The sequence below is a fragment of the Magnolia sinica genome, chromosome 6, assembly GCF_029962835.1.
Source record: "Magnolia sinica isolate HGM2019 chromosome 6, MsV1, whole genome shotgun sequence".
In the NCBI taxonomy this organism is placed as follows: Eukaryota; Viridiplantae; Streptophyta; class Magnoliopsida; order Magnoliales; family Magnoliaceae; genus Magnolia; species Magnolia sinica.
This window is the reverse complement of record NC_080578.1, coordinates 67,643,712-67,787,890: the sequence shown is the minus strand read 5'-3', so window position 1 is coordinate 67,787,890 and position 144,179 is coordinate 67,643,712. Positions and strand designations below refer to the sequence as shown.

Sequence of the window (144,179 nt, the reverse complement as noted above, 5' to 3'; positions counted from 1 at the left end):
CAAGAATGGGGTTATAAATCTGTCCTTTGGAAATATGACATGAGAGCTTGAAATATTTTTTAACATGAGCATATAGGCAAAGGATGATGATGAGACCCACGACATTAATATGATAGACTCTTTCGTGGAAGATAGAGCTCTGATGACCTTATCCTCTGACCCTTTAGAGACGTGCTTGGCACACTCTCCCAATTTGGATGATGATACAATTAGGGAGATGAATGTCATGCTTGATGCTACGTCGGTACTTGAAGTTAACCGGTGGAGGCCACAATTTGAAATTTTGCCCCAAACTGATGTAGTGTCTCTATTGTCTAGCTTCAAAGTGCCGAAGCTTAACCAGAGACCTTTACCCTTTGATTTAAAATATGTCTATTTAGGTTAAGATGAGACATAACCGATGGTGGTCTCTTCTTACCTTGAGCAAGAACAGGAGAGTCTGCATATCTCTAGTTTTATTAAGCACAAAGGAGCCCTTAGATGGTTAATTGCGGACCTCAAGGGAATTGACCCCTTGATTTGTACTTACTGCATTCATCTTGAGGATAATGCAATGACCTCCCATCAACCACAATGTAGATTAAATCCAAACATGAAGGAAATGGTTAAGGCCGAGGTTCTTAAGCTATTGGATGTGGACATCATATACCCTATATCCGATAGTCAATGGGTGAGTCCAACTCAAGTAGTTCCTAAGAATTTTGGAATCACCATTATAGCCAATGCCAACAATGAACTCGTGCCAACTAGAGTCACTATTGGTTGGAGAATGTGCATTGACTACAGAAAGTTAAATATAGTCATAAGGAATGACCAATTTCCTTTGCCCTTCATTGACCAAATCTTGAAAAGGCTAACTAGTCACTCTTACTACTATTTCCTTGACGAGTATTCAGGCTATAATCAGATATAGATAGCCCTTGAAGATCAAGTGAAAACAACATTCACATGTCTTTATGGCACTTTTGCCTACCGAAGGATGCCATTCGGATTGCGTAGTGCCCCTGCCACATTTCAGCGATGTATGTTGAGTATTTTTTTGACATAGTGGGGTAATATTTAGAGGTCTTTATGGATGACTTCTCTGTCTTTGGTCCATCCTTCAGCGAATATTTAGATAATTTGAAAATTGTGTTAAAGTGATGTGAAGAAAAAATTTGGTGCTGAATTGGGAGAAGAATTGGGAGAAGTGTCATTCCATGGTTCCTAAGGGAATTGTTCTTAGACATAAATTTCGTCCAGGGTAATTGAGGTAGACAAGGCTAAAATTGACCTTATCTCTAACCTACCTCCACCCAAGAACATACAAGACATGTGATCCTTCTTAGTACATGCTGGATTCTACAGGAGATTCATAAAGGACTTCAGTCATCTCTCTCATCCTTTATGCAATCTACTTCAAAAGAGTGTACCATACGAGTGGACTGAGCAATGCTAGGAAGCTTTTTCTAAACTTAAAGGCATGTTGACCATTGCACCTATCATGCAGCCACCCGATTAAAAAATTCCTTTTGAGATTATGTGTGATGCGTCTGACTATGCTATTAGGGCGGTGTTAGGCCAGAGAAAAGAAAAGAAGCCCTAAGTCAGTCACTATCCAAGTAGAACTCTAAATCCTGCCCAAGTGAACTACTCTACTACGGAGAAGGAACTCTTAGCCATAGTGTTTGCCTTGGACAAATTTAGGTCCTACTTGATTGGATACAAGATCATTATCTATACCAATCATGCGGTATTAAAGTACCTTCTTTCTAAGAATGACGCTAAGCGCCGCTTGATAAGATAGATCCTTCTACTCTAGGAATTTGATTTAGAAATAAAAGATAAAAAGAGAGTAGAGAATGTAGTGGCTAACCATCTTTCACGACTAGATCTTCCTGATTCCCTTAAGACGACACCTATAAACAATATGTTCCCTAATGAACAACTGTTTAAACTCTCCCACCTACCTTAGTTTGCTGACATTGCAAATTATCTTGCTACAGGTTTCACACCGACACATTGGACTATACAAGATAAGAAAAAATTCATTACCGAGGTACGTAAATTTTTCTGAGATGACCCATATTTATTTAAATTATCTAAACCAAATTCTAAGGAGATGTGTGTCAGACAATGAACACCAAAGTGTCATCTCCTTCTATCATTCTCAGGCCTGTGGTGGTCACTTTTCTGCTAAAAAGACCATGGTCAAAATCCTGAAGTGTGGCTTTTACTGGCCCACTATGTTCAAGGATACTCATGAGTTTTGCAAAGCTTGTAAGTGTTGTCAAAAATTGGCAGCATTGCCCCGTCGAAATATGATGCCTCTAAACCCCATTCTGATCATTGAAGCATTTGACTATTGGGGCATCGATTTCATGGGAACATTCCCCCAATCCTTTGGGAATTTATACATTCTGCTAGTAATAAACCATGTCACTAAATGGGTCGAAGCGATCCTGTGTCAGAACAATGACCATCGTACGGTCATCCAATTCTTAAAAAAGAACATCCTTTCCCAGTTCGGAACACTTCGAGCCATCATTAGTGATGGAGGTTCACATTTCTACAATAGGCCATTTTAGAACTTAATGAAGAAATATGACATCTCTCATAAGGTGAGCACTCCATACCATGCACAAACAAGTGGACAAGCTGAAATTTTCAATAAGGAAATTAAACACATTCTGGAGAAAATGGTTAACCCTGACCGTAAGGATTGGTCAATTCGATTAACCGATGCTTTATGGGCTTACCGTACGGCCTTTAAGACCCCCATCGGAATGTCTCCCTTTAGACTAGTCTATGGGAAAGCTTGTCACTTGCCTGTGGAATTAGAACATAAAGCCTACTGGGCTGTTAAAATTTTAAAATTTAACCTAGACAATGTTGGCTCGCTGTGCAAACTATAATTGAATGAACTAGAGGAAATTCGAAACGATGCTTACAAAAACTTGAGAATTTATAAGGATAAGATGAAGGTATTCTATGATAAGAACATCCTTTAGAAATCATTCTTAACCAGTCAAAAAGTCCTCTTGTACTATCCTCAATTACACCTTTTTCCAGGTAAACTCATATCTAATTGGACTGGCCCTTTCACTATTACTAATGTTTATCCTCATGGGGCCGTTGAGATAAAGAATCCGAATAATGGCAATGCTTTCAAAGTAAATGGACATTGTTTAAAGTCATTTGTTGAGAAATTTAAGTCAGAGGACATGTCCATGCCTCTGACTAATCCTGTGTTGACTAATCTCCCAGTCTGATGGAGGTATAGTTAGGTTTATTTTTTTCATAGGATTTAGGACTAGGGTAGTTTGCTTCGAGTATGCTTAGTTGTTGTGTTAACCCATTTCCTGCTGAGATTCATGGAAAAGCTTCAAGTTTCCTTCCTCTAGGTACTATCTTTCCATCACTACTTCCTTTCTTTTCATTGCCTCGTGTGCATTACTTGCTTACTTCTTTTATATTGAGGACAATGTAGATTTTAGGTTGGGGTGTGGATTAGGTAAACTAATCAGTATTTTCTTAGTTTTGAGCAAAAAGGTGTGGAAGAATTTTTGAATTTTTCAAACTAAAAACCTATTTGGAAAGCATAGTTTGTACGCTTAGGGATGCTTTGAGTATGATGATGGGACGGAGATTGAATTTGGAATTGTTAGAGGTTGACCAACTAAGTAATCTATCTCTTAAGTTCTTGCACTTAATGGATTAAGAGGAAGTTTGGATATCATATTGATTCAAATCACAAAGGGACGTTCAATTTGCTTTCTATGAGTTGTACTAGAATTTCTAATCGTTAGTATGTAAATCATTGAAAGATGTTGGGAATTGAGTCTGGAGAATTTTATCCACCTTAAAGATGAAAAACCAGTTAAAAAGCAGGAGATCGACAAAAAAAGTCAAAAATGAAAGCAATGAGGAGTGACAACATCTTTGAAGGGAATGAAAAAGGTCTCTTAAAAGAATGTAAACGTCTGAAAAAAGAATGAATAAGAGTGATCGTTGATATAGAATAAAAAACTAGAAAAAGAAGGAAAATAGGATATGTTCGAAATCAGTACTTGAGATTTCAACTAATCTTGATATGAAGAACATGGCTAACATTATGAAATGAAAATATGTTTATGGGAAGTAAGTTGATATTCACTGAGCATATTGGAAAAACTTGATATATGAACTTATGCTCTGAGTTAATTGATAAAGAACCTATTTGAGTGGTTTCTTATGTGATTCGGCTCTAGGTTTTCGAAATCTCACCTTTTTGTCTTGATTATACCCATTCATACTTGATTGAACAAAAGATTATTTTCTGAAAAAGGTTTTGAACCTTGAAGATGGAAGATTATTTCACACATGCTTTACTCGGGACTAGAAAAATGCTGGTTGGGGAGTGTGTTCAGTGTCAAATATTGCATATTTTTCCCCATTTATATCTTGGTTTTATGAACATGATACTGTTTAATAGTATATTTTATACATGTTTGTGTTGCAAGATGAATATGAGAGCTTGGAATGAAAAGAATGCTAAAAGCATGGATTTAATGCTCAAGAATCACTAAGGCAAAAGATGGATCTTAGGAGACTAAGAATGAAGAATTTACATGCCAAAGATCTAAGGAAACCAAGTACAAAGGATGGAGAAAAGACTAGTAAAAACACAAGTTAAACAGAAGAAAAATTAGACAGTTCGGTCTCACCTACGCCAACTTCGATTCGACCGAAATCGCACAAAACAGTCCAGCAAGAAATCAAGATTTTCAGGCTTAATTCAGTCCCACCTAAGCCAACTTCGGTGCAATCGAAGACAACTTCGGTCCCACCTAAGCCAATTTTAGTCCCACTTAAGTACTCTGCACATAAACTTCAGATGCGATTTCGATGCGACCAAAATCTTGCAGAATTGTCCAACGAGGAAGTGCGATTTTTAATCTTAATTCGGTCCAATTGAACCCAACTTTGGTCCGACCGAACCCAACTTCGGTCCGACCGAAGCGTAACGTGGAAAAGTTGCGGACTACATAAATTGAGGCGGTTTCGCAATGGATTGCGAAAATTCTAAGTCGGTGCGTAAGGTGGAGCTTCACAACTATAAATAGGAGTCCCTAGGATGTTTCACAACATCTTCTAAGGTTTAAGGAGTAGAGCCAAAAGGTGGAGAGCAGCCACCAAGAGTCTTTCTTCTTCTTCCTTAGTAGTTTCTATGCTTTGTTTAAGAGTTCTTATTTCAATCATGTCTATGGTTGGTTAAACCTCTTAGCTAGGGCTAAGGGTGAAGCTGGTAGCGTGATTGGGATGTTTTCTTTGCTTTGATTCATGTTTATGTTGAAGTTCATTAATTTCTAGTTGATTTTAAGGAATATTTTCAATTTTCAATGGTTTGTTATGGCTCAAGTTATAAAAGATCTGCGATAGCTTTAGATATCTTCTTTTCTTAATTGAGATTGTGTGATTGGTAAATCCTGTTGTTTACCATCATCTCCAAGGCATGGTTGGGTGATGGAATCCCTTCCAAATTCTCACAATTTTCCTCCTTTGAGACTCAATCAATGAGAAGTTCAAAGATTCAATCATCTCTTTCTCCAACCAGATAAGATAAGACTCTGACTCCAGTTGGATCCCTTGAATCAAGCAAGGTAGCATCCCAAGGGTTATAAGTGGATCCTTGACACCCTAGTTCCCACCTTTAAATTTATAAGTTTTAATTACCTTATTTAAAATTACTCTCTTAAATACTTTAGATTTAGCTTTACATCTTCTTGTAATTCTAATTCTAGTTACTTTTAGAAACATACGAGTTTAGTCCATGTGGATTCGACCTTCGTCTCACCAAGATTAGTACTACATCGCGACCCTACACTTGGGGTTGTGAACACTTGCGAGAGCTGCTCCTAGGTGTTGATCCGGTGATAATCTAGGGAAGTGTACTAGTCTAAGGCATCACCCTTGAGAGATTGTCGGAATAGACAAATAAGTGCTCCTTCATTTTCTGCCAGTACATTTAGTTCTCCATAGAATGCCTTAAGATATGCCGTAGGACATCCGCTGCCATCATATCTCTTGAATATGGACACCCCAAAGTTCTGAGGTTCTTATGCATCTGGGAAGGGACATAAATTCCTAAACTTTGTTGAGGGGAGATCGACTAATTGCTATCTCTGAAGCTAATTTTACATGGTTTAAAGTTTCTCCTGCAATTTCTCTATTTCTGCACAGTTCGTTCGAGGCACCAACGTCTCTCGCGGCAAGGCTTGTTCCACTTCTTCGGCATATTGATCAATTTATTCAATCCTATGGCTCCCATAAGGGGGAGCTTGTTGAAATATTACCATGTTCCCGTGTGCAGGGAATTAAAATTGAAAAGCACTCTCGATCACGGGAGGCTGAGATGATGGGAAGTGACCCCCTTATTGGGTATTCGCCACGTTCTACTAATTAAACTAGGCCTAACACTGACCCCCATTATGTGCATTCGCCAGTGTTGCTCCAAGGCTTCCAGTTGAGGAAGTTGCATCTTGAAGTTCATTTGATATCCCTATTAAAGGATGTGCTGGATATTGACTAGAGACCCTATTTGCAGGATCGGTTTAAAATTGAATTTGAAATTGACTGGAGACCTTATTTGTAGGATCAGTTTAAAACTGCATTAAAAATTGATTAGTGACCCTGTTTACAAGATTAGTTTGAAACTGAATTGGAAATTGACTGGAGCCCTGTTTGCAAGATAATTTGAATTGTGTTGGAAATTAACTGATGACCCTATTTGTAGGATCAGTTTGAAATTGAATGGAAATTGACTGGAGACCCTGTTTGCAGGATCAGTTTGAAATTGAAGTAAAAATTGACTGGAGACCCTGTTTACAAGATCAATTTAAAACTGAGTTAAAAATTGGTTGGAAGCCTCGGCTGCGAGTTGTCCTGAAATTGACTGGAGATCCTATTCGCAGGATCGGTTTGAAAGTGTGCTAGAGATTGGTTGGAAGTCTCCACTGCCAAGCTGTCCTAAAATTAACCAGAGATCTGTGAGGCCCATATCCTAGCTGTGCCGTTCCGTAGGCTTCAGCGGTCCTTCCGGTCAAATTCCAGTGACCCGCGAGTTGTAATCAACGTTTGCACGCGATCCTAAGTAATGTCCCCCATATCAAAGTCAGCTCAACTCGAAACTCGTATCCTAGCGACCGAGCCGTCGCCGCGATTTTAATGCGATGTCTCGTGCGCCGAGGTGATACACAGGCCAGGAGATGTGGGCCCGCATTCAGTTTGAGGAAAAACACCACGCATTGCAATCCCAAGAGAATGTCTCATCAATCACATCGAATGTCAAGTACTTCATCTCATCATGTCAAGTACAAACACCCATCGCCAAGCAACCCTAAAGTCAAAGCAACCCATACATGTCAAGTACACCTATCACTCCATCACCTTTCACCCATCCCTCTCCCATCACTTCTCTCCCATCTCCTCTCTCTCTCTCTCATTCTCTCTCCATTTTTTTCAAGCAACCCCAAGGAGAGGAGAAAACTCCAACGTCCAAGCTCCATGAGAGAGCTTTGTGTGGCCCACTTTCTATCTCCCATCTCCACCATCCAAGTTTCATCTCAACCATTGGAATTGTTCCTTTAAAGCTCTAGCATGCATTGGCGGAAGAAGGAAGAAGAGATCTAAGGTGGGTGATCTTGGATCTACATCTTTATCATTTTATTTTATTTTAGTTTTGTGATTTAAGGGCCCACATGTAGTAAGACCCACCTTGATGTATTCTTTGTATCAAACAAGGGTCCATAGAGGCGAGGCCCCTCCATCACTGTTGATCTCTCTCTCTCTCTCTCTCTCTCTCTCTCTCTCTCTCTCTCTCTCTCTCTCTCTCTCTCTCTCTCTCTCTCTCTCTCTTTGTGTGATGGATTGTGGCCCACCTTGATGCATGATATTATCCACGCCATCCATCATCCGGACGGTGGAAATCCCACCCCGATGTAGGATCCATACCATCCAGTGATCAGGCCTGGACAGAGGTAAAAACAAAATCACCTGATCCAACACATGTGGCCCACTGGATGTGGAACCTGAAAGTGCCCTGGTTTGTCAATTAGCGTGATTGTTGAGTTTGCTTGACAAAGGAGCCCCATAGGAAGAATGATCAAGCGTCTGCCTCAACTGGAAGTATGCCCAAACTCGCCACAGGTAAATCTTAGCCTCACATCCCATGTCCCAAAACACCAGGAATTAAAACCCTTAAAATTGAAAAGAACACCTTAGGGTTTTTGGCTAGAAAACATTTTTAAACTCTAGGAAAATCTTTAAGTTTTCTACCTTTGTCGATTTATCGACAAGTGGTTCAATGAAATCGAACCCTATTGTCGATGTCCTCGAAGCTCACTCGATCTTATCGAAATGAGGACCTAAGATGTCAAGCAACCACAAAGATATCTGGACTGAATTATCGATGGATCAATGGACTCATTGATATCATTGAAGTTTGAATCTTGAGTCCATCGAGCCGACTCAATAAAATCGACGTCTGGTCTATTGTGTTTAAAGTACTGCCAAGGAAAATCATGTAATCCTTGATATATCGAAGAGCTCCTTGATATCCTCATAATTCAAATCTCAATGATATCGGAAGCCCTTCGATGATATCGGATTGGGGCATAAATCTATCTAGCAAGTTTTCAGGTTATTTTTTCTTAGATCGAGAGTCACTCGATAAAATCGATATTTAAATATCGATCATATCGAGGCAAGGTCGATGTCATCGAAAGTGGACATAAACTGTCTAGCAAGCTTATAAGAAAATTCCTTGGAATTATCGATGAATCGACACTTCCCTTGACATCATCGATATTCAAATTCCGATGATATCGAGTGGTGCTCGATCATATCATATACCTGAAATATTCCAAAGGCAAGTGCTCTCACATTTTCAAATGTCGAGGAATCAAAACTCGTGTTGATGAAATCAGAGTTCGAAATCCGATGACATCGACGCACATTCAATTTCCTCAACCAGTTGGTAAAACATTTCAAAAGCGTTTGACAGTTGAGTTCGTGTCATCGAGTGGCCAGTCGATGCTATCGAGAGTATACGCTTGATAATATCGACCCTGCTTGATGATATCAAACTCTATAAAAAATGTGACCATTTTATATCCGTTGGAACCTTTTGCCTATTTAATAAGAGCTTACCCTTGATTGTTTGTAGAGAAAATAGAGAGTGCTTTTGTGTATTTAACCTTAGATCATATACCCTAAGCCTTTTCTCTCATGGAAGTTCATCCTCCAATCCACCCTCATCATTGACATTCAATAGAGTGAATTGGGGAATGAACTTTCTCATTCAAGGATCCTTCAGCTACTACCTTAATCAAATCATTAAGCTAGGATGCCTTGAATGCATGGATGATTGGAATCACTCTATCTTCCTTATAGGAAAACATTTAATAGAGCAGGATTCCATCATAACCTTGACCCAACCTGTCGCCTTATATTGGTGCATCTTCTGAGTTGCGGTTCAATGGAGCATAAGATTCTTCGTTGTCAAAGGAGGAGATCTTCATCAATGTGCTGAATGGGGCTCATCTACTTATCTATAAGTCATTCAAGTCTAGAGGACCCTTGTGATCAATCCTTTTGTAGGATTGGGTCTAAGGTGTTTCTCACCTCTTGCAAGTCCTCATAAGAGGCCTCCGGTGGGACTGTACGTGGGGGTGCTTTGTGTTGACCCTTGCTCTTTGAAGAGCATAAACTTTTAGGTCCTTGTGTAAGTCCTTAACCTGTGTGGTCTAAAATTTGGGTGCTTTGTGTTGACCCTTACTCATGGGAGCATAAAATGGTGAGGTTCCTTGAGTGGATCCTTGGCTTGTGTGGCCTAAAAGCCGGGTGTTGTGTGTTGACTCTTGCTCATGGGAGCATAAACTTATGTCGTGTAGACACGTTGTGTCAGCCTAAGTGTAGGTTGTACTGGTTAGAGGTGAACCTGATTTAAAACCTTTGATTTGAGGTGAACCTGTTGTGAAACCTCCTTTGGTGAGATCTAGTACACACAAGGGTTGAGTGCGTCCGCTGGAAGTGGAGTAGACAAGTAATCGAACCACTATAAAAACAACTGTGTTTGAGATTGATAACTGTCTTTGATTACCTATGTGATTTCCCTAAATGCTTTTGTATTTGTTTATCTGATATCACACCTCACTCACAGTCACATCTATCATATTATGATTTGCATCTTGTTCATCCTTCAAATAATATTATGATTGGATCCTCTATTTGGCTCGAAAACTATTAGAGTTACTTTGAAGAAATCCTGATATATGCATATTTTCTCAGGAGAAGTTTGATAGGATTTTAAATTATCAAAAATATAAAAAAGTCCTATTCACCCCCCTCTAAGACATATTGGCATATTCTCACTTCAACTAAAGCAGTCATTACAGCAATTTTAGGACCACCATGATGTAAGTGTTTCATCCACTGTCCAATCCCTGGACGGTGGAAAAACCTCCTGTACACGTACCCCTGTCTAGGCCATCCAGGGCCTGGAGGCTGATCTATTTCAAAAACTGTATAATATAATAAAATAATATATATATATATATTATAATAATATATACAATACATATATGTATATCAGGTGTGGGCCACGTGTGTGGAGCCTCACCATGATATATGTGTTTAACCAATGTTGTCCACCTATTTGCGTGGGACCCACCCCACACGTGTGACACGTGTGAGGGTGGGGCCCACCAGAGGCCATTTGATGTATGTATTTTGTCCAACCGTCCATCTGAACACTAGACGTGCAACACATTTCAAAAAAATAATTAAAAAATATATTATATGTAATATATATATATATATATATATTATAATACATACATATATTAATGTAATATGTAGTGGGCCCCACGTGGGGAGCCACCTGATTGGGAAAGGGATTGGCTGGAGTATTAGACGCCTGCAAGTTCTGTGGATCCCATGTTGTATGGGTTCATCTACACCGTCCACTGCATGGACCCCATCATGATGCATGTATTTTATCCTGCCTGTCCATCATCAGGACGTGGACCCCACCATGGCAGCATGTGGGGCCCACCTTGACATTGTCCAACCATTTGGCAAGCCCGTTTTAAGGCTTGAGACTAAACTGAGGCAGATTCAAATCTTTGGTGGGCCACCACATGAACACCACCATGATGTATTATTTCATCCACACCGTCCAGATTATACTGGACGGTGCTGGACAATGTTTGGACGGTACAGTCCAAAGTTTGGATGTGCTGCCCGATGTTTGGATGGTGCAAGTTTACATAGACAATGTTTAGATAGCGCTAATCATCATTAGTGGGGCATGTGCCCCATGGAATGATAGTGCACAGTGGTTCACATGTTACACCTACAACTATTGAAATGATTTTTGGTGTGGTCCAAGCCCACTTAAGGCCCATTAGTGCAACCCATCCATGAGGCCCATCATGATGTATTTTAGTCCATGTGCGGGGCCCACCTGTTTGTATTGTTAGGCCCGTGTAGTGTGGCCCATATGATGTATTCGAGGCCTAGATATGTGGCCCATTTGATGCATATGAGGCCCGAGCAATGCGGCCCACTTGTTGTATATAAGGCCCACGTATGAGGCCCATGGTGATGCATTTACGGCTCATTTGATGAGGCCCATTGTGATAGCTTGGAGGCCCATGGGATGTGACCCATTGTGATATGTTTGAGGCCCATGGGTTGCGGCCCATTATGATGTTTTTCTGGCCCATTTGGTAAGGCCCAAGTGAGATGTATTTAAGGCCCTTTGTGATATATTTGAGACCCATGGATAGAGGCCTATTGTGATATGTTTGAGGCTCATGGAATGTGGCCCATTGTGATGTACATGAGGTCCATGAGCGAGACCCAATGTAATGCATATGTAGCCCATAAGTGAGGCCCATCATGATGTGTATTAGGCCCTTGAGAGGCCCATGGTGATGTATATTGGGCCATTGTGTGAGGTCGTGGGCCCACTGTATGTTTGGCCCTATGTGGGCCACTCCTTGGGAGCAATGTTGGTTGAATGTCCACATCGATGGGCAGTGATGGTTAAATGTCCACATTATGACCTTCTCTTAAGCCTAGTTAGGCCCATTCTCATCATTCTCTAGTGGGTTAACCCAAACGAATGGGCCCCATTGATATTGGTTGGACCATCATCGGCCGTCCATCTATGGAACCCGCCTTGCGTTGAGATAAATTACCGATTCTGATTTCTCGAGGTCGATTCCGATTATCGAGACTGATTTCGATTGTCGAGGCTGATTCCAGTTGTTAAGGCCAATTGTTGAGGCCGATTTTGATTCCGATTGTCGAGGCCGATTATTGAGGCCAATCCCGATTTCGATCGTCGAGGCAGATTCCGATTGTCAAGGCCGATTGTTGAGGCCGATTATGATTCTGATTGTCAAGGCCTATTGTTGAGGCCAATTCTGATTCTAATTATCGAGGCCGATTCTAATTGTCGAAGCCTATTGTTGAGGCCGATTCCGATTCCCATTATCGAGGCTAATTATCGAGGTTGATTCCGATTATCAAGGCCGATTGTTGAGGTTGATTCTGATTTCGATTGTTGACGCCGATTGTTGAGGCCGATTCAGATTTCGATTGTCGAGGCCGATTCCGATTGTCGAGGCCGATTCTGATTGCAATGTCGATTCCGATTGTCGAGGCCGATTCCGATTGTCAAGGCTGATTGTTGAGGCCAATTCTGATTCTGATTATCGAGACCAATTATCGAGGTCAATTCTGATTATCGAGGCCGATTGTTGAGGCCGATTCCGATTATTGAGGCCAATTCCGATTGTCAAGGCCGATTATTGAGGCCGATTCCGATTCCGATTGTCAAGGCCGGATATCGAGGCTGATTGTCGAGGCCCAATGTGATGTATATATGGCTCATATTTGAGCCTATTGTGATGTGCATTCGGCCCATTTTTGAGGCCCAATGTGATGTATATGCAGCCCTTATTTGAAGCCCGTTGTGATGTGTATTCAACCCGTGTTTAAGGCCCAATGTGTTGTATATGAGGCATATGTGATGAGGCCCATTGTGGTGCATTTGAGGGTTAGGCGATGAAGCCCATCGTGATATATATTAGGCCCATATGAGATGCCTATCTTAATGTGTATTAAGCTCTCGAGTGAGGCCCATGGTGTTGTATATGAGGCCCTTGTGTGAGGCCATGGGTCCACTATATGTTAGGCTCTATGTGTGCCATTCCTTGGGGGCAATGTTGGTTAAATGTTCATATTCTCGAGGCTGATTGTTGATGCCAGTTATTGATACCGATTATGAGTATGTGACAGCATAGCATCATGATACATGCCCATATGAATCATTTACATGTTTATTATGAGATGTGATTGACCATTGCATATGTCATAGTACAGATGATTTATAGGACTCCCTGATAGGTGGAGTTATCCCACATGAGCGCACGGTATGCGCAAGATTGATGCATGATTGGACTACATGACTCATGCATCTTGCATTGTGTGATTGTGATTACTATATGCCCTAGCGACATTAGGGTTGTGACCTCCACAGGCATGTCGTGGATGACTAGATGGGACACCGAAAATGTTTGAGTTCAAGCATCTGGGCACTTTGGATGTCCGTGGGTGAAAGTCCCTAAACCTCCGAGGTCAGGAGACACCCCAACGTCGAGACCGAGTGGATACATGAGCGCCCGAGTGTCGAATACCATAAGGCCGCATCTCCCACCGTGACGTGGTCGGTTAGGAGGGGGTGTGGCCCCGAGTGAGGGGGTTGTAAGCTAGGCTAAGTTTAACCAGCTCCTAAATGAGTCTGCTATCGACGAGCCGAGTAGGCATTGGTATACTACTGGCAGGCGGGTAGTGTGGTCTTTTTCACTCGCTGGGCTATACGGCTGGCTAGGGTGTTAACCAGTTTGGAGTGTATTAGACTCAATGATGATCCCAGAAATGTACAGTACTGATTTATGGACTAATTGAGCAGGAGTTGTATACTCAGCATTACCCTCATTCATTCATTCATTCACTATCCACTCAGGCTAGTGGTGCACAACTAATTGTTATGTGTACTTTCATAATGGCCAAGATTTTGGTTGGGGCACACAACTGACCTGAGATCAGGAACTTACCACATTGAGTCTATCTATCCAAATTTAGGTATGGGATTGGTTTGGATAGAATTTCTTTGTGATAAGCCCCATAGCCTGCGATTACTATCATCCTGACTTCACACTGCAGCTTGGTCATTTCATTCGCACCACATATTACATATTGCATTACATCCTCGACATATGACATTTTGGGTTGCTATGTTTCTGCATTTATATAACTTAGATGAGGCTGATGATATTCCTAGCACTTCCGAATTGGATATTGTATTACATCTTCGATTCATTATGTTTCCGTATTACATAGCCGATTTACATTACTTTCTCAATATATGACATTGGCTTGCTATATCTTTTTATCGCATATCATGGATGAGGTTGATGATATTTTTATGGACTTATCAGTATTTTCACTTACTCTGTTATCATATGATTCATGATCTTATCAATATTTCCAACATCGATGATTATGGCATTGCATTGAATACTTTAGCACTTATCTTGTGCACACACCTACACCACCCTCTAAGCTTTCTATAAGCTTATGCACGATAGATGTGTGCAGGTGACGTTAGGCTACAGCAGAGTAGAGTATGAAGAGTGCAGCGGTCTTCTGGAGCTTTGATTTTTGACTTATGTATTTCCCTTTCAGCACTGTATTCAAATGCTTATATTAGTGGATATGTTATAATGATGTTACCTTTGTGATTTGAGTAAACTTGTGGTTATGCTTATTATGAGTTAAATGTACATTGGAAAATCCTCCTTGTAGGATCCTAAGATCAAAATCTGACGTATAGACGCTGGGACCGAGAATGGGGTACTACGGAGGCTGTCGGTACCGGATTCGGCGATCGGAAATTTTGTGAGCCCAGTTTCTGAGTTTGGGGCGTGACAGATCCGATCTACAGTATTAGTTTGAAACTATGATGGAAATTGACTGGAGACCATGGTTACGAGGTTGGTTGGAAATTAATTAAAAGCACCAACTGCAAGGCTTTTTGAATTGACTGGGAAACCTAGTTGCAGGATTTTTTGGAATTGACTCCTCGCTACGGGAGGGTATCGAAAGAAATGCCCCATGGTCGAGGGTTGCACTGGTTGGTGTCGATGGTCTTATATGGAATCCAATGGTTATGCTTAATTTGAATTAGAGGTTGGAAAGAGCCTGTGAATTGATTGTTGTTGTTGTTGAGTTGAACGAACTTGGTTGTCGGATGTTGCAGCTTGTGCTTGCATGAATTGTTGGAGCATGTCTTTGCATTGCTCTTATGCCTTATGCCAATTCCTGGATGTAAGCCATTGGCGCAACTTCTGCTTGTTATGGCTGGGTAGGCTGAGCTTCTATAATATCGAGAACATGGAAGGATTGAACATCCTCCTCATATTGATCCATTGCCATTGGTGATCTAGTGTGGATTATGTTGTGATAAGGAACACTTTTTCAAGGACGCCTGACTCATAGAGGCACATTTTTTTGTTCTTTCTAGTATGAATGTAGATGCAGATGCATGTGCAAAAGTAAATGTACGAGAAATGGTACTCCTTAGGAATTCATAAGACGTTATTTTTAAAGTTAGGTTGCAATTAGTGTGGCTAGTTCCTCCCCAGTAAAGTCACCATTCTATGGACACTAGAGGGCGAATTTCCTGGGGGACAAGAGATTAACTCTCCTTTTTCCACTAGTTGCCTCACACGAGAACTTTCTTTTAGGGGTAAAAGGTTGTGATATTTGACTAGAGTTAGCACTAACCAATTATTATGATCCTACAGTTGGTTAAACCCTATAAAAATATTTAAGATTGAGAACCCGAAGATTCTTAACCCTAAGATGACTCATGAGTTTACGTTCCAGGGATTCCAAATAAGGGACCATGATTATAGAGAGGGAATGTGTTAGAAACCCAGTCTACCTGTACGAATGTACAGTCTTTACTTCACAAGATCCTCCTAATTTATGTGGAATAATATTAGTTCTTGTAAGTGCTTATATTTTAGCACATATAAAGTTGTCAAATTTCGTAGACAAAGATACTGGTCAGATCACAAGTACACTACAACAGTCTATGTGTCACGCCCCAGACTTGGTAACCAGACTATAAGGAACCCGATGGCCAGTTCTGGCCGCAACAGCCTCTGTAGTACCCCATTCTCAGCTCATGAGGCAGGTTCTGATCCTGGGATCCTACAAGGAGGATTTCATGACAGTATAATCATTCCAATACGAGCATACTCAAGATCACAGCAAGCATATCTGAGAATAACAAAGGGCACACATCACACAATCCACTAAGAATTTGAACTTTTACAAGTTTACATTAGGCCCAAAAGGACATACATCAGATAATAGGAAAAGAGAGAGAAATCAGCAACACTAGAGTCCTCAAGCTCAACTCTACTCCATGCTCTGCCTCTACGACGCCTGTCTAGGATCCCTTACATGCATCAATCATGTATAAGCTTATAGAAGCTTAGAGGGTGGTGAAAGTGTGTGTCAATGGTACACAAAAGAATAACAGGAGGTACAAGGAAAGAACATACTCAATGAGAATATCACTAGCCTTACCAAGGCTTATCATGAATACCATGCAATGAGTACTGGACGTCATACCAAGGCAATGCATGAAGGGGCTTACATAGCTAATGCTAATGCGATGCAAGTAATGTCAGTGCTCATATCCAAACCACATATCAAGTACATTTCTAATCATAAGAAAATCACCGAGGTCCAATACACTACTGAATGACTGCCGCTCTACAGACTCCGCACAGTCAAACGAGCGTAAGAGACCTCACTACCTAACTATGGATGACCAATCACCCACAAGGCCTGAAGGTAGCAGACCCATTTATAAGCTGGTCAGACTCAGCCTAGCAATGCCTCCTCACACTAAGCAGGTAAGGCCACACCCCTATCCAACCGACTACACGACAGTGGGAGTCGCGGCCTAACGGTATAAGGCCCTCGTGTGCTCATAGTTTTCACTTGGTCACGGCGTTAGAGCAGATCCTTGGTACCATGGAAGTTTTAGAAATTTCACCCATGGGCATCCTATGCACTCGGTATGCTCAAATAATATTTTTGGTGTCCACACATACGGCCATCCACGAACGTCCCTATGGAGGCAAGGCCCTGATGAAGTAAGGGCGGTATCATCATGAAATGCGATGGCAATGCATGAGTCACACACACAAATCATGCACTAGCCGCAGGCACACAATGTGTACGAGGGGAGAAACTTCATCCCTCAATGACCACCACACAATGCAATCAATTCATACAGATGATGCATATGGGTCACGAAATGTAAGTGGGCTACCTGTGGAAATTATGGAATCCTCCATCCTAAGGAGGGTCAAGGTCTAGGCACGTAGACAGATATTCTAAGAAGAAGAAAAATCATCTAGTGGGGGCTCAGTAATTTGAGATAGCTCACATGCTAAGAGAGAGCCATGGCCCTAAAGAGGGACGGTCCTAGCCAACCTAAGGTGAGCCTTTAACCACCTATAAAGGCCTTTATAGGCTACCTTAGGGCCACCAAAGAGGACATCCAACCTCAACTGGGTCCCAAAAAGGTAGTCCACTACGCATATGATAAGAGTTCTAAAGTCTAAGCAATGTATAGTCTAGTGGGTCATACCCCAAGCCCAAATCATAGGCCATGAAGTGGGCCCTCAAGTGAAGTTTGGGCCCAACCATAAGGATCATGGGTTCACTCATTGTGGTGGGCCCAATGGACAGCCCATTTTCCTAACATATGGGAAATCCTTATATTTAACACAAGTAAGTCGGGCCTCACATCTCGGCCCAAGTATGGATTTATTATAATGGGCAAGTAAGGGCCCAACTACTTGAGTATTTGGCCGATAAGACCCATCACAATGGCGAGGTAGATATAGGACCCATGGGCCCAACGGGCTTATCAAAAGTTCCAGCCCAACCAAGGCTATAAGGCCCATTAACTAGAAGACTACCCCGAGAAGAATCCAATTGGAATGGGCCTTTAATCATGCACTAATTAAGCCTAAAAATAAAATTAAAATTGTAGGATAACTGACTTAAATCTTCCTCAAATATAGTGGGCCATACTGCCCCAAAACAACCATTTATGGGGCAGCAACATTGGTCCCATTGCTGAATTTCCAGCCCACCTGCTTTCTGAGCTTGTTAGAGTCCAGCAAATAAATTGATTTATAGTATTTATTTTTTGATGACCCACACACATCACTGTGGGTCCTACCAGATGAGAGGAGAATGCATAACACACACTAGAAGTGGGCCATGCTACTGGAATACAGGCCCAACAACAGCCCAAGGTAGGGGCGTCCCAAGGTGGTTAGTCATACGGGGCTGGGTATTTGGCAGAAAACAGACCCAAATTTACAGGCCACACCAAGGTCAGCTCGAATATCCATTGGGTTTAAAATTTTGTAGGGTGACACTTACATAAATGGGCCATACCCTCAAAAAATTTTAGAATTTTTAGATATTTATAAGTATCTTAATTACTTTAAATAAAACAGTCTATCTAGAAAATCTGACTAACCTGGATGTCCCAACATGGTGGGCCAGTCCGGCCCTTGCCACAGTGTGCACAGGGGTCCATTGGTCCTAAAATTTGGTAAATAGATCCTAAAATGTGTTTAACATACCTTCACCAAATTTCATAATTTTTTGACATATATAAATATTTTAATTCATTTAAATAAATCAATATGTTATGAAAATTGGACTGATCTGGACACCATATTATAGTAGGCCGGTCCAGCCACCACCATGGTGTGTACAGGTGTCCATTGGCCCCAAAAAAATTTATGTGAGTCCTACCAAGAGTGGACCACCTATATACAAAATTTCATAATTTTTAGATACTCATAAATATTTTAATTAAATTAGGAATTACAATCTGTCCAGGAAGAGATGTTGTTGTCCATGCATTGTTTACCCAATAAGGTGGGCCCAAACTTCATTCAAGAGCGGGAAAATGGAGGTTTAGTATTTTTTTTCATAAAATACAATAAGGTGGGGTCCAAAAAAGTGGCCACCCCTCAGAGAAACCAAGCTGAGGTGTATGTTTTCCCTCCATACATGTGGGCTGGACAGCCCAACAAGGTGGACCGCCCACCCCTATGGGCTTCCCTTTTTGGGTACCATTTCATGGGCCATTTGAGGTATGACCCACCACACCTCAAGGTGGGGTCCACACCTTCTCATTTCACCTCATAATTATAAAGAAAATAATGGAAATCATGATCAAAAAATTCATGCCAAACATTTAACATGATAGTCCATGCAACAGTCCAGATTTTTTTGGACAGCAATACATGGCTGGACACATCAGCCTATATCTTAATAATCTCGGCCATAAAAGGGGTGTGTGGCCTTCCTTAGTGGGCCCCACATATGTCCAGATCACAGACTAAGACTAGGACACTTGCATGCATTGATTAAGGTGTCCAAGGATCATGGAGTTGGGTGGTAAGGGCATCCAACCTTGCTGGATTTTTTTTTTTAGACATCCTACACCCACTAAATAGGCCACACACACATCATCATCCACACATCAGAGAAAAGAGAAGAAAAAAAAGGTAATTCGGCCATGTAGGTAGGGCCCCGCCACTAATGGGCCCTCCCAAGAGTCAATCTCAATCATACAACAATGTTACTTGAACATGCAACATTAAACTAATGCATGCATGATATATGATTAGAATGGGTGGTTGGGATGCCATCCCAACATGACTTCTAGGGTCTAGATGCCCTTGAAATAAGGTGGATGATACAATACATCATGATGGGGTCCATGGAGAATGGCCCCATCATGTTTCATGATATGCATGTAGGATGGGCCAAAAGGCCACATCCATGAGGTCAAATGAGGTCCCCACCATGGATTGGTGGGCCCCATATGATCCACATAAAAGAAATAAGAAGATTTAAAGGTAGAAAATTAGATCAGCAAGATCATAGTTACCCACTTGTGATCTCACTCCTAAACTTCTACTCCATGAAGCTCTTAGAGCAAGGAATGGATTTCAATGGTGGAGATCTAGTTCAAATGGAGGGATTGGGAGTATGATGGGGGTAAGGGGCTGGAGAAGAGAGAAAAAATAGTCATTGGAGAGGGAGGAATTGCTAGCTATGAGAAGAAAATGAGAGGGAAGGAAAGATAAGGAGAGAGAGAAAAGCCATCATAAGTTTGTAAGAAAGTAATGATGGCTATGGGTGAAAATTACTATGTTGTAGGTTTTAGACTAGGCTTGGGTAGTGAATTGAGTGGGTGGTGTCAGTGTGTGTGTAGTGTGTATGGGGACTTGTGCCATGGAGGTGGTCCTCATGCATTTACACAAAAGTGGGCCACACGATCAAGGGTCATACTATGAATGCTCATAACTTTTGATCTATAAGTCAGATGGACACACAAGATACGTCGATGGAACCACAACGACGATGTGAACAAGGTGGCATAGGTCTCGGTTCGATCAGAGTCAGGTCTATGTGACCGGACTCAAGGATGACCGCATACACTATCAGAGGGTCGTGGGTCGCTGGAATTCGACCGGTAGGACCATGGGACCACAAGAAATGAAATGCATACTCACACATACACACATGCATATATGCGAACTCCGGTCGGGTCTTACACTATGGCATCTTGAGTAGATTGGCTTAAGATCAGATCAACATCTCAAGACTTATACGACATCACTCGGTTTCAAGTTTATTAAGATTAGAAGATCTCTATATAGGCTAACCACCAGGTAGAATGACCCTAGAAAGACCCTAGGTTAAGTGCTTTTGAAAAATTATTAAAATGGGTTAACTTCTGTATAAGTTTACTAAAGTTCGCCAGCCTAACTTCAGGTTCATCCAGCCCAACTTACTTCAGCTAACCAAACTTCAAGTTCTAGCAATTTTTTAGATTTAAAAATTTGAAAAATCTATGGAAAATCCAGTCAGCTTAACTTTAGGTTCGGCAAACCTTACTTGAAGTTCAGCCAGCTCGAGGAAAGTTTAGCTTATTTTCCAACAAAAGATTCTCTAATTTCAAGGGAAATCGGCCAGCCGAATTTTGGCTTGGGCAAGCCGAATTTTGCATAAATCTTATCCCACGTAATCCGATAGCCGTTAGAACATAATCATTAGAATCCAGCCAGCCGAACCCATTCTCAAGCCGACCAAATTTTCAAATCCTTTGGATGTAAATAGGGACCTTATCTTATTCTATTTTATAATGAAATTCAATCAAAAACCGTTTGCATATGTCATCATCATACTATCATACTCAATGTTCATTACAACTTATTCAGAAAATGTTAAAGAAATGAAAAATAAATCTAAATATAAAAGAAAATCTCTTTAAGCGCCTCCACAAGATCCTGATTCTTAAATTTTAAAATCCCAACATGGTAAGCTGCGAAGCCTAGCGACTAATCTCAACACAGGTTTAAAAACATAACTTCATATAATCTAAATAAAATGTACAAAAAATACAATACTTGTTTATATAAAGCAAAACGATGAAGATGTTAATAAACAAGATTTTTCAATGTAAATTTAAAAAAATGAATGAATGAAATCAACATATGCTATAATCCATGGTAAAATGTGCATTTTATTCTTTTTAACACCAGGGCCAGCTTACACCGGTTGGCCAACCCCGTGCCAATACAACACCTAGCCTGGCAATGGGAACTTTTTGTGTGACATGCTCACCCATCTAAAGGGCACTTGGTGAGGGACCCATTTGTACATTGGCTAGGTAGACTATTACCCTACTGAACCTAACAGCAGGAACCTTTTGCAATCCTGACATGCTCACCCACCTAAAGGGTACGGTAGAGGTTCCAAGAGGTACCAGTTGGGATTCTGAGACTTTTAACTCAAGGGTCTAAGTTGCCCCACCTATTTACGATTTAGGTATTTTCAACCTAGAGGACTTGATCACCCCACCTATTTTCTGGTGTTCCAAAAACTATTCTAGTCATGCATGATTTCAATATTACATGAAACAAATATTTCTAAAAATCAACAACGATCACTATTATTCGGTTGAATCCATAATATATTATGTAAATAATTTATCAAACTAAAAAAAAAATTCAAATCAGCATAAACCATCCATACAAGATCAAAGTTCCATGTAAAAAAATAAACATGTAACATAATCTATTACATTGAAGAGTCTTGAAAATTATAAATAATTTTAATAAAATAAAAATAAAAATCCTAAAAATGAATCATTAGTACAGTAATAATAAACAGAACTTAAAGTCAAATCGATGCATGCTAAAATATCAACAACCGAGGCAATAAAAATTTAAACGCCGTATTAAAAGCATGGTAATTAATTTCACAATTTAAAAAGAAAAACAGATAAGCAAATAAGAATGTCAGATTATTCACATAAAAATAAATCTTTTTTTTTTGGAAAACAAATAGAATTAATTACAATAAATAAATAAATGAAGAAATAAATGAAGGAAAAAAATTTTCTTAAAGATATCAAGTGAGAGAAAACTCTCTTTTTTTCCTTTTTTTCCTTCTCTTTCTTTCTCTCTTCATTTTTCTCTTTTATTTTCTTTTTTCCCTTTCTCTCTCTCCCTCCCTCTCCCTCTCTTTCTCACATGAATGACCAGGTAGTGTTCTTTTTTTTTCCTCCCTCTCTCTCTCTCTTTCTTCTCTCTTATAAGCTCATCTTTCCACATGATGCACGTGTGAAAGGGAGAACTTTAAGTACTCTTACATTTTATGTTTCTTAAGCTTTCTTTTTCTTTTTTTTGCCATTCAAAGCACGTGCTCCACATGCTTTGATTTCAGGCACATGTGTGTGCACTACAAGTGTGCCATATGTGTGCCATCGTGTGTGGATATGAGTTATATGCATAATATGGTGCATGTATGCCACGTGTGTGAAAGGTGTGTGAATGTGATGGTTGTACATGGTGTGTAAGCTATGATGCATGCATGGATAGATGGATGGATGTGCGGATATATAGACAGATAAACATATGGCAAAATGAGCTATTGTGTGATCGGTGGTGGGACCACCAAATGTATGTATGGATTGAAGGTGATATGGATGAATATGATGTGAGAATGGGTTAAATGAAAGAGTGATGAACGGTGGCTTCAAAAAGAGGTGATATGCACACCTTTGGTATGGACCCCACATTGGGTGTATGGTCAGATAGACAAGTAAAATTGTGGGTGGCCACATGACCAGCAAGATGGACAATTAGTTTAGATGGATGACAAGTGTGTTGATGATTTTTGGCATATCAATGGTTAGATGGGTGTTTCTTTAGATGGATGGTCAGATGCATGGTTGATTTTATTAATTAATAGATGGTTCGTTTGGATATGTTCAAATCAACGGTTGAGATTGGATAAGTTGATCATGTAGATCAACGGTCGTATTGGATTAGTTCAGTACGTTAATCGATGGTTAAAATTGGATGGTTAAGATTAATTTGGGTTATTACACCAAGGCCAACAACAAGGTGATTAAGAACATTCTAAGGAAGATAATCAAAGAAAAATCTCAAGAATGTCATACCAAGTTATCTGAGGCTCTCTGGGCTTATAGAACTTCACCTCATACCAATATCGTGGAGAGCCCGTTCGCATAAACTTATGGACAAGATGCAGTTGTGCCTCTAGAGGTCACTGTTTCATCACTTCATATTATTTATCAGGCTGAGTTGACCCCTCCAGAGTTCACAAAGGCGATGTTGGCTAAGCTTGAGGGTTTGGATGAAGTCCGAATGAGAGCATTAGACTCGATCCTTGCTCATAAAGCGACCATAGCACGAGCATACAATAAGAAGGTGAAAAAAAATTCTTTTAGGGTAGGGGATGTGGTCTGGAAAATTTTATCACCGATCAGTCGGAAAGACTGATCCCTCGATTAAAAAAAATGGTCACCTACATGGGAAGAGCCGTATATCGTCATGCAAGTCCTACAGGATGAGCCTATGTCTTGAGGGACATGGGAGGGAAGGTTGCAAAGGCTCCCATAAACAGTTAACTCCTAAAACCCCACTTCCCTTCTCTGTGGGAAGTTGTCAAAGGATGGATTGAGAGGAGTTAGTAAGAATGAATAGTTCATTTAATAAAGGCCTTGAAATAAACACTAGTTGATTACAAAAATGAAAAAGAAAAAAAAAAAGGAGATTTAGTTAGTTAAGCGGTAGAACTACAAGTGGACCGATTTGAGCTCTTCGAATCTCTTGGTGGCCGACGCCTTCGCCTTCACTGCCATCCTTCGTCTCTCACTCCATAAAGGTTACTAGGCCATAATTTGGTTAGAGAGATGAGCGATAGACTTGAGTTGCTAGTCAAAGACGACACACTCTAAATCGGCCGACTTCTTTTTCAGCCCTACTGGACTCTAAGAGAGCCTGATAGAGCATTATCTGGGACTCAATGAAGGTGGTCAACCCTTCATTTTTAGGCTGATCATGGTTTGGATAGAGCCGTTGGGCCTCTAGGAGGTTAACGGAGAGATTGCTACAACCTCCATCGACCACAACATCTCCTTATTGAAGCAGTGTTCACAAGTCTAGCGTAGTTGGTTTTTCCAAGCTGCTTCATAGCCAACCGAGAGAGTTTTGAATTCAGCACGTAAGGCTGACAAATGCTTCAGTGCAGCAGATCACCACTCAAGCTCACGGTTGGCCTTAGAATAGGATTCTCCGAGCTGCTGAAGTTCCGAAATGATCTTTAGAACCTCCTGTGGAGGTCTATTATTTTCGGACGATCCAGCAACATCCTTGAGAAAGGGTAAGGATCAAGCAAAAAAGAGAAGCGGGAGATGGAGTCGATCCCCTCTGCAAAGATTTCCTCCGTGATTTGAATGGATAGAGAGAAGGGCGAGAGAGAATCCATGATGTTTAAAGATGTTGCTCGTAGGGTTTTCTCATTCGTGATGTCCTGTGAATCTAAAGAGATGCATTTATAGACCGGGGAATGTGCATTTAATGCACATATCATATGAAGTGTGATGATTGGAAACCTGAAACCAATGACTGGTGCGATGATTTGTTTCCGAGATTGTGGGAGAATGTAGCGAAATAAATGGGATTGTCTCGAAAAACGTGGTATTGTTATTCCTATTGTGTCATCATGTGTATGAAAAGGTAAAATTGACTAAGTACGACCGAATGATAACCTAGGAGCTCGGCCGATAGCAAAAATATCGTCAGACATCTCTTAGATAATCACTCAAGATGCATTACTGAAAGAAACAGTACATCTTACGCCCTATGCAAAACATGATAATTTTATTAACGTCAAAGATTTATTCAACGTCCTGCAGGTCATCAACTACATTGCACTAGAAGGGAAACACATTAGCAAAAGAAAGGCTTGGAAGCGGTCGAGTGTCCTAAATCTTCATCCCCTCGAACTCCTCGAGAAGGGCTTGTATTTTGACTTCATTCTTCTCCATTGACGAAGCCCAACTTGATCCCTTTTTTATGATGAGTGGCATAAGATGAAGTAGTTAATCAACATGAAGAGCACTCGAGGAGACTGCATTCTCGACCGCTCTGTTGGCGTTGAAGCTTGGCTTTAACCGCGTTTGATACAGAGTGATCTGTTCATCCAGAAATGAAAGATCTTCTGGGATACCCATCTCTTTGGCAAAGAATGTATACGCTTGTTCTTTCAACTCTTCTACTAGCCTAGCTTAATAAGACTGTAGCAATCTCAGCATGGTTCGATTAAATTGATGTATTTGAACGCATTGTAAACAACCGTACTAGGCTAGTTCGTGCATCCTGCTATTACTGCAGACTCCTTGGCCGAGGCCTGTTGCCGAAGGTATTCCAAATTCACTTTTTTGGTGAAAGTCAGCTCATGGAACTAATCTCCCGTGATATACAGATGTTTTAGCATCTGAACAAGTTTCCCAAGCATGGCCTCCGATTCAACCACAGATGATGCTTCCATAGTAAAGTAATTGACATCAAACAATAATGTGGAATTAGAGTATTCTCTTAGCCCCCATTCAAAAATCTCTTTCAGATAGCATTCAGCACCTATAATGAGGGGGACAGGTTGGAAGCCATGGATGTAGAGTGGAACTGTAAGAGGAAGGTGATGTGAATCTGAGCAAATACCATATGTTGTTTAAATACGCCGTCTAGGCGCCCATGATCTGAAGGTAGTTGTGTTAAAGGGATCGCTGGACATTAGGAACGTGTAACAATTATGGCTTTAAATCCAGAATAAGCCTAGCGTGTTATAGGTTTTAAGAGCCAAGTCAGCAGTTAGTTGCAAACATTAAAAGCAGAAATAAGTTAAAAGGCACAACAAAATATAAAATTGGCTCGGTGGCCATTTGTATTGATAATTCGAGTACAAATTACAATTCAAATGATGAAAAACGTTGTGTTGCCTCCAGCCATTTCTTCACTATCTACAAGGTTATCTCTCGTTTGGCCACCGATTGACGTAATCGGGTGATGGTGTTAGTGTGGGACTTAACAAACGCAGCCAGTGGCTCGATCGATCCCTTTTGAAGAATGTGTTCAGCATGTGCCTCTACAAACTCTTTCTTCAGAGCAAACAGTTCTGCTTCTAAATTTGTGATTCTTACGTCCATGTCTGCAAGCTTGGCCTCGAAAGCTTTAAATTCAGCGCTTTTAGCAGTAAGGTCCTTGGTAGAATCTATAAGTTCTTGTATTCAAAGCATACATGTAGTTATCAAATTTCGTAGATAAAATGCTAGTTAGATCTTCAACACACTTCGATCCTCTACAGTACTTCATGAAGAGTGGCTTAAGATCATAAGAATAGAAGATTCAGTATGGTTACAGTAAAAGATGTGAAAGATTAAAGTGTATGCCACTATTAATGTAGAAATCTAGATGTCCTCCTTAGACCACTTGATACCTGTAAGAGAAGACAAAGATGGAGACCCTGACTACATTAGGGGACCCTCCGATGTTAACATCAGACAAACAAGCTAGGTCTTAGTAGAACGTAGGGTTTTCAAGAGAAGTTTTTGAGTAAGATTGTGCGTACCTTTCACCATTAGGGATGCCCTATTTATAGTTGAGAGAGGGTGGTGGCGTAGAGGATAATCTCCCTTTTCTTAAAAGAAGTGTATTGTGAGGGATTCGGATCCCGGATGTGTGGCGGGTATCTCCCGAGATTCTTGGCTAAGATCTCAAGCAGATCTGTGTTGCAGTTATCTTTCGAGATCCACGGTCGGGATCTCAGGTAGGCATAGTCGGAACCAGGTCGGAATCAGCAGAAGCGCGTGGTAGGAGGTCGAGCTCGCAAATTCGACGTGGCTTATATGTAAGACCCGTGTCCTAGCCTGTACTATTCCACAGATTTTCGCGGTCCTCCTGGTCTAATTCCGGTGACTTGCGACTCATAGACAGTAGTTGCACGCGATCCTAAGTCGTATCTTGTAGATTTGAGTCAGCTCAATCTGAGACTTGTACTATTACGACCGCACCATCACAGCGGTTCCAACGCCGTGTCTTGCACCCCGATTCGATACCCTGGCCAGGAGATGTGGCCCTCGTTCAGTTCGAGAAAACACCGCGTGTTTGCAATCCTAAGAGAATCTCTACATAATGTCCCATCAATCAATCAATCAATCACCTCATGTCAAGTACAAGAGCAAACCCAAAGTCAACTCTCTCCCTCTCTCTCTCTTACACACCCATACATGTCAAGTACATCCATCACTCATAGCCATCACCTCTCTTACAACCACCCCTTCTCTCTCTCTTTCTCTTCACATTTTCTAAGCAACCAAAGAAGTGCACGTCCAAGCACTCCAATAAGAGAAAAGATGTTGTGTGTGGCCCACTTCCCATCCCAAGATCCATCATCCTAGCCCTTCATTTCTCATCATCTTCCTTCAAAGTGAGACATAAGGAGTTCGGCATTCCATCAGACCAAGAAGATCGAATGGTGGACGTTCTATAGGTTTAGATTCCATGTTTTGATGATGGTCCAAGTGGAGCCTATAGATTGATGGTATGGATCTCACTTTGAACCCTAGATGTGGCCGATGGCCCACTATGATTCTTATGATCATTCCATGATGGGGCCATTCTCCATGGACCCCATCATGATGTTTACTTTTCTAAGTTTGAAAGAGGTCATCTAGACCTTCCATTTTGGTAGAGAAGGAATCTCCACCGTTGATTTTTGATTTAGTGGGCCCACATGTATTGGGACCCACTTAATGTATGATTAAATGCATGGAAGGGAGGGCCCATAGTGTCGGGGTCCCTCCATCGCATGTGTCTCTCTCTCTCACTCTCTCTCTCTATCTCTCTCTCTCCCCCTCTCTCTTTCATTTTTGTGATGATGTGGCCGTGTGGCCCACCCGGATGGACCCCACCATGAAGCATTATTTTATCCAAGCCATCTGTAGGTGGGGCCCACCTTGAAAATGTGTTGTAACCAAACCGTCCAGCGTCCAAGGACGCTAAACACAGCCACACAGTGAAGTGTGAACTGATAGTGTGGTGTACTGACCGAGCAAACAAAAATATCAGTTTGATTTAAAACTTGGGGTGAGCTACTCGTGTAGGCCCCACCTTGATGTATAAATCAAATCCACGCCGTCCATCTTATTCCTCAGCTCATTTTAGGCGTTGAGCCGAAAAATGAAGCCAATCCGATTTTCTGGCGGGCCATAGCTTAGAAAACAGTGATTTTTACCGTTTAAATCAGTTAGGGCCCATCTTGATGTTTCTACACGCCAAAACATGCTGAATATTGGGCTTGTTTGGTCCGTCTTAAGTCCTAGAATCCAATGTGTGGAGTGAATCACCTGATGCGGGCCCCACCTAGGAAAATCCATAAGAAAATAAAAACAAAAATAATAATAAAAAAAACATGCAGCAGGCGCTGCTGCTACTGCACGTCCAGAGGACGCTGCTGCTGCTGCACATCCAGAGGACGCTGTAGCAGCGTCCTACTGCTACGTTACTCAAGGGGCAGGGAGATGGGTCCCAGCCGTGGCCCCCACTGTGATGTGTGTAGAACATCAACACCCTGTATTGATGGGGCCCCTTCTAGTTGTGGGCCACCCCAAAAATCAGCTGTGTAACGAGCTCAGGTGGTCCAACCACAAAAACAGTGAAGGATTGAACGTCTGCCATTGAACTCCCTTGGAGTCCAGAAGTTTTGGATAAATATAATATTTATTTATTTATTTATTTTGGTCTTTGTGACCTTTTATAATAGATTGGATGGAAGATAAACATCGTGGTGGGCCCCCACGCATGAGGTATGTGCTATATCTATACCGTCCATCCATGTGGACCCTACCATGATGTATGTTTTATGTAGCCACACCGTCCAGACCTTGGACGGTGGGACCCACCATGATGCATGTGTTGTATCCATACCACCCAACCATTTTGGGAGATCGTTTTATGGCATAAGAAAAATGAGACAGATCTATAGTTCGAGTAGACCCCACCATTGAAAATAGTGGGGACAATGACATTCACCATTCAAAACTTCTTAAGGGCCATGGTAGTTCCGATCAAGCTGATGTTTTTGCTTTCACTTCATCTATCTCCATGTTAACTTATGAATAGGTCAGATCCCAAAAATACATAACGGTGGGTCCTATAAATGTTTTAATGGTGGGTGTGGGTGCTCTCACGATTTTTTGTGGTGGACCCTGTAGGATTTTTTAATGGTGGAAATCATTATCACCACTGCTAGTTGTTGTATGGTCCAGATGATCTTTCGATATGATTCATTCCCTTGGAAATGCTCTAGAATGATCTTTAAATGGGTTATGGCCCATTGCATTGCATATAAGGCCCATCTTGATGTATATGAGGCCCATGTGATGCGGCCCATGTGATGTCTCTGAGGCCTATGGGTTGAGGCCCAACAGGATGTATATAAGGTTCATTGCAATGTGTGATTCCACCATGGTTTATGTAATGATATTTATGACGGGCCGTGGCTTGGGAGCAATGATGGTTTGACGTCCACATTGTAAGAATAATGTTGGTTAAAGGTCCGCATTATAACTCTCCCTAGGGCCCATTAATAGGCCCATACTTGTTGTGTATAGGCCGTCTAGGCCCATCCTCGTTGTAAGGATAGTTCATCATCATATAACATGCTTAGTATAACTTCATGACTCATGCCTGTTCACTCCCCAAGTATAGGGTTGTGATGTAGTAATAAACTCGGTGAGACCGAGGTCGAATCCCAAGGGACTGATACTTGTACGTTACCTGAAACTAGGTAGAAATAGAACTAGCCTAAGATGAAATCTAAATTGAATGGAATTTAGGGAATAATTGTGAAATAATTATGTAAAACTTAAGAGAAATTAGAGATAAGAAACTAGGGATTCAGAGGATCCACTTATAGAGATCAGGGAGATCTTATGCCTGCTTCAAGAATCATGGAAATTAAACTGAACTTCCTTTGATATAATTTTAAAGAGATGAAAGGTATATGAATTAGAATGGATTCCATCACCAAACCATGCCCAAGGACAAAGCAAACAACAGAATTAAACTAATTACAAACCAATCAACATGCTGTGAAGGTTAGGAAGGGTACCGTCATCCTACCATGCCCAGGAGATGATGGTGAACAACAGGGCTTCCTGACATCATAAACATAAAAGGAAAGGGACATGCTCAAAGCTATCGCAGACCCATTGTAATTTTAGTCACAACAGACAATTAAAAACTAAAAACATTCCCGATAATCAAACCATTATCAAATTCAGTTCGTAAATTAAAACTAAATTAAAGACATAAAGTAGAGTCTCCCATCTCACTACAAGCTTCACCTCTTAGCCCTAGCTAAGAGGTTTAGCCTATAAACATAATTAGGCTAATCTCTTAAACAAAATAAAATAAACAAGAAGAAAAAAAACAAAAGAGAACAACTCTACTCTCTGTCTCTCTCTCCTCTGTGCTCCACGTCCAGTCCCCAAGCTCTCCACTTTTCTCTCTCCCACGTCCCCCCTTCCGTTCTCTCTCTCTTCTTTCTTATAAGCAACGGACCCCCTGGAGAAGGAGTTCCGCACTCCTCTTTACGCAGCGGAACAGACTTCTGTTTCTGCATAAGAAAAACACACAAAACAGCTGCGTATGGCTTGAGTTTGGGGAAAATATCCATCCGCTTCGTTCATTCTGACTCCATAGGAAGGGTTGTGGTCCCCTTCTCCAACGTTTGGACAGTTTGGATCGAAGATCTGGCCCATCGTGATGGCTCACAGCGGTACGTTACGCCCGGTTTTTTCGGACTGTGAAACAGAGCCAGCGCTTCTTGCGCTGGCTGTCGGTGAAGCCCACTCCTTTCGGTGTATACGAAATCCACTCCGTCCATTGAAATCAAGTCAAAAATCCAGTAAGAAATGGTTGTTTTAAGATTGGATTGGGTGTGGCCTATAGAATAGTTTGCTCCGCCGTCCGTCCTACATTTTGACAGTCGAAAACCGATAAACGATGCTTCTTAGAAAATTTCCACCTAGGTCATTGTAACGACCTTGGAATTTTTGTGCTAATCTTTCCTTAAGTAGTTGTTTTTGGGGTAATTAGCGCTTTACTTGATTGCTTGTGAAATTCGCATCAATCACTTTAAATTGTATCTGCATGGCTCTAAACGTGTAGATTAGTGAGCGCTACGTTACTCTGAAATCTGGGATCCATCGCTAAATCCAGTTGTTCTGAGGAATTTTTGGAAGATCTGGATCGGACCTAGACCGCGCGTCGAAAGTCCGATAGCGATGATCTTAGGCTGCTGCGGTCACTGAGTTGGGCTTGGTCTTCACCTCAAAAATCAAGTCGATCTGATGTTCTGGGTCGATTTGGTTGAGCTCGGAGTGAAGAGTGTGAGAACGGTTGGAATTTAATAAGCTTTTTATGAAATCTGAGTCGTGTCGCTTGTGCGACGATTTTAAGCTATCTGACCGTTGGATTCTGACCCAATTTCACCCTCTGATCAGGGATAGTTGGCCAGGGCATATCCTAGTGCTTGTGGACTGATCGAGTTTCGTGACCGTTGAATTGAGTGTGGTCCGCCACGGTAGATCTGTAAAGCCGATCGGTACACTCGGCGACCTAGATCCATGGTCAGTGAGCTTAAGTCCGACCTTTCGTGGTTATAGGCCCACCAGAAGTGCTTCGTTGGATCGAGAAAGGCGTACTTTGGTTATAACCTAAGTATACCTTGACCCTGGGGTTATTTCCATCATTTTAAGGCCTATATATAGTCCTTAAACCCTAGCTCTCATTTCCATACGAATTTTCTCTAACCCTAGCTTGGAAAGAGAGTGGAAAAGAGAGAGTTAGTGAGAGAGATTGGTTGGTGAATCATCTTGATTCTTCCTTGTTTTTCTTCACCTTTGAATCTTCACTTTGAATCATTCCTTTAGCGATTCTGAGTTCTTTTGGGGTAAGTTAACCTAACCCTAACCTGTGTTAGAGCTTAGACTAGACTTGGTGTTGTTGTATCTCATTTCTATCCTTATTTTAGGGTATTCTTGCGCCGTTGACGAAGACAACTCGTCTAAATCAGTTCGGCGGTTCTTTCTTTGCTTAAGGTGCGGACTTTAAGTGTATAGGTTATGGTTTTCAAGGCTTTCAATCCCAGTTAGTGATTTATTCTTGTTATGGATGAGATTTCATATGTCAAATGTTATGTTTACATTGCTTTCCTGATATGCATGTGCTATATTGAGATTTGTGTATTTTAAGTGTATTTATAAAGTACCGTATACGTATAAAATACGCACTTGTGTTTGCCATGATTATTGGTCATGTATGTATGCTAGATGCATGTATGACAACTCCTTGGGAAAAGGAATTGTCTAAGTGCACGTATTTCAACATGCGTCATGTATGTTGTTCCATGTATGCTAAGTGTTTGTAGAAATGCATGAATGATCTAAGTGTAACTGATTACACTAATTGTGGGCGTTGAGAAGTGATTCTCAATACTCCTATTGATGCGCATGATTTCCTTTATGCAAGTTACATTCCAAGTTATTTAAATTCAAGCATTCCTATGCTTACATTTATGTTAAGTTGATATTCTTCAGATGTGTATGCACCATGATTTGAGTTGTTGATCCATTACTGTTTTACATTCCATATGAATATCTGTCGTAGTGTAGGATGTTTGGGACTATGCCTTAGTCCAGGAAATCGGTAATTGACCCTATGGTCGTGGTTGAGATTGCTTTCGCCACGTGAGACGCATTAGACGAACCCGAGTCGTATTAGAGTTGTCGGCAGTGGTTCGACCACGCGGAGTGTTTGCGCACTCCATGTCGTTCAATTCAACGTGCGCTCGTGCTAGTCGAGTTCGTCAAATAACCCGATTGTCCAGTGTATGTTAACCATGTATGGACGCTACTGCTTGAATCTAGGGTACCGAACTTACCAGTGAAATCCTAATAACCATGGTACCTGATCCGCTAAGACTCATGAGCCGGACATGGTGGTATGGGACACCGTGGTCGAGCTGTCGGCCTACGCTGGGGTGACGAGCCTCCCCGTAGTGACCAGTGAGCAACTTAACTCATGAGCCGATTATGGTGGTATGGGACACTATATTCGTGCTGTCGGCCTACATTGATTGGTGACGAGCCCTTTGTAGTGACCTCGAGCATACCTGGATACCGCAAGGAGGTGACGAGCCGATCTGTGGTAGTAAAGGCATGAAAGGCGTGCATTGATTGGTGACGAGCCCTTTACTACGACCTCAACTATATGATCGTATGCAATATCTAGGATTGACGACCCTAGTATGGATCACTGTTTGGATGGTGACATGAGGAAGGTATCTTAGTTTCCCAATCCTGTTGTGTGAAATGGACTAATAACAACTTGGTAATCATATCCATGCACCGCATTTGCATGTGCTTTGTAGATGTGGCGCACTTTGAGGCGATGTCATGCGTAACGTAAGATGAAGACGCTGAGGGTGTACGTGTGAGGGCACGCATCATATTGCATTCATACCTGCATTAATAAGAGTAATTAGGCTTTATTTAAGTGTTATGCTTTATCATTACTGTTTGATTGAACTGATAGCATGTTAACCAGTGCCTTATTGTTCAACTGAGTTGATCACTCACTCCCACGTTTCTGGGGCGGTGTTTCACACCCACCAGACTCTGTCTTAGGCCCTGATGTAGCAGATGTGGATGCGACGTCTGAGGCAGAGCGGGAGCTGGATGACGACGAGGCTGCCTTCTCCTATATGCAGTTTTCAGACGGGTTCTAGCGAGCCTCGGTCTGTTGCGTGGGATCTATAGGATTACTATTTTGGGAACTGAAATGATGTAACTTGTACTTATAATTTTGATAAATAACACTTTTACACGATCTGGTTGTATATGTAATTCAGGGACTTACACTTGTACACATATTTTACTATAAGTCTTCTGCTTGCTTTATTCACTTATCCTTGAATCATATCTGCGTTTTGGCTTAATCTATCCCATGTTTATGTGCTAATACAGTCAACATACATCATTCATTAATTATGTTGCATAAGTGATGTTTTGGAACTCGGGAGCTGAGTTATGCTCGACCCCCGAATTTCAGGGCGTTACACCAGGAATTATCAGAACAGACTAAACTCACTTATATAAAACTTGGCCCACAAGAATGGACCGCAGGTCCCTGTTTCAAACAGAGAACAACATTGCCATTTTTGAATTGTAGTCCGCCAACACCCTGTTGACCGACTTCACTTTCTTAGTGCATAGCAAGTCCTCACGTACATGGTGTACATGCACTGCAGCATAGGGTCCACTTTGATATATTCATGAAATTTAAACCGTCCGGACCAATTTTGAAGCATATCCAGATAACAGGTGGGCCCCAAATCAAGATTTTATGGTTGATCCGTCAGTTTAGCTACTTCCACAGGGATTCAGGAGCTGAAATTCGACGTGTATGGTTCATTTATGGTCCTCAGGCCATGTATAAAGTTTCAAGTCGAGAAGATGGTTGGAACCCTGTGACCTTGCATTCTGGCTGATTTTTGGGCTACTTGAGCTTCAGTTTCTCAGTTTTCTTAGATCCCTGGCATGTAAATCAATTGATCTTGGTCCCCTGGGGTCCATCCCTTGCCTTGGTGCATTCTGAGTGTTAATTTCATGCTTTTAGCATCCTTTTTCAGCCCAAGCTCCTAAAGTCACCTTGCAGCATAAACACGATTAAATCGGGCTATTAAACAATATTATGTTCATAAATCCAAGTAATAAATGGGGTCTGATATGCAATATTTGACCCTCAACAATGCCCATATGCATCATATGTATGTTTGATATGAGTAGTGACTGATCATAGCATATGACATGGGGCAGACTATTTATGGGACTCACTGATAGGAGTGACCCACATGAGCGCGTGGTACATGCAAGATTGATGTATGACTGGAGAGTGTAGCTCATGCATCTTGTATATGTGTGACATGATCATTGTACGCCCTAGCGACATCAGGGTCATGGCCTCCACAAGCACATCGTGGATGGCCGGATTAGACACCAGAAATGTTTGGTTCGAGCATCTGGGCACTTTGGATGTCCGTGGGTGAAAGTCTCTAAACTTCCGAGGCCAGGAGATGCCCCAATGTGTAGACCGAGTGGATACATGAGCGTCCGAGTGCCGAATACCAGTAGGCTACGTCTCCCACTATGTCATAATCAGTTGGGAGGGGTGTGGCCTTATCCGCCTATGTGAGGGGGATGTAAACTAGGCTGACTTTGACCAGCTCACAAATGAGTTTACTATCGACGAGCTGGGTAGGTATTGGTAGACTACTGGTCAGGCGGATAGTGTGGTCTCTTCCACTCGCTGGGCTATGGGGCTAGGGAGGCGGCAGTTAGTGTAGAGTGTATTAGACCCCGGTGATGATCCCAGAGATATACAGTACTGATATGTGGACTTATTGAGCAGGAGTTGCATACTCATTCATTCATCCATTCACTATCCACTCGGGCTGGTGGTGCACAACTATTTGTTATGTGTACCTTCGCAATGGCCAGGATTTCGGTTGGGGCGCGCGACTAACCTGAGATCAGGAGCTTACCAAATTGTGTTTGACTATCAAAATTTAAGTTTGGGACTGGTTTGGATAGAATTCCCTTGTGATGGACCCCATAGCCTGAAATACTACATACTTGCAATACTACATACTATCATCCCGACTTCACTCTAGCTTGGTCATTTTATTCGCATCGCATATTGCATTTCATCCACGACATATGGCATTTTGGATTTCTATGTTTCTGCACTTATATGGCTTAGACGGACTTGGCAGGATCTGCATATTGCATTACATCCGCAGTATATGATATTTGGCTCATTATGATCTACATTGCGTACTCTGATATTATATGACTCATAGACTTACCAGTATCTTTCCACTTACTCCGATATCGTATGATTCATGATCTTGTCAGTATTTTCGTTAATTCCAATGATGTATGATTTGTGGGCTTTATTGTATACTTGGCACTTACCTTACACACACTTTCACCACCCTCTAAGCTTTCTATAAGCTTATGTAAGATAGATGCATGCAGGTGGCGTTAGGTCACAACAACGTTGAACTTGAAGCGTGTAGTGGACTTCTGGAGCTTTGATTTTGATACATATGTATTTCCCTTTCAGCATTGTATTCAACTATTTATATTAGTGGATATGTGATGCTGATGTTGCCTTTGTGATTTGGGTAAACTTGTGGTTATGCTTCTTACGAAATAAATGTATGTTGAAAAATCCTCTTTGTAGGATCCCAGGATCGGAATCTGGCATATGGGCGCTGGGAGCCAAGAATGGGGTACTATGGAGGCTGTCAGCACCAGATTCGGTGATCAGGATTTCCTGTGAGTCAAATCTCTGGGTTTGGGGTGTAACATTATAGGTTCGCTTCAAATGGTAGTCTGCCGACCTGGATTCTCTAGTGAGCCATAGTCGAGTTTTCCCTTGGCATTGAGCAGGTTATTGACCTATCGACCTGGACCCACCAACCCTGCCATCGGGGGCCTTAGAAGACTGAGACCAAGCTCCTTAGCAGGACATATGTAAGATCGAGGATGACCATACTCATTATACCGTACAGGGCAAGGTCTTGCCGAGTGTAGTGATTCGGAGTCATCTCTCGTGGGGCCATGCCTCGGGAGACCTTACTAAAAGATGTTCTGAGCAGAAACTCGGAAATGTATGTTCCGAGCAGAAGCTCGAAGTGTAATGATTCATGAGTTGGTGTAGGCTTTTGCATTCTTACTGGGAAATCCTTGCTACGCCTAGACACGAAATTTGGATAAACTGTTGTGCCAAAGGGTAATAGTTGGGTCAGAGCTACGATATCTAGCATGGTCGGGCTCATTGAACGACAACCAAATAAGAAAGTGTTCATCAACGTGCTCTAAAAGGTTGAAGAAGCAAGAAGGGTAGGGTACTCTTCGACAGATAGTTTGATGCATTCATAGATGCTTACCTCTCTCCAAGTTTCCTCGTGTTGGGAAGACACACGGGCAAACCAAGACTCCCACTTTGGGAGTGGCTTTGGCCACATCCTAGGACTCTTCAGGGCATTTGCGGCATCGAGAATGGAGTCGAATTGGATCAAAAGGGTCTCCCAGGGGGTAGATGGGGAAATAACGGATCCATTGCTTGAACCTCCACCATTTCCGTTGTATGGGAGAATGTAGGACCCAGGCAAAGATAATCGCCCAGAGGCGATTCAAAGACCGTCTTCTCGACATACTTGTCTACAAGAGCGTCCGTTACAGCCCTTAGGTCCATTTAATCGAAGGAAGGAGTAGATGAGGAAGAGGTAACCATTATTAAAGATCGGAGTTAAAAGACAAAGTTTTCGGAGGAGAGAGTTTCGAAGAAAGAAGATGAAATGAGAGTGTGGGGAGAAGAAATTTCAAAAAGACGCTTATATCGGCCGAAGGAATGAAGCATTTATTAGGCCATCATTACGATTTTGTTAAAATCGATAAAATGACGCGTATCAACACAAGGTTCCTCCGTCACTTCGATAAAATGTGATCGTTGCTGACGTTGACTTATTATGAGGAGTCGGCCGAAGGCGGTTGATGCCCTGGTGACACGTGTACGCAATTAATGGGCTATTAATTAGTAGTCGTACGTTGTTCTCACCTTTCTGCCAAAGGTACGGCTACGTGGAGGGCAAATGTTCGTCCTTATTATCGTTATACCCTACCACGACCAATCAAGGGGAGTTACGTGTGATCTGTACAGATATGCATGGTGTATTCAGAGATCTGCAAATATGTATGGAGTAGATTTCTCGGTAAGCGTAGACAGGACGTATCAGGTGTTGTTGTGTGTTGCTTAAATGGCCGATGTAGAAGTGATCGTGCTTGAACGGTTATATGACAAGTGGCAAAAGGAGAAGCAAAGGAAGTGTTGAGTGTTAAATATTTCATATTTTCTCCTATTTATATCTTGGTTTTATGAACATGATAATGCTTAATAGTATATTTTATACATGTTTGTGTTACAAGGTGAATCCGAGAGCTTGGATTGAAAAGAATGTTAAAAGCATGAATTTAATGCTCAAGAATCATCAAGGAAAGAATGGATCTTTGGAGACCAAGATTAAAGATTTCAAGACCCCAAGATTTGAGAAAATCAAGTGGAGAAGGAAGGAAGTGTAGAAATTAGTGCAAAAATTCACAGAATCTGAGCTTAGATGTCATCGAAGGAGTTTCGATGACATCGAATAATTACGCAGAATATATGTAGAGTGTGTAAATTTGATGCAGTTTTGCGAATCTATGCAGACAAGGCTATAAATATGGGTTTTCTAAAGACTTCTAGGGATATCTAGGGTTGGAGAAGCATAGCAAAAGGGTGGAGCCGTCTCTCAAGATTTCTTCTTCCTTTCTTTCCTAGTTTTTAATGCTTTCTTTGAGGATTCTTGATCCAATCATGTCTATAGTTGACTAGACCTCTTAGTTAGCGCTAAAAGGTGAAGCTTGTAACATTTTTGGGATGTTTTTCTTGTTTTGATTCTAGTTCTTATTGAACCTCTTTGATTTCTAGTTGATTTTAACGAATACTTTCAATTTTTAATGGTTTATTGTGACTCAAATTACAGTAGATTTGCGATAGCTTTAAGTATTTTCTTTTCTTATTTAAGATTGTGGGATTGGTAAATCTTGTTGTTTGCCATTGTCTCCTGGGCATGGTTAGGTGATGGAATCCCTTTCAAATCTTCACAATTCTCCTCCTTTGATGCTAGATCAATGAGAAGTTCAGAGATTTAATTATCTCTTTCTCCAACTTGATAGGATAAGACTCTAATTCCAGTTAGGATTCCTGAATCAAGTAAGGTAGCATCTCAATTGCAACAAGTGGATCTTTGGCACCCTAGTTCCCTTTTGATTATTGAAATCCCTTTCACAATTACTTCCTTATATTTCAGATTTAGATTTAAATTTTCTTCTAGTTCTACTTCTAGTTATTTTCAGAAACGTACGAGTTTAGTCTTTGTAGATTAGACCTCAGTCTCACCGAGATTATTACTACATCGCGACCCTACACTTGGGGTTGTGAACAGGAAGCAAAGAACGTGGGAAACATCCAGAAGAAAGTAATGGAAAATGGTTATGGAAACCGTCAGAATGTAGGAAGAATCTAGACTGGCTGGATCAAAGCTATAAAAAAGATGAATGCAAGAAGAAAGATCGTCTCAAACCAACCCAAACAAACCAAATCTATCTTTTGATTTATCCTTTAAATTATCCTGTCGATTCACATTCTAAAATGTAATCCTTTATTTTCCTTGTTAAGCAAATTACATTTTTTAGTGTAATATTTACTTTCCAAGCTTGCTATTTTACATTCTGTCGTGTAATCCGTAGCAGTAACCAAGCAGCTGATAGTCTTTAGCTATAATACAAGTCTGAGCTCCAACGTTGGATTCAGTTCTTTACTCAAGAACGTCTTCCTCAGTTGTCCCTCATGACCGATTGTAAGGATCTCTTTTTCATTTCATTTTGATATGTATTGAAAAGTCCTTTCGTATGAAAGTCAAAGGTGTAACCCATCATGTCACGCCCCAAACTCGGAAGCCGGGCTCACAAAATTCTCGATTGCCGAATCTGGCGCCGACAGCCTCCGTAGTACCCCATTCTCGGCTCCCGGCACCTATACACCAGGTTCCGATTTTGGGATGCTACAAGGAGGGTTTCAAATCATTAGTTCAATTGTAATGAGCATAACCCACGAATAATAACCACAAGAACACCACAAAATCCACGATGAACAAAAACTTTTGAGTACAATGCGTCTGAAAGGGGAAAATACAAGATAATGCAAAAGATAGAAACTCCAAAGCTCGTCTGCACGCTCCTGCTGCTACTATGTTATGGCTGTGTCCTGGCGTCACCTGCACGCATCAATCGTGCATAAGCTTATAGGAAGCTTAGAGGGTGGTGTAAGTGTGTGCGCAATATAAGCGTGCTCAGAACGCAAGGTTAGAGTAATGCGGAATTATGGTGATGAGTACATGAATGCAATCAGTCGTACCAAGGCTATGCGGTGCAAGATATGAATGTCATCGGCCATAACACGGCCATGCGAAGCGAGATGCAACTCAAGCATGCCAATCCTCATCATATATCAGTACAGTTCTCATTCTGGATAATCACCGGGGTTCAATACACTCCAAATGGCACTGTCGCTCTCCTAACCATACAGTCCAAGTGAGCGTAAGAAACCTCACTATCCGCCTGGCCAATAGTCTGCCAATACCTATCCGGCACGTCGATAGCAGACCCATTCACGAGCTGGTCAAACTCAGCCTAGTATTGGTCCTACCCTTGGGCGAGTAAGGCCACACCCCTTTCCAACCGACCACGACACAGTGGGAGACGCGGCCTCCTGGCATTCGGCCCTCGTGCGCTCGTATATCCACTCGATCTCGACGTTGGAGTCATCCTCTGGTACCATCGGGTTTAGGGATTTTCACCCAGGGACATCTATGGCGCCCGTATGCTAGAACCAAACATTTTCGGTATCCAACCCAGCCACCCACGATGTGTCTGTGGAGGCTATGGCCCTGATGTTGCTAGGGCATACAATAATCATGATCACACAAATGCAAGTGCATGAATCACCCTACCAAACATGCAACAATCCTGCGCGTACCGAGCGCTCATGTGGGGTGACTCCGCCTATCAGGGAGCCCATAACGATCTGCCCGAAGGCATATGCTATGATCAGTCACTTCTCATATCAGGCATACATATGATGCGTATGATCATGAATCATGGATCTATGCTATACATGTTATGTGGTGATGGGCTCTGATCAAAATGAAGATGGGCCTAGACGGCCTATATACTACAGGTATGGGCCTATTAATGGGCCTTAGGGAGAGTCGTAATGTGGACATTTAACCAACATTAACCTTACAATGTGGACATCAAACCATCATTGCTCCCAAGGCACTGCCGCTATAAGGGTCAACACATAAATCATGGTATAGGCCTCATGTACATCCCATTGGGCCTCCAATACATCAAATGGGCCTCATGCATGGGTCTCGTATACATATATCAAGGTGGGCCTTAAATTATCTCTAAAATGGTTGGACAGTTGGATGAAACACATGCATCATGATGGAGCCCACTCTAATGGAGGGCATGGTTCACAATACATACATAAGTGGGTCCCATGTGGGGCCTACCATAATGTTTATTTCCCATCCAACCCATTGATAAGGTCATTCAGACCAGGGCCCACAGTAATGTTTATTTTCCAAGCAACCTAGGGCCCAACATAATGTTTATTTTCTAACCAACTGTTCATAAGGTCATGTGGACCATAGGAGGGTAGGGCCCACAATGATGTTTGTTGCCATCCAACCTGTTAAAGGGTCACGTGGACCACGCCGGTCACGTGGACCGAGGGTAGGCCCATTGTAATATTTATTTGCCTCTGATCCGTTCATGAAGCCAAGTGGACCAGGGCCCACCATAATGTTCATTTACATCTAGACGGTTGATAGGGTCACGCTGGAATGTTTTTTTTTTCCCATTTAAACCATTCATAGGGTCACGGTTTGGGGGTCCACTGTGATGTGGTCCACTGATCCAGCCCTTCCATTATGCGTGTCCCACTTGCTGAACGTTCAGACCAAGTTTCAGCCGCATCCAAATTTCAGGTAGGCCCCGCCAAGTGTTTTTATATGTTTAGGCATGTCTCCACATGATTTTAAATGGTGTGGCCCACCTGAGTTTCTGATGCAGCTGATGTTTGGGGAAGCCTCCCGGTCGGAGGGGACCCATCAAATGCACGGTGTTGATGGTCGACACGCATCACGGTGGGGCCCACAGCTGGACCTCACGGGAGCGTCTCGTGAGGTCAAGCGCATAGTACCTTTCCCCCGTGTGTCTTTGTTTTTTTTCAAGAAAACATGTTTTCTGCAGATTTTCCATGGTAGGGCCCACATCAGTCCGATCCGACCCAGCCATAGGATTCTACGACTCATGATCGACGAAATGAGACCAATATGCAACGTGTTGTTGGCGAATGGAAGGATCAAAGTGGGTTTTAATGGTGATACGTCTATTTCCTATGGTATGGCTCGCTCGAGAATCGGATTGGTTCCAAAATTTGGCTCAACGCCTAAGTCCCCACATACACATGGCCTACATCTTAGTTAAGGTGGGTCCCACATAAACGTGGCCCACCTGATATGGATCAATCTAATACTTGTGTTTTCCCTCCATCTTGGCCCGTTAATGGGTTGGATGGCGTAGATCCAACACATTCATCCAATGGGTCCCACATGAACTATATGATTCATGGTGGGCCACACTTACCCCTTCATCATCACTACCATCCAAAGAGAGAGAGAGAGAGAGAGATATGGTGAGACAGAGGGACCCCGCCACTATGGGCCCCTCCTGATTAAATCAAATACAACAAAATGGGTCCCACGAACAAGTGGGCCCTAAAGATAAGATTTCAACGGTGGATTACCCACCTCTGAGCCTCCTCCTTGCTCCCTTGGCCTCAAATGCTCCTTGCCTTTGCCTTGGACGGTGGATGATGGGAGATTAATGGTGTGGATGAAAGATGAGAGAGTATAGATGGAAGATGAGAAGGTGGACCACACTTGTGGTTTGGGAGAGAGGGTTGGACATGTGAATTTTTTTTTGCTTGGAAGAAATGAGGGAGGGAGAGAAGTGATGGGTGATACGAGGTGATGGAGTGATGGGTGATGTAAGGAGAGGTGATGGAAGGTATGGTTTGGGTTGAAATTTTGAAAAAAGAGGAATGGGTGAAGAGAGAGAGAGTTGACTTTGTGGAGAAAGAGGGATGGGTTGTTGTACTTGGGTAAGGTGTGACTTGACTTGTACTTGACATTGATTGATTGATTGATTGGACATATCGTAGAGATTCCCTCGATATTTGCAACGTGCGGCGTTTCTTCGGAATAAACGCAGATCGACATCTTCTAGCCTGGGTATCGGTTCGGTGCGCAAGTCACGGCGTTGGAACCGCGGCGACGACGCGGTCGCTATGATACAAGTTTCGGGTCGAGCTGACGTCGGTGTGCGGGACCTGGCTTAGGATCGCGCGCAAATGTCGGTTATGGTAAAAATGTTGCCGAAATTTGACCGGAAGGACCACGGAAGCCAACGGAATGGTACGGACTAGGACACGGGTCTTACACATCATGAGAGGGTGAACCCCACCCTCTGAATATCATTTGATCCAATTTTACATATTGAGCGAGTGGTTGAATAAGTGACCGATCTCTTTTAGATCTTGGTCATACACTATGTGTTTGCCTATCTTGGCACTGGAGGTCATTGCTGCAATTTCAGTTATGGCATGCCCGCACACCCAGTGTAAAAGATAACGGGCATCAACAAAAGTAGTTTTAGTTCTAATTTTAATTTTAAAGTGTTATAGAAATCACACAATCACAAGTCCTTGTTGGTATGACATTAATCTCACCAAGTTATTACTCCATTGCATCCCTACACTTGAGATTTCTTCGATCAAAGAACTGCACTACATCATTCTGGTGACCTTCTACCGGTAATAATGGCTGACTCGAGTATGCTTGATTACCTTCTATTACTCACTCCCGTATAGTGTAAGAAGATCTGAAATATTACCAACATTGACCACACCTGCGGCTTATATTAGGATTATGTGTCATTCATTGTAGTGCCTTTTCTGCACAAGTGCTTATACATTTGTGTCATTTTGCTCGTGCCAAGTTGTGTCACCTAAGAAAGTGGGCAAAAGATATCCGCGCTATCCAAATAAAACTTTGCTCATCATCAAGTGCAGTACGGATGTAAACGTAAGCCCACTTAAACGCTGGTCGTGGCTATTGATGTGTGAGGTACCCCACGCAGGTGTTATAGCAAAACCCCTGCATCACGTGTAAACAGGAAACAGATTGGCTACTCCCCTGCCACTAGACAATGGCTGGTGGTCGGTTCTCTATGTGCCCCACCATGATATATGTGTTTCATCCATGCTGTTCATCTATTTTTTCAAATCATTTTATGGTATAAAATAAAAAATGAGGTATATCCCAAGTGGACCACATTACAGGAAACAATGTTGAATGACCGTCGACCATTAAAAACCTTTTGGGGCCATAACAGTTTTGGATCAAGCTGATTTTTGTTTGTTTCCCTTCATCTGGGCCTATATAATATAATCAACATATTGGATGTCAAATAAACAGTACAGTGGGCTTATGAGAATTTTAATGGTGGATATCCAATCACTATTTTTTTCCTGTAGTGTGGTCCACCTGAAATTTATATCCCTCTCATTTTTGGTATCAAATCCTAAAATTATCTTTAAAAATGGATGAACAAAATGGATGAAACACATACATCATGGTGGGCCCACAGAACACTAGCAGGGAGTAGTCAATCCGTTTTCGTGCAAACAGCGAGCTCACGTTCTTTCGGAACGGATTTCGAGAAATTTAAGACTGTGGACCCTACCTTTTATCCAGCGATTTTTTTGAAGCAATACAAACTTACAATACGCACTTAGACCTCCTCGTACGGACACCGAATTCCAGGACGAAAATACCCCTCCTTTTCACGAAACAACTTTTCCTCTCCATTTCCTCTGTTTGCTTTTCCTCTCCCTTTCTACTGGTACTTTCACTGCCATTTCTTTCACCCCCTTTCCTCACTACATTTCCGGTAGAAAGACCAAAAAAACCCTTTTTGTGGGCCCTCCTTATCAGCATTTTATTTTCTTCTGAAAATGGTCGGTCCAGTGAAGAAAGCACGCAGCACAGGTATATATATTTTTTTATTTATTATTACACATGCACACACACCCCCACACACTCACGCCGGTGGAATTTCACCACCTATGGTACTTGAACCCTTGACCGGGAGTTGAAACTCCTGAGAGTTTACCACCTGAGCAAGAGTAAGGACCCAAACACAAGTATATTTTAAACTCAGATGGGCCCACATTGAATGTATGTAGTATATTCATGTCGTCCATCCATTTTTCCATCTATTTTAAGGGGTTGAGCCCCGAATTGAAGCATATCAAAAGATCAAGTGGATCATACCACGAGAAACAGTAGGCATAATGATTTTCTAGTTTGCCCCGCTGATTTCAGGTTTTCCCCACTCAATTTTATGTTTGCCCTGCTGATTTTCTAGTTTACCCCGCTGAATTCCTAGTTTGCCACACTGAATTTCATGTTTCCCCCACTGAATTTCATGTTTGCCCCCCTTAAATTTCAATTTGCCCCTCTCAATTTCATGTTTGCCCCGCTGATTTCCTAGTTTGCCCCGCTAAATTCCATGTTTGCCCCGCTGAATTTCATGATTTGCCCTGCTGAATTTCATGTTTCCCCCGCTGAAAATCAAGTTTACCCCGATCAATTTCTTATTTTTCCCACTAAATTTCATGTTTTCCCCACTAAATTTAATGTTTCCCCCGCTGAATTTCATGTTTGTCCCGCTAAATGTCCAAGTTCCCTTCCTTAATGTCTAGGTTCCCTTCCACATATGGGGTTTTGGTGTATACATATTTCGATGAAAACGGAGGGGTATTACATAATCCGATGAACATGATGTATTACAAATAAAACATCATTGTGGGGCGTAGCAAGCGTAATCGGATTGCGTACTGAGTTAATCAGTATGCTCCCATTGTACTAAGTAAACTCAGTCGGGCCCACCTTGAATATATGTAGTATATCCATGCCATCCATCCTTTTTTTATCTATTTTAAGGGGTTTAGCCCCAAATTGAAGCATATCAAAAGATCAAGTGGATCATACCATAGGAAACAGTGGGCATAATGATTTCCACCGTTGAAACCATAGTCGGCCCAACAGTGATGTTTGTTTGTTATCAAACCTATTCATAAGATCATACAGACATAGATTAATAGAAAACACAATTATAAGCTTGATCTAAAACTTCTGTGGCCCCTAAGAAATGATCAACATTAGAAGTTCAATTCCAAATTTCACGTGGTGTGGTTTATTTGAACATTGGATATGTTTAGATTTTTGGCTTAAGCCATGAAATTATTTGTTAAGTTTGCCCCGCTGAATTTCATGTTTGCCCCGCTAATTTTCTAGTTTGCCCCGCTGATTTCCTAGTTTGCCCCGCTGATTTTCTAGTTTGCCCCCCTGATTTTTTAGTTTCCCCTGCTCAATTTCATGTTGGCCTCGTTGATTTTCCAATTTGCTCCACTGAATTTCTAGTTTGCCCTGCTGATTTTCTAGTTTGCCCCACTCAATTTCATGTTTACCCCGCTGATTTTCTAGTTTGCCCCGTTGAATTTGTAGTTTGCCACGCTAATATTCTAGTTTGCCCCACTGAATTTGTAGTTTGCCCCGCTAATTTTCTAGTTTGCCCTCCTCAATTTCATGTTTGTCCCGCTAAAATTCAAGTTTGCCCCGCTTGATTTCATGTTTTTGTAATGGGGTATTCACGTGCTTCTTTGAAGAGGGCAACTCTCTTCTATTGAAACACAGAAACAACTTGATGAAGAAATTGTGACCATTTCATGAAGAAAATGTGACCAACCCATTTTCATGAAGAAAATGTGACCAATTAACCAACCAACAAAACTAGTTACAAATAACATCTTCTTATTAATACTACCAATATAAATGTTCACTAATCTGGCTAGCGCTGAACTTGGTAAAATGTCTAGCTTGCCCTGTTCAATATCCAGTTTGCCCCGCTCAATTTGCAATTTGCCTTGAACAAATTATAGCTTATGTTGATAGTTTGTATATATCTCCGACATTTACATTGCTTAAGTTGATGTATACGCTTTTTTATTTAACATTACTCTTTATTCTTTTGCAGACATCAGTAGTAATGAAATTAGAACCAACGCTACAAGAATGGGAAATGGATGCCGTTCGTTCGGTGCGTGACAGTTTCCATATGAGATGTTATGAAAAATGAACTATAATTTTTCTGTCATTGTAAAGTTATCCTTACTCTTACATATCCATCTAAAATTTTATAGCTCACTGAGACCTAAGAAGATGATGAGGAGGGTAATGAGATTGATCATGAGGAGGATGAGGAGTCAGATGATAATGATGAGAAAGGCGTGGAGGGAGAGGGACTGAGGGCGGGTATTATGAAGAATGTTGTTTTTATGGAGGAATTTCGGATTGAGAGGGAAGAGTTGAAGAAGGAGAGAGGAATTGAAGAAGGAGAGGGACGAATTAAGAAAAGAGAGGGAAGAGATGAGAAGGAAAGAAGTAATGTTTGCTGAGAGGGAGACGTTACTGAAAAAGAAAGAACAATTAAAGAGGGAGAATGATTTATTTTTTGAGGACAAGGAAAAGTTAACGAATGAGAGGAAAGAGTTTAATAAGGAGAATGAATGTAGTCGTACACAGAGAGGATGTTTTGTGATAGAGGAGGAGGGTGATGAGTTAAGGAAGAGAGGGGAAGTAAATGATATTGAAGATAAAAAACTTGGACATGGGGAACCGGATGTGCAATCATATAGTAATGTCAAAGGTAATGTATTGAATGCATCCACTTCTCATCCCGTTTATGAAAGGAGAACTAAAAGGATACCGAAGCCGTCATATTACAAGATTTCTCTGTACTTGTCCCTATCTACATTAGATACAACCCCTGGGGCGGTTCCCGAACCCGAGCAAGTAATAGCTTTTGCTACTTTTTCGATACTATTTTCTCTACAGATGGATCCTTTCAGGATACTATCCGCGCAGGAGGTGAAAGAACCAGAGGACTGGTATGAAGCAAACAAGGTCATGACAGCGGGAAATGGATCAGTACGATATGGATGAAGGATGCGTGGGTTGATAGTAAGGTAAGCATTACTAATTTATTCTTTATATGCATTGATTGACATATAATTAATTATTATATTAGTTTATAACTAAAATTGTACTATCTTATTGATTAGGCTATCGACACATACATCGAGTTCCTTGAAAAAAGGCATAACGACCTTTCAATAGTATATCCTCAGGATTGCAAGTTCTATCCTACGTATTTTATGGTAATTATTTATTTCGCTAATTTTTAATCTGTTTAAAAATTTTATTTTCTTACATGTATTGAACTTTGATCATGTTTGTAACAGCAAAGCCTTGAGGGGTGTTTGCCGGTTTTGATTGCTTACCGGGCCTCCAAATCAGCGTCAGAATGGGCCTCGCTAATAGGTTAGCTGAATACGGCCTACGCAATTACCAAGCAGCGAGATAAGCCATACGCCAAAGCGATTTAGTGTTATGAATGGGTAATGCACTTGTCACAGAACATCATCTCTTACTGTTATGTGTTCTATCATGTTTTGACTAATATATTATTTTGTGAATCATGAACAGGTCTATGCGCCTATAAATCATAAAAATTCACATTGGTTTTTACTGGTCATCTATCCTAGAGTAAGAGAAATCGTTGTTGTAGATAGCTTATGCACAAATCTAATGTCGAAGTACAAGCAAAAGATGAAGAATATGACTGATGCACTCCCCATTCTCTTTCATGCCACTGGAGACAGCACTACGCTTGAAGTGAAGAAGTAGACCGTCAGAGTCAATGAATCTACGCAAAAGCAGGACAATGGTTATGATTGCAACATATTCATAATGAAATACATCGACATTTTATATAGCGGTCTCACCTTGGCAGGAACAGACATGTAAAAATTCACCGCTGATTGGAGGAAGTCAATAGCATATGATTGCTTGTCTCTAGTCTGTATATGATATTTGTCCAGGGCATGAGAGGAATTTTGGAAAGATGTTATATACATTGTATTATATACATCATTGAATATACATTGTAAGTTTTGATGTATAGCATACTTTGTAAGTTTTGATGTATACCATACTTTGTAATTTTGGTGGATAGTATACTTTGAAATTTTTCTGCATAATCGTCGGAATTGTAAGTTATGATGTATAACATACTTTGTAATTTTGGTGGATGATGAAATGAACTTTATACTTTATCCCACTATATTTTCAGTTTATCTCGCTATGCTCATCGATCAAGTTCAATGCACATGGAACTCAATGCTTGACAATTGCTCTAGATCTTGAATTTCATGTTTGCCCCGCTGAATTTCACGCTTGCCTTGCTCATTTTCATGTTTGCCCCGCTCATTTTCTTGCCTGCCCCGCTTCACTCATTTTCATGCTTGCCCTGCTCATTTTCATGCTTACCCCGCTGATTTTCATGCTTGCCCCGCTCATTTTCATGCTTGCCCCGTTCATTTTCATGCTTGCCCCGCTGATTTTCATGTTTGCCCCACTCAATTTCATGCTTGCCCCGCTCATTTTCATGTTTGCCTCGCTCATTTTCATGCTTACCCCGCTCATTTTTATGTTTGCCCCGCTCAATTTCTTGTTTTCCCCGCTGAATTTCATATTTGCCCCGCTCATTTTCTAGCTTGCCCCGCTCATTTTCATGCTTGGATTCTCTGATAAGGGGCCCAGATAATGGCTTGGATTCGTGACCCGAACATTGTGAGAAATGGCTTTGTTTCATCTTGTATCATACTAGGGGTATAGATTACAATGTGTTTGTCACGCCTAACAGTTGCAATTGCATCTATGCTACACATGGCTTATTATGGGCCCCGCTAGATGAAACATGGGCAGGTCATGTTAACTATGGCGTGATCTCAACCATCTGATTTTGTATGGTGAATTTGGACGGCTGATCCTTTCTTTCAACCATTCAGTTGATGACCATCAAAAGTGGGTGCTATGACCATCTATTCTATACCAGCCCATGCATCGCATGCATAGTCGGGATATGCCACATGATTGTGGATGAGTTGCTACAATTTGGCAAAACAACCCCTTGTTTTAAAAAAAAACGCTTGTTTTGTAACTTCATCATTCATGGTGTATGTCCACGACAGAAAGTATGTTAGAGTCAGTTTGCCAATGACAGATACCAAGGCCATTTGCACGAGGATCAAATGAAAAGACAACTGGCGTCAACTGCGCTGACCTAGTGTGTGGCGAGATTGGCGCAATTCATCACGAACATATCTCAGTTTGCTCCACTCATATTTCAGTTTGCCCCGTTGATTTTCTAGTTTGCCCCGCTCATTTTCATGCTTGCCCCACTCATTTTCATGTTTGCCCCGCCCATTTTCATGCTTGCCCCGCTCAATTTCATGCTTGCCCCGCTCAATTTTATGCTTGCCCTGCTCATTTTCATGTTTACCCCGCTCATCTTCATGTTTGCCCTGCTCAATTTCATGGTTGCCCCGCTCAATTTCATGGTTGCTCCGCTCATTTTCATGTTTGCCCCGCTGAATTTCCAGTTTGATCGCGAAGTGATTGAAATTGACCTTCCTAGGCTCCACCTTGATGTTTATATGCTATCCAAACCGTTTATAAAGTCATTCCTAATGGGATGAAGTGAAAACACAAAAAATATAGCCTATACAAAATTTATATGGCAATGAGAATGCTTCAACGGTTCTTACTGAATTCCCACTGTTTACTCTCGTGTGGCCCATTTGAGTGTTGCATATACTTAATTTTTGATAATAAATCCTAAATTGAGCTCTAAATTTGGATGCACGCGGTGGATTTCTCAAAAACATTGAGATGGGCCCACTCAACATCCTTGCGTAGGAACCTCCTGCATAGGCTTTCCCAGGAAATCCGCATCCCGTTCTTTTCGGAAACGGATTGGCTTGTGTACAACACACCACCAATCTAAGTGGTGTATTGATGTCACCTAGTTACATGGGTCCTATCATGAGGTATGTGTTATATCCGAACCGTCCTTTTATTTAGGGAGCCCATAGTAAGGTTTGAAAAAAAAATAAAATAAGACTGATCCAAGGATCAAGTGGACCACACTGCAACCCTTTTGAGGTCACGGAAGTTTTGGATCAATATGAGATTTGTTTTTCCTCTTCATCATCCAAATCGTGTGACCTTGTGAACAGATTGGATGAAAAATAAACGCCATGATGGGCCTATGTATGTTTTAACGGTAAGAATCATGGTCCGACTGCTATTTCCGGTGTGGTCCACTTAAGCTTTGGATACAAATCATTTTTGGTATCATGCTATAAAATGATCTCACATAATGGATGAACGGTGTGGATATAAATAAGTACGTCATTTTGCCCTCTATGTAACTTTGATGGCCTTTGAACCATTCGTACAACTTGGAGCGCCAGCGCTCCACACGTACCCACATTAGCCAAATTGCTGATGTGCTGGAGCCAATCCGCTTCCCGTTCTTTCAGGGCGCTCGAGTTGCGCGGCACAACGCGGGAAACGGATTGGCTACTCCCCCTACCACTGGCCACTAGGCAGGTCGTGCTCTGTGGGACACACTATGATGTGTATGCTTCATCAATGCTGTTTATCTATTTTTATAGATCATTTTATGGCTTGCTACCAAAAATTAGAGGGATATAAATCTTAGGTGGACCACACCATAGGAAAACAATTGTAATTGGATATCTACCATTAAAATCTCCTAAGGTCTACTGTACTGTTTATTTGACATCCAATCTGTTGATTAGGTCATACAGGCCCAGATGAAGGGAAAAAACAAAAATAGCCTGATCCAAAACTTTTATGGCCCCCAAAAGGCTTTTAATGGTCGACACTCATTCAACACTATTTCCTGTTACATGTCCACTTGAGATTGGGATATATGAATTTAGCACGGTAGATGCTTACCTTTTATTATTATTATTTTTTTAATAAAAGCCGAAAACTTTTGTTACGAAAGTAAATTTCATGGATAGATGTCTAGATCGATAAGGTAGGTTTTGCTTAGGTCCAATAAAAAAAGGTGGATGGTCAATCACGCCTATAGTAAAAAATTACCCGGGATATATCTAATTTTTGGTCTCACACCATGAAATAACCTGAAAAAATAGATGAACGGCGTAGATGAAATACATACATCATGGTGGGCCCACATAGCACCGACCATCAGCCATTGGCTGGTGGCAGGGGGAGTAGCCAATCCGTTTCCCACAACGCGGCTTCAATGCGACCCGTTGAGCCAACTGGACGAGGCGGCCAAAATAAAGAAGTCTACTCTTTCAGGCACGCCTCTCCTTACCTTTCAGCCTTAAATCACCGCCATCGCACATGGCCCGCGGTACATTGAAGAAGAGGAAGATCCCAAATCAAGCGATCGTTGTCTCTCCTTCCATGGCATCGTCGACCCCAATAAAAGGCCTTTCTCTCTCTTCGCGGTTCACTTTCCGTACAAGCTTTCTCCCATCCGTCCTTCTCCTTTTCTGCGTCGCCGCTCTCTTCTACGCCACATCGAAAATAACTTTCGGGGCCTCTTCTTCCGAAATTTACACATTTGACATCGTCAATGAGTTCCCTCACGATCCAAAGGCTTTCACGCAGGTACTTGTTCGTAATTCCTCAAAGAGCATTCTCGTCCCGTTTCATGCCCTTTTCTTTTTCTAATTGGGATTTTCGAAATTGCATATCTGGGCTTATCTGAGCCGTTGAAAGTTTTTCTGGTCAAGATCGCAACTTATTGACAATAATTTTTATATGATCATTGCAGATTTTTAATTGATTTTTATTGATTATGATGCTTCTCGTCATCCATCAAACTCAGTTCAGGTTGTGTTTGGATGCACTATTGAATCGGATCACCATAAACCAAAATTTTAAGAGAGATACTTTGATACTCCGGCAGAGTCAGATGGATGATACACAGGCAGTTAGAAATTCCTCAGAAATTGAATGCATAGCATACATGTAATACATGTAATTGAAACCAAGAGTCCAAATTATGGGTACTAGTTTAGATGTAAAAATTACTCGTATTTGGTTATGTAAACATTAGATTGCTGAACATTTACTGGAAGGCTAAAATGAAAGAGTATCCAATGGTCTTATTTGAAAAGAAAACAATTGTTCATGAATCAAGGGTCAGGATTGTTCAACCATTCTGATTTTTAGAATGTAACTGATCGACAGCGGGTTCATCAATTTAGTTTATTTAATTTGAGTTAATATGCTCTACGTGTACCATTTCTAGGTGCCTATGTATAAGTGTTGCTGCTGCTCGAATCTGGACAGGTAGGGCCACACCTATGGCGTGCGAATACCTGCCCTAAGAGCATACAAAAGACAACGGGGGCGCCGGTTATGGCTAGGGACCCTCTGAAGCCTAAGTCCGGCAAACAGACTTATAATAAAAATGAAACTTCAGCTAGGGTTCCTTGTGCTCACCTTCTTCAATAACAATGGGTGTATTTATAAGATGCATGGGTGGCTTTTATGATAGCGTATCTTGATGAAACACGCCGGATCATCGTATCATGGTAGGATACACTATATATGCTAAGGGGCCCATATTTGAATGGGGTTCTACCTCTGGAGATATTGCCGAGATAATCTCGGCTAACATGATCTGAGGAGATCGGTCGCCTATTCAGCCACTTGCTGACATTGTAAATGGATCAAGCGATGGTCAGAGGGTGGGGTTGGTCCTCTGGTGATGGGTTTCTCCTTACCTTCCGTATGCAAGGACTTTCTTATGCATGAAGAGTGGAATGTAAAAAAAGAGATATTAAAATCGACTGGTAAAGAGTGCTTCGATTATAGCTATAACTATCGATTACTGTGTTTATACTACGAATTAAGCTAAAGAAAGCAAGTAGCAAATGCGGTAAGTAAATGATTACTCTAAAGGAAAGGAATTACTTGATAAATGCTACGATTACACTATGGACAGGATAATTGAAGATAATTGATTTGTTGATTTGTTTGGGTTGGTGTGAGACGATTTTTCCTGCTTGTGAAGAAAAACCATGCATGGCTCGTGAAGAAAGTTGTATGAAGTATGACCATTCTGCAATGCTAAACGTTGATCCTTCAAGAGAAGAGACGGGGTTTTAATGCTTAAACAACCCATAATGTATATGCACAAGATCGGGAGCAAATTTGGCCTAAAACGAGACGGTCCTTTTCGTCCCTTAAAGAAAACAATGATAGAAATTTCGATTGCGAAGATTATCCAGGAAAATTCTACCCAATCGAAATGGGGGCAGTATGGTCATGTAACAATGCAATAAGACGAAGTCTTGTCACAGTGCGATCTCCATTCATGTACTTTCATGAACCTTCTCTGGTAAAGCGAGGACGGAGAATGATCAATAAAAAGAAAAGCTAAAGAGAGACAAGATCTCCAAATATTCATTTAAACATATTCCTCCAAGCAGTAGAATAGAATCGTCGATCCCTTGATCCTGAAAGAGGTAATTGTTGATTTTCTGAGATAATAATTGTCGATAATAATTCTACAGGACAGAAACCGGTTTAGAATTATCACCACGATTGAATTATTACTACGGCCTTAAAAAAGGGGGCCTTTAAAAATTATATATATGCCCTAAAAAGGCTTCAAAATTATTTCTGGATTATTGTCAATTATCTACGAGATTATCGCGAATTATTTTCGGATTATCACCGATTATCTGTGAGATTATCGCCAATTATTTTTGGATTATCGCTGATTATCTGCGAGAGTATCTTCAATTATTTCCGGATTATCGCCGATTATCTGTGAGAATATCGCCAATTATTTTTGGATTATTGCTGATTATCTGCAAGAGTATTGCCAATTATTTCCAGATTATCACCAATTACCTGCGAGACTATCTCCAATTATTTTCGGATCATAGTTGATTATCACCAACTATCAGGGAATATCGCTGATTATTTCTAAGATTATCGTCAATTATCGCAGGATTATCTGCAAGATTATTGCCAATTATTTCCAGATTTTTAGATGTTATCGCTGGTTATCATCTCTAATTGATTGTTGATTAGCAATGACTTCTAAATATTATATACGCCAATAACTTACGAGTATAAATTGTGAATATTCCTACAATTTACGAGTATAAACTGTGAATACTCCAACCACTTACGAGTGTAAATTGTGAATACTCCAACCACTTGCAAGTATAAACTGTGATACTCCAACCGGTATAAACTGTGATACTCCAACCACTTATGAGCTTAAACTATGATGCTCCAATTACTCAAGAGCTTAAATTGTGATGCTCCAATTACTCAAGAGCTTAAACTGTAATGCTCCAACACCTCATGAGCCTAAATTGTGATGCTCCAACACCTCACGAGCTTAAACTATAGTGCTCCAACTACTTATGAGCCTAAAATGTGTTCCCTTTAACTACTTACGAGCTTAAACTGTTGGTGACGCCTTAGTTCTATTAACTGAACTCTAAGACAGAGAATACAACTTAAAACATGCTAACAAGCAAAAATTAGAATGACTAAATTATGGTCATATTATATACCTCAGATTAGAGGGAAACGTGTAATTGAAATATGGATTGATACAGGTTAAAAGTCATTCATAATCGTATGTCGGAATATAAGTAGAATTGCTCATAGCTTATATGCTTGAAATTGTTTGAAAAATACAGATTTCTCAAATATTTTGGAATTGTCAATACATTACAATTATTTTGAAGTTGAAAATACATCATGGAATTGGATCAAAAAATTGTGAAACCTTGAATCACTAATATTGGATATTTTGGTAGGAGAAACCATTGCTCAAGGTCCTGGAACATATAAGCTATGGCTCAGAGCGCATCCCTGATTAAGGAACGTTCGAAAGCTCAAAGATCGCCTCGACAATAGCCACATTGAAATACGGACCACCGTGGCAGGAGCAACATCAAAAGATGGTTCCTTGACCTTGGTGCTCAAAGCCGAGTTGCAAGAGCTGTCATAGCAACATACTTCAATGGGAAATGAATTGCACAAGCAGTCGCAATCGAGACTGTAAAAGATGCAATTGTGGTCTCATTCATCGAAACACGTTTTTACATTGATATCTACCTCCAAAGGTTGCCGAAAAGACCGCCATTTCCTGATCAATCTCCACATTGCATGGGGAGGATAAAGATCTGTACGAAGAAAGCAATGTCGCCGCTACTGCCTACGCCATCGGCATAAAAAGTTTTGTTTCTCTTAACATCTAGCAAGGAAGAGAGGAATTGTTGACACTGAAAGTCGCGAAGATGTTAGCTACTGGTGAGTGGCTAAATTCTCCATAGTTAAGTGCTGCTTTGTTTGCAAGAGTATTCGCTTAGCCAGTTGGTGTAAATACATCTTGTGAGGCCTCTTGACCAATCGTAGCGACTTAGTCCGCGGTGTCATCCTCATTGTCAATATTTACTATCTTGCCCATACATGCTTGCACTTCCACAGAGGTTGCTATCCTTTTTTTTTTTTTTCTTTTGTGGATTCGGAGTTGTAGCTTCGGCAGGTTGCTTTCCCAATCTCCTCAGTTCCTCTAAAAGAATGCCTATGCAATCCAGCCCTCCAAAGTGTCGACAAGCTTTACTTGGGGGATAGGTTCCTCCGAAGAAAATTTCACACACACTTGATCGGGGGCAGGTGTCGTTTCTATATTCTGATCCACCTTCATGCTCCTAGAAGCGGATAAAGGTTGGATAGGAAACATTAGCATCGTCATCACATTCCCAAAGGTCAGGTATGAAGGACAAAGCCCTGGGGGAGCCAATGAATATTTGTTTCTTTCATCCATTGCTCCAGCTACTGCACAACAGAAAGTCGATCCAACTTTGATTCCATCTTCGAAGCAATCAAAGAGGATCAAGGGGGCATCTGTTATGGCACAAATTGTTTTGAAGCTTTTGTGTGGATTTGAAGCTATTTTGCGGATATGAAGTTGTTGTACAGATTTGAAGCTGTTGTGCGGATTTGAAGCTGCTGTGCAGATATGAAGCTGTTGTGCGGATCTGAAGTTGTTGTGCGGTTCTGAAGCTGTTGTGCAAGTTTTGAAGTGATTGTGCAGAAAAATGATGATAGTCTACATGAGATTGCTTTGTTGCGTGATTGCACAACACTAAGAAAGCTATCAGATTGGGGGCAAGCTGCCTAGACCGGATAGATAACATGTTGCGCGGATATGAAGCTATCGTGCGGATTTGCAGTTCACATATGTGAAAGCCTATTAATACCACCTTCCCCTCTCATTTCATTTATTCACAAGTGAGGAACATCAGAGAGATAAGAGGGATCTTCGAGAATTCAAAGCCGCGACATTCAAGTATCCCACAACGTGGTATGAGAGGAACAAAGGAGAAGAAGATGCAGGGAGCAATGTAGAAGCCTGTTGCGCGACCGTGCAATAGAGATTGCTTGTGCAGTTGTGCAACAATAGTCCTACGATAGATGTATTTGGCGATTGTGTTTTCCTGCAAGATCCAGAATCTCCCTCGAGATCAATCTTCTCGCGTGATCCAAAATCTTCCTGCGAGATCTAGAATCTCCCTTGAGATCCAGAATCTCTTGCAAGATCCAGAATCTCCCTCGAATTGATCTCTTATGCATATATTCTGCGTACATCGGTGTGGAACAAGGGTTTCAAACCTGCACAACTCTCCTGTCATTGCGACAGGTGCCATACAAGCTGAGATGCTGCCGAAATCATCATTAGATTGTTTCTCTATTACATTGATTAAATGTACTTTGTCTTAGAATCAAGGGCAACGCTAGGGATGTAATAAGAATCCGGAATTAATAAAATAAGCGATGATGTTCGTTCTTCAATTTTCCTTTGTTATTATCGAACGTGGATATTCCCATCTCCAATACTTGTTTTTGGTCAAAACAGATTGAATCAGATTCAGTGACTTCTATAATTATCTTGTTCTCCTAGAGATTTTAGGTATAAATTAGCTAGCAAAATTTTGCTGCTCAACTAGGCGTGACAAATGTTCTATATTAATGGGCTTAACATCCTATTTTAGGATCCTATCCTTCTTCTGAGGAGTGGCTAAGCATTCTTTATTCTTAAATTTAATAGACTTGGATGGAGGATATATAGATTCAACTGACCATGTTGAATAGTTTCCCAGAACTGAGAGGTTCTCTTAGTCGATATAACTTCGACAGATGGTTGGAATGATTTAAACCAATCAAAGAATAAGAAGTTTTTTTTTACCTTCGAATACCATTCAGGCATACCATGCTTGTCAAATCAAACTCTTTTCTTCTTTAGAAAAGTGTTTTAAGAAGGATGCTTTTAATGGATGAGAGTTAAGGTTTTCTCTCAAAAGTTCTCTGTCTATTTGAAATTTAGCTTCTGGTACTGTAATGACATTAATATTTAGATCTCCTTTTGTAATATCAAATGATTTTTTTAGAAGATTTGTCTTCTTGGTGATAGATTGGATAGGAAATACCAAACGACCTTGAGAAGCAATCTCGTACTGTTGAGTACGATGTGGAAGGTTTGGCTGATGTAGAAGTTCTATGGGTTAGGGTAGGATTAACACCATAGTCTTTGAAGATGATGTTGACAGATCCATCTTTGTGAGCTATGATTAAATCTACATCATCATTCTCTTTCCCAGATGCTGGTTGAGCATCTGGAATGCGCCACTAACTAGTAAGGCCAAAATTTTCCCACTTAATTGGCTTGTGAGTAATTATTCTATTTGCCATATTTGTAAGAAGCAAAGTGGCTTCGAATAAGCCACATTAGGAACTATGGATTTCATCAGCTTACAATATACACAGTATACTACAACTATGTTCTCACTTCCTAGCTTCGTGTCAAATCCTTTGGTATGAACTCCCAAACTTAAGATGTTTGAAAGATTTTAATCAATCAGGGAAATTGAGAAATTAGGGAGACAATTGAAAAAAAAACTAGTCCTTGACTAAGGCTAGCTTCAACTAATCCTATTAGGGAGTCTCTAAATTGATTATGCCTTTTATCACTGTCACATCCCGAGTTTAGTTTTTGAGCTTACTCAACTCTTACACCGAGTTGTAGGTGTAACTTGGTAAAATATTATCTCATTCATGACATTCATTACAGCTTAAGCATTCAATCTACACAACCATAACATTCATCCACATAAGATTTAAAATAAAAACTACCGCATTTATTTAATCCAAATGAAAAATAAAATATCAAGATCTCCATCAATCCTAAATAATCGTTCCAAAGAACAGAAAATATAAACAATAACTATTTTCCTAATTCTTTCTTGGCTTCTATGACCACATCAGAATCATCGATCACTCACGAATCTTACGGATCCATACCTTGCCCTGTAAAAGTGGTTAACAACTTATATAATGAGCCACGATACCCAGTAAGTAATTTCAACAAAGTTTTATCAAACATATATGGACAAACACAATTCTTCGAAGATTTATCTCTCAAATAAACCATGCATGCATGAATGCTTTAACATGCATGAGATTACCACATTTCTCAGTATAGTTGATTGCTTGAACATCCAGTGCCACAGACTATGCAAAGGTTGGCCACCAACAACCCATCCGGCTGCAAGATCGATCCACATCACGCATAGTGCCTACATGTACCATGCACAATCACCGAGCCCAATATATGTGGATTAATCGCCAGAGCTGGTCTGGCTCCTACTCTGTTTGACCTAAAGCCAACAGAGGCCCTAAAAGGTACCAATTAGAATTGGGGAATCGCACCCCGGGGCTTTCTACTTTCCTCTCTAGATTTAAGGGCACCTTAGTCCCCAAGTTGTCTGGTGTTCATTTGTTGTTCCATGATTGATGCTTATCATCAAGTCCGATGCATGCTTTTCATTTACTAAAAGTTCATGTAATATTTCTCAATAAAATGGAATCTTTCCAAGAATAAGCAATAGTTCATCAAACTATATCCATGTTCACAATTTCAAAGTGATGCATGCAATGCATGATGTGGTTCCAAAGTGCAACATGTGAGAACATTACTTACCCAACTAGGTTCATTGGCATGAGTGTGGTGTTTTTTCTTAATTCGGTGTTGGTATCTCCACTTCTTTAGTTGTTGCGTGACCTTCTTGGTCCAACGGGGCTCTCTAGTGTGTTCATGTTTCCTTCCTTTCATTGACTAGATGAGAAGTAATATATTAGTGGTGGTTCTAGCTTGATCATACACAGTTTTCTAACCACATTGGATGATAAACAAAGGTCAATGCCTAGATTCCCCAAAAATAATCTCAAATGGGCGCAGCATTAAATTTAATAAGTGACACCATCTAATTGTAGTTCCATTGGATCTCAATCGGGCTCATCTTTACAGTTTGATTTTTACTTGTTTAGTTAGGGTCCACTAGGTATCACTTTGGGAAAACTAAGGTGGTTTGGCCTGCCAACCAAGGTTGGGTCCCGGTGGGCTTAAAACCTTTAAGCTAGATGGTTCATTTTTTGGGGTAGTCATTAAACTCCACTTGGACCTAACCACAGTCGGGGTTTGGCTTTGCCAAAACGTGAGGGTGAAACATATGTGTGAGGGTCATTTGGATACATAAAACTGTCCAAGATTTGACCTTTTCATTGTCCAAGGTTTGTCTAAATGTGGCCCACAAACTAGCTCATCTAAACATTTAAAAATAAATAAATTTGGACAGAAATATAGAGTTGACTTTGGACCGACATTTGGATAAGTCAGAATGGTCCCAAAATTATGAAAATTTACAGGAACCAAGTTAATTTAGTGTACAAATATCAGACAAAATTTGGTCCTAAAACTCCCCTCGGAAATGCTTGAAATTTGGCCGTCTTCAGGGTCCAATGCTGCTACCAGTGCACCGGGCAGCATGCTGCACCTCTATTCACTGATCTATTTTAATAAATATTTGTAGGGTCCCAATGACTCTGTTTTTTCTTTGGTGTGTAGCACATCAAGGGGTCCCTCTACGGTTAAAATTTTGGCCCATTCTGACGGTCATTAGTGGGCCATACAGCAGGCTAATTCAGAAGAAGTAAACAAAAATTCCAGCGGTTTTTGACAACTTAAAAATCTGGTCCCAATGCGGCACTTCCGGTGGTCCATTTGACATGATTCTTGGTACATATCATGGCTGTTAACCACACATCATACACCTAAAATCTCGGGTTCATCCGAAGTCCCAAATGACCAGAATCAATATGTTCCGTAGGGTATTGCTGCTGCCCATGCGCATGTGGAACAACTCAAAGGTCATGACTTCCTTGATTTGGGGTATTGGATGGGTTACCAGGATTACGAAGATCTAGATCAAGATCCATCTATTGAGGCAATTTTATGATGTCTTATATCTAGAGGTTTAGATGCGTCCTTAGCCAAGATAGTACACAATACACGATCCGGGCTATCCACTAGGTTCGATCAAACCCCCAATTAATAGATTTTAAAAGAGAGTCATATTACCATCAATAATATTAGCGGTTACATACTTCCACACAATGCAATCGTTAAGGGCGTGTTTGATTTTCCAAACCCTCAATAAACATATTGCAAATGGGTAATAATGATTTCCTTTGGTACTTACGACATTGTTACCCATGTTTGATTTGATGCTCACTTTTTTAGCACTGAAACCGAGCACATTGCGAAAATATGTAGGGCCCATCGTGATGTATGTGGCTTATCCACTCTGTCCATCTGTTATTCTAGTCAAATTTAGGGCTTTGACCAAAAAATGATGCTGATCCAAAGCTCAAGTGGACCACACCATAGGATTTAGGGAATCAAACACATGCCATTAAAAACTTCTTGGGGCCACTGTTTCCTTTGGTGGGGGCCACTTGACTGTTGAATCTGCCTCATTTTTCAGCTCATGCCTCAAAATGTTACGCTAAAATGGATGGACGACACAGATACATCATATATGTCATGGTGGGCCCACAAATTTAAACTAGTCCTTTTGGACCAGTTTTTGAAACGGAAATACAAGTGCATTTTCAAATAGGGTGGATGAGTAATAATTACTTATTCACACGGGATTTACATAGTATTTGGAAAATCAAACAGGCCCTAAGAAAACAAGAATTGACAGTACACACTTAAGTTAGGGATCAAAACATACAAATCAAAGTGAGGGTTTACCGATCATAACGGGGGTCTGTCATTATATATCTAATTAGAATTCTTTATTTCTGACATTGAGTTTATTTGATGGAATCCATGTGTGGCTCATTGGTGAAATCTGCACACATTTTGATGGTGAGGTCCACTCATACAACTCTCGTGTCGTCGGTGCAATCTTCGATTCATCTAATTAGTGAAGTCCACTTGTGCCACACACGTGCAGTCGGTGTGACTTTCTACACTTTAGATGGTGAGATCCACTCGAACGATCACTCATATGATACACCCATCATACCAAAATCTCATTCATTGGTTTCAATTCGACGATCCTGCTATTTATCATATTCCCATCATGATGGTGGGCCAAAAATACTTAAGATGGTACCCCTTAACAAGAGTCATTATATGTCAACAAACAGGTCCATAATTAGATATTGGACACATCTAGACTGTTGGATTTGTTGGATCTCGCACGTGGACCGTTGGATCAAGACCATGTACCATCTTGATTGTGGACCCATTGGACACGATGGAGCCATTGGGATGGTTTAGTTTAGTTATTTAGTTTATTTATTTTAGGTATTTTGGTTTATTTTATAATTTAGTTGAAAATAAGGGTGTTTTAGTCAATTTTTATGCAATAAAGGTATTTTTATATAAAAAAACCCTAATTAGACTATTAAAGTGTGAAGCCCTATGGATTATTATACATTGAAATAAAAGTTCTCTTTTTTGCTTTGAGCAAAGAAAATCTCCTGTGATTGGAGTTTGTGTGAAGCCATGGAGTGATTCTAATTTATCTCTCATTTATTCTCTTCCTTCAAGGTACTTTCCTCTCTTTGCTCTTCTTTTACTTCCCTCTGCTTCCCTCTACTTCTCTCTATTTCCCTCTATTTCTCCCTATTTCTTTCTTCTCCTTTTGTTTTCCCCAAAACCCATCCCCATCATCTCCAAAACTGCCTAAACCTAGGCCCTACCCAAACCATATGACTGTACAGGACAACCTCTTGGCCGTACGGACACAACCGTATGGCCGTCTGTACGGCCCATCCCCCCCCAAAAAAAAATTTTCCTCTTTTGATCCTTCAATCCCTAAACCAAAATCTTCAATCCTAACCCTAAATCCCTCCCAAATCTCAAACCCTAATTCAACTCCCTAATCCCTAGTCCCCAAATTTGACCCTAACCTACCAAAACCCTAACTAGGATAAGTGATTCCCTTTGAATCAAGATTATTCCCTATGCTAGACGAAAGTTCTATCCATAGGTCCTAATTGATTAATGTCTTACAAGATCTTATTGTGGGTTTGTTGTTTGGTTCTAACTTGAGCATATTAAATACTTGAATTCTTCAAATTTGTGATAGATTAGCTTTGTTTCGTGCTTTGATTTTTCGAATTAATCCGCTATTTGATTTTATTGCTTCATCTTAAGTTAAACCATCTGTCCTGCATCATACTCTCTCTCTTCCTCTCAAGGGGAAGTGTGAATGGGGAAGGGCATGAACCCCCTGAATAATTGTGAGGGAGGTCCTCACTGGGTAGGGCTCCTCATATATATGTGGAATCAGCAAACCTCTGGTTATAGATCAATAGATTTCAAGATAATTCTACACTTCAGTCTAGAAGTCTATATGATTCATATAGAATGTGCCTCGGCTACTGCTACATGAGTTTCCTAGTTATTGAATCAAGGTCATATGAAAAACCTTCTGTTCAAAGTTTGGAAATTTTGTTCTATCTGTTTGGCGCCTCGGAAGTGATTGGTCCTAGCACCTAAGTTGTTTAGAAACTGAAATTTATGAAATAATTTCTTACCAATTGGAAACACAAAAAATATAGAGATATATTAAACAATAAGGGCCTGTTTGGGAGCGTGGATTTGGAACCCCCTGGATTTGAAATCCTCCTATTGTGTTTGGCACCCTGGATTGGGAATCAACTTCAATCCAAAAGTAGCTATGCATGGTATATTTACAGGGTTTTGAATTTATTTACTAAATCAACTTTAATATATCTAATTAGTGACGTATGTAATGTTTGACACAATGGTTGTAATAAGCCCGCTGAAATATATGCTTTGCAAATGATGAAATTCCAAGTCTCGGATGGGCCACAAGCACAAGATCATGTCCGAGTGACTAACCAACGGTTTTTAACCGTTGATTTAGATGGACAATGTTTGGATGGTGCTGATCATCATATTAAAGTAATTTAGTGATGCAATTGATAATCTAATTGTTTTGGAATATCATTAGTGGGCCATGTGCCCAATAGACACATGATACACATGCAACTCCTGGTAGGATTTTAAATGTAATCCAAGCTCTCACCATGGATTTGAAACCCGCTCGATTTGAAACCCCCATTTACTTTATGCTACCAAACAACCAGGGGATTTGAAATCCCCTCAAATCCCCCCCAAATCCATGGTGCCAAACTGATGCGGATACAAGTGCATTCAAGGTGTACCAACGAAGAAAGCGCCAACCACAAGTGTCGTCCTTGTGGATAGGCGACTATTGAGGAGCTGAAGACCTTTCACATTGCTGTCCTGCGTCACAAACGACCCTTAAGCTACGCTGAGCTTACACAGCGTGTCTAATTCCCTTGATGCTGGAAAAACTCATCTTCACATTTACACTCACAATGGTCAATCTCCCAGTGTTTGTGAGCCGTCCATAGGCAACTAGTGTGAGTGTTGTTTACATTACTATATACCTTTTAATAGGCTTATCTCCCATGAATATGTGGTCGTCTTCATTCCTAAGGCATATTAGTCAAGCTACCCGAATTTGGCCTCTTTTTTCTATCATGGCTACTCGAATTGACACTCTTCAAGGTTGCTGTCTTAGCAGTTGTTAACCTACAATCTCTCATCAAATATTTGCATACGCTTCTAATTATTTAGTTATATACACATCCTAGTCAAATATCTTCAATGATGATAATTAAGTGTTTGTTTCTAAATTTTAATTCCACATATAAGTCGACTAATCTTCATGGAGAGATGAATTCTCCTTGTACTTAACTGAGGACATAAAATCTTTGTTATGAAATTCTTTTAATCCACCGATGATGAAAATAGTATGCATCTTGTCAATTTGAGCAGTGTTCCTACTTTCTGAAAGTCTGCACCCGCTTCAAATCAAAGATGTCAACAAAGATTTGTTTTCCAATTATTCCTTGCAATTAATCATAAAGAAGATAATTTGTGTGTGGAGGTTCTATAAGCAACATGTCATGGTTTTTCATCTGCCCCTCTTGATGCTTCATTCATTCATTCATCATCATCATCATCATCATCATCATCATCTAAGCCTTATCCCAATTAATTGGCATCGGCTATATGAATCCTGTTCCACCATTCCCCTGTCAAGGTTCTGATGCAGCAGGTCGCTTATAAGGAATGCCCTAACATGAGTTTGGAATGTCATATTGTTTGGATTCATGATGGAAATTATAGCATAAGTTTGATGCCGGCTGCCAACCTGATGCAACCTCCTTTATCCAGGTTTTGGACCGGCAATAAAAGCACAAACTCCCACTGGCACTATGTGATAGACTATTACATAGGTTGATTACAATCAAGCGCTATCTAACATTCTATTGCATAGGTTTTTTTTTTTTTTTTTTTTTAATTTTTTATTTTTAATTTATTTTTATTACAATCAATGTTATTGTGTTTTCTGAAATTATCCCTCAAAAAAAAAAAAAAAAAAAAAAAAAGAAAAAAGAAGAAGAAGAAAGATCTCTGGAAGTTCTTGTTTTATTACTCGTGCGAGAAGCTAAAAATATGTTTACCACATGTCAATGCACGCTTTGTTCAAATGCACACAGTTTAATGATATAAAGTTTCATGTGGGGCATTCATCTGTCTAAACACTCAAACATTTCCAGATAACTAATACATGCTCCTCCTGTCCAATCTGCAACCAAAGCGATAACATACATCTGGGCTGTGGCTTCACACAACAGTGGGTGTTCTTGCTAATTTGCAATTCAGAAACCCTCGAGTCATAAGCATGTCTATATGTCAGAGCACTTTTTAGGCTTTAATCCATGCCTTGTACCGTGGCCTAGCCACCTATGGATGCTCATGTTACCAAAATCACATGCAAGATTATGCAATCCTTCAATGAAGTAGATGCTACTGCTATTGAGGAGCTGGCTGAGCACCTGCATGCTTGCTATGATTTCATCAAGGTGATGATGCTATGATTTCTGTGCGGCTTCAATAAGAAATTTGGCTATCAAAATCCCTTAGTTTCTAGTAGCTTTTGCACATGATGTCTCTTTCTCATTTGTTAGTTAATGATTGCAATGGTGGATGTCATCTATGTTTTTTAGGTCATGAGCTGAATATCGTCTTTGGGTTTCAGGGGCTCCTATATGGTGGAAACGACACACTATTTGAGTCAACTGGTCTTTATAGGGAGGTGAGCTGGAAATTTCATTTTCATAATGATGCCATATTTTGGCCACTCACTAAAATATTCTAGTTACTTTTAACCTAATGGAGTTATTTGATACTTTGATTGAGTGTGATGCCTGATATGCAGGCACTTATATATTGTATGTGTGGCATATTTTATCTCAATTTAAACCATCCAAAATTTATGAGCCACTGTAGCTATGTAGCTCATCTTCCAAAACTTAGATAGATTGAATGATCCTAACTTCTAACTAATGGGCGTTTCTTTGTTGCATTTGGACCATTGACTATTTTTCTCTTTGATCATCAATTAAGTGTCCATCAATGAATAACTTTGAAATCAAGTTGGTGTAATTTTCAGATTACAAGCCTCCACCCATGCTTTTGATGGTTTAATTTCTGCTACCAGTATGCCACCTGTGCAATTTGGTATGCCTACATATCAACCATCACCATGAGTATCAAAGTTTTTCAAATTTTCTTATATCGACTGGTTTAACATTTTTTTTTTCTTTTGGTGTAAATAGTGTTCGAAATATCGGTATTGCGCAATGTATCGCACCCTTGGGATACAGATATGTATCGGTTGTCGCACGGGATATATCGTTTGTATCGCGTAATTTATTGCACTTTTTGAGAAACATAGGGAAACATTGGGAAAATGTTTGAATTTTTCAATGAAACTTCAGAGATTATTAAAAATGCCCTTAATACACACTTTTAAATAATAAAATCTAAAAAAAAAATTGCACATAATAGGTTTCCTTTGTATAGTGTCCTAAGTTATGCGATGTCCGATTGAACTAAAACAACTATATTCAAATATCTTGCATAACATTTATAAATGCATCAAGACGTGTATCCACGCCGTCCATCTGTTTTGCCACCTTAATTTACAACACCATACCAAAAATGAAGCATATCCAATTATCAAGTGGACCATGCCATCGGAAACAGTATTTGATTGAAGGCCCTACCATTAAAACCTTCTTAGGGGCTTACCTTAATGTTTTTGTAGTGTTTATTTTCCATCCAATCTGTTGATAAGTTCACATAAGCCTGGATGAAAGGAAAAATAAATAAATATCAGGTTGATCCAGAACTTTTGTGGCCCATTAATAGTTAATCACAACTTTTTCCTTTGGTATGGTCCACTTGATAATTGGATGTGCTTCGTTTTTTGGATAATACACTCAAATGATTTGGAAAAATGGATAAACAAGATACAAAATACATACATTAAGGTGGGCCCCCCATCAAGGGCCACACCATCTTGGGTGAGTATCGGCTCTCACCTAATCCACTCTCGAATTCCTAAAGTTGATATTTTACTTTTTGATAGGTCTAGGCTCAAAAAATGAAGCAAATTGTGTGGACCCCATACATTGTACCCATGCCGTCCATTCATTTTTTTGGATCATTTTAAAGCCTGAGAAAAAATGGGGTAGATCCAAAGATCAACTGGACCAAGTCAGAGGATGTACGTAATATGGTGGGACCATGACTGTGGGGCCACCTCGACGTAATATTTTGTATATACACCGTCAATTCGTTTTGGCATATTATTTTAGGGAATGTGCCAAAAAATGAGGCAAATCCAAAAATGAGGTGGACCGCACCACACGAAAAAGTGGTCATTGAATGGCCACCATTAAAAAAATTTTAGGGGCTACGAAAGTGTTGGATCAAGCTAATATTTATATTTTCCCTTCATCTAGGTCCGTCAAACCTTATGAATAGATTGGATGGCAAATAAAATTCACAATGGGCCCTAGGAAAGCTTCAACGGTGGATATCATTGCCACCATGACTTCCTGTCATGTGGCCCACTTGAACCTTATACTTAACTACATTTTAGGCTTATACCCTAAAATGACCTATCAAAATGGATGGACGGTGTGGATAAAACACATATATCATGGTGGGCCCTACATAGCCTCTGACTGGATCGTCCCTCTCCGTGGCTTTCAATCCTCACTGGACGCGGATTTCCTGCAAAAGGCCTTCGCAGGAAGTTCCTAAGCTTGGATGCTAGGTGGGGCTCACTGTGATGTTTGTGAGAAATCCACCCCGTCCATCCATTTTATGAGCTCATTTTAGGAGTTGCGACTGAAAATGAGGTGGATCCAAAGCTCAAGTGGGCCATACGAGAGGGAAAACTGGGGAAAGAGTTTCCTAACGTTGAAACTTTCCTGGGATTCAACTTGATGTTTATATGCCATCCAAACCGTTTATGAGGTTCGTTTATGAGGTCATTCCTACTGGGATGAAGTGAAAACATAAAAAACTTATCCTGATACGAAACTTCTGGGGCCATAAAAATGTTTCAACGATGGTCACCGAATCCCTACTATTTCCTCTCGTGCGGCCCACCTGAGTTTTGGGTCCACCTCATTTTCGGTCGCATGTCCTAAAATGAGCTTGCAAAATAGATGGACGTGGTGGATTTCTCACAAACATCACAGTGGGCCGCACCTAGCATCTCAGCGCAAGTACTTAATGCGCGGAAGTCTTTCGCATAAAATCCACGTCTGACCACCCAATAGAAAAGGCTTGGAAGCCCTATTTCGCAGCAGAGAGGGTTTCGGCCTCCGAAAACGGATTGTGTACTGAGTTACTCAATACACTCTTATCGTACTGAGTAAACTCTGTTGGGCCCATTGTGAATTCATGTGGTTTATCCACGCCGTCCATCCGTTTTTCTAGATCATTTTAGGGGTTGAGCCCAAAATTGCAGTATATCAAAAGCTCAAGTAGACCATACCAAAGGAAACAATGGAAGTATTGATTTCCACCATTGAAACATTTCTAATGCCTCCAGTGATGTTTATTTGTCATCCAAACTGTTCATAAGATTACAAAGACATGGATGGAGGGAAAACACAAATATCGTTTTGATCTAAAACTTCTGTGGGCCCCCAATAACTTTTCAATGGTAGACTTCAATTCACACTGTTTCAAGTGGTGTGATCCACTTTATCTCACCACTTTATCTTTGGATATGATTAATTTTTGGTTTAAAGCACTAAAGTTATATGATAAAACGGATGGACGGAGTTGATACAATGCATGAATTACGGTGGGCCCCACAGAGTTTACTCAACTCAGTATGCAATCCACTTCCTTCGGCCTCTTAGAACCCTAATTTCTCTCCCAAATCTCCAAATTTCTCTGGATTTTTTTCACATTATCTTCCAAAATCAATTCCTTACAAACTTCTGAAATCAATTCCCTACGACTTCGATTCGAATGGCCCACTAAATGAGCTTCCGATCAACGCAAACTCTTCTAGAGGTACAAAAATCCACATTGTTGAAGGTTTCTCTCTTTTTAAATTTTTTTTCCTGATTTTTTTGGATATTTACATACAATAAAAAAACTTTTGATGAGTTTTGTATCGCTGGACTACAATACTGATAATATCGGCCGATAGTTTCGATATTGTGAACACTGGGTGTAAATAACAAAACTGTAGCAACATATTCAAGTTCCCAACACTTTGATAGATAATGTCTTTCCTTTTGGCAAAAAAAAAAGCCTTTTAAAATTTCCATGTCTGTACTTTTGCGCTGATATCATCTTCTGCAAAAATATATTTATGGTGTTATAATCTGCAGGCATTTCCAAATTTGACATTGTTAATGTGTTCAACATTTTGACATGCATTGCGATTTCTTTGTAATTCCAGTATGTGACCTTTCATCTTCTTTTTGTCAATTCCAGTCGTCAGTGCGCCAAGTTCTCCTCCACACTGGGAAGGTATACGACTATATTCTGCCTATTTTGTGGCTGTCAAAAAAAAAAAAAACAAGCCTTCATGATATCTTTATTTAAACTTCATGATAGCTTCATTTCTTTTATACACTCACTGAGACTGTTTAAAGGTGTAAACTGGAAAGTTCTGATTCTCAAATTCTTTGTCCAATTTTCCCAAAATGAAAAATTGTTGTTTGTAACTTCATGAGAATGTGGTGGTATGTGCGCATGTATTCACTCTATACGGCTGCAGGCTGTGATTTACCTCTCTTTTTGTATTATTTTGGTGATTAGAGTCTTTAGAGATAAGAGATAAGATTTGTTAGTTGTAAGTAACAGAGATAAGATAAGATTTGTAACTTGTAAGTGATAAAGAGTGAGAAGAATATAATTTAAGTGAGGTCTATGAGGAGATCGTCTCTCTCATACTTCTTTTCCTTTCCATCTTTCTTTCTTCGTTTCTTCTATTTTATTATACCACGGAAAAAAAACATGGTACCAGCATGGATAACCTTGTCACAGCACCTTCTTTACACCATCATCTTCAACATCATGTCATCATCATCTGCACTGCTTCAAATAAGTCCATTAGTAGTTTCTCATCAGATCTTCTCATCATCTTCATCACACTGCCTAATCATCAGTTGAATATCTAGACACCATTCATCGTGCCGCACCAACTTCCACTCATACTCTACTTCATCACACTCCATCTTCTTCGGAATGTCAGGACATTGTTCATCATGCTGCACCAACTTCCACTCATACTCTACTTCATCACACTCCGTCTTCATCAGAATATCAGGATGTTGTTCATCATGCTTCCCCATCATCAGCAACTGGCTGTCCAGATTTTATCCTTCCGTAACTAACAACTGATCCAGGAAAGAGAGAAGCATTTTGTGCTGTGCATGTGGTTTATCCTATCAGCTCACATTAAGCATATACGATCAGGTCACACATCCATTCAGGTCAGCCCACCCATCAGTGGTCTTTCAGATCAGCCCATGATTGAGACATGATCGGCCCACTACAGGCTATGTGTTCATCTATCAGCCCATGCATCAATGGTATTTCAGATCAGCCCCTGGTTGAGACGTGATTGACCAGCAAGCAAGCTACACATTCATCTGCTTGATGAACATTGATTGTATAAAAATCTGTTTTGTTATTGATTCGAGTTCTCTCTCTTGATTTCATGATTTAAATAGTGCATTATGTCATAAGGGAGTTTGGATGGTGATCATAAAATCCAGATTCCCATAAGTAGCCAAAATGACCACCTTGGACTAATGATCATTATAGTCAAACTTGGCGGAAAAATTTACTTGGTCTCAATCTGTGACAATGTTTATTGGAAATAGAAGAAAATTAGGTTTTATAATTGGAAATGAAAAGGAACTAACTGCAGGTAATCCATCCCATGATGATAGGGAAAGCGACACTTTGACAGTAATGTCATGGCTCTTTCACTCGATGCAACCAAGTATCGGCTCTGAATTATTATTCACAAGGACTGTGAAGGAGATATAGGACACTGTTGCTAATCCATATTCTCAACTGGAGGATATGACTTTATCAATTGCACTCTGAAATAAAAAATATGCAACAAGGTGATATGTATGTTGAGCAATACTTTACAGCAGACAGAAGCAGGAATAATTAGAATGTGCAACAAGGTGAGAGATGTCTGTTGATGAATACTTAACAGCAATGAGACAAAAGCAGGAATAATTAGACTACTGTCATCTCATTGCTTGTATTCCTGAGGATATTAAGAAGCGGACATAACAAGGAAGGATCTTTAAGAGGTCGGTTGGATGCCTGTGAAATTTAAGTTGTAAACACTTCACGCCTGAAACTCTTACAAGCTGCAAGCCTCTCTTGAAGAATTGTTATTATTTATTTATTTTTAAAGAAAAAGAAAAAAATAAAAGAGAAAAGACTATTTATTGTGCCTGTAATCGGATTATCTATAATCTGAAACACACCTAAATGCAAGGATCTTGAAAGCCCTTGTAACCTATCACGTGTTTACCGGCATCCAAACAGCCTCTGTAATGTCTTTACCTGTAAACTCTTTACAAACAAAGGATTTTACAGCATCCAAATGACCCCTATAAATTCTTGGCTGGTCTACATTCTGAATATGAATTGCAAAGACTGCATTTCCTTGGAAGGGATTCTCTGCCTTCCTTGGAATAGATTGATAATTACATTAGATGAGAGGCTAGCCAACAAGCTGCTATTGTGGGACATAATTCTGTTCTCCCTAAGAGATCTACTCTTGCTATTGATTCTGAATAGATTGATAATTACATTAGATGAGAGGCTAGCCAATAAGCTGCTATTGTGGGACATAATTCTGTTCTCCGCGAGAGATGTACTCTTGCTATTGATTCTGAACCATCCAAAGGGATGGTTGGGTAACCATGCTCCCTTTTCATCTGTAGACTAGGACGAACTTTGATGTACTCTTTGCGAGAAAAACAAACATCTTAGGGAGCAATGCCTGGATTTGAGTCCTCTTCTATGTCCAAAGCCAAGGAATGCTATGGCTAACTCTGTTAACGTTGAGAGGGAGTCAACCCCTACTACTATATTTTCCACCCATTCTACGTCGGGCCTAAGGGATTAAGTCATCAATGATCTTTAGGAATAACTGACTGCTCTTAAGGATTCTCTTCTCTCCATAACTCCAAATGAGCAATTGGGTGTATCTGCAACTAATCATGTCTCTCAACCCCTATCTCATTCCTCCACATCTTGGATCATTGATTCAGGAACCTCTGGTCATATGATTGGTAAGAAGGAATGCTTCATATCTGTGCAATGGACCGGCAAACTTGCTAGTAAAATTTTGGCTAAATGTGTAACATCCCGAATTTTCGTTACCCGAGTACATACTCGTGCCTGAGAATTCCGGGTGTTAATAATGTAAAGATTTGGATGCTTCAGAATCTTGATTTTCTTTCCATTTAGATCACATCCAGTTACATTCACGAAAGTAACCATTCACGAGAGTAAAATCAACTACATTTATTATTCCATTAGATTAAAAGAATTCAACAAATTATCAACTGCCCTCTCAATGAGAGCTTATTACATTATCAAAGTTTGCAGCGAAAATAAATAAAACTAAACATATACCTATCTCTTTATTTATTCAAAATAGTCTTCTATAAGGGGATTGTCATCTGTGTCTTCAATCTGCACATCACCTGCATCATCTATACAGTTGGAGAGGGTCAATGCCATACTCATAGTGATGGTTATCCTTTAATATTAACAATAATTCAAGAGATTCATAAGAGTAATGTAAGGGTTCCGATACGTCTCATACTCCACCACTACGAGTGGTATCGGTATGCGCAACTAATATATATGAATGCATGCCTAGCAAAATGTGTGCATCTCATCATACGTAGTAATCATCATAATGTGGAATATAATTCATAGAAAACCCGACTTGCCCTGCCTCCCATAACTACGGAGATTTGCTAGCGTGTTCAATGCTACCATGAATTTACATGAACACCTCGAGGCGGCATAACACAGGAGTCAGATGAATTACGTGACACGATTTGTTCATGGAGTGACTATGTGTGACATCCAATCCCGGAAGTGATGTAACACGCATTGCGAATTACTTACATCGATTTGTGCACCACTACCCAAACCCATGAAATTACGCATCGACTAAGAGGCTCTCTACCCAGAGTGCATTACGTCCACGATAAAATATTTGAATTATTAGTTTTGAGACCTCTAACATATCACTTGCGTCAAAGGGAAAGTAAACTGAATATGAGAGTTTTTGGAATTCGAAGATACATGCCCAAGCCATAAAGGGAGGTAGCATAAGGTTAACCTAATAAAAGAGAAAAGTAGCATTAAGCTATCTCAATAAAAGAGAAGAGTCACAAATAGGATAACTCAACAAGAATAAGGGCAAATGAGCAAAAGGCCAACTCCATATAGAGTGGAAGCATGCGTCGCTCTCAAAATTGGCAAAGGGCAAAGCTTGTATCCATCGCCCCACATATATTTATAAAGATCACGCATAATTAAAATCATACCTTAACCATAATTCCCGAAGGATAAATAATTGATAATGGTAAACTAAACAATTGCATGGAGGATTCACAGTAATATCGAAATATGTAAAAACAAGATAAATCATACCAACTCAAATTAGTGTAAGCTTAAAGGAATCTCTCACCTTAGCCTTAATCTAAACCCTAGGTAGATATCCATGTGGGACAGTTTCTACATGAATCACGACAGCACTTGATCAAGAGGGATATACCATATGTTTGGATAAGGAAGCGGATGACGGACGTCTAGGCTTCTCTCTCTTTCTCCTTCTTTCTTTCTTTTTCTTCTTCTTTCCTCTCTTCCTTGGGCGTTGGGAGATTGGGCATGTGGAGTGGAGAGGGGAACGCACACCCCTTTTTAAAAGGAGTGGGCGTGTGAGAGAGGTGTGTTTCACATCCCACTTAGATTGGGTTTCTTCAATTTTCCATTTTCTAACGATCTTTCTTTAAATCTAATTTGTTCATTGTGTCAGGGTCGTCGAATAGAGTCGGGGTATATAATTTTCTTGGTGATCCAAAATTTAGATTGGCTTATCTTGAAAATTCTCCTAACGGGTGCCAAAACAAACTTGATCTCAATTAATGGTCCACACTTAATGATCAGGGCCCAATTTTGGGGAAAATGTGTAGTCAAGATAGGCAAACGGTTGGACAAAATTTGGTGGTCGATCGATGGTGGAAAAAGCCTAAATATAAAATTCTACCTTTTGTACCAAAAAGAAGGAACTGACTTCAACCTTCAACGGTATAGGGTCATAGATCGGAGCCTAAATTTTGTATAACCTCGTAGTCATATGAGACCAACGTGTGGTCCAAATTTGAGTTGCGATGGACAGAAGGAAGTGGTTAAATCGAAAGATCCAGATTTATAAGGAGTTGGTAGGTTTTGACAGGATAACTTCGCACCTAAGGAAAAACCTACCAAAGTGGGATTTTCATATTTCACACCAAGTCTATATGATGGGCAATCCAAGTCGTTCATATAAAGGGAAATATCCTACTACGACTACCCACGAAGTTTCTTCACTCGATGGACACCAAAATCAACGGTTAAAGGGCTGATTTGTCAATTGGGTCACTTTTACAATGATCTAAGGGCTGAAATTTGACATGTATGGTTAATTTATGATACATAGGCATGGTATAAAATTTCACATCAAACGGATCATGAGAACCATGTGATCTAGAATTCAAGGGTCTCGGTTAATGACATTTTCTTAATTATTGCTGATATGAGAGTTTTGGAAAATCTAATGGTTCTACATGGTTATAGGCACGTTTCTAAGCAATTCTTACAAAAGAACTTATATCTAAATCATTATGAATAAAGAGTTATTCACCAAATTAATTAGGGAATGTACATATATCAAACCACATAATGGATGGTCAGATGACATGTTAAAAATAGTAGAACTTGATGGTTAGTACTCTAACCATGTATGTAGGTGGATGTACGGTCAGTTTCATAAACGGATGAACACAAAATGGGTTTTTGGAGTGATCGAGAGGTATAACATGTATATCGTTAGATTAAAGTAACTTGTTCACATGTGTAAGTTCCTTGGATTGTAGTTATGATGGTGGGTTAAGCATATTTATAGGTGGTGAATAAGATGAAGGGACCGGAATATTTATTCGATGTGTACGAGCGGATGCTGAGATCAAGTTGCCAGTTTACTATGATCAGGTGGTCCAAACTTAGAGCGGACGGTCATATATCTTTACCTAGCGGGGAATAGTTGACTGAACGGTTGGTTATGATGGACAAGTGAGAATACTTGAGTATATGATGATCCTATCTCAAAATCAACGGTTAGATGGCTTGATCTATGGATGAAGATTATTCCCAACGGTCAGATTCGTGTTGGAGAATAGATATAAGGTTAGGATAGATAGATTGGTATTGTACACATGTACATAATAAGTTAAATTTCATGGTAACACTCGAGAACTTTCAATACTCGGGTATCGAAAAGTTCGGGGTGTTATAGAAGGAGTTGCCACTAGCCAAAAATCTTTGAATCTACAATAGGTTAGAGTCCATAGAACCAAATAACCCAAAGGTTAGAATTATAAATTTTGATTGAACAACTCCATCGAGGTTAAGTCTTCCAAAGATCCAAGGGCACCTTTTCTGCCTGTACTTGCATATGGCCTCTACTTTACTGAATTCCAAGTTTTTAGGATTAGAGATCAAGGCAACCATTTGTAGCTTAATATTTTATTTTATTTTTGCTTTTTTTGAAAGGTTTGTAGCTTAAGAAAATGAAAATAGAAAATAAACAAGTAAGCATGAGGGTGTAGGAGATTTAGGGATGCAACGATGTAAATGAATGCAATCTCTTTATAGAAATGGTACATATTTCCTACAAAGGGCCTTAATTCTAGAGATCCAAAGAGGAAGAAAGAACTCTTAATCCTCCTGCAAGCAATGGCTTGAGAGCCATTTGTAGAAACCCCCAGAGGTGGAGTTGTGTGCCTTTGCCATTACATTAATGAAGATTAAGAGGGGTCTTAAATCCTTAACCCATTTCTCTTTCTTGAAGTTTGGATGCCCCTCTTCTCCTTCTTAACAAGGTAGAACTCTATGGAGGTTTCTTGGGGGTTTCTCTAAAAGAAAGGGAGAAGGTAGATAGAGGTTGTAGAACGGTGTACAGAGAAGTTGGGAATCTAAAGTCCCTTTGCTTGGAGGCAATGAGGGCTTATTTATAGACCTGGGCTTGGTTTGGTGGTAATTTTGGGCTGTTTGATGGATATAAAAGGAAGTCGACATCAGTTATTCTGTTTAAATTTTAATGGGAGAAAGATCTTCTACTAATGATACTGGGATAAAACTCGAAATTGTTTTGAGCTCCATTACAACTTAATTCTTGTTTGGTTCTACCTAGGGTTTTACTGATTTTCTTATTGTTAGAGCACGAATATGATGCATTCTAACCTAGTGTTTTTAGTATTGGTATTGATTGCTGTATTGCACCCTTGGGATAAGGAAACGTATCGGGTATCGAATGGGAAATATTGGATGTATCCTTGTTTTTGGGAACATTGGGAAATTGGTCGAATTTTTCAACAAAACTTCAGGGGATGTTAAGAAAGACATCATTACATAGAAAAAAAAATAATCCAAAAAACAAGTGCACAAAATAAGTTTCCTTTATATATGGTCTTAAACTATGTGCTATCCGGCAAAAATAATGGAACTATTCAAAATTAGTTCATATCATTTATAAATTTAAGAAGTGCTGTGATAGGTGTCTTGTATTCTGCAGAACAGTGTAGGGGAAGTTATATGTAAGACCCAACGGGGGTGCATGCCCTCATGCTTGGGGTTGGGGGTGCACCCCACCTCGATGGGGGTTTGGGGGCAACAGTGATGATCTGAATTGTATGAAACTTGAACCAATACCCGATTCGAAGACCCGACTCGACCGAATAGGGTATGTGGGGTATTTCTTTATATGGGGGTTTATATATTCTTTGTGGGAGTCGAGTTGGGGTTATGCAAGGGAAACTCTTTTTGAGTTTTGGGTGCTAGAAAGCTTTAGGGTTGGTCAAAATCATATGAAGGGATATTAAAGTAAAAAAATTGAGAGAAAACATTCCTTTTTCTTTTGATTTTATTAAAAAATTTCGATTTTTTTTTTTTTGGTATCGTCGATACCAAGAAGTATATAACGCCAATATCTTGAAAACACTGAATGTATCGGTATACCATTGATACATTGTGATATTTACCGATATTTCTCACATTATAATGAAGTTTGGCAACTTCCAGGCTGTTTCATATTGCTGATCTGCGATGCCGACAGTATCGGCCGATTTGATACCGCAAACACTGTTCCCACCTGATTTGCGACATCATTCTAAAGTGAGAAGTTTGTTTATTTCTCTAGGAAATTTGCTGCATATGCTGACTCATATGTTCAATATGGGCTGATGGGTAGTCCTTATGAGGCAAGGCACTTGGCAATAACGATTTTTTTTTTCTTCTCATCATCGTGCTATTTTCACTTGAAATAATTTTTTAAACAGCCATATCAAGTTATTCAGTAAAGTCTTTTGTACCACTAACTAATCTCTTATGAGTGTAACAATCTGTTTTATAAAGGTTGTCTATCTTTGTTTATCATGCTGTTTCCTATATTTTCAGGTTCAAGCTATTCATCAAATGGATGGATCTTACTTTGGGGAGGGTCTTACTCTTCTAGGTGAAAGGTCTGTAAGAAACATGTCTTAGTTCCAGTTTAATTCTCAAATAGTTCTATTAGGCCTTCTTATCTCTTTCCAAATTTTATTTGTTTCCTATACGCGATTAGTAGTTCAAGTGTAGCTGATCTATGGAGGCTTAATTTAACTGCACTTTATTTTAATCTGTAATATGACCATGATCAGTACTTTTTTGCATATCTTTTATAATGTGCTATTGATAATGAGCATGAAAGATTGGACCTCCTCCAGTGGAATAGGAAGAGGGTGTACTGGTCTAGAGTAAGTTCTGTACATCACTAACTATTGTGAATAAGATTTTCGCCATAATGGACTGGAACTGGGACAACAATATCTTAACTAATAATATATGTTCATTTATACCTGCTATTGGTCGCATGGGCACCACTATGGATGTGGATTCTGCAAAAGTCTACCAGCTAGGAAGAACTCAACCCCTCAACTGGTGGCCCAAAATAGACAGTAAAGAGGGAAGCATCCACGATTTAGAATTTTTTTTTTTATTTAAATTTTTATTTATTTATTTATTTTAAAGAACAAAGATTGGGTGGCTAGTATCTTCCAACCCAGATGATTTCTTAGGTATTCCACATGCACAGTAGGGTCATCATTTTAATGGTCTTTGATCACAAACTATGTCTCTGGTAAATAAGGATACTATATGCATCCTCATGTGTTAGGTTCCTGTATTTCTCCTATGTAAATTTCACCTTTTCCTAACAGTTTATAGCTTTCATGATTAACATTGTTCTTTCTATATGCTTAACTTCATGCTATCAGCATTACGTTTTCTTCCAGCACATGCGCTGTATTCTTAGGTTCTTTTGGGATCAAGGAAATGAGAATATGAATTTGGTAAATGCATAAACTTGTCAAATTCATGGATTTGCATTAGATTTGGATGTGGCAAATCCCAAGTCCACTGTTCGGGAATCAAGCTACAAATCAATGGATTTAGGAGCATTTATTGCTTTTAAGAAAGTCACTCATTCCTTGGATTTGTGAAGTCTTTATTTATTTATTTGGTATGTGGATTTGCCCAAAATCCATCCATTATGGCAGTGAGAACCTGAGAATTCCAAGGATTTGGCAAATCGCCAACAAAATACAGACCGGGGAGATTTGAAATTCATGGATGTCACAAAACCCTGCCCCAAATCCCTCACCCCAAACAGCCCCTTAGGATATCATGGATTTATGTAGGTAACACACTGATCCATGAAGAAGTTCATTATGAAGTTTTGACTAGTGTGAAGTTCATGGATGTCTCCAACTCGTTAGATGAGCTGGTGGAGACAGTGCAGCGTGTCAGTGATCCAGGGTTCAAACCCTGGTAGTGTCACCTTTCAAAAAAAAACAAAAATTATGAAGTATGACTAGACTCAATGTAAATATAACAAAGGGCATGTTTAGATATGTAGAATTCAAGGAAAGGAAAATAATGATAGATTCCAATTTTAGAATTTGTTTGGATAGCAATTGGAAATCTCATATTCTTCTCACAACAGTCACCTAGTTTCTTGTCCACAGAATCCAAATTATGTAAAGGTGTAATGGTTCCTTTGTGGTAGCTATCCTTTTCTTTACTTTCCAAACAACACAAATGGTCACATCGAAGGAAAACCTTTTTCCTTTTCCATTTTTTGACATGTAATCCCTTCTATGCAAACATGGTCTAAGATCAAAGTGAGGGTCATTTGCTGTTGGTTCATTTTCCTCCACCCCTAATTGTTTGTTCTGTTTTATAGGCTCGTTATAAAATTCAATTTCTTTCTGAAAAGAGAGATCAAAAGAGATCATGTGCCATTTCTTTTTTTATTTTTATTTTTTATTTTGTTATGATACAACAGTCTTTTTCCAATCTAATTCTGAAATTCACCTAATCTTCAAAAGAAAAGAAGAAGAAGAAGAAGAAACACTGAAATTCATTTGCATGTTTAATTAATCTTGTATCTTTATGTATTAGAAAAGTTAGCAACCTGTTGATATTGTGGTACACAATTACTACAACTAGTACAACCAACAAATGAATTTTAAGTTGTGTGCAGATTTCAGATCCCTTTATTTTCATTGAATCTACATGATTCTAGTTCATCTTTGATCTCTCTTTTGATTAGAAGTCACTCATCTAAGTGATGTTACCTTTTTTCTTTAACCGTGAATTTTCAAGTTAACTGTTGATATTTGACATTTTGTAGTGTTTGCTTGGTCCCGGTTTACTGGACCTGCTCAGAAATTTGATACTAGTAAGTTTGGTGTTCCTATTTTTAGGTTGTTCCAAGTGACTTGGTTGAAGAAAACTGGTTTCATATATGATCGACATGATCTTAGCAAAGTTCGTTCTTCATCTTCTTTCTCTCTTATCTTTCCACACACTGTTAAGTAGTTCTGTTATGATCTTTGTGAACTGCATGCAGTGTTCGAGTTGTCGGTATCACTACGAGTTTTGCTAGTTGGAGATAAAGATATAATATCTTTATCCCCGATAATATCGCCAATAACCGGAAATGCGGAGAAAAATGGGGAAGCATGGGGATAACGGTGGATTTTTTCAGTGAAACTTAAGGACATGCCTAAATACACATATTTGCATATTCAGGAATTACAAAATTACAAAAAATAAAAATAAAAATGCATTAAAAAATAAGTTTAAATTTAATGGGGCCTAAAAAGCATGCGTTGCCGTAAGAAATCACTCCAATAATAAACAAAATGAGTTTATATAATATAAATGCAATTAACATGTAATAATTAATACATGTAAAAGTAAATGAATTTTAAAAAAAAAATAAATGTATTTTTCTTAACAATAATGTAGAATGTTGATCCTATTTGGGAGTTGGGACAAACATACATTAGATCCAGTGTTCGCAATATTGATACTATCAGCCGATATTATCGGTATCACTGGCCAACGACACGAAACCCACACAACATCAGTCGGAAGTTCTAAAAAAAAAGCAAAAATATTTGTATCGCGCGATATCGGAGGATTTCTTCAATATCATCAAGATTTTTTTTTTTTTTTTGGTTTTGTTTTTATTTATTTATTTTATTATTATTTTTTTTTTAAAGGAAAAAAGGGATTTCGTACCTGTAAATGAAGATTATGCAATCAGAGATACATCAGCAGAGATTCCGGCGAGAAATCTATAATTTTTTTTTTCTAGATTTGGATTTGATTAAGGAGGATTTGGGGATTTTAGGGTTCCGGACCTTCCAGAACCCTCCCTTTTCGTCTGGAACCCTCCATTTCAAAAATGGCTTCCTCCCCTTTGAAATCGGATTTGGTACTGAGTCGCCCTCTTATTGTACCGAGAAAATTCCATGGGGCCACCGTGAATGTATGTGGTTTATCCACGCCGTCCAATCGTTTTTACAGCTCATTTAAGGGGTTGAGCCCAAAATTGAAGCATATCCAAAGCTCAAGTGGACCATACCCTAGGAAACAATGGGAATATTGATTTCCACCGTTGAAACCCTGCTAGGCCCCACAATGATGTTTATTTATAATCCAACCTGTTCATAAGATCACAAAAACATGGATGATGGTAAAACATAAATATAAGCTTGATCCAAAACTTCTGTGGCCCTTAAGAAATTTTCAATGGTATACATTCAATTCATACTGTTTTCCATGGTGTGGTCTATTTAAGATTTGGATATACTTCAATTTTAGGCTCAAGCCCTAAAATTATCTGATAAAATGGATGGAAGGAGTGGATAAAATATATAAATCACGGTGGACCCCACAGAGTTTATTCAATGTGTGGTTACGTGTGGTGCAAAGACGAGCGCTGACACTCCTGAGTTGTACCAATGGTTCAAAGGAGATCAATGTTACATGGGTCACACAATGATGTATTTATTATGTCAAACCCGTTCATCTATTTGGCGAGATCATTTTAGATCACGAACCCAAAAAATGAGTCATAACCAAAGCTCAAGTGGACCACACCACAAAGAGCAGTGGGGACAATGATTCTCACCATTAAAACGTTTGTAAGGCCCACCATAATGTTTCTTTTCCATCCAATCTGTTCATAAGGTCACACATACCTGGATGCAGATGAAAAACAAATATCATATTGATCCAAAACTTTTGTGACCCCAAAATGGTTTCAATGGCAGACATTCAATCCCCTACTACGTTTTGCAGTGTGGTCCACTTGATAATTGGATCTACCTTATTTGTAGGCTCAAGCCTTATGGCTAGCTTGCCAAATGGATGGACTGTTTGGATATAACACATACCTCATGATGGAACCCACAGAACTTGGTGACCTGAACACACCAGCCAATCCGCTTCCGTTCGCATGGGGAGGGATTAGGTGAGACTCCTTCGCGGATTTACTGCCAAACTCTTTAATAGGAAACGTATGTGGGGCCCACCGTGATGTTTGTTAGAAATCCACTCCATCCATCCTTTTTGTGAGCTCATTTTATGACTTCAGACAAAAAGTGAGCAGGATCCAAGACTCTAGTGGGCTGCACTAGAGGAAAAGGTGGGTGGGGAAATTTCTACTGTTGAAACCTCCTTGGGGTCGACAGTGATGTTTACATGCCATCCATACCATTCATAATATCATTCCTACTGGGATGAACTGAAAACACAAATATTAAGCTGATTCAAAACTTCTGTGGCCCCATGAATATTTTAACTGTGGACGTTCAATCCTCAAGTTTTCAGCCCACTCGAGTATTGAATCCGGCTCACTTTTGGCCTGATGTCCTAAAATGAGCTCATACAACGTATGGATGGAGTGGATTTCTCACAAACATCACAGTGGGCCTACCTAGGTTCCTAGTGCACTTCTGCCAAAGGCTTTTGTACGAAATTCACGTCGGTGAGACTTGGATCCGCGGAGGTGGGTGGGACTCTGATTATGGGACTCAGGGTGATGTATGTGTCTTAAATCCACACCGTCCAACAGTTTTGAAAGTTCATTTCAGGATATGATCCCAAAAATGAAGCATATCCAAATCTTACGTGGGTCGTACTACAAGAAACAGTAGTGATCCAAATCTTACATGGGCCATACTACAATGTTTATTTGCATCGAACCTGTTGATAAGGTTGCAAAGATCTGGATGAAAAGACCACACAAATATCAGATTGATTGAAAACTTTTGTAGCCCACGAGAAGTTTTTAATGATCGATTACCACTGTTTCCTGTATTATGGTCTATTGAGATTTGATCTGCTTCATTTTTTTAATCATTCCCTAAAATGAGCTTTCAATACGTATGGACGGTGTGGGCCATATGATATTTGGATCTATCTCATTTTTTATCTCATGCCATAAAATAGTATGAAAAAATGGATGGATAGCCACCTCACTATCAGTAGGCAATCTGCGCTAGGGTCGTGTCCACATCATGATGGGTCACTTGAACTTTGGATCTGCCTCGTTCTTTAGTTCCTATAGGCACAATATTGTCTATTTGTGGATGAGCAGTACTATTTTCAGCCCCATCGAGATGGAGATGATGATTACGAGCCACCACGCAACTCTATGTGGGTATAGGCCACAACCAGTTCACATCATTGATATGTATATTTTTTAATTTTTACTTCTTTTTTCTCTTCAATGAATTGGTTGTGTTTTCATACATGTCTTTGATACATTTATAAATGTCATGCATTCAATTTAAATCTATTTGCATTAGTTGAGTTAAATATCGCATAGCTTAGGACCCTATACAAAGGAAACTTATTACGTGCGCCTTTTTTTTTGAGATGTTATGATTTAAAAGTGTGTATGGTCTTTTTTAACAATTCCTGAAGTTTCATTAAAAAATTCAACAATTTTCCCAATGTTTCCCCTTGTTTCCCAAAAAGTGCAATAAATTATGTGATACAAACGATATATCCCTTGCTATAACCGATACATATCTGTATCCCAAGGGTGCGATACATAACGTGATTCCGATATTTCGAACACTGATTAGATCTACCCCATCCATCAGGTGGGCCATCACATTTTCACTATATATCCTGTGTTCGAATTATCTCCGATATTATCTTTATCTCCAGCTCAGCAATACCGATAACACTGGTAGCGATACCAATAAAGTTGGTAGTATCAGAAATTTCAGGTATTAGCAATGTATTGCTAAGTATCGCCAATATATCAATATCGCTACTGTAATCGCCAATATTTTCAACTATGTAAATTCTAAGTGTCGCATGTATTGCCAGTGCATCAGTATTAACAATGTATCGCCAATATTTTCAACTATGTAAATTCTAGGTAATGCTTGTATCATAAGTGTATCGACAATATTTCAATAATATCGCCAACGTATTGATATCATCAAAGTTTTGTTTATTAGAAAAAAAAAATTTCAAAACTTTTTTTCATGGGCACATGGTTGTATGTAGTGTTCAATTTGTCATTAATAATATTGATAACATCTCAATATTATCGATATCGCAACATGCGCGACCACAATCTTTCGTTTCCTTTCCAATTGTTGATGATTTCTTGGTGAAATATCATGTATTGTTAATATTTTGCAATATCAATGGATGTTTGGATGAAAGGTTGGATAGTTAAATAGGCCTCATTAAATGGAAACTTATTATATATGCATTCTTTTTGCAATTTTATTTATTTATTATTATTATTATTTTAATTTCTAAATATGCAAATATGTACATTTTAACGTCTCCTGAAGTTTCGTTGAAAATTCCACCGCTTTTCCCATGTTTACCCGCATTTCCGGTTATCAACAATATTATCGGCAATATCGATATTGTTTCTGTATCCCTAGCCAATGAAACTTGTAGCGATACCGATACTTTGAACATTGTATATATCATTGAATTATATAAAATAAAACACTTAATTACGCCAAATAAAGGTGTAAAATTATCTTAAAACTCTAAATTCAAGTGTCATAGCCCACATGAGCATTGAGTGTTGCAGGCTTGTAGCCCACTCTAAATTATCCTTAAAACAATATGGAAAATGGATGAACGACATAGATAAAATACAAACATGATAGTGTTCTGGTGTTTTGGTGTGATCCTGGATCGGCCGACTTCTGTCAGATTTTTTTGGTGTTCTGGTGTGATCCTGGATCGGTCGCTACCTTGCTCTCTTCTTGGAATGGACTCAAACTAGGGAAGGCCGAGTCTATCATTTGGCGCATGGCCATTATTGCAATCTGGTGGGCCGTTTGGGAGGAAAGGAACGATCGCTGTTTTAATGATGTCTCCTCGTCTATTTCGGTGGTCGGATCTACGGCTAAAAAGCTGGTGATCGAATGGGCTTCTAATGTAAAGGACTAAAGATTTTTTTATTTTACTTTTCTAGGCTGTTAGGGGCTGTTTGCTATCTCAGCAGCATTGCCCTTCTATCCTTTGCTTTGTTGTGCTTTCCTTTTGTTTCTTTCCCTTTGTTGTCTCTCCTCTCTTTTTAATGAAGTTTCAGTTGCTTTTAAAAAAATTAAAAAAAAAAAAAAACATGATAGTGGGACCCAAAGAGCACCGTCCAATAGTCACTTGCTACGTAGCGTAGGCCATCCACGTCGGGAATGGATTAGTTGTTATGCGGTTAACAACTTAGTGGGTGTTAACTGTTACCCCTACCGTGGGTCCCACCTTGATAATTTGTTGCGTATCCATGCTGTTCAACTGTTTCTACAGTCCATTTTAGGACCGGGTACCAAAAACTATGCATATCTAAATCCCAAGTGGACCACACTACAGGAAACAATGGTGATTGAGTGCTTCACCATTAAAAGTTCCAAAGGGCCCATCATAAAGCTTTTGTAATGTTTATTTGCAATCCAACTTCTGGATAAAGTCATGAAGATCTGGATGACGAGAAAGTAGAAAGATCATATTGATCCAAAAATATTGTGGCCTATAGAAAGGTTTTAATTGTTATTCATCACCTTTTCCATTGCTATGGTCCACCTGAGATTTGGATCTTCTTATGATTTGGGACCGCCTCCTAGAATGAGATGTAAAAATAGATGTATGACGTGGATACACAGAAAATACATCAAGGTGGGCCCCACACGGTTAGAGTAACACCCATTTAGCTGTTTCCCAGGTAATAACTAATCCGCTCCCATCCATGTCCGGCAGAAATTGGATTGTTCGCTTTTATCGTACCAAGTAAACTCTGTCGGGCCCATCGCAAATGTATGTAGTTTATCCATGATGTCCATCTGTTTTTCCATCTCATTTTAGGACTTGAGCCCAAAATTAAAGCATATCTAAGGCTCAAGTTGACCACACCACATGAAATAGTGGGAATAATGATTTCCACCATTGAAACCTTCTTATGGCCCATTGTGATGTTTATTTGTCATCCAACCTATTCATAAGACCACACAGACATGGATGAAGAGAAAACAAAAATATCAGGCTGATACAAAACTTTGTGGCCCCCAAGAATTTTTCAATGGTAAATGTTCAATTCACATAGTTTCCTATGGTGTGGTCCACCTAAGCTTTGGATATGCTTCATTTTTGGGTTGGTGCCTTAATTATCTAATAAAATGGATGGACAGTGGATCAAATACATAAATCAGGTGGGTCCCACGAAGTTTACTTAGTACACAATCTGCTTCCATTCAGGTGCGGTTTGGGTAGATCCCTGAATCTAACAAGGTCGGTGGATCCCTGACTGTGGGACCCACTATGAAGTATTTTCCTTACATCCACACCGTTCATCATATATGATGGCTCATTTTAGTCATGATTCCAAAAATAAACAAGATCCAAATCTTAAGTGGACCACACCACATGAAACTGTGTGCATTGAACGCATACCATTAAAAACTTCTTGGGGGCCACAAAATTTTTGGATCAAGCTGATATTTGTTTTATCCCTTCATCCATGCCTTTGTATATTTATGAAAAGGTTTGATGACAAATAAACATCACCGTGGGCCCTAGGATGGTTTCAAAGGTGAAAATCATTATTCTCATTGTTTCTTGTGGTGTGGTCCACCGGAGCTGTGGATATGCTTTAATTTTGGGATTAACCCCTAAAATGAGCTGGAAAAACGAATGGATGATGTGGATAAATCACATACATTCACGGTGGGCCTAGAGAGTTTACTTAGTACGATAAAACGTAACATGCAGTCCGCTTTCAGAATTCTGAAGCTTAAAAAAACAAAAACAAAAACAAAAAAAAGGCTTTCGTTTGCGAAGGGGATTTTGGCCGAAGAAAGGGGGATTTTTGATTAAGGGTTTCAAAACCCTATATCCAACAAAAATCGTAAAGAAATCTCCCAAACTCCCCGATTTTTCGCCGAAATCATGTATTTGCCACATCAATCTTCCAATCAAAAGAAGAAAAAAGGGAAAATTTCAGGGATCTTCGATAGATGCCCACGAGATTCTCTTCTTCGAAGTTCCAATCAACCATCAACCGGGTATTATCGAAATAAAAGTTATTTTTTCCCTATTTTTTCTGATTTTTAACTTTATTCGAAAAGGAGGTAGTTGGCTACAACTTTTTCGTGATAGGTTACGTGGTTGGTGGCTGCAGTTGATATTGTCAGAGAGAATCCAAAATTATTGACAATATTGCCGATAATCCAGAGAGAAACAAAAAATTGGGGTTTCGGTGTCGCTAGTCTAGTGACACCGATATTATCGACATTTCGTCAACAATGCGAACATTGACTGCATGTAAATGGAAGTAGAATAATCAAGGAACCATAACAATGGGGTTGGCGGGATTGATGTTAGCTCAAGTATAAATGGTCAGTTTTTGAAAGGGCTGGAGTAGTAGTATTGTCTTAGTGCATTGTAATTATTAGATTTCTTGGTTTTTTATTGAAATTGTGCAAGTGGCTTTGCATTCTGCCTTGAAGTTTTTATTCACTCACTGACGAGCTTTTGAGCTTGTATTTACCATCTTATTATTATCAATCGAATCTGCCTATCAGTTGGAGATTTGGGCAAGGAGACTTCTATCTTCGTCATAAGTTACGTTGAGTAGTGTCATATGAACAACTTGACACCTCGTCAATACTAGGTAGGTAGTGTTCAATCACTTTTATGTTGAGATCAATTTTTTAGTATTGGTATTTGTGGATGTATAAGCACCCTTGGGATATAGAAACATATTGGCTATCGCATTGGAAATATCATATGTATCGTTTTTTGGAAATATTGGGAAATTGGTTGAATTTTTCAATGAAACTTTAGGGGATGTTAAAAAAGACATCATTACACACTAAAAAAATCAAAAGATTACAAAAAACAAGTGTACATAATAAATTTCCTTATACACCTATCTAATAAAAGTGATGCAACTCTATTCAAAATCTGATCCATATCATTTATAAATCCAAGAAGATATGTATGAAAATACAAGCAATGCATTCAAATGGCAAATAAGTAGAAATATACCTATGATGTGCCCTCAATGTGCATGTGCAACTGTCTCAGGCCCACTTTGAGTATGCATCGGCTTAATGTCATCATCTTCATTTCTACAGGGTTGACCATAGTATTGCTCCTACACAAACTGACAATACTGTGCTAAGGTCATAATAGAATGATACCAATGAAAATACTCTCTGATTGTATTGCGTAATAATCATCATCCTGTATGACTAATATGGATCTGGAGCTAGATACGGGGTGGATATATCATATATATGAAGCTCCTAAATATACCTGTTGCTTGTAGCCATACCCGGGATATCCATTCTCGTACGCGGAAGAATACTCGTGCCCATAGTTGATTAACTATGCACCATAACTATTGGAGTCACTTGTCGCATATCCATATTGTTCAAAACCATATCCATAATCATATTGTTGCACATAACTAGAGCGGTCTTGTCCACTACTGATGTCCATGGACCCCATGCTCTGTGCTCTCCCACGACAGCCTCAACTTGTGGATATAGCAACACATATAGGTAATGCCCTATAATCTCATGTGGCATAGGTGACACTACAACCTCGTCCCCATACTGCCAAGGTGTACCGTTACGGTAATGGTGGGTGTAACGGTCCCCACCGTTACCGATACGGATATGCCCCATATCGGCCGATACGGGGCTATAATGGTCGATTTTTTTTTATTTTTATTTTTTGTCAAAAAAATCTGAAAAAATATCCAAAAAATCCAAAATGTTCTAAATATTCCAAATGTGCATTCATTTATAAGTTTGAACATGTTTATGGTGGTGTAACGGTCTACTCTTTGTATCCGGCTATCTGATGAATTTATGAACCTGACAACCTGGAATCGACTGCAAAACTCGTATATTTAATTTTCTAACTGTTTAATATCAATGATAGATATATTAGAATGAATTTTATATCAAAATATCTTACATGTGTAGGTGTTTGCAATTATTTTTCATAATTTATTCTATATTATTATTAACTTATTAACATACCTGAGGAGTGAGGTCTTTAGAGTCTAGACTTGCATAAATTACAATGTTCATTCTATTTTAAAGTCTTCGACATGTTAGAGACTTCTCCTCCTATCCTATGATTTATGTCCTATCATCCTCAAGTCAAGAATATATAATAATAAAAATTAGCAGTGTCTGATATACTCCCCTGCAACTTGATTAAGGATTACTTGATTGGTTGTTAGGGGAGTTATTTTAAGTACAAGTTCGGCAGTGTTAAGCGTGTGCTTGTTTGGTGAATGTGTGGGTAATGGATTAATGAGTATATAACAATACTTATCTTAATAAAAATATATATTACTTACAGTCACCATAATAAAAATCACAAGTCCCCACTCAGTCACTTGCACCGTGACTCGTCACCAAAATGAAAATCTGCTTTGTTGTGGTTGCTCGACCTCCACCTCCATGTCATCGTCATCATCAGGTTGTGGCTGTGGAATAGGTGTTGCATATCCATAATATCCAGTGCCAGAGGGAAAGATTAGGTCAACGAAACTAGAGGATGACTGATCCTGACTAGGCAACGACTCCGACCCCGAGTAAGGATTTCCACTAGTGCCCATCCAATAGCCGTACTGGTGCCCATACTTAGGCTGTTGGGAATCCTGAGATTGAGAATATGTTTGTGATGTGTAACTTGGATTTGGATATCTATAATTATATGGATATGGATCAAGAAGACTACTTTAACATGAATGTGACGAAACAGACTCATTATAACCATAATTCCATTGGCCATAAGAATATCTATCATAATGCCCAGGACCATGGGCTTACTGATATTCCGGACCTCCCGGTGTACCACTAGACGTAGCCTCCTTCTGCTAGCTGTATCATGACTCAATACACTCATATGTCTGACCTCGTGTACCTCCTTGTCGATGTTCATCGGCCTTGCGATCTGTAGACGGCTATATGATGTGTTGAGCAACACCAGAAGTTCCAACATCAGGGGTGTCATCACCATCACCAGCATGATGACTCGGTCTCGCTGCTACTACTACTCGTACTCTTCCGTTAAACTTGAGCTGGACTTTGCATGAAAGTTGCCCCCTCTTTTTGGGTCCATCACAGTTGCACGACTCTCTTGCTGTGCCGTGCATATTATTGGGTCATCAACTTCCAATTCTTCACTATCCTCTTCAATATGTTTTTCCCTTGCTTTCAACCAAGGTAAAAGCGAGTTGTCCTCATCATAAATATTGTCCAAGTTTATTGGATAATAGTTCGTGTCATCGGCGCCTGTAATGCTCTTATCTCCTTTAATGTCGTCACATTCTTAGCCTCATGTTGTAGTGCATAAAGACAAGTATATCTAACGTCCTAGTCTGCAATATATTCCTATTCTTTAAATGAATAAGTGCAAAACAACTCCAATTCCTTTCGCAGCTAAAAGATGTTGTCCAGCTCAAAACTTTTAACTGCAATTTTTTAGAGAGCTTTCGTACTCTCTCCGAAATTCATCCACCATTCAGCCGGTTGTAACCTAGATACTACATGTTGTGCAAGAGCATCTCCAAAGCTACTCTGACGATTTTCAAATGTATCTAATTCATTCAACACCTTTATTTGTATATCTAAGTTAGGCTTTAATTTCTTTATCACATTCTTTAGCCCAACACGAACTTCATTATCCGTAACCAGTGTTCGAAGTATCGGTATCGCTACAAGTTTTGCTGGCTAGGGATATGAAACAATATCGATATCGCCGATAATATTGCTGATAGCCGGAAATGTGGGGAAACATGGGGAAAATGGTGGAATTTTTAGCAAAACTTTAGGAGATATTAAAATGTACATATTTGCATATTTAGAAATAAAAAAAAATTGTAAAAATAAAATAAAAAATGCATATGTAACAAGTTTCCATTTAATGGGGCCTTAAAAGCATGTGTTTTTGTAAGAAATTAGTCCAACCATCCCATTCGACCTATTTAACCATCTAACCTCCCATCCAAACATCCATCGATATTGCAAAGTATCAACAACACATGATATTTCACCAAGAAATCATCAACAATTGGAAAGGAAACGGAAGATTGTGGTCTCAATATTGTGCATGTTACGAGATTGATAATATCGAGATATTATCAATATTATCAATGACAAATTGAACACTACATACAACCATGTGCCCATGGAAAAAAAATGAAATTAATTTTTTTCTAATAAACAAAATTTTAATGATATCAATTCATTAGCGATATTATTGAAATATTGTCGATACGCTTATGATACAAGCATTACGTAGAATTTACATAGTCGAAAATATTGGTGGTACATTGGCGATATTGATGCATTGGTAATACAAGTGACACCTAGAATTTACATAATTGAAAATATTGGCGATTACATTAGCGATATTGATACGCTGGCGATACTTAGTGATACATTACTAATATCTGGAATTTTTTATCATTACTAGTATTATCGGTATCGTTACCAGTGTTATCGGTATCGCTGAGCTGGAGATAAAGATAATATTAGTGATATTTTGATAATATCGGAGATAATTCGAACACTATCAGTGTTTGAAGTATCAGTATCACTACAAGTTTCGCTGGCCAGGGATATGGAAACATTATCGATATCGCCGATAATATCGCTGATAACCGGAAATGTGAGGAAACATAGGAAAAACGGTGGAATTTTCTGCGAAACTTCAGGAGATGTTAAAATGTATATATTTGCATATTTAGAAATTTTTTTTAAAAAAAAAAATTGCAAAAGAATGCATACATAACAAGTTTCCATTTAATGGTGCCTTAAAAACATGTTTCGTTGTAAGGAATCAATCCAACCATCTCATCCGGCCTATTTAACCATACAACCTTCCATCCAAACATCCATCAATATTACAAAATACCAACAACACATGATATTTCACCAAGAAATCATCAACAGTTGGAAAGGAAATGAAAGATTGTGGTCTCAATATCGTGCATGTTGCGATATTGATAATATTGAGATATTATCAATATTATCAATGACAAATTGAACACTACATACAACCATGGCCCATGAAAAAAAAAATTATTTATTTATTTTTTTCTAATAAACAAAATTTTGATGATACCAATTCGTTGGCGATATTATTGAAATATTGACGATACACTTCCGATACAAGCATTACCTAGAATTTACAGTCTAAAATATCGGTGATACATTTGCAATATTGATGCATTGGTAATACAAGCAACACTTGGAATTTACATAGTTGAAAAGATTGGCGATTACATTAGCAATACTTAGTGATACATTTCTAATACCTGGAATTTCTGATACTACCAGCATTATCGGTATCGCTGAGCTGGAGATAAAGATAATATCGGAGATAATTTGAACACTAATGTTACCTTAATATGCTAATTATTTGCTGCTGTTTAAATAGCACATTCAATCCATAGTTTGAACAATTGGAATAAACAAAAAGCCACTTGAGATCCTATTTCTGCCTAGGATTTTTTAGACTGCATTTTGATACTACTTAGCTTCTTATTAGCCACTTTTCGAGAATAATCTGTTTCCACAGTGTAAAACTCTTCGAGTCAATAGGTAATGCTTTCTAGCATGCTTGGTGCAGTGGAAGATGTTTACTCATCAGATGAATGATGGATGGGGACTGGCTACGGATGGAAAAGTCATATTTGGGAGTGATGGAACCTCAACACTATATCAATTGGATCCCCAATCCTTGAAAGGTCTCTCAAGTATAGAACAGCTCTTGTTGTTTCCAATTGATCTCCTCTTTATGCTTACATATTTGGAAATATATGCATCCACTTCTTTCAACTTGACAATGCCATGTCCAGTTAAAAAATTGTTTTTAAGTCTTTGATAGCTTCACCATGCTTTTTGCTGGCTTCTGAATAACTTTGCATTTTGATGCAGTTTTAAGAAAAGTAACAGTCACATACAAAGGTCGTGAAATTTTTTATCTCAATGAACTAGAGTATGTAAATGGTGAAGTGTGGGCGAATGTTTGGCAGGTATCATCCAACATTTCCTATTAAACTAATTGAAAAATGCAACTCTTCTTCTGGGTCCAGTTCAGTTGTGTGTTCTGTTTATTAGCTCAATGCATTCTGTTTTTGCAAGTTGAGGGCATTGATTTTATCACTTTTGAAAGATCTTCAATATAAGACAGTGGAAAGGTGTGAAAGAATTTTCTGATCTGCAAATCATACTTGAACATTATTGACAGTGTGCAAGTAGTAGCTTGTTGAACCACTTTTTATTTAAACAACAAAAACTTTCAGTTGTCTAGGGTTATGCAAAATTCGGTTGTAGAGGTTGTATGTGCATCAGTTATAACCAAGGTATCTCGTATCGGTATCGGTTGGCGTAACGGTGCCCTCCGATACCAATACGGATACGGGGGTGTAACGGCAATACGGGGGCGTAACGGCCCATAATAGTGCAATTTTTTATTTTTTATTTTGCCAAAAAAATATGAAAAAATATGGATTAAATCCAGAATATTCTAAGCATTCCAAATATGCATTCATTTATAAATTGGAACATGTTTATGGTCGTGTAACGGTCCACTCTTTGATGAGAAGTTGTATCAGACTGTCTGATGAATTTATGAACCAGATAACTTGAATTTGACTACAAAATTCATATATTTAATTTTATAAATATCTAATTTATATACTTAACAATTTGATATCATTTCTCCCAATAGTTTTTTAAAAAAATGAAATTAAATTCAGGTAGATGGCGTTGCCAATTTGGGGCTAACTTGGAGGACCAATCCATGCCCCAAATCAGCCTCAAATTCATGCAATTTATTGGCATTATCTCACTTATGAATTGGTGGACATTTATTGGATAGTGAATCATGAAAAAAATCAAAAGACCCTATTTTAAAAAATAAGCGTCCACAAATTAACAATTAAAACTATTCAAACAATTTGATTTTGGCATTGTGAATTAGCAATTACAGTCCATAATTTAAGTGGTAAATTTTAAGTTAATACATGTCTCGTGTACAATTCTTTAAAGGCTCGAATTAGGCGGGACCCGAATTGTGAAGTGTAGCACACGAGTGTCAAAGTTTTTTGGGCCCCACCTGTGATGAATGTGTTATATCCACACTGTCCATCCATTTTGCCAAATAATTTTTGGGCATGAGCCCAAAAATGAGGCAGATCCAAAGCTCAAGTGGACTGCACCATAAGAAACAACAATAATTAAACGTCCACCATTAAAAATTTATTGGGGGCTACAAAAGTTTTAAATCAAGCTGACATGTGTGTTTTCCCTTCATCCACGTCAATGTGACCCAATTAACAGGTTAGATGAAAAGTAAACATTACAGTGGACCCTAAGAAATTTTTAATGGTGAGCATTCTATAACCACTGTTTCCTATGGTGTGGTCCACCTGAGATTTGGATCTTACTAATTTTTTGGATCATGACCTAAAATGATGTGGCAAAATGGATGGACGGCATGGATAAAATATATACATCATGGTGGGGCCACGCGGCACGTGTACAAAAGCGTCCCACGCACATTTCTTTGAAAGCGGATTAGGTGGTGTACCTCACTGACATACCTGTATTGACGTCAGTAAGTCCTGTAGGTCTGATCATGAGGTATGTGTTATATCTAAACCGTCCATTCATTTGACGAGCTCGTCTTAAGGCTTGACACTAAAAATAATACAGATCTAATTATCAAGTGGACCACACTGCAAAAAGCAGTGGGGGATTGAACGTCTACCATTGAAACCCTTTTTGGGATCACAGAAGTTTTGGATCAATATGGAATTTGTTTTTCCTCTTCATTCAGGTCTTTTTGACCTTATGAACAGATTGGATGGAAAATAAACGTTATGGTGGGCCTACGAATTGTTTAATGGTGAAAATCATTATCTCCGCTGCTATTTTTGGTGTGGTCCAGAAGATCTTTGGATATGATTCATTTTTTTGGGTAATGCTCTAAAATAATATCCAAAAATAGATGAACAGTGTAGATATAACAAATACATCACTGTGGAGCCCGTGTAACTTTGATCTCCTTTGAACCGTTCGTACAACTCAGAGCTCGAGGATTGCCAGTGCTCGTTTTAGCATGACACGTACCAATAGTAGCTATATAGCTATAGTTGGTGTGTGGTACACCAGTCAATCGGCTTCCAATTTTAGACGAAAAAGATGGGAGAGAGGGAAATTGAAAATAAAAAGAGGGAAAGAAGAGAGAGAGAGAGAAGAAGAAGAAGAAGAAGAGGGGGTTCCTTGAAATTCCCTGTTGAACTGGAAGTTGAGAAATTTGATCCAATTTTCCTTTGATGCATTGGCTTCAGCTTTAGATCAACTCAACATGCTCGAGTTCTTGATATGATAAAAGCTGGATTTTTTGGGGTTTAATGAGAAGGGGAAACTTCCAGCCGCTTTTTAGAACTAAAAAGAATGTTTTTATCAATATAAAAATAAAGGTTCTGGTTGTACCAAAGACTCCATAAAGCACAAAGTACGTCATGGTTTGCTGTTGTGCAAGTAGACTCATTCTACTGATTTACCAGTCACCACTACCCCAAAAGCAAGATTTTGCTATTTCTATTTCTGTCATTATTCTTGCTAACACCTATTACCACCTACCCTCTAACTCAACTGCCCTAAGGATAGAAAATCTAATGATTATCTAACTGTTCTTATCTGGATAGATCCTTTTCTCTACTCTCAAAAGATCAATTAAAATTTAATTTTCTCCGATTTCCCTTGTCATTTTAATTATTGGAAATGGGAGTTTAGAAAAGATCTTGGATTGCTCATTTTATTTCTAGAACTTCAATACAGCTAGAACTTTGTTTTTATACATTGAGTTCCCATTTCATTATTTAAAAATGATTTGTAGCTTCTTGATTTTATATATGTGGAGGATGTCCCAGTTACTAGTGACATCTCATAAAAATATCATGTGTTTATCAGTGTAGTTGGTCATCTTATAAGAGTTTGCCATTGCCTCATATTACCTCAACTTTTTTCATGCTTGCATGGCACAGTCTGACTGCATAGCTAGAATTTCGCATCAAAATGGGGTAGTGCTTGGGTGGATCCTCCTTCATAAATTAAGGTTTGCTTATTTACCTTTCGTGAGTGCAAGTTTCTTTTTCCAGGGAAATCCTGATTTTCTTAAAAGCAACCATGTCCCATAATTTGTGCAGTTGAGATGAATAAATCCTTGATGCAATTATTTGAAAATCTCTTGACATTTAAATTTTACTTTTTCAGGCAAGACTTGCTATCATCTAGGAATACGGTAAGTTAGATTTATTTTTTAATACCAAAGATTTTGTTTGTGGACTTGTGGGTGGGATATCTATAACTATCTTTACTAGTTATGGCACATGCAATGCATGTTGAGAGAGAGGAAGTGGTTTGCAAGACATGCATGTTTACTCAAATCCTTCACCAAAATACTGATGTTTACGTGCATACATGCATGTGTATTTGTGCATTGAGACATACATACGTACATAATGTATGCGAATAATTCATTGAACCACCCTTGATGAAATGTATAATATGTGCGTTCGCCCATGCATGCATCGTTACAACCCTGAGCATTCCAAGAACTCCGGTAGTGATTTAAAGCTGAACAAAGACCTACTGAAATTCCTATGGTTGAATTTAATCATTGGTGGTACTGAGTTTAAGAAATACATTGCATGTTCTTGCTTAGATGCTATCTGTTTACATGTGTCTCAACTTTGCTGACTTACTAGCTTTGAGAATTTGAAAATATTCCAGAATATTGATGTTCTGAATGGAATCGCTTGGGATAGAGAGAAGGACCGCCTGTTTGGTGAGTTTCGACATTCAATTTATCACTGCTGCTGCTCTCTAGTTCTACACATGCGCACCCCCCAAAAAAAACACATGCATATTTTTCAACATTTAATCTATGCGAACAATATCTCTTCACAAAAACATGCAACACAGCACAATTCATTGATATTTTTCAAATTTTAATTTATGCCACGTCATGCAATTTTGAATGGAATGAGTTCTCTCAAGTCATTGAATTGCCATGCCTCTATATCATGTACCATAGATGATTCAAACATGTATTCTGTAGGTGAATGCAGCTTCCTCCACAATTGCTAGCAAAATCACCTTGATCGGAATATCCTAACCATGTAACAAATGAACTTATCACAAAATGTGAGCTATTGCTAATTTGTCTTTTAGGGCCCATTTGGATAACACCAAATAAGTAGCTTTTTTAACGTACATAAATTAACAAGTTACTTTTCTTAATTAAGTGAGTTTGGTTAATCAACTTAATTAAGTTATTTTTTATTTCTTTTTAATTTATGAAAAGTAACCCTTTATTTAAAATTTTTTTTTACACGCACACACACCCCCACACACTCGTGCCGTAGTGGGATTTCACCACCCATGGATACTCAAACCCTTGACCGGGTTTTGAAACTCCCGAGAGTCTACCACCGGAGCAAGAGTAAGGATCCAATTTATGAAAAGTAACTTGAACCACCGTCACTGTGTGGAGTGCGCTATAAGAATGGATGTGCTATGTTGAGAAATCCACCCTTGATGTTTTTTAGAAAACCACCTTGTCAACTATTTTTTTCATCTCATTTTAGGAGTTGGGCCCAAATATGACATAGATATGACACTCAAGTGGGCCACATGACTTACAACAGTGGCAGTGAATGCCCACTGTTGAAACTCCCGAGAGTCTACCACCGGAGCAAGAGTAAGGATCCAATTTATGAAAAGTAACATGAACCACCGTCACTGCGTGGAGTGCGCTATAAGAATGGATGTGCTATGTTGAGAAATCCACCCTTGATGTTTTTTAGAAAACCACCTTGTCAATTATTTTTTTCATCTCATTTTAGGAGTTGGGCCCAAATATGACATAGATATGACACTCAAGTGGGCCACACGACTTACAACAGTGGCAGTGAATGCCCACTGTTGAAACCGCACCCATTATTGTGTCGCCCACCATGATGTTTCGAAGAATCCAACCCGTCCACCAGTTTTGCCAGCTGATTTTAATCAGTGGGCCCAAATATAATAAAAATATGCAAAACTCAAGTAGACCAAGTAGCTTGAAACAGTGTTACTGAACCCCACCTTGCTGATGGAGGAGCTCAAAAAACCGGAGTGTCCCACCATGATGTTTTTGAGAAGTCCACTCAGTCCACCAATTTTGATAGCTCATTTTAGGCTGTGGGCCAAAAAATGAGATAGGTCCAATACTCAAGTGGGCCACACTACTTGAAATAGTGGTATTGAACCTCCATTGTTGAAATAGTCACAAGGCCTACATTGATTTTTTTGAAATACCCATCTATCCACTGGCCTCTTCATATAATCTTATGGGTCTGGGAATGACCTTATGCCTGGTTTGGATGGCATATAATCAGCAATGGGCCCTAGGAAGATTTTAATGGTGGTCGTCCAATCTCCATTGTTTCCTTCAATGTGACCCACTTAAGCTTTGAATCTGCTTCCTTTTTTAGGCCCGCCTCCTAACATGATTTGGTAAAATGGATGGACAGGGTGGATTTCTAAGAAATGTCACGGTGGACCTAGGCACGTGGAGTTGGATTCACCCACCAATCCACCTCCGGCAAGAGGAGTAGAGCATATTAGTTAGTTTGGGGTAACGAACGTGTTCAAATAAGTTGTAATTGTGGACCCACCTTGATGTATGTATTGTATATCCATGCCTTTCATCTATTTTGCCTGCTCATTTTAGGACACGAGCTCAAAAATGAAGCAGATCCAATTCTCAGGTGGACCATGCCATAAGAAATATGGTGAATGAATGCCCACCATTAAAAACTTCTTGGGGGCCACAAGTTTTGGATCAAGCTAGTATTTGTGTTTCCCTTCATCCTGGTGTATGTAAACTCATCAACAGGTTGGATGGCAAATAAACATTACAGTGGGCACTTGAAAGTTTTTGATTCCGCGTGTTCAATTACCACTATTTCCCGTGGTGTGGTCCACTTAAGATTTGGATCTGGTTCATTATTGGGCAAAGGTTTAAAATGAGCTAGCAAAACGGATGGACGGAGTGGATATCTAACACATACATTAAAGTAGGCCCCATGGTTATGGCATTACCATACGAGGTGTATGAACAAGGTAAAGTCAGACTTTTCCGCAATGCATTTTAAGAACATACTTACCAAACATGCTTATTTGCTGATTATATAGAAACCAAGATTAGCCACTTGAGGCATAAGTAGCTTATGTAAAGTAACTTACTGATGCAGGACACATAATTTAATGCTAGAATGTAACATGGAGATTATGAAAGAGTTTATAAAGTAATTCAATTAACAAAAGATGTTAATCCACTAAGTAATTAAAAGTAAACAATAGGAAATAAAATCTGATTTAGCCTAAATCATATGCCCGCATGCTGAGAAATCACATAAATCAATTAAAACTACGCTCGATGAAAGGATAGAACTTCCAATTTAGCATAGGCACGTTCCACACTCATGGGATAGATTCGTAGGTTTTATGATTAGGGTTAGCAAGGGGAAAATATGAAATTTGAAGAATTAAGGTTCATGGGAATTGAGAATTTTGGAATTAGGGTTTTTTTTTTTAGAAATTAGGAAAAATCTAGGAAAGTTAGGGATTTTAGGTTTAGGGTTAGGGTTTTGGGAATGGAAGAAAGGGGTTTTGATATAAGGATGATGGAAAGCCAAAAGGGGCTAGGTGGGATTCACACATGTGGCGTGGGTGAATGGGTTTAGGTCGTTTAGGGTTTGGATTGTGGATAGGTATGTGTATGGGTATGGGAAAGTTGGATTTGGGAGAAGACGAAAATCTGGGATGGGAGAATTAAGAACCTGAAGAAAATACCTAGATGGGGGAGAAAAGAGAAGATGGTGTGAGGATAGATGGAGACCTCGCACCTCCGTTGATGAAGATTAGTCTCGCACCAATCTTCCTTCCAAATCACATGAAAGTTTCTTCAAATCGCATAAAGATGACAGAAGAAAGCAAGAACTTTTAAAAAATAAAAATAAAAAAAATCACAAATTCCAATGAGGGTTTGATCTCTACCCTATTGTGCTTTTATTATTAAAAATTCAACATAATTACAACTATGTTACTCACTTAAGTGAAGTAGCCTATCGTCCAAAATAAGAAAACTAAAACATTTATTATTAATCTCAACCATCAAATAAATCCTAAAAATAACTAAAAAAAAAAAAACATAAAGAAAGCAAGATCAAAGTCCAAGGGACTCAGATCTAAAATATGTGGTGGCCCGATTGCTTGATCAACAAGATCCAACGGTCGGATCGACATGAAATAGCGATCCTATGACTAAAATGATCTCCTGAGCAGCCCACATGCATCATCCCAAGGTGGGGTCTTCCTGATGCACGTCCAGTGCATGTGGGGTCTTCAAAATGGCCCGGTGGGCCCCATCTGGAACTCGTCTCCCATCCACAAAAAAAGTTACGCTAATGTGGGTAGTCGTCTCCGTTTCTGGTACATCCAAGTAGGTCCTCCGATGTCCCCATTACTTACCATCCAAACGGGCCCTTAGTGTTTATTTATTAGCCACCGTTGAGAGGGTTAGGATTGTCCAAAGAATGTGAGTGTTTTTTTTTTTCATGAAATGAACACTCTAATCTCATCCATGTATGCCATTTGTGTGGCAATGACATGTAGGTAGGGCATCTCCTATCCTTATGGAGGCATTGGATCAACTACCACATATAGCCAATAAAATTTTTATTTTTTTCTAAATGAAGTGAATGCTCTTATCTTATCCATGTATACCACGTGTGGCAATGACAATTGATTTAAGAGGTTTGGGAAGAAGAAGGAAGAAGAAATGAGAAGACGGTGAAGGAAGGAGAGAGTGGATAGTTTTGGAAGGAGTCCCTTGTGTGTTAGAGAACCAAAACTCTTAACACCTTTTGTTATATTACTAAAGAGCACCTTTACATACTCCTAAGGAGCACAAAAAGACTATGTAGATAGTACAATGTCATCGACGTAGACAATTAATATCATAACTCCTGTGGGTCAACGACAATGTTGTCATGTGCGGTCGCATATGCGCGCACACACACACACACATATATATATATATATATATATATATATATATATATATGCATTGATCGCATATGTGGTGATGGCACATGCGATCAGCACATATATGCGATTGCATACATTAGATATGTGAGCATATGCGATCGCATATGTGCCCAATGGTCAGAAATCTGGCCATTGGGAATTTATTTATTTATTTATTTATTTTTGCATAATTTGGACTTGTTGCCTATAAAAAGGCATTCAAGCCCCCTCTATTTCCAAGTTACATTCACTCAAACTCTCCTCTACTCTCATTCTTTCAAATCTCTCACTCTTACATTTTCCATCTTTCAACTCTAAAGTTCCAAGTCTCCAAGGCCCAAGCTCCAACTTCTTTCAAGTTTCAATCAAGAATCAAGATAGAAGAAGCAAGAATATATCAAATTCCAAGTCTCTTACATTACATAGTTGCACTTACATTCTCTCATTTCATTTTCTACAATCTCTTTCGAGTTTCTAGTTTTAAGTTTCTAGATGCATTTTCTTATTTCATTTTCTACTTTCTCTTATCACATTCATTCTCTAGATACTAGATATTATATTACATTCTCTCTCTACCTCTACATTTTACATTCTTTAATCTCTAAATTCTCTACAGTTTACATTCATTCATTCTCATTTCTATATCTCTTTAATCTCTAAATTCTCATTTCTACAATCTACATTCATTCATTCCCATTTCTATATCTCTTTAATCTCATCATTTCTACAATCCACATTCATTCATTCTCATTCTCTACAATCTATACATTCATTTCTATTAAAATTTGAATCTATTCTACATTTCTATATCTTTCTCTCTCTCTTTCTGTACATTCAAGACTTAAGAGTCAAGACATTTTTTATTTTTACAACATACAAGTTACAAGATAAGATTCAACTTTCAAGAATCAAGCAAGAGTTCAAAGAGTGCAAGAATCTTTATTTTACAAGACTACAAGTCTACAACTACAAGATTCAAGACAAGATTGAAGAATTTTATATTCAAACTTTTTTTTTTTGTGTAATTGTGTAACTCTCTCTCTCTCTATCTCTATCTCTCCCCTACTTAGTGTGTAAGTGTAACTCCCTCTCTCTATCTCTATTTTCTCTCTTTCCCTCTCTACCTGTCCCTCTCTGTCTCCAATCTCTTTAAGTCTTTAGTTTTTAGTTTTTACAAGTTATAACAAGAAGAATCAATACACCATGTTTTCTTCCCAATCTTCCTCTTTGAAACCCAAGTCGAATGACCCAAGTTGGTAGTATGGGTATTATCGTAGTGCTTCGGATAAGACTCACATAGGATGTAAGTTATGCAGGTTCTGGTGGCATTGAGCGGCATAAGCAATACCTTGGTCATACACCAAGGTCAAATGCAAGTGCATGTGACAAATCACTCTAGAAATTTGAAGGGAGATCATGGAGTATATGGATAAATAATCGAAAAAGAGATGTGATAGTGCCCTACGTGAAGAGGAATTTATGGAACAAGATGCATACGAGGATATAAATGTAGTTGATGTACATGAAGCTAGCCATAGCCCCCATACGTCGACAGGCCAGTCTAGACTACCACCAGCCTTGAAAAGAACTCATGGGCATGAGCCTATGGATAGATGGTGTAGACCACACCCTGAGGATGTGGTCTACCAAAGGGTTGGCTCAAATAACTTTAGAAAATAGGTACAAACAAAAAGATAGGAAAACCACTATTCAACATATCGCTAAGTGGTTTTACCTAGCTAGTATTGCCTTCAACACAGTTAAAATGAAAAGCTTCAAAGTTATGCTTGAGGCAATAGGTCAATTTGAATATGGGCTTAAACCTCCTTCATATCATGAAATGAGAGAGGCATGCCTAGAAGTTGAGGTTGATTATGCATGATATTTTATAGTCGAATATAAGGAATTGTGGAAAATATATGGTTGGTTCACACATGGCCGACCGATGGACCGATAAATCTGGTCAGTCTCTCATAAACATTCTGGTGAATTGTCCAACTGGGACAACGTTCTTAAAGTCTGTGGATGTATCGAGCAATTCTCATACTACAGATTACTTATTTAATTTACTAGATAGTGTAGTTAAGGAAGTAGGGGAGGAATACGTTGTCCAGGTAATTACAGACAATGCAGCCTTGTACGTAGATGTTGGTCATCGTCTTCTTGGAGAAGAGGCGTCGTTTATTTTGGACCCCTTGTGCAGCCCATTGTGTTAATCCTATAATCGTTTTGGAAGATTCATACCAAGGAGGAGGGCACGAGGAACTTCAAGGAGGTGACGATTCTTTGTCTTAGCCCTTAGCTATGTCGTTTTGATGAGGAGTTTGTGGACATGATGTCTGAGACAAGATATCATGATCCTGTAAGAAAGCTAAAAAAACATTCAACATATATTCGCTCCCATTGTCAGAATGTAAAACTTTGATGGGGCATTAAAATTGGTTATCCACTTCATTGTAAAAAAGCTTAAACATATCAAAAACTTCATGCTTGGATTTGAGAAGATAAACCAAGGTCATCCATGTGCAATCATCAAGAAACGTAATAAAGTATTGATATCCAAAAAGAGAAGTAACAGCGGCATGACCCCAAACATCCAAGTGAACTTACTCGAATGGGATGGTTTTCCTCTCAGATAAACTAGGAGGAAACACAACCCAGTGATGTTTGGAGAACTCACAAGCTTCACAGGTTAAATGTTTTGATACAAATATGGAAGGGAACAAAAGTTTTAACCTATACTAGGATGGATGCCTTAAATGGCAATGCCATCGAAACACTTGACTCCTTATCTAAGGACAAGACACTAGATGCTATTGTAGGTGATCATAAAAAAAATAATAATAAATAAATTCCTCCACGCTCATGGCCCCCACCAATCATCCGCTTCGTCTAGGGGTCTTGAAACACACAATGAGAGGGAAAGCAAGTTACTGAACAATTCAAGGATTTTGTAAGAGGGCTTATAGGTAATAGATTGAGGGGGAAGCTAGGTATATGCAAAATTGAGGACAAGCGCATAGTAGGAGAGTGTGATGCAACCCGATCCAGATACAGGAGTTTGGTTTCCATCAGCAATTGTAACAGATTATGTCTGAATAAAAGGGAAATAAGAGGTAAACAGATAAGACCTAACTAGTCATGTGAGAGGTAGCTCCAAAGTCAATGACTCGGGAAGGAGAAGGAGAGGCTACATGGAGGGCAGTACATGACTGGGCTATAGAGGCTCTGAAAGTGTCAAGGAGCTCATGTACATGCAGGTGCATCAAGGCATCATAGGCCTCACTAGATGAGAACGGAATCACTTAGAGGTAGACTTCTCTACTATCGTCGGTCCTGAAGACTTCTCGGAGCTGGTGGAGGCACTATCGGCCAATGACACACCTGCCCAAGATGGGTGACCAACAAGATCCAAACAACGATCAACAAATTGGTTGGTACCCCCACAGTGAGTGCAATAACGAGGTCCATCACGACCACATCCTAGTCCACCACGGTCACAACTATACGTCCTCCACATTCAACATCACGACATTTGCCTCGAGTGCTCGATCCATAATCATGTCCATGTCCTTGAGTACCCCATGTAGGAATTCTAGAATTATGGCTAAATGAAAACCGATATCCAACAACATACATAGATCGATCCAATGAGACAAAGGGAGAAGCGAATGATGTAGGGAAGGAAGAGGATCTATGACGATAATTTATCTCCGACCACCATGATACGAGTTGAGACCAGAAAGGAAGTGCATAATTTTGCTCTCTTCACGCTGCTTCCATACATGCTCATAATCAATTGTACAATTAGAGGGAAGGGGATGATATAGGTCCAACTCATCCCACATACCCCGAAGAGCAAAGAAGTACTCCTCCAGGGATCTTGAGTCTTATTGAAACCTTCCAATGTCTGAGATCAATGTGAATATCCGTGATATATTCTGAGTTTCTGAGTACATGTCATGGAGAGTATCCCATATCTTGTTAGCTGAGGTTGGAAACATAACGGAATTACTCATAGTTGGTTCCATACTATTAAGCAGTCAAGCCATGACTTGGTTGTTTTCCTTTGTCTAAGACTTGAAATTCACATCTATAGAATCTGGAGCTTCGTCAAGTATATACGACAGTCTGTCTTTTCCTCCTAAAAAACAACTTTACAGATTGTGCCCACTGCAAGTAGTTGTTACCATTCTACTTTACGGTTTTGATTAACAATGGATGTGATTCTGAAGGTTCCACACTAGATCTTGAAGACGTCTTGTCCTCCATAAGGGTTCACACACAAGAACCCAAGAGAAAAACAACTACGAGAGAGGACCACAAGGTAGAAACAATAAAAAAATCTATAGAAACATATTTCCAGATGATAGTCTGAGGGTCCAGAAATGGCGAAGAAGAAGCAACACAACCACAAGAGTCACAAAAAGCTCAAACTTAGCACAAACACTGCCCTACACATGACATTCAGCCATAAGCACATACACCGTGAGTTCTGGTGTCCAATCAAAACCCCCAAGGACCTAAAAAGGGTACAGTTGACCCTCTGTTTGCTCCACAACATCCTCAAATCACTTCCTCTCTCAAAAACAACTCCATGATGAGTCAAACACAGCTAATCCGATCCAACATGTGAGGAGAATCCAAGAAAATAGCTATCGATTTGTGAGAAATCGAAGAAAATTCGGGATTTGGGGTTTTTTGCTGGAGGAGAAAAATGAGGAAAACATACCTTAAATGGGCTCTAAAAATCTCGTAAAAATCACCGTAATTCTTCTAAATTCAAGAGCTATTAAACCGTGTTCTTCTTGATCAAAACGGAGTCATACAGATTGTATAACAACTGACGTCAGCCGTACGGTTGTTGATGTTAGCAGAAACTTGTAGCACCAGTCAACATGAAGTTCCTTGTTCTGATACCAAGTCGATTTGAGAGGTTTGGAAAGAGGAAGGAAGAAGAAATTAGAACAAAGTGAAGGAAGAAGGAGAGAGTAGATAGTTTTGGAAAGAGTCCCTTGTGTGTTAGAGAACCAAAACCCTAACACACCTTTTGTTATATTACTACAGAGCACCTTTATATACTCCTGAGGAGCACAAAAAGACTGTGTACACAACACACCCACACACTAACATTATATGAGTACATTGCATTACATCATCTTTCCTATAACGACATGTAGGTAGGGCATCTTCTATGCCTCTAGAGGCACTGGATCAACCTACAATGGCTTTCTATGCTTGGGAAAGAAAATGCTTGAAGGACTGATCCTGCAATTGTCACTCCAATGAAAAGACTTGGGTGTTTTGTTATTGTATTGATTAAAATTAATATGAAGGAACCCACCTTAACTCTATCATTATTCATATTTGACACATGAATCCATTCCATTCCATTCCAATTCACTGCCCATCCTATAGGAATAGTTCTCGTTATAGTTCTCTTAAAAGGGAGAATAAGGTACAAAGGCTGGCCACCAACCTAAGGAAAAGTGACAAGCTAAGTGGGGGTCTACCTTTTGCTAGGATAAAAGATTGGTGCTGAGGCCCGTTCCTTCCTTCACAAGTGAATACATACATGATTAACTTAGATATTTAAATAAGAAGAGAGCTCCCTAATTTAACTGAAAATGTACAAAGCCTCCAACGTTTTAACCACTTGCATGTGCATTCATTGACAATCATCGATTCCCTTTACACAATTATGCTTTGCTGGCACCTGAAATAAATTTGAGACCCTAATAGCTTTTGCCTCAGCTATGTTAGCCCCCTAACGGATGCTTCCAAAGACAATTTGGATACAGTCACCCTTTATCATTTCTAATGATACTTTCGATTGATGGTCCCAAATTCACCATAAAGGAACAATAAAAGAGGCAGCTTCCACGTAGATCGTTTTTCTTTTCCTTTTGTGCTTTTACTATTCAGAACAACCGTCCCAAAGAAAATTAGTTGCATGATTCTTCTAACTAGGTGTACTCCTTCGAAGCGCACTTTGGACTCTTGCTTCCTTGTTGTTTATACTTGGTAACACTTTGAAACAGACTTCCCCACTCCCGCATCCGAATTTGTTGCCACTTCAATTTACACTTCATGCAACTATGACAATGAAGGTTTTTTCTAACAAGAGCCCAGTTGATGATAATAGAGAAAATAATTCTGTTGATAAGCCTTTCAATGGAAACCTCACAGTTATTGAAATTCTCTCATTCCATTCCTTTCAAACACCCAAAAGGATTGTGTTAAGGGAAGAGTCTTCCAAAAAGTTGTTCCCCTTTCTTTAAAAGCCACAATATCCATCTTATAAGTCTTTGCCACCGAGCTATAGAATACCCAATTAAGACAAAAGATGTGAGTAAAATAATACCAAAATTTCCTTGTCCCACGCATGTAATAAAAAGATGCACTACAGTTTCCTCCGCTTCTTTACACAAAGCAAAGGCTGGGCATTTGGTGTCTTGCTTCTCCAAATTATTGAGTGTAGGGACTTGTTCACCACCCTTATCAAAAAAAAAAAAAAAAAAAAGATGCTTCCACACAGGTGGCTCTCCTTTTTCACACACCTTCAACAAGGTAGGATCGCCTCCACTATTCGGAAGGCTTTCGAAGAATATTTCAAAGAGAAATCGTTGCTTGTTGTTTTTCACAAACCCTCCTATCTCCCCTTAATGTAAGATCATGGTTCCAAATATCCATTTTGTATTGGTTGATATGGGTGTGTCACATATCCATATTCACCGGTACGCTACTTGATACGATGGTGAGTGGCTCACTTTAAGAACTGGTTGGAGTATCAAACCCTGGCATACCGATATGCCCCTGAGCATAGCAGGTCATTTTTTTAGTTTTATTTTCAAATTTTCCTCAGTTTTTTTTTTTTTTTTTGGTATTTTCTTCAGTTAAGTGTAGAGGAAGGCTAGGAGCTCATTTTGTACTAGATCTAGGCTTATTTTGGTATCAAAACACAAGATTTGAGTGTGATTTTGTGAATTGAAGTGGCGAGGAACTCATTTAGTTGTCATGGTCATAATATGATTATATCAAATCGAATTTTGCATATTAAGGGGGTGTGGGGTGGGGTTGGGCCCCTTGATTAAGTTGGGATAACAAGCATATAATTACTTATAACAGTATGTTTTTCTTTATATCACTCACGTTATTTGTGGTTATAGTCATAATATTTTGAATTTTGGAGCCATTCATGGTGACTTTTTTGGAAACACATTTGTGGTAATCCCTATGATGTTCAGTTAACAGAGCCCCCTCATGGTAAAAATCAATGATTGGCCAAAAGAACTAATTCCCACAAGCTGCCAACAACTAACATTCTTACCAAAGAATGGTCCTATACACCACAAAATAATGTCCAAAAAAAAAAAAAACAAAAAACAAATAAACGACAGATTCTTGTGTTCCCAATTTTATTTTATTTTTTTTCTGATCTTTTCTAAATTTTCTTAGTGAGTAAATTAAAAAAAAAAAGGAAAAAAAGAAAGAAAAGAAATCATGCTGAACGGGGTTTATTGTATCTGTTTGAGTTTGGTCAATATACCCTCCAACCCCAATTTTCAAAAGCTTGATAAAGGGAGGTGCACTTCCCATAGCATCACATATATCTTACATAACCTTCTATTTTATCAAGTATTTGCCACCCAAGAATTTGTAGAAATCCTTCACTAGGCTTTCTTTTGCTATGGCCGTGCTATAAAAATCTGTAGCATAGATGCCAAAGGTTCTGATCCCAATCATCGCACACAAACATCTTCCCAAAAATGAATCGTATCCAATCCCCCCCAACACACGCACACGCAATTTTACCCCCTTTTGGAATGTTCTTCTGTAATTTTTACTTTTTATTTATTTTTCAGCCCCCAAGCAACAAATGGTTTCCAAACAATGGTTGCATTTCTCCTTCTGACGCCACCTGAACCATACCCCAAACCTGATACTTTGTGGGGATGGCTCTTCTCCACAATGCTTCCATTTCGACAGCAAAGGGGCACCAGCACCACTTCTTCCCAAGCACCACCCAATTTTGTACTTTCAGAGGGCAATCTTAATGCCCCCTTTCAGTTTAAGTTTTTGGACCAATTTCCGTTGACTGGATGATGCTTACTCCCCCTTTCCGTCAAAAGAAAATCTCTTGGGAATTTTTACGATCTTTTAATTTTCAGTCCCAAAATGGAAGAAGTAAGCCATGTGACTTGGGTGATCCTTCCCCTCCAATCCACTCTTTCCACTGTCGGATGGAGGCTGTGGGTGTACATTTTTTCATCCATTTTCACCACCTTTGGCTAAAACCCATCCCAGGAAACATGTATCAACAAATAACCAATAAACTCGATTGCAGGCTATGAGAATTTCATCTAATATCCAATGAATCTCAAACCTTTTTTAATCAACTTGCCAAGGGATTGGCCTCAATCTTGTAAGCTCTTCCAACATGGTTAACAGGGTAATGGTTGTGTCATTAATTATGATAGAAATGGCATTCCTCCCATTCTTTGGTTTCACGCGTCTGTGAAATTCCTTCATGACTTCCATAAAGGCATCCTTAATGATGCTCCAACATCTTTGGTAAGAAGTGAATGAGAAACCACGTGGCCCACTGCTTTATCACTCTCCAATTCCATGATCACATCGTCCACATCTCTCTTCGAAATACCTTCCAACCCAGTCCATCCTTATCAGCTGGAATTGTGCCAAATGCTATATTGTCCAAGTCAGGTATTTGGGTGCTCTCATCTGAATATAGCTCTTCAAAGAAAACCAAAATTTCTTTCTTGATGTCATCCCGGTCTAAGGATACTTTCACCTTTCTGGATAGATTTAATGGTATTACATTTTTTTCTCCTAAATGCTCTTAATTGCTGATGGACCAGGAGAAATGTGTATCATCTAATTAACTTAAAATTAGATTTTTCTGTAGACAGAGACAGATTTTCCTTTGAAAGTGCTTCATGATTAGATGATATATTCATTTCCGAAGGTCAAAAAATTGTTTTATTTGGTCTGACTCGTTGGATACGAGCCTCTTGCTATTTCCTTTTAATTAAGAAATCTGAAAATAAGGAAAATAGAGAACCAAGGATGAATGAGGAAAAAAAATGAAAATTATAGACAAGTTGCGCATGATAATTCCTGCCAGACCATCAAAGTATTTTTTAATGGTCATTGGTCATCATAGAAGTTCACATGGTAGTCCAAAATGGGAAATGCATTTACCGTCGATGCCCGCTTGAGGTTTGCAGTCCATCCCCTTGATAGGCTAACAGAAGTTGACATCCATGTGGAAGGACCTTTTCTTCTCACTCCACGTGCCCACACTGAAATTTATAACTTGAGGACTGATGACTTCCTACCTTGCTTTGATGTTGTCCACAGTGACAGGAAAATGGTGGCCAAAGCTTTATGAGATCAAGCTGCACCTGGTGAAGGGTCCATATCAGGGTTCCATAGAAGAGTATTGCATGCCAAGAAGATACTGACAGGCTGGCCAGATGAGCCATTCCGGTTTTGATGATAAACATGGATTCACCCATTTGAAATCTCAGTACAGGTGCATCCAAGCAAAATCAGAATCTGATGGTGCAACACGCATGAGGGGTTCATTGATGCCCTGCTTGGCAGTTAGAGCCGGTTCTCCATTGTTTGTTTTGCAATGCTATTAATATATGTATCATTGGAGTTCTGAGGGTGTGAGATTGTTTTTTGATTATGAGTGTAATGTGGACTTTCTCCATTGTCTCCTGTAGCTTATCTTGTGTGTTGCTGTGTTCTCTGGTATGAGCAATTTATTGAAGGATGCTAAACCTCTGATCGGTGGCCTACAAATCGTTGGTTTAAGTGAAGTACCATGGAGTTACATTCAACAAAAGAAAGCCAAGGATCAAAGGGACATGATCTTCCACTATGGGAGATTTTCAGTGCACGTCTGTTGGGGGGCGGCGGCATCACCGGATAAGTGGTTTGGATGAGCATTTGTTCAAGCTAGTACTTGGACTAAATGCATGGGCCCAACCTGCAAACCGAGGATCATGGCAGTGTTAAGGGTGTTTGGGTCGGGCTGGGCTGTAAATTTGTTGAGGCCTCTAGGCCATATGAATACTGGGCCTTAAAAAATTCATGCCCATGCCCAGAAAAAGAAAAAAAGATAAAAAAAGAATGAAAGAAGCATTTGAGTCTCATTACCAAAGAAAGATGGGCCTGGCCTACCCCCAGCCCATTTTATATTTTCGCCCCTACTCATGAGACCAAAAGTAAAATGTTTGGAGTAATAATAAATGAGAATCATATCTGCTAAGTTAAGAATATTTGGAGTATTAATAAATGAGAATCATATCCATAATTTTCACTCTACCCAACTTCCGCTCATTAGGTGGGTCACACCATGGAAAATCATGTCTAGCCATTGATAAATCACAACTACAAGTGTGGTACAATCGGTGAGTGGATGTGGCTGCTCTTTGCGGTTGGACATTGCACACGCATGAAAAGTTGAAAGTTATTATTTGCTGGGTAGATCCTATATTTATGGTCTAACCTGCTGGACTTGAAATTTAGTTTATATATATATATATATATATATATATATATATATAGTAACATTAAATGGGTACGTTTGATTGCCAGAAATATAGTGAAATTTCATGATTCATAAAAGAATTAAAATTAGGTGCAACCAAACACACCCTGCAGATGAATAAATAATGAGCAAGTATGGGGCATGGAGCGCTTTTGTTTTCAAAGGTACATGTTACTTGAAGCATGGCTCGGGCAGTTTTCATAATATGTCCAAGCCCTTTACCTTCCGAATGACCCATTCACCACAAAGCTTGGAAAACTTCATAAAGGGCTGGTGGCAAGGAGCTTGATAAAGCACAAAAAGCCTTGCTAAGTACCTCGGTTGTAAACAGGGGTTCTCTAATGTCAAAATGGTTAGGTCAGGTCCTACCTTACCTTCTGGTTTGACTATACCCCTCACGTCCAACTGCTTTGGATGCCGTTCATTTGGAGCTGGATTTTAGTACATTTAATTTCCATATAAATGGGGCAGGGAGAGAGAGAGATGCGCTTTATATATCTGTTTTGACAGCTCATCCTAGGGCATGATCCCAAAACTGAAGCAAATCCAAATCTCATGTGAACCACCCTATAGTAAAGAGTGGTGATTGAATGCCCACTATCAAAAACTTGTTGGGGCCACGGGAATTGTTTAGTTGCCATCCAACCTGCTAATGAGATCACACAGACTCGGATGAAGGGACCACACAAATATCAGCTTGATCTAAAACTTTTATGGCCCCAAAAAGTTAAGGGTGGTCATCTCTCTCTCTCAATTATTTCTGTTAGTGTGGCCCACCTAAATCATAGATTATTCTAACTTTTTGGCCTTAAGCCTAAGGCGGTATTGGTATTACATATCTAATGGTTGGAGTGGATCTCAGATACGCATCATGGTGGGCCACATCAAATGCTAGGGTGAGCTTCCCATAAAGTTTCTGTATTTTATACAAATCTCATGCGTACTAGACCATAGGAAACAGTAGTGATCTAACGCCCACCATTAAAAACTTATTGGACGGACAGTGTCACCATAGGAAAACAGTAGTGATTGAACACGCATACCATTAAAAACTTCTTGGACGGACAGTGTTGATAAAACACACACATCATGGTGGGGCCCACTGAGCTTTACCAGCAGCACATGGTAGCGTTGCTGTGATACTTACGCAATCCCACTCCTAGAAAAGGGGATGCCGGCCATGATTGGCCACACAACTATTACAGTTTTGGAGGATGAGAGTTGGCATGTAAACTTTTGTCAATAATATATGGTCCACCTCAATCACCGATGTAGCTAATTTTAGGGATGGCACAGCATGGTGGACAAGCTAGATTTCACTTAAACACAATAGTGGGGCCCACCTTATCACCTCGATTGTGGCCATTACTAACATTAATTAACGGTACATTAATTAGCACTACCGTTACTAAAGTGGTTGGACGTTCAACTGATTGGACTTAAGACTCTCTCTCTCTCTCTCTCTCTCTCTCTCTCTATATATATATATAGGGAGAGAGAGAGAGAGAGAGAGAGAGAGAGAGAGAGAGAGAGAGAGAGAGAGAGAGAGAAATGCTCACACACAGGGTTGGAGATGAATACCATGAGAGATGAGTGATTTCAGGTCACAAAGGGTTGGAGATTCAGATGGGCCTTGCTATGGTGTTAATTTGAAATCCATTTCCACCATCAAGTGGATCACCCAATGTTACATCAAGGGACTGAAAATCAGCCCCAACATGATTTATTAGTTTTATCCACACCGCCCATACATATTTTCAAATCATTTTAGTCAATGATCCCAAAAATGAATTAGATCCAACACTCAAGTGGACCACACCACAAGAAACAGTGGGGATTGAAGGCCTACCTTCAAAAACTTCTTGGGATTCACAGAAGTTTTGGATCAAGTTGATATTTGTGTTTTCCCTTCTTTATCCAGGTCTGTATGACTTATGAACAGGTTGGATGGCAAATAAACATCATGGTGGGCCCTAGGAAGATGTCAACACCGGGCATCATTGTTCCCACTGTTTCTTTTGGTGAGATTCACTTGAGCTTTGGATCAGCCTCAGTTTTGGGGCCATGCCTTCAAGTAATATGAGAAAATGGATGGATGGCGTGGATAGAACACATACATCATGGTGAGGCCCACAGCTCTTTGCCATCTATACACGGACGTGGATTAGATACTGACAGGTTGAGTAGCGAGACTCGCTACTGAAGTGACGTCACCAAGTTCTGTGGACCCCACTATGATGTGTGTTGTATCCACAACGTCCATTCATTTGGAGATATTAATTTAAAGTATGAGCCAAAGAATGAGTCGGATCCAAAGCTTTAGTGGACCCCACCATATAAAACAGGAGGGAAGATTGATGCCCACCGTTGAAACTTTCTTAAGGCTCACCATAATGTTTCTTCGAGATCCAACTTGTTCAAAAGCTAACAAAGACATTAAAGAAGGGAAAACACAAATATCAGCTTGATCGATAACTTTTGTGACCTTTAGAAGTTTTTAATGGTGGCAGCGTCATTCTCCCAACTGTTTTCTGTGGTGGGGTCCACTGGAGCTTTGGATGTGACTCATTCTTTTGATCTTACCCTAAAATGATCTCTCCAGATTGATGGACGGCATGGATATAAAACATACATCATGCTAGGGCCCACAGGACTTGGTGACATAACTTCAGTAGCATTCTCGCTGCTTAACCTGTCCGTAGCCAATCCGTGTCCTCTGTACACGCCCATGCTGTTGTGTGGTACGCTACACAATCTAAGTCCGTTCGGGAAGACATCAATCTTTTCTTGGAAGGAATCGATCTTGTCTTGGTACTAGACTATTTTCTAGTAACCAGTGTGGAGGCACAGTCATATTTTACTAGGCCAAACCTTGATGTGTATGTGAGATCAACTCCGACCATTATATTCGTAATCCCATGGTAGGCTAATTATCGAAAAATCAGGATGATCTGTTATTCAATTGAGGCACACCAAGGAAAATGGTTGGGAGAGAGACGTCCACCCTCGATTTTTACAGGACCCTTCTATAATGTGTATGTAAAATCTATTACACCCATTTAGGCTAAAAGATATCCTTAAAGGCTAAAAAATAACGCTCACACGGGATTCAAGTGAGTCACATTTAGGGAACAGTGTAGAGGGTGAGATTTTCCCATAAAAATTTTCCAATCGTGTGGCCCAACTGAAACAAAGATAGGCAGATTTTGCCCTTGCTCAAACATGAGGTGACTTACCTGATGGTTGGGGAGGGTTTCACTTTAACACTACAGTGAGGCCCACCCAATTTGGGTACTCATTTTGCCAAGCAACGTGGAGCAGCGTCTCTACTGAGGAGAGCATTTATTAACATTAGTTCGTATGTAAATTAGGTAATGGATGTCAAGAGAAAATGGGATGACTTAGGAAGCTGCACACATGTGATGTATTTGTGAGGTGCACCAAATTGTATAAGAAATTTGATTAGTTAATTAGATAGGATTATTTTTAAACATGTGAAGGACATAATTTTTTTTTAAAAAAAATGATTAATGGTGTGATATTTATTTACAAGAAAACGGGGCTAATAGAAATCCATTCTTGCTGTATACATTCAACTTATATGTGTGGCTTCAGTGATGATGATCGTTTATTAATTTTTAGCATATAAAATATAATTAGTATGCCCTAGTTGATGGATAGGCTAGATCTTTGACATATAATTTCTATCATCCTTATATAAAACTTGATATTATGAATACTCACGCGTTATATTACTTGCAATAGAATAATAATTTTTTTTTGTTATTTAATACACAGCTAGTTGGCAATTTAATTTGTCCAACTAGTTGTCTGTGAGCAATATATGTATATATATATATATATATATATAGGGCACAATTGACAAAACAACGTTACAGAGCATCAGAGAATCCAGGGAACGAATCATTCAGCCAAATGCAGCCAAGAGAAACTATCAAGGTTTGAAGTATCATCCAAAACCAATATATATCCGTTTCAGTGCGAAATGCGAGTCGGTTGCACCAACCACCTCCCACCTATTCCAAGCCCTTTTAACTTGACAGGAGATGGTATGTATAAATGCTTGTTAACGTATTTTAATCCATTGTGGGTTTTTGGGACTTAATTAAAAAAAAAAAAAAAAAACCGAAAATCTTGGGAACATGGTCTGATATGTATAGGATATCGATCATGGATGATACGACATGGATAGGGCATCAGTCATGGACGATGCCATACATGATGCACCCATTTTAACCCTTGGAAATGACACAACTCGCTTGATTCCATGCTAGCAATGGCAAGAACGCAGTCAAGAGGTTGGCTACAATATCCATGAACAGACATATACATTCCATGCTGCAACAAGAAAGTTTATTTGGCTCATGCATATCCATGATCCCAACCGTTTGGATCACTGTTAGGGTACTGTGCATCAGGAATTGTATACTAACTCCACCAGATTATAAAAGAGAATGGATTTTGATACCTCTCGTGATAAATCAGGTCATCATTTGCTTTTAAGTTCAGAGGTAGCAACAAAATAATAATAATAATAATAATAATAATAAATAAATAAATAAATAAATAACAATACTATTAAGCCCACAAGCACCTATCACATCTGGTCACAAGCCAATCATACCAGCACATGGAACAACTTAGCCGTGTATCAGGAATGGCACGCCATATCCATGGCCTGGCCCCAAAAATCAGGACAATGCATCAGACAGGCCACACATAAAATGTTGAATGTTGTCGTCCCCATTGTTTTCATTCATGTGGCCACCTGATGAGTAGACAAGCCTGTTTTTTGGTCCAGGCCATCTGATGCAAGGCTTTTTTTGCCCCCACACATGTGCTGAGTTGGCACATGTAGCTGTGGGCTCTCTTGACAAACCTTGGAAAGTAATTTACCTGACATCATTCCATCATCAACTAAGTAGGTGCAACAAATTAAGGATTTCATTAAAATCTATTACTTTAAGAAGGGCACATAGAAAGAAAGAGCTTACTCAAACATGCCCCAATAGATAGCATAATCCTGGCCACAGCCCTGATGGCAGAGCAAAAACAACTTTGAAATCCATATGCAACATGGTAATTAAATACAAATCTCACTTCTCAGTATGATGCTTTGGAAGGGACATCATTTCCTCATCAGAAGGACGACAGTGTGAGCAGCAATACTTCGATTTTCTCCAAGGCTGTCAACCTTCTCATGAGTTTTTGCTTTAAGATTAACGACGGATGGGTCTGCTCCAAGCAGCTCACACAGGTTGGCCCTGATGGACTCCTTGTGTGGGCTCAGTTTTGGTCTTTGAAGAATTAAGGTAGCATCCAAGTTTCCAAGCTCATACCCTGCCTCATGCATTAGCCTCACCTGAAATGGAATAAGATCATGGAGGATGAGTCAATGAATCTAATCACCTGAATTGTATACATTGATATCCTATACCTGGCAGTTTCTTAAGAAGCAATGGGAATCAGATACATGAAGGAGCTCGAAACCATCAGTAAAGCCTCAAATAAGCTCCATTCAATGGAAACATGGGTGAGAAAGGGGTATGCTCTGGTAGTACATCTACCACCATAAACTCCAGTGATACCAGGCATAAATGAGGCCCACGTGATGAATTCACAGCATCCGTCCTGACCATATGATGCATCGCCTCACATCAATCCCCAGGGTCCAAAACATATCTCAAAAGGAGTCTCAGATAGGCCACATCACAGGGGGCAGGTTGAGAGGGGATGCTCACCCTTGATTCGCATTAGATGCCCATTGATGCTTCATGTGCCATGGATGGAGGGGTGGGGGTGGAATGCTGTTCTGCAACTCGTGTGATCCTGGGTGTGAATCCATGCTGGTCCACCAGCGTTTTAGATCGAACTGATTTTCGGACCCTGGGGGCAACCTGATGAGATGCATCTGATAGACAGGAGGGTGGCTGTGATAAATATACAATGTGGGCCCCAAATCTTCCCAGTATCAGTGTAACCTTACATTGATACCAGTATGCATCTCAAAAGCTAAACTAAAGAATGCTACTTGCTGCAGTTCCCATATTGATGCTTTTCAGACTATGTCATGAACTAGTGCTAGGTCCAATGTGAGTTTGCCAGGAAGCACTAGCAGACTCTTAATTGCAGTCTCCCAGTGTGTATGGAGTTCCGCCTGCAAATCAAACTGATTGGGAATATGCTAACCATCTGATTGGTGACAATCAAATGGACAGTCAAATGAAGTGGTATAAGTCAAATTCAAAAGAATCAGATAGTCAAAACCATCCAATCCATGTAATTGGCAGGCTCTGCTTCATCCACATTGACGCCCATGATTTAGATGGTATGGGTTGGCCTGCATCCATGCCATATTTACTGTGGATGAGTCGCCACAAATTAGTACTGTGGCAAATGTGCATGGGGTCACCACCATTTGCTAAGTGAACGATGGCCAGATTTGTGGGTATTTTGACTAGCCAACAGACCCAGTGTTGTGAAAAAGATCCAATGGTTTGTGTAGCAAATTGGACCAGTAATTTCAACTAAGAATGATGATCTACCACCCAAGATAAATTGTGTATTCATCCAACATAGAAATAAACATTTCGCTACTGCAAGTGCATTTGAGAATGGGTGATTATCAGTTGAAATGTTCAAACAGAATCCCAACATCTCGAACAAGGCATGCAAAACCACCACTTTAGTTGGTGCTTCAGTTGCCAACTATTTTCATCTGTGGAAATGTTGCCACGTGGATTATTTAATGCATTCCTTCCAAATCCCCTAGGCATAGAATAATTAAAAAAACTCATAATAATGAAGGGGAGCATGATCCACAACACATTTCCTTTAGGCTTAAAGGAGAGCCCACTCCACAACATGTTTCCCCTATCCTTGATCAGATGACTAAACTCCAACTGAGTCGGCAACCAGACTTACCGACATGCATGGAATTCAAATGATGTTACTTTGCTAGCCTATGAACTAGGGAGAAAATGATGGTTAGTTCCTCTACATTCCATAACTACTAGGATGATTCCACACTTTTCAATATCCAAGCTTAGGATTTTGATAGCCAAGTGTGTCCAACAAAAGGCCGCAAATCCTGGTGGAGTTGGATACACTCGTACCTTTTCACACTGAAAACTGTCATGGCTTGCTGGGCAAAGAGCCTTGATGAAAGCTTTGGTATAGAAGGCACCATGAGGGATGGGGCCCAACCTCTCATGTGATCCATCCAAAGGAATGATCACCCCTTCTAGAGTCCCCAGTAAAATTTCAAAATGTCAACTTCATAATTCTTCTCAATATGATGCCCCATACTCAATTTCATCCAACACTTCTTTTTCAAAAAAGTATTCAATCTAGGACTTTAATATAAAGACTTGGGAACTTCAACACTAAGAAAGAATCCCCTAATCATTGGTCCTTCCAAAATCTCACTCTCTCCATTTCATTCTATGAGTTCGATCCCCTTAAGAAATAACTCCCACCCCTTTGGAAACATCGCCAGATGTACTAATTACTCCACCGGTAATGCAACCTCTTTCTTTAATTATTTTACCCGATGTTTATTGGCCATGAGCCTATGACTCCTTGGTGCAACCTGGTTATTGAGTCAATGAGATCTTGATACCCAAACTGCAAAGAAATTAAATAAATAAATAATAATAATAATAAAAATCCTCGCCAAGAACACCAGAGTAGAGAGGGAGAGAAATTTTATTGATATCAAAATTATGGCCCATCATAAGTATGTTTGCTAAACAACATACCTATATAGAGCTTTACATGAGTCGACTTAGCTCAGTCAGCTTGCTCAACTAGAAAAAGCTTGACTCGCCTCAGCTCGAAACTGGATTCTGAGCGACTCGAGCTGGTTTTTGGAGCTCAAAAAAATTTCAAGCCGAGGTCGAGCTCGCCCGAGCTCGACTCGACTCAGCTCGAACCCCAACTTGAATCGACTTGGATCGAATCGGCTCGATGACTTAGTTATTTTGATCTTGATGCTGCTCGCCGAGTGTTTGATGAAATGACTCAACGAAATGTTGTTTCTTGGACTGCCCTCATATCAGGGTATTCTTGAAATGGGCATTCGAGGGAAGATTGAAGAAACAAATCACCCTGAAAAAAAACTTTACATTGTAGGACTGCCCTCGTTTCTTGATTTTGATGCTGCTTGTTGAGTGTTTGATAAAATGCCTGCAAAGTGTTGTTACTATTTTACATTCTGTGGGAGACTGAAGATGCATTCTATGTGTTTGAGAAAATGTCGTATAGGCTCGAACTCAACTCAAACTGGCCCGAGTTGTTGACCAAACCGAGCCGAGCTGGCCAGTCAAGCTCGAGGACCGAGCCAAGTTCGAGTTGGGGTTGGCTGCTAGCCAAGCCGAATTGTGCCAAGTTCGACTTAGTTTGACTTGTGTACACCTCTATACCTATAGCATGACTAACACTCAAAATTATGGCCCATCAAAGTTCAATGCATAAGTATGTTTGGTAAACAACATACCTATTGCATGACTAACACTCAAGGAACCCATCAAAATTAAGTGGGGACTCACATCCCATCGAAGTTACTTGTTTGCAAATCAAAAGGAACCCAAAGTAAGCGACTCATCCATCGGACCATTGTCCTACATGCACATCAACATAGGCCATCCAAGTTGTAGGCCCCATTATACATAAAGCACAGGCTAAAAATCACATAGAATTGACAATACTATCCATATGAGTTTGCCCCGTTGAATTTGGACTACTGACCAATTGATGTATAACAGTCCATGAAATGGCCTCCATTTGTGATGCATGGATGGATGTGATGAGGTCGATCACCGTCTTCCTCAGGGGGATAATTACTCTGAATCCACGGAGCTTCTCTGGACTCGTCACGGAGATTCCTTGAATCCACGAGGAGAAATAGAAATAAATTCTAATAAATTCGAAAATAGATTGATTGATGATAAAAACGAAATTACAACCATTTTAATAGTAATCTCGAACCTAGGAAGAAGTTTCAGAATCAAACTCTAACTCAAACTCCCTAAAAACGTGACTTGCTATAAATAGCAAACTTACTATTTATAGATGATCATGATTTCTACTAGACTTCATTGTTTTCGGCCAAAAATAGTAAGTGTCTAATGTGGCCTAACCACATCATTCTCCTAATTTTTCTAAGCCCTTTTCATGTTGGGCACGACTCCTAAAGCTCAAAAAGATCAAGAGTTATGATCGAACTAAAACTTACTATAAATAGTAAAAACGAAATTAAAATGGATTTTCGATCGTCAATATGATGGAATCTCGCAAATTTGGCATGGGCAACCCTGCGTAGCGGGTGGCTAAAGTAGCTTCTCCCACCCCAAAATCATACATGGTACATCGAATAACTCATTCCAGTTTATGAGATATGCTTGTTTTAGGGTTATGACGGTCCTAATCACTTCCACCTCCGATTGGGCCTTCTCTGGTCCATCTCTGGGCCCTCTACATCAATTTGTACAGTTAGAATCATTTGACCATTGTAATTCTAATGCAATGCCCCACTAATAATTGGCCCCCACAATTTGGATGGTTAGGGTAGAAACATATGCCGGGCAAACTGTCATCTCATCCCTAAAATAAAAACAATCCACAAGAATACGATCAGATATGTACATCATGTCATATCAGGCTTCCGATCATCATCAGTACATTAAAAAATAAATAAATAAATAAAAAAATTCATCCTAAAAATGGTTGAATTTAGTGAACAAGATAATCCATTACTGATTTTTGCAAATTTTCAGGTTAGGAGTTGAGATCATAATGAACCAAAAATATGAAGGAAAAAAAATAAAATCAAATCAAATCTCAAAGCTCTTTGAAAAAAAAATAAATAAATAAAATCTAAAACCTAATGATTTAAAATTAAATCATAATGAAAAATCTCGGAAAGCATACCGCTTCTTTCATGAAGACAGAAGATGCTGCGCCCTTCCATTTCGGATCGGTGTCTGGGAATATCTGCCCAATATCTGGCAGTCCTAACGCCCCCAAAATAGCATCAACCACGCAGTGAAGCAAAACATCGCCTGCACCAATCCACAGATTACTCAAAACATCCTTGAATTGTACTTGAAATTACCAAGAAAAAAAAAAAAAGACTCTGGCCAACTGTATACCGTCTGAATGAGCTTCACAGCCTCTGTCGTGGGGGATATTGATGCCGCCAATGATGAGAGGGTATCCGGGTTCGAGCCTGTGAAGATCGAAACCGTGGCCGACGCGGAAGGGCAAGGACGGTGCGGATTTTCCGACGGAAGTGGCGTTATCGACATCGATGGCTGTCGTTGCAGCAGCCCTTGGGGGGTTTGGGGAGACCAGAGCTCTTGCAGAGGTTGAGATGAAGGGATGCGATGAGGTGGGCCCACGGAATAGGCGAGGAGAGAAAGAAGACGAGGATCCGAAAAAGAGGTTTTTTGTGGGGGGTTTGGCGGGAATTGGAGGTGTAAAGAGCGTTGCTGCCATTGAAAAGAGGAGAAAATGCAGAGAGAGAGAGAGAGAGGACTCTCCTCTCTTCCGTTTATGATTTTAAATATGGATGACTACTCGCGTTTGGCTCGCGGACAGGGACAGCGAATCTACGGATGGATGCGATTCCGTTCCAGTGAGGGAGGAAGCTTGTCGACGAACTAAGTCGTTGATTCCCCGAGTCTTCTTTTAAGAAGGCCAGAATCGGGTGATTCCGATTTCTGAGACCGTCGATGTTCATAACGTGGAGTCCCAATTCATAAAAGTCCGTACATTTCGAAGCCATTGTTGCGTGATCCGTAACTTGGATGATGGCATCCGTCGGAAACTTTCATGGTGGGACGCAACAGACGAATGGTCTGGATGAGCCTGATTTTTCATAATTGCAAACCCGACTCTGGTCCAAAACTTGCAGAGACTAAAAAAGAATACTCACGAGGATTTGGAGTTTCTCGTGGAACACGCACTGACATTATCACCTACTATACAACATTGGTAATGTACGTATGAAATATTAAAAGAATGTTCACGAGGATTATAATGGTTTAATCAGTGTACTATTGAAAACTCGTATGTATGAAATATTCATACAATAATAAATTAAAGAGATATTAAACCTATTTCGACAATCAATACACCGTCCAAGATGTATCCGACTTCTTGCTGGGAAGAAGCATGGATATGTTGTATCTTAATTACTGTTATGAGAAAGCTAATACGAGGGTGACACTTAGCATTGTAAAAGGAATAAAAAGTAGATAAAAATATTTTCAAAGATTTAGAGTACCTTTTTTTTAAGATTACAACTGATATAAATATAATTCTAAATGTCAATGGATAGTTGATGAACTGTTGTAGTTGATATATAAGAAATGCGATCGGGCTGTTTAAGCTGTTTAAGATATACAAGGTGACCAAAGGTAACAAAGCATTGACCGACAAAAGTGGAAATGTCGTAAAAAAAAAATGATATAAAGAAGAGAAGAATGTAGAAAGGCTTTTGGACTGTTGTAATCGTGCAATAATAAAATAACGATATGGAAGAATAAACTATAATAGAAATCTATAAATAACAGATGAATGTGATGGAGAAGGATCATCTTAAAAAACAACCAACCAATAACAATTAATTAAATCTATCAATTTATCTTTTATCTCATTTGATCATGTGAGTAGTGGTAATTCTTAGTCATAATCTTTAGCTGTAATTTAAGTCTATGTCATACGCTAGATTTGTTCTTTATCCAATATCAATCAGTTCTTTTAAAAGACACATTTGTGTAGTTGTCCCTAATGACCGATTGTGAGTTTTTTTTTTGTTTGATTTGCACTAGTATTCTGAAAGTCATTTATTATGGAATACACAAAGTAACCCATCTACAGATGGAGAACCCCACCATCCGATTATCGTCTAATCATTATAAACTTTTGCAAGTGTCTCAGTAAGTGGTCAATCTTCTCAAAATCCGATCATATACATTCATATTGGACATATATGCTTATTTTAGCATTTAGGGTCAAAGTTGATCGGTTTGGATCAAATCGTTATATCAATTTTGGCATGCTCGCACAATGAAAAACAAACTAAGTGACCAAAATTTTTTGACACGCCCAATAGGACTACAAATTACTTGTTTGCTATAATATTTGGTTGACATAAGTATATTTGCCAATGCAGTAATTATTTAGAATCATAAGCCGAATAAGTGGTCGTTGTGAGACCCGTATCCTAGCCTATACCATTCTATAGGCTTCTGCGGTCTTCCCGGTTGAATTCCGATGACCCGCGATCTGTCGTATCCTAACTCGTACCATTCATAGGCTTCCGTGGTCCTCCCGATCGAATTCCGGCGACCTACAATATGTTATCAGCGTTTGCGCATGATCCTGAGTCGTGTCCCGTATATCAGGGTCAGCTCGACTTGAAACTTGCACTCTTGTAACCATGTCATCGCTGCGGTTCCAACGCCGCGTATTACGCATCGAGGTGATACCCGAGCCAAGAGATGTGGGCCCACGTTCAGTTCGAGAAAACACCACGCGTTTGTAATTACGAGAGAATCTCTACGAAATGTCACATCAATCAAGTACACATCATGTCCAGTACAAGCAACCCCCCAAAGTCAACTCTTTCTCTTACACACCCTTACATGTCAAGTACACATCACTTCACCCATCCCTCTCCCCATCACTCCATCACTCACATCACCTCTCTCTCTCATCTCTCTCTCTCTCTCTCATTTTTCTCCCAAGCACCATGAGAGCAATCCAACGCTCACCTCCATGAGAGAAAGCTTGGTGTGGCCCACCTCCCTACCTCCATCTCCACCATCCAAGTTTCATCTCAACCCTTAAAACGTGTTCCATTGGAGCTTTTGCATGCATTGGCGGAAGAAGGATCAAAGGTGGGTGTTCATAGCATCAAATTTCTTTGATTTTGATGATTTGAGGGCCCACATGGTGGGACCCATTTTGATGTATAATTGTATCAAGAGGGACCCATAGTGGCGGGGTCCCTCCGCTACTCCAATCTCTCTCTCTCTCTCTCTCTCTCTCTCTCTCTCCTTATCTATCTCTCCCTCTCTCTATCCTTGGGTGATGGAATGTGGCCCACCTATGAAGTATGTATTATATCCATGTCGTCCATGCGTGGACCACACATGTGGGACCCACCACGTGGAAGCTGATTGGTTGGCATCTATATTGCTGCTGTATTGACGTTACCAAGTTTTGTAGGTCTGACGAGGCATATTATTCAACACCCTCCATCCATTTTGCTTGAAGCGGACCCCACCTAAATGTGTGTTATATCTCCACCGTCCACCCTACTTCCCAGCTCATTTTAGGCGTTGAGCTAAAAAATGAAGTTAATCCGAAACTCTGGTAGGCCGCACCATCTAAAACTTTATTTTAATAGTGAAAATTATTAGGGCCCACTGCGATGTTTTCTATGCATCAAAACATACCCAATATTGGGCTTCTTAGACCCGTCACGAGCCTAAGAACCCAGCCGACGGACTGGATCCCCTTGATTTGGGCCCCACCTATGAAAAACCTCAGAATTAAAAAAAATACAACAACAGACGCTGTTGCTGTCAGTGTCTAGAGGACGTTGCAGCAAGCAATGTCCACTGCTTGGGTTGGCATAGGGTCATTGGGCCCCACCTCAGGCCCCACCATGATGTGAGTTGAACATCAACACCGTGCAATTGATGGGTCCCCTTTAATTAGTGGGTCACCCTGAAAATCAGCCGTACATGGAATTCAGGTGGTCCACACTACAAGAGCAATGGGGGATTGAACGTCTACCTTTGATACCTTTTTGGGTCCAGAAGTTTTGGTTAAATATGAAATTTGTTTTTCCTCCTTATTCTGGTCTTTGTGACCTTACGAACAGACTGGATGGAAAAATGACGTTATGGTGGGCCCACGTGGGACCCACCTACAAGAGGATTGGTTGGTGTACGCATACACCATGTATATAGTTGTTGTATTTACGTCCCAAGCCATGTGAGCCCCCCACGCACGTGGTATGTGCTATACCTATGCCGTCCATCTGACGGGCCATGTGGGACACATGAGTTTTATCCCACATGGTCCATACGTGTGAGATCCACCATGATGATGTGGTGTCCTCACCGTCCAGACCTTGGATGGTGGGACCCACATTGATGAATTTATTATATATCCAACGCCGTCCATTCAGTTTGAACGTCCAGCAGCAGTTGCTACTGGACCGTTTGTAGAAAATAATAATAATAATAATAATAATAATAATATTATATTATATTATAATATTATATGGTGGGCCCCACGTGGTACCCACCTTTGTGAAAGAAGTTAGGCTGGTGTATGCCTACACCAGTTATATATCTGTTGTATTTAAAATATAATAACATATTATATTATTATATTAGATACATAGCTGGTGTATATCTTGTGGGCCATCACGTGGATCCCTCCCTGAATTATGTATTTGATCTCCACCATCCACACATATGGGATGGTGGGATTCACATGATGAATGCGTTACATCCTCACCGTCCAGACAGTATGGGATAGTGGGGCACACGCGATATATATGTTGTATCCTCACCGTCTACATGTGGGACGTGGGACTCATCGAAGATGTATGTGCTTTATTCACACCATCCATCTACCAGGCCCACCTTGGTGGATATGTTTCGTCCAACCGTCCATTGTTGGGTCACACCAACTGCGTAGCTACTGTAGTAACGTCAAAAAGTGTGGGCCTGATCATTAGTCATGTGTAAGATCCAAACTATCCATCCACTTCACAAGCTCGTCTTAAGGCTTGAGACTAAAAATAAAACAGATCTAATTATCAAGTGGACCACATTGCCAAAGACAGTGGGGATTGAATGTGTAACATTGAAACTCTTTTGGGGTCACGGAAGTTTTGGACCAATACGGAATTTGTTTTTCCTCTTAATCCAGGTCTTTGTGACCTTATGATCCAAATAGATGGAAAATAAACATTATGGTGGGCCTTGTGATTTATTTAACAGTGAAAATAGTTATCTCCACTGCCATTTGTGGTATGGTCCAGATGATCCTTGGGATATGATTCATTATGTGATAATGCTCTAAAATGATCTCTAGCTATGGATGAATGGTGTGGTTGGTTTGGGCCCATTTGACTTGGCCCATATGATTCGGCCCAATTGATTCATCCCATTTGTACCGGCCCATTTGATTCGGCCCATTTTATCAGCCCATTTGATTCAACCCATTTGATGTAATTGAGGCCCATGATGATGTATATTAGGCCCTTGTGCTAAGCTGTGGGCCCCTATCCGATTAGCCCTATGAGCGTCATTCCTTGGGAGCAATGTTAGTTAAAGGTCTACATTGATGGGCAATGATGGTTAGACATCCACATTGTGACCTTCCCTTAGGTTTTGTTAGGCCCATTCTCATTAATTTCGATTGTTGTGGCTGATTGCCGATTCCAATCATCGAGGCTGATTATTGATCGATTCCGATTGTTGTGGCCGATTACTGATTAATGATCGAGGCTGATTATTGTGACCGATTGTTGATTCCGATTGTCATGGCCGATTGCTGATTTCGATTATCGATTGATTTCGATTAATGTGGCCGATTGCCGATTCCGATCATCGAGGCCGATTCCGATTGTTGAGGCCGATTGTATAGGCCGATTGTCGAGGTCAATTATCGAGGCTGATTCCAATTACCGATTCTGATTGTCGAAGCCTGATATCGAGGCCGATTGTTTGAGGCCCAATGTAATGTATATGTGGCCTGTATTTGAGGCCCATTGTGATGTACATTTGGCCCGTGTTTGAGGTCCAATGTGATGTATATGCGGCCCGTATTTGAGGCCTGTTGTGACGTGTATTTAGCCCGTGTTTAAGGCCTAATGTGTATATGAAGTCTATGTGATGAGGCCCATTGTGATGCATTTGAGGGCCAGACAATGGAACCTGTTGCGATGTATGTTAGGCTCATGTGAAAGACCCATCGTGATGTGTATTAAGCTCTTGAGCGAGGCCCATGGTATTGTATATTTGACCTTTGTGTGAGGCTATGGGTCCACTATATGTTAGGCTCTATGTGGGCCATTCCTTAGGGGCAATGTTGGTTAAATGTCTACATTGTCGGGGTCGATTGTCGATGATAGTTATTGATATCGATTATGAGTATGTGACTACATAGCATCATGATACATGCTCACACGCATCATCTGTATGTTTGATATGAGATGTGGTTGACCATTGCATATGTCATTGGGCAGGTTGCTATGAGACTCCCTGATAGGCGGAGGTTATCTTACATGATCGCATGGTATGCGCAGGATTGATGCATGACTGGATTGTATGACTCATGCATCTTGCATTGTGTGTTGTGATTACTGTACGCCCTAGCGACATCAGGGCCGTAGCCTCCACAGGCACATCGTGGATGGCCAGATGGGACATTGAAAATCTGTTATTAGCATCGGGCTGTCATAGATGGACCTGGCTGAAAATCCCAAAACCTCTGAAGCCAGGAGACGCCCCAACGTCGAGACCGAGTGGATACATGAGCGCCCGAGTGCCGAATACCAGGAGGCCGCATCTCTCACTGTCGTGGTCAGTTGGGAGGGGGTGTGGTCGTACCTGCCCGAGGGTAGGGGGTATAGCTAGGCTGAGTTTGACCAGCTCATGAATGGGTCTGCTATTGACGTGCCGAGTAGATATTGGCTGACTACTGGCTAGGCAGATAGGGAGGTCTCTTCCACTTGCCTGGTCCCGCGTTAGTGGGCGGCGATTTGCATGTAGAGTGTACTAGACCTCGGTGATTTCCTAGAGAGGAACCGTACTGATATGTGGACTTATTGAGCAGGAGTTGCATACTCATTCATTTATTCATTCACTATCCACTCAGGCTGGTGGTGCGTAACTATTTGTTACGTATGCCTTCGAAATGGCTAGGATTTCGGTTGGGGCGCGTGAATAACATGAGATCAGGAGTTTACCACATTGGGTTTGACTATCCAAATCAGGTATGGGAATAGTTTGGATAGAAGTCCCTTGTGATGGACCCCATAGCCTGCTATACTACGCACTATCATCCCGACTTCACACTGAGCTTGGTCATTTCATTCGCACCACATATTGCTTGTTGCATTACATCCTCGGCATATGGCATTTTGGGTTGCTATGTTTCTGCATTTATATGACCTAGATGAGGCTGATGGTATTCGTAGCTCTTCCAAATTACATATTGTATTGAATCCTCGATATCAGATATCTGGTTCATTATGTTTCCGCATTTCATAGCCGATTACATTACTTCTCCCAATCTATGACATTGGCTTGCTATGTCTTTTCATCGTATATTCTGGATGCGGTTGATGATATTTTTATGGACTTGTCAATATTTCTGCTTACTCTGATATCGTATGATTCATGACCTTGTCAGTATTTCTGCTTATTCTGATATTGCATGATTTATGGCACTGTATTGCATACTTGACACTTACCTTGTACACACACTTACACCACCCTCTAAGCTTTTTATAAGCTTATGCACGATAGATGCGTGCAGGTGATGTTAGGTTGTAGCAACATTGAGCTTGGAGCATACAACGGTCTTCTGGAGATTTGATTTTCGATATATATATTTGTATTTCCCTTTCAGCATTGTACTCAAGATTTTATATTAGTGGATATGTGATGATGATGTTGCCGTTGTGATTTGGGTAAACTTGTGGTTATGCTTATTACGAGTTAAATGTACATTGGAAAATCCTCCTTGTAGGATCCCAGGATCAGAATTTGGTGTATAGAGCTGAGAGCCGAGAATGAGGTACTACAGAGGCTGTCAGCACCGGATTCGGCGATCGGGAATTTTGTGAGCCCAGTTTCTGAGTTTGGGGCGTGACAGTCGTAATACTTTAACAGTCATTGTCGTGGCTAACAAGCCTTCTACTCACAAGGAGTTGCAACCCCAACAGGTGCCTGAGTAAAAAAATCCACTACGTAGTCTGATGTGTGTTCCTCCAAATCCAGATAGACTATCGACATATAGGGTTGAACCTTTTAAGACTATGTCAATCGAGATGGCGTGTGAGCGTTGTTAGAAATTGAGAGGATTGTCCCATAGAAATATGATACCGTTGAACCCCATTCTTATCATTGAAGTATTTGATTGCTGTGGTATCGATTTCATGGGGTTATTCCCCCAATACTTTGGAAATGTATATATTCTGCTTACTGTTGATTATGCATCAAAATGGTTTGAGGCAATTTCATGCCAGAATAACGACCACCGCACGGTCATTAAGTTCTTAAAAGATAACATATTATCCAAGTTTGGAACACGTCGAGTCATCATAAGTGATGGAATATCTAACTTTTGTAATACACCATTTAAAGCTTTAATGAAGAAACATGATATTTCTCATTAAGTGAGTACCCCCTATCATCCTCAATTAAGAGGCTAAGCTGAAATTTCAAATAGGAAAATCAAACAAATTTTAGAGAAAATGGTTAACCCAGATCATAAGGATTGGTCAATTCAATTGACCGATGCATTATGGGCTTACCGTACGACATACAAGACCCCTGTTGGAATGTCTCACTTTAGACTTGTCTATGAGAAGGCTTGCCACTTGCCTGTGAAGCTGGAGCATAAAGCTTATTGGGCGATAAAGAATTTTAATTTCAATCTTGACAATTCTGCTCGTTGTGCAAATTACAATTGAATGAACTGAAAGAAATATGGAACGATGCATATGAGAATTCTATGATTTACAAGAACAAGATGAATGTGTTTCATGACAGAACATTCTTCAGAAATCTTTTGAGACAAACCAAAAAGTCCTTCTGTATAATTCTAGACTTCATCTTTTCCTTGGTAAGTTGTGATCTCATTGGACCGTATTCTTCAAAGTCAAAATGTAATATACTAGCTAGTGGGAGTGTCACGCCCCAAACTCTGAAACTGGGCTCACAAAATTTTCGATCACCGAATCTGGTGCCGACAGCCTCCGTAGTACCCCATTCTCGGCTCCCAGCGTCCATACGCCAGATTCCGATCCTGGGATCCTACAAGGAAGATTTTCCAATGTACATTTAACTCATAATAAGCATAACCATAAGTTTACCCAAGTCACAAAGGTAACATCATCATCACATATCTACTAATATAAACAGTTGAATATAGTGCTGAAAGGGAAATACATATGTCAAAATCAAAGCTTCATAAGTTCGCTGCACGCTCCAAGCTCAATGCTGTTGTAACCTAACGGCACCTGCACACATCCATCGTGCATAAGCTTATAGAAAGCTTAGTGAGTGGTGAAAGTGTGTGCATAAGGTAAGTGCCAAGTAAGCAATATCAGAGTAAGCGGAAGTACTGACAAGTCCATGAGTCATACAATATCAGTGTACACAATGCAAATCCGTTATACAAATGATGAGTCAAAGCTAGCCAAATATTAGATGCCGAGGATACAATGCCATAAATCATATAATATCGAAATAAGCAAAAATATACTGATAAGTCTATGAGTGTCATCAGCCATACCAAGGCTATGTGATGCAAAACATGAGTACTAATGGGCATATCAATGCAGAAACATGGCAACCCAAAATGTTAAGTACTGTAGATGCAATGTAATATGCGGTGCAAATGAAATGACCAAGTTAGAGTGAAGTCGGGATGATAGTACGTAGTATCGCAGGCTATGGGGTCCATCACAAGGAACTTCTATCCAAACTAGTCCCATACCTAAATTTGAATAGTCAGACTCAATGTAGTGAACTCCTGATCTCAGGTTCATCGCGCGCCCAACCGAAATCCTGGCCCTGCGAAGGTACACAACAATTAGTTGCGCACCACCAACCCGAGTGGATAATGAATGAAATGAATACATGAGTATGTAACTCCTACTCAATAAGTCAACATATCAGTATAGTTCCTTTCTAGGATCATCACCAGGGTCTAGTATACTCCACGCCACCTGTCACCCCATCAAGGGCGCAACTGGGTAAGTGGAAGAGACCTCACTATCCACCTGGCCAGTAGTCTGCCAATACCTGCCTGGCTCGTCGATAGCGGACCCATTCCTCGAGCTGGTCAAACTCAGCCTAGCCATGCCTACTCTCTTGGGAGGGTAAGGCCACACCCCCTCCCAACCGACCACGACATAGTGGGAGACACGGTCTCCTGGTATTCAGTACTCGGGCGCTCATGTATATCCACTCGGTCTTGACGTTGGGGCGTCCTCTGGTACTAAGAGGGTTTTAGGGATTTTCACCCAGGGCCATCTATGGTAGCCCGATACTCAAACCAAACATTTTCGGTGTCCCATCTGGCCATCCACGATATGCCTATAGAGGCTACAGCCCTGATGTTGCTAGGGCGTACAATAATCACAACACATAATGCAAGATGCATGAGTCATACAATCCAGTCATACATCAATCCTGCACATACCGTGCGCTCATGGAGATAACCTTCACCTATCAGGGAGTCTCATAACAACCTGCCCAATGACATATGCAATGGTCAACCACATCTCATAAAAAACATGTAGATGATGCATATGGGCATGTATCATGATGCTATGCGGTCACATATGCATAAATAACCGGCATCGATAATCAACCTCGACAATGTGGACATTTAACCAACATTGCCCCCAAGGAATGACCCATATAGAGCCTAACATACAGTGGACTCATGGCCTCACACAAGGGCCAAATATACAACACCATGGGCCTCACTTAAGAGCTTAATACACATCGCGATGGGCCTCACTCATGGGCCACATATACATCAAGTGGGTCGCATCTCACGGGTCTAATATATATCGCAATGGGTTGCTCCCATGGGCCTAATATACATCAAGTCGGGCCTCACCATATGGGCTAGAAATATATCACAATGGGCCACGTCCCATGGGCCTCGAATACATCACAATGGACCTCGACAATCGAAATCGGCCTCATAATTGGAATCGACACTCAGAATCGGCCTCAACAATCGAAATCGACAAATCGGTCATGACAATCGGAATGACAAATTGGTCACGTCAATCGAAAATTGGCAATTGGTCATGATAATCGGCCTCGGTCGCTAATCGACAATCAGCCACGACAATCGAAATCAGTCAATAATCAAAATCGGCAAATCGGTCACGTCAATCGGAATCAACAATCGGTCATGATAAATGCCTCGATTGCTAATCGCCAATCGGTTAAGTCAATCGGAATCGGCAATCGGCCACGACAATCAAAATCAACAAATCAGTCACGATAATCGGAATCGGCAAATCGGTCACATCAATTAGAAATCAGTAATCAGCCACGACAATTGGAATCGGTCAATAATTGGAATCGACAAATCGGTCACGTCAATCGGAATCAGCAATCGGTCATGATAAATGGCCTCGATCTCTAATCAGCAATCGGTCAAGTCAATCGGAATCAGCAATTGGTCATGATAAATGGCCTCGATCGCTAATCGGCAATCGGCCACGATAATCGGAATCGATCGATAATCGGAATCGACAAATTGGTTACGATAATCGGCACCGATAATCAGCATCGACCTCGATAATCGGCACCGATAATCAGTAGATAAACAAAGCGGGGTCCATAGATGATCAGCCGATTAGCCATAATATAAAGATCGACACTCAGTCGTGGTTATATCAAATCCGATAGCACAGAGTCATCCATCTATGACGAATGGGGCCCACTTATTTGGGTTAACCCACGAAGAGAATGGGCCTAACAAGGCCTAAGGGAAGGTCACAATGAGGACGTTTAACCATCATTGCCCCTCAATGTGGACATTTAACCAACATTGCTCCCAAGGAGTGGCCCACGTAAGGGATTTATATGCAACGCAGTGGCTACACATGCATCACATTGGGCCTCACACACATCGCATTGGGCTTCATACGAGGGCCTTGAATACATCACATTGGGCCTCGCCCATGGGCCTTGAATATCAAGTGGGTCGCATTTACATGGGCCGCATTATATGGGCAACACTAATAGGCCCAATACACCTCACAAGGGCTGCATGGCATGGGCCCAACCTTCATCAAGGGAGGGGGTCGCACCATCTACCCATTCATCTATTCTTAGGGATCATTTTAGAGTATTAACAAGAAATATTTAAATCACATGGACTGCACTCCAAATAACAGTGGTGATAATGATTCCCACCATTAGAATTCTCAAGGCCCACCATAACATTTATTTCCCATACAATATGTTCATAAGGTCACACAGACCCGAATTAAGATGAAAAACAAATTTCAAATTAATCCAAAACCGTTGTGACCCCGAGAAGGGTTTCAATGGTGGACGTTCACTCAACACTGTTTTATGTAGTGTGGTCCTCTTGATATAGATCTGTCTTATTTTGGTCTCAAGCCTTAATTGAGCTAGCCCTTTGGATGGACGATTTGGATGTAACACGTACATCAAGCATGGGCCCACCGTCCATATGGATGGTGTGATATAAAACATTCATTACGGGGGGGTTCCATACCCCCTGCTGACGTCCTTGGCAGTGGGACCCACAAAACTTGCTGTCGTCAGATGGCAGTGGGTCCCACCATAAAAAACAGATGGATGGCATGTGTAAAACACATACATCATGGCTGGGATCCACCGTCCATGGGCTGGACGGTGGATGCAGCGCATCATCCAGGTGGTTCCACCGTCAGGATGAATGGACGGTTAGATATGACACATACCTGGTGGGACCCACACGTTATAGACGTCAATAGGCAGCTATATAGGTGCCGTACATGCAGCTACTGCTGCTTTAAAGGAGAGCAGAGGTGGGTCCCACGTAGGGCCCACCCTTATATATGTAAGATATATAATATAATATATATACAGCTGCTGCTGGTGCAGCTTTATGCTTTAAAAGGGTGCAGAGGTGGGTCCCACGTAGGGCCCACCCTCATATTATATAAAAAATATATATATATATATATATAAAATATTATATTATAAGATAACTAATATAATATGATATATTATATTAATATTATATTTAATATACGGCCTGGACATACACATACATCAAGGATGGCCCCACACGTGGGGGGGGGCTGCATATACATGATGGTGTGGCCCACCCCAATGGATGGACGGCGTGGATGATCCCATGGACCCCACCGTCAACACACTCTTCACTATTAGCCACTCCCAGTAGGGAATCAGTGCCCTGACCTCAACGTTGAAAGGAGGTATCTTTCACTTAGCCTACCACTGGAGCTATGGATCTGGTCTGACGGCCAAGACCTCAGCGTTGAAACGTCACCCAATCTATTCTTGAGCTATGGATCTGGGTGGGTCATCACATCAAGGAGGGCCCCACCCATATGTGTGGGGCGGGCCATGTCCTAGATGGATGATTGGGATGATATACAAACATCATGGTGTGTCCCACATGGATGGGGTCCACCGGTAGATGGCATGAATAAAATACACACATCATAGGTGGGCCATTGATCATAGGAAGAGAAAGAGAGAGAAAGAGAGAAAGGAACGTGTAGGGGAGGACCCCGCCACTATTGGGCCATCCCTTGAACCATACATCATCAAGTGGGTCCTACAATAAGTAGACCCTTAAATCACAAAAAGTATGAATGTGGGTCCAAGATCACCCACCGTCCACTCCTTCTTGCTCCCTTGGCTTCCTTTGCTCCTTAGCTTCGATCCTAATGGAAGAGATGGAGTTTGGATGGTTGAGATGGGAGATGAGAGGGTAGGAAGTGGGCCACATTAAAGCTCCTCCATGAGAGCTTGGGAAGCATGGACGTGTGGTGTTTTGGGTTGCTTGGAATGGAGCTTGAGAAATGAGAGAGAGAGGGTTGTAAGGAGAGAGAGAGGGATGGGTGATGGAGTGATGGATGTGGTGAGTGATGGGTGTGTAAGAGATTGTTGACTTTAGGGGTAGGTTGTGTAAGAAAGATATGGGGTGTGTAAGAACTTTTTGACTTATGGGGTTGCTTGGGGATGAGTGTGAGGTGATGGTGTACTTGACCCTTGATGGGATTGATTGATTGATTGAGGTGACATATCGTAGAGATTCTCTTGGGTTTTGCAACAGGCGTCATTTTCCTCGAACTGAACGCGGGCCCACATCTCCTGGCCAGGGTATCGGATCGGTATGCAAGACGCGGCGTTGGAACCGCGGCGACGGTGCGGTCGCAATGGTACAAGTCTCGGATTAAGCGGACTCAAATCTACGGGATACGACTTAGGGTCGTGCGCAAAGGTTGATTATAGGTCGCAGGTTGCTGGAATTTGACGGGAATGATCGCGGGAATTGACGGAACAGTACAGACTAGGATACGGGCCTTACAGGGAGGGTATTTTTTTTCTTTCTGATTATTTAATCATAACCGATCATCCAGTAGGTTATTTTAACCATTTAAACCAAGATCTGTGATCATCTGTCCGTCGGATCACCAATCCAAACCATGAATAGTAACTTATTAATTATCAAATCTACTGTTAAAATTATCATATAATAGATGTATCATCAAAATCTTGAGAATTTCCCATTGAACCACTTGATATTTCTATAGAAAACCATTTAATATGTTCTTAGACACAATATCTATAATGCCATATAATAACTTTGACTTAAACAAGGATAAAAAGCTGAGATCTAAGGCCAAGAATCCTTGAACCATTAATTTTAGCATATTTTGTGGACCCTAACAAAGTATACTAGCTTCTTATTTCATTACTCTAGTAGATCTTCAATACTATGATTTTAAATTATTTTAACAGATGTAAAATCATAAAAATTATCCATATATATTATAATCATACATGTGAGCATGGCCCATAGTATTATACACTTATTTTTTTTACTTTGATATTATTTTTCCCATGATCTTTATAATAAAAGCTTTATTTTGATATAATGATTGGACATAGAAACTTTTGGTATGGCCCACACAATCGTGGCATTACACACTCAATTTATACAACATATTTCACATTAATGCATGTGTACAATCTTTGGTGCATTGTCGCCTCTACGAACGCTTGTAAATTTTTTTTTAAATTAACCATGGTCATTTTGATTAAAAAATCATTTTTAGAAGATGACATAAGATATAAACGATCTAATCATGCGCTTAGATTAAGAAGACTGTTCTTGTGGGACCCACATCTACATGGCACATATGCACATATTGTTTATCACATGTTACATGCACTTAACATGTGTTTATCACATGTTACATGTACATGTGTGTTAATGTAAGAGGGATTTGGCTTCTCTATATAAGGCATGCCAAACCATATCTTATAAGCATTCACAGAGAGAGCGAGAGAGAGAGATTAAAAGATAAGTTCTAAGAGCTTACCTCCTGATCCAAACCGTTTATCAAGTAAGTGCTCTAATACTATATTTTTTAGATGTTTTAGATCAAATCTAAGTGGGCCTCACTACAAGATCATGACTATCTATTAAGTCATTTGTGTTTCATCTATCTTATATTGTGTTATAATCCTTTAAGCGAAAAATCTATTATAGACATTATTGTGAAAGTGGGCCCCACATAAAATTAACTGTACATTTAGAAATCTTATTCATTAAGTGTAAATATGAATTGAAGACCTTATAAATCTAGATCCAGATTGTTAAAATTAGGGAAAAGATCATAATAATGATCCAGACCATTAAATTGATGATAGAGTCCAATCCAACTGTTTATCAAAGGTTTAATAAAGTGATTAAGGAATTAGATTTAAGAAAATTAAAAATCTACTTGATCTAATGTTATATCAGATCATTAGATCAAAGATCAATTAGGACCATTAGACCAAAATTATGAAAGATGAAGAAATAAATGGTCGGATCAGATGGATCTAAACATCCAATTATCTTTAAGGTTGATCTCGATCTGAAACAAAGATTAATACCTTTGATATATGGTTAGAAACATGGTAAATGGACTATTTACAGCTCTGTAGACACCCCACCCAGGCTACACCTTGAGAAGGCTAAGACTATCTGGGAACCATGATCATACCTTGAACCAAACCTTAATCGCAGCCCAAACCAAACCCTGACCAAAAAGTCCCCAAACCCCCAATCCGCAACCCGAAACCGTGATCCAAACTGTTCAGCACACATGCAGCCCCGCCTATACCCTATACCCTATATCCTAACCAGGACCCCCTTTTACCCAAGCCTAAACCCATTTGTTTGAGCCGCAAACTCGAAAGGAAGACCTTCAAGTGAACCCGCACAATGTACAAAACCCACACGTGCAAACCCGGCCCCCAACGAAGCCCGAGCGATTGTTTGACTGCCACGGGCGGTAGTCTGACTACCGCTTGCGGTACTTCGAATGCTGCCCCTCTCGGCCCGCGTGTGGACAGCTGTCTTAGCGCCCAAAAGTCAACTTTCCTCCGAATTTACCCCTCCAGCCTTCACTATTTACCTTTTTACCAACCCCAACAACTAATGAGAGCATGTCATGAGGCATTCCTCTCTCCTCAACCACTCACATGCTGTCATGTCATCTTTTAACCCTCTCAAACTCAGCAATTACAGCAATGCCATTGGAGAAGGCTATAAATAGCTTTCTCCTCTTCACATTTCCATCAACAACTCTTCACTTCCAAGCTTAAGTGAGAAGGAGAGTGAGAGGGGGAGAGAGAGGAAGAGAGTGAGGGTGAGGAGATGCTCCCAAGCCTTCAAGTCCAAATTTTTCAGCTATCTTCTTAGCCCACTCCTTGCCTTCCTAACCTCCCAGCCCAGCCCAGTTGATCATGGTTTAACCCACATCCTGGCCTACTCAAGATCAAGCCAAGGATCCATTTACATCAAGCATTCATCATGACATATACTCCCTTCTCAACCCCCCTGCTTCTCTAGATCTCTAGTGAACGTATGCTCTGTGGCTTGCCGTACATCAGATCCTGTCACATTAGAAATTCTTAGTGATCTAGTCCATTTTTTAGTCTTTGCATAAGCATCATCACATCTGCCTTCTAGACACGCCGTTGGACGTATGCTCTGTGGCTTGCCGAAATCTTGGATCTTGTCACATCAAAAATCCATGTGTGTGCCTAGTCCTATCCCGACCACATCATCCATCCCTTGAGATTGTTTTATTATACAAAGTAGAGACCGTACATTCGTACGGGCAGAGAGGGTGCCTAACACCTTCCCTCTTTGTAACCGAGGTCCCTTACTCGGAATCCCGGATCGTAGACCAAGAGTCAATTTAAGGTAGGGAAGCCTTCGGATTTCCCCCCTTTACGAATTTCGTGGTTCTAGTCGACCGCGGGATTTTGAGAATTTTGGGCTAGTGGCGACTCCAACATTCATAATCAGCTTATCATCCCCTTAATCACATTACAAATATAAATCAGCGTGGGCGCCGATTTTCAGTGTCTATAGAATGGCGACTCCGCTGGGGACTTACTAGCTCGCAGTAGCTGAGACCCGACTCGAAAGTGTGTGGTACTTCAATTTCAAGGGAAATCATCATTATACTCATACAAAAACAAAGAAAAATCTTTGGCCCAGATTCGAACCATGACCACTCGATCCTGCGCAACGATGGCCTCTCAAGCTACCCATGAAGAAGAGTCGGCACCTCAACCAGTTCTCGAAATATCCACACCCACATCATCACCCGTATTGCTACCACCAATAGCCCCAATAGACCCTCAAGCCAACAACACCATGCAAGAAATGGTCCAAAGTCTTTGAGCAATGCAAGAGCTACTACTTTGCCTAGTACCAAGTGCCACACCGAATACACAGGCAACCCAACCTAGTGTACAAAACAGTCCACTCCCTCAAGCCCCTTTTGCCTTCTCCCTCATTCCTCCAGCAAATCCCATGCTTCCTCTCCCAGAAGAGTCAGCATAAAATCAACAGTAGCCAGTAATTGGGAGTAACCCTCCTACACATCTCTACTCAGCACATCATAACAACCCGGTTACAACACAAGTTCCCCCTCATGGGAACCACAGACAAGAACTGACGGATGCCCATGAAGGGGGCCGGTTTTGAGTCCAACTCACTCCCCCTAACGGGAGTAACATTCCAGATTTGGCAGATACCCCAGGCGGGAGCCATTTTCGGACATCACACCCTCCTCCGAAAGGGAGCGACGTTCAATTCCAGCTTCCTCCCGCCACAGGGAGTCCACCGTCTTTCCAACAACCTCCCATTCTTGATCCATACGAAGAAGAAACAGCACAAACCCTACAGCAAGGGGCAAGATACCATCCTCAAAGCAAGTCTGAGATTGAGGAATTACGAGAGCAACTACAGATGGTGCAAAATCAGCTCCAGAGACAGCAAGGAGTGGACCACCCATCCACCAAATTTAAGTACCTTTATCCCTTCCCAGATGCTCGAGTACCTCCAACTTCGAGGTACCAAAATTTAAAAGGTATGACGGTAGCGGGTGCCCCATAGCACATCTAAAAGCATTTTGTGGGGAACTCAATGCGATAGCAGGGAATGATGGAGCCTTGATACGGCTTTTTCAGAAATCCCTTAAGGGTGACGCTTTAGATTGGTACACCTCACTAGACAACCATCAAATCAGAACTTGGGAAAAACTCTCCCGGGCATTCATTGACAGGTTCTCATATAACCTGAACATGGCTCCAAGAAGATTTGACCTGGCTGCCTTAAGACAAAAAAGCAATGAATCTTTATTAGCATATGTAGGACAGTGGCGAGCCATGGCAGCTCAAATGAGAAACCCCATCGATGACGAGGAGCAGATATCCATGATTGTACATTCAACAAATCCCAGCATTTTAGGATATCTAATCTCATATCCATACGTAAATTTCTCCCAACTCATCCGAGCCGGAGAACAAGTCGAAGCCGGAATCAGGGCTGGGACCATTTCCCCATGGCCACACCAGGCCCCCTCAATCAAGAGAAACAAAGTCGAGGGGAAGCCCATTGGATATGGGAATGGAAACAGCACTGCTCCCACACAGCGCACCACAGAAGTTAACAACATTATCACTAATACTCAAGGCAACCAGTATGCTCCACAACCAGAGCCACATCAAGACAGGCAGTACCAGCCACAGCCAAATAGGCAGTACCAACCCCAGCCGACCCAACAGGGATATCAGGCACAACCGTCTCAACAATAGTAACAACAGCCTAGGGGGAATGCGCCAAGACCATACAAACAGGCAATGTTAGGAAGGAAGTTTACCCCTTTAGCACAAACATACACTCAGGTTCTGACTATATTAATGCAAAGCAGCTTTTGACACCGCTCCAACTGCGGCTTCCCCCTAACCCTTTGCCACCTGTTACAACAAAAATCAATACTGTGCATACCATCAGGCTCCTGGCCATCTAACGGACCACTGCTTCACTTTGAAACACGCGGTCCAAGATTTGATCGAAAGTCAGAAAATCGCCATCACCCCGCAGGTTAGCAATACGGCCCAAGCCAACATTCTCCAAAACCCCCTGCCATCGCATTAAGCAGGACCCAGCACATCTAACACCTCTACTGTCAACCACATCGAAGGAGGGCAACCCGCGTACTCCTCTCCACATTATTCCATACAAGCAATCATGCCCGACACAGCAAACTGGGTATGGGGATACCAACAGGCGCCATCATCTGAGCCTTTGGTATTCCTTGAAGCAGCACCAGCCACTCAACCTCTTATTTTTCTGGAAGCAGCACCATCAACACCGCCTCTTGTATTCCTTGAAGCAGCACCCAACAGGTCACACTTTCAGCATCTTGCCCCCAAAGGGGCACATTTAACTCCATCCTCAGTACATCCAAAAAGGTCAAATCCTGAACCCATTGTCCTCCCGATAGGCCTCCCTGATCTAACCCCGCTAACCTCGCAAGGGGCACCCTCGGTTTGAGCCCCAACATTCCTGATGCCTCACCAGCTGGCACATGCCCAGAGGATCCTTCCCACACATCAAAAAGGGGAAGAAAACTCTTCTTCCAAAACCAGTCAGGACTTGGTAACACCTCAAGAAAAGTCATCAGATCCATCACAAAACATTCCAGCCACAACTCCCCATCCACAAGAACCGCTGGTATTCCTAGAAGGAAGGACGGTTTCCTCCTACGACCCAAAAGCAGTCCCATGACATTACCTAGAATGCGATGAAGTGGGTAACAACAGAAGGTATTTCAAGAGAGACAATCAGAATCTGAAAGAAACCCGGGAAACTTTGTCGGGAACCACTTGCAAGACCAATGCTGCTTATGACATAACAACTCAATTCAAAACCGTTCCCGCACAAATATCCATCTGGAAACTCCTATGCACATCAAGATCGCATCGAGAAGTCTTTGCGAAAACATTGAATGATGCTCATATCTCTCCTGATGTACCTCCCGAAATGGTGGCAAGTATGATTGGACAACTCCTCGCACCATGAGTCATCACTTTCTCGGATGAGGAACTACCACCTGAAGGGCGTGAGCATGGACGCTCACTAAATATAGTTGCCTGTCATAAGAATTTTAAAGTCCCACTCGTGCTCATAGACAACGGATCTAGCCTGAATGTCTGTCCTTTGAGGACTGCCGAAAAGTTGGGGATAGAACCGTCCTCTTTCAGGCCCAGCACCATGAGCGTTAGAGCCTTCGACAACTCCTGAAGGCAGGTTGAGGCAGAAATCAACCTTGAATTACAAATCGGACAAGACATGACCATTGTCACGTTCGGGAGACATTCCTGCCTCATTTAACATTCTGTTGGGGAGACCATGGCTCCATGCCATTGGAGCTATCCCATCCACCCTCCATCAATGGGTTAAATTCCCTTCAGGAAATCGAATCATTTCAGTGTTGGTCGAGCTAGAAACCATCTTACCGGTGACAGTCAATATCCCAGAAACCAACATCCCAGTGATTGACATTCAGCATGCAGAAGGTGACATACGTATCATAGCTTCGAATTCGAAAATGTGAATGCAATCACCAACCCACGCCCTCTTG

The 144,179-nt window shown here is 40.2% G+C and overlaps 2 protein-coding genes across 9 annotated transcripts; one reads left to right on the top strand and one right to left on the bottom strand.

Annotated features, from left to right (window-relative positions):
• Positions 1-52,680: 52,680 nt before the first annotated feature.
• Positions 52,681-112,323, top strand: LOC131248829 (glutaminyl-peptide cyclotransferase). 8 transcript variants are annotated; one of them, XM_058249297.1, is made up of 11 exons: positions 52,684-53,037; positions 66,927-66,983; positions 70,703-70,738; positions 78,983-79,047; positions 81,331-81,394; positions 94,058-94,184; positions 94,366-94,463; positions 97,485-97,555; positions 97,714-97,741; positions 98,233-98,287; positions 111,958-112,323. In XM_058249297.1, exons 1-11 carry the CDS (start codon positions 52,768-52,770, stop codon positions 112,059-112,061), a joined length of 975 nt encoding a protein of 324 aa, XP_058105280.1. In that variant the 5' UTR covers positions 52,684-52,767; the 3' UTR covers positions 112,062-112,323. The 8 variants fall into 8 exon arrangements, with proteins under 8 accessions (XP_058105286.1, XP_058105283.1, XP_058105284.1 ...); XM_058249298.1 differs by having other exon boundaries at positions 52,687-53,037; positions 94,058-94,175; XM_058249303.1 differs by lacking the exon at positions 98,233-98,287 and having other exon boundaries at positions 52,681-53,037.
• A 5,782-nt stretch (positions 112,324-118,105) lies between these two features.
• On the bottom strand, positions 118,106-123,814 carry LOC131248828 (2-C-methyl-D-erythritol 2,4-cyclodiphosphate synthase, chloroplastic-like). The gene is made up of 3 exons (XM_058249296.1): positions 123,331-123,814; positions 123,110-123,240; positions 118,106-118,541 (listed from the first exon to the last, which is right to left on the bottom strand). The coding sequence occupies exons 1-3, from the start codon at positions 123,674-123,676 to the stop codon at positions 118,308-118,310; spliced, it is 711 nt and encodes a 236-aa protein (XP_058105279.1). The 5' UTR covers positions 123,677-123,814; the 3' UTR covers positions 118,106-118,307.
• Positions 123,815-144,179: the final 20,365 nt, after the last annotated feature.

Coding starts and splice junctions, on each gene's coding strand:
- LOC131248829 (XM_058249297.1), top strand. CDS start 52,768: ATGGCCCGCGGTACATTGAAGAAGAGGAAGATCCCAAATCAAGCGATC. Junction 70,739..78,982: donor TTCTCCTCCACACTGGGAAG/GTATACGACTAT, acceptor CTATATTTTCAG/GTTCAAGCTATTCATCAAAT. Junction 94,464..97,484: donor TGTGGGCGAATGTTTGGCAG/GTATCATCCAAC, acceptor TGCATGGCACAG/TCTGACTGCATAGCTAGAAT.
- LOC131248828 (XM_058249296.1), bottom strand. CDS start 123,676: ATGGCAGCAACGCTCTTTACACCTCCAATTCCCGCCAAACCCCCCACA. Junction 123,241..123,330: donor CTGTGAAGCTCATTCAGACG/GTATACAGTTGG, acceptor GGATTGGTGCAG/GCGATGTTTTGCTTCACTGC. Junction 118,542..123,109: donor CTGTCTTCATGAAAGAAGCG/GTATGCTTTCCG, acceptor ATTCCATTTCAG/GTGAGGCTAATGCATGAGGC.